Here is a 144,179-nt window from a genome sequence, read left to right as displayed (position 1 = left end):
AGGTGTTAGAGGCGCCCGCCGCACGTGGGTCCAGTGTAAGACGTTCGGGTTTTAACATTTGCTCCATACTCTCTGTATCATTTTCCTTTTTTTTAACGACGAGAGTTCAATAAATAGTAAATAAAATTGATGCGTGATATAACTCACGAGGCTAGAGATGCTCAAGGAAATAAAGGCTTTTATTTACTATTACAATGAAGCTACCATATATAGTACACGATCCCAGACTGAGGGGTCCCAGACAGAGCAGTGACCTTTATACCTCTCCCAGGAGGCGGAGCCCGACTGGGATGTACCATAATAACTATAATACAGGTAGAACAGCCCAACCCTAACCCCAACAGCAACATATATACAGACTCATAGTACTGGCCAGACCCTGGCTCAGTACTACCTGGTGGGAACCAACGATGGTTCACCACAAACTGTTCTTAACTCGTTGGTACAAAGGAAGGGGGAATACATAACTGAATGTTTGAGATGTTTACCTTCGACTGTGTGGCCAAATACCCCTCCAACTCGATTTTCAAGTTTGCTGATGACACCACCATAGTGGGTCGGATCTCAAACAATAACGAGACACAGCACAGGAAAGAGATAGAGAATCTGGTGAACTGGTGCAACGACAATAATCTCTCTCTCAATGTCAACAAAACAAAAGAGATAGTCATCGACTTCAGGAAGTGTAGTGGAGGACATGCCCATGTCTACATCAATGGGGATGAAGTAGAAATGGTCGAGAGCTTCAAGTGTTTGGGTGTCCAGATCACCAATATCCTGTCCTGGTCCCTCTATGCGGATGCTACAGTTAAGAAAGCCCACCAGCACCTCTACTTTCTCAGGAAACTAAGGAAATTTAGCATGTCTGCTATAACTCTCACCAACATTTACAGATGCCCCATAGAAAGCATTCTTTCCAGTTCTATCACAGCTTGGTATGGCTCCTGCTTTGTCTAAGACTGCAAGAAAGTAAGGGGTGTGAATAAAACGCAGTCCATCACTCAAACCTGCCTCCCATCCATTGACACTGTCTAGACTTCCTGCTGCCTTGGCAAAGCAGCCAGCATAATCAAGGACCCCATGCACCTTGAGCATACTCTCTTCTACTTGCTTCCATCAGGAAAAAGATACAAAAGTCTGAGGACATGTACCAACCTACTCAAAAACAGCTTCTTCCCTACTGCCATCAGACTTTTGAATGAACCTTCCTCGTATTAAGTTGATCTTCCTCTATACCCTAGCTATGACTGTAACACTACATTCTGCACTCTCTCCTTTCCTTCTCTATGAACCATATTTTTTTTTTATAGCACGCAAGAAACAATACTTTTCACTGTATACTAATACATGTGACAATAATAAATCAAATAAATAAAAGAGATCCAGAAAAACTTCACAAGTTTAATCAAAGCTGGATTCTATTTCTAGTCTTGGGGTTAACTGAGGATAGCTTCTCCCTGATAATCACCTAAAGAGCTGTACTTTTCCTTATCAGCTTGCATGCAGCTCTGAATGGCCTTTGATTGAGGTTGCAAAATACTTTATCACAGAAAGAGAATTGTTTGACACAAGTCTGTGTTTTATTTATAATTTGGCCAACCTAATTTTTTCATTTTATCTATCAGTTTCCTATGCTTGTCTTCTGCATGACCATTTTCTGCTTCAACACAACCATTCTGTGCACTCACTGTGTGCAAACTTATTTCCACCTTTCTGGCAATGAAAGGTCCGGCCTGATCTGCGCAGCTTAAATTACTGTCGACTTGTTAACAGTAGCCCACCTTCACAGCTCCGCCTCCTCTCAAGGTGCCACCTATCTATCCCGGCCTGGTCTAAGTTCTTCTTTAGTAACCCTTTTTCTCTTGTTAACAAATTATCCTTATAATTTAACATTTGTTTAATTTGGTACTTTTGATACTTGACTGAACTGTTCCTAGGTGGGCTTACTGCACTAACTATGGGTGGTAAATAAGTATATTCACCCCTTTGCAGAGCTATCCCAATGGTCTGTTGCAGGTATCCTGCCGACTATGCCAGATTGTTATCGCTGATTTCCTACGAAATAACCCCGGTGACTCAGAACAGTCTCTTTATTTTCAAGCATATGCAGGGAGAACATTACTTCAGAGAAGGGTCTCTGGAGCAGACTGATGTTTACAAAAAATCTGCATATTTATATCATGCTCAACACACACACAGGCTTTATTTAAATTTTGATCCAACAATACATATAGATTTTACCAAATAGACGCATCTTGTACTCCTCACATTTAACCTTGTCCCCACATTGCAGAGGCTCCTCACTTATCTTGGTATGCCGACACTCTATCTCTAACACGTTTTAGCTGTCTGACTTCAAAGCTTGTTATTTTTGAGAATGTGGGCTTGCACAGATGTTATGAGCTGTACAAGGGTGTACTGAGAGGAAGCTGGTTTTCTGTAATAATAAATCTGTAACCATTTTTCTATTATTTTCTTATTAATTCTTAACCCTGATTATGCAATAATATTAAAACATCAACTTTTGTCATTTTATTCCCTCACCCACAACAACCATGTTTCTCTCTCCACAGATGCTGTCAGACCTGCTGAGTTTCTCCAGCATTTTCTTTTCTTTATTTTTGTATTTGGTAAAGTTAACTCTAAACTTAAGCTGGTTTCCTCTAATAAAGGAATCTGTAACCAGATTTTCTTTTTTCATTTTGCTATTTAAACAATATTGCTTTAGTTTGTTTGTTATAATAAAAGTCTTAAAACTTTAAATCTTGTCATGTGATCCTTCCAGCCAGTCAATGGAAATTCAAATATCCTTTTACAGGTTATCAGTCCATACAGGGTTTGCAACACCATGGACTACCCTTCACCTCACTTCATTCACACAAAGCTTCTGATGTCCTGCTTTTAAACGTCCAAGAACTGCTGCCTGCCAACTGCTGCAACCTAAGGAGAAATAGAGAGAACCACAGCACAAAACTGAGGAAGAAGCTATCATTTGATATGGCATTTGCAGCCGGCAGCTCAGATACTGGAGGTGAGAAGAGTTGGCATCGACAAATGGTGAGTCACCAGGCATGAGTGGGCCACAGTCAGGTTATGGGTTGCGAGCTCTTTGACACACACATTGAGATGATGATGCATCAGGGAGGGGGAAAGTTTCCTGGACACTTTTTAAAAATTAATTCATAGTGTTATGGGTCAGGCAGAAGCTTCAAAGTGTTTTATGAAGCTTGCCTGAACCATACTTTTTTTTAAAGTTGAGTTTGGCTAGGATAAGCATGTTCCACTTCAGGTGTGATTCAAAAGATCCACTAGGGAGCTTTTATCAAACAAAGTTTATTTAAGAATATAGTTAACATGTATAGTAAGAAAGTTAGCAAGAACTTTTAACAATTACAAACAAAAGCAAAACAACCACGCTAATGTATAACCCTTAACCAATATATGTTCCAATCAAAACCAATATCAGATTAGCAAAGCCCTCTAAACAGATCTATCACTGATCACATAATATTGGAATCCAGTTCCCTGGGTTGAATGCGGATTTCAAATGATCTTAAGCTCAGAGCAGTTTGCAGTCAGATCAGCTCCCCAAAACACAGATTCTTTACTGCAAGATGGCAAACAAGATGTGCTTTCAGCTAACTGGTAAAACTTTCAAAATAAAAGCATAGAGACTTTCAGCTATGTTTCTAACACTGCAGCCAAAACGAAACTGAAAGCTGAAAAACTTCGGTCACCTGACCTGCCCACAATTTATTTCTCCTCCCAACAATGACATCACCTAAGGCTGTGACCATGATTTAAAAAAACCTCTTAAAGTTACATTAGGATGTGGGCATCGCTGGATGGTCCAGCATTTGATGCCTATCCGTAATTGAACTGAACTCGGCCATTCCAGAAGGCATTTAAGAGTCAACCATATGGCTGTGGATCTGGAGTCACACAAAGGCCAGTCTAGGTGAAGATGGTAGATTTCTTTCCCTGAAGGAAATTAGTGAACCTGTTGATTTTTTATAACAATTGACAATGGTTTCATTGTCACTATCAGACTTTTAAAATTCTAGATTTTTATTAAATTCAAATTTCACCATCTGCCATGGTGGGATTTGAACTTGAGTCCCTAGAGCATTGCCCTGGGTGTCTGGATTACTAGCCCAGTGACAATACCACTATGCATCACCTTCAGGAGGCAGTTGTGAAATTCTTGGGAAGAAGCAATAATATTAAGTAATAAACATTCAGAATCAGAACTGTACACGTTGCTAAAATATTCCATTCCAGACTCCTTCTGCTAGAGTATGTGATAGCCTTAGATGGGCAAAATTCACAATATAATTTTCAATACACAACGTTTCTCCTTTTCTTATAAATGAGAGGCTTGGCATGTTTCAATGGATTGTTTTCAAAAGTGTAAACAATAAACTCGAACATAATTTCATCAGGAACATTATGGAAATTATTATAGTAGTTTAACAATACACTCAGTCATAGATAATGAAATGAAATATTTGTTCACCAACTGAAAATAGTTCATTTCATAATATAATCATTTAAATATGATAGATTTTTTCTCTCATGGATGGGATAACGTCTGACATCAGGTGTAGTCTCATTTAACTCTTCAACTAAGATGTCAATGTTGGAATTGAATTTGATGCTTATGAATGATGTTTTCAGCACTTTGAAGAATCATGTGTTTCTTGTGATAATTTGCAAACCGCACTTAACAGTGATCATTGATCATTTTGTGTTGGTCACAATAAATGGCTGGATGTCTTGGATGGTTGTTTGCTCCCCAACATGACCATTTCACTTTTCAAGCACTTTATCTCATGGCTTTAGCAGTATAACATTAATTTTCATGTTTTGCTCTGCATTTACTTTCATCTGATCCTTCTGTTCTTGATTGCATTGGCAAACACTTTGGCCACTAGCTCTGTACGGTATCTCAAAGAGATGCCTGTGCCTCAGGTGTGCCAAGGTGGGTGTAGCTGGAGGTTTCCCAGTGGCTGAATGCAGAGTCACTCTGTAATTGTGAAGAAAGTGATACAATTCTTGCTTCCACGACTTGCTCTCAAAGTATGAACAATCATCTCCATTAGCTCTTGGCCAATTGGTTGTGATTTTCCAATTAAGTGAAACCCAGCTATTTTGTGAATTTACTGAACTCCTCGCTGTTCAGTAAGGATCCATTTTCATGCCTCATCATTTGAGGTATTCCAAACAAGGCAAAAGTTTGGTCAAACTTTGGGATGACTGCTTTCATTGAAGTTAATGTAACTATTTCCATGATTGGGAACCTGTTATAGTCATCAGTGGCAGCAAGCAGCTGTTTGTTCACCGGGGGTAAATCTGCAAAATTAACATTGGGGCAAATTTTACCATCCCGCCTGCCCACCACAGTAATTGTAGCAGGCAGAGCACGGACCATGCAAAGGTCCATTGAACTCGGGCAGGATTATCCAGTTTTGGGGCAAACATGGCCAGAAAATCCTGCCTATTAACTTCAATCTATGGTCCCAGAGGTAGTTCAGACATCCTGAGAGAGGATCATGAAGTTTTGATACTCTGGTTGTTCGACATTACAAACACTAATTTATTTTTGTGCTCGACCATGTGGTCCATTTCTGAGAACCATACCTTTTCCATAAGATGTTGTTTAGTTTTGACAATTTCCTGGTGATCTTCATGTGCTACATTAATAGTACATTCTCTCAATAATTGTGTATATAGTTGTGTTCAGTGGACATAATATACAGTGCAATTTTTAATGCACTACAGCAGTGCTAGGTTCTTCTTATTTGGTTTGGTGGTCTGTGATAGAAGGATGTGATTGCAAATGAAGCAGATATGTTGACCCAGACAACATAGGAGCTTTAACCCTTGCAGTTTTCTAACAGGTTTCAGGTTCTTGTAGCCTGGGTGGATGAGAGCAGGGACTTCAGGGAGGATGAGCAAATTGACCATGGCACTATGCTGAAGGGAATCATTCAAGTGGGGGAGTTAAAAGGAATGTAGTTGTAGTGGGGGGACAGTATTTTTAGCAAGATAGATATTGTTCTCTGCAGCAGAGGACAGGAGTCTTGAAAGCTGTGTTGCCTTTCTGGTGCCAGGGTTAAGGATATCTTCCCGGGGCCAGGAAAGACTTCGGGAGGGAAAAAGTCTAGTTGCCGTTGTTCATGTGGGTACCAACAATAAAGAAATAAGAAAGAGGTTCTGTTGAGGAAGTATGTACAACTTAGGGCTAAATTATAAAGCAGAACCTCAAAGACTCTGGATTACTAGCTCAGCCAGGAGCAAATTGGCCTAGGATAAATTAGATCAGAAATCTGATTGTGTGGCTCAATGATTGGAGTGAAAGAAAGGAGTTTCGATTCATGGGGCACCTACACCAGTAGTTGGGAAAGAGAGTTGGCTACTCATATATAACTGGGGCTGTAAAGAGGGTTAAATTGTGTGGTGGGTTGAGGGGTGGGAGGGTTCACCTGATGGGAGATTTGGAAAATTAAACAGAAAGAACAAGTCAATAGTGCAGAGTAGCCATATGGGTAAAGGTAAACAGAGAGTGACAGGAAGAGACAGGATGTACAAACATAAGTGGACACCAGCAAATATGCGCTGGGTAGGGAAAAATGGCTTTAAACCAACAGAGGGAAAGAAAGGTTCAGGTGACGGGAGATTTAGAAATTCAAAGATAAAGGTTGAGGCAATGGAAAAGTATAGCAATGAGGATAAAGACAGGGTTAGTGGAACAGGAAGGGATGGAGAGTTTATTGACAATAAAACATCAGAGAGTAAGGTCCAAGCAGGAAGTAATAGTAAAAAATATAAATTGAAGTCAGTTTGAACATGTGAACGATCTGCAATAAGATAGGTGAACTCTTGGCACAAGAAGAGATAAATGGCTTAGATTTTATTGCCATTACAGAGACATTGGGCAGGATCTTGAACCCATTCTTGCTGTCCCGAAGATTGCCACAAGGGCTCAAGATGTAGCGACACCCAAAATTCGTGGATCTCACCGGCGAGATTGCGACTTCCGTTTTTCATCATCCTTTGCTGATGACATAATAAATTTTAATATAATTAACATCCCCCCCATCAGATGCTGGCACCCTGCTATATAATCACACCGTGCTGATGTGATGTCACATTGGTGCAGTTTACAACAGGTTCACCCAGAATCTGTCATGGGGATCCCCGTGGAAGTAAAAAGCTGAGTATAATCCCAGGGAAGAGGGAAAAGACCAGGCAGTGACCTGGAAATGCCCCTTGGCACAGGTTGGCACTGCCAGGTTGTCACTGGCAGCCTGGCAGTGCAAGGGGTGGACCCTAGTGGAGGGCCTTATGGGGTCGGGGCGGGGGGGGGGGGGGGGGGGGGGGTAGGTGTCGGTGGTAGTGGCCAGGAGTGGAAGTGGGAGCTGGGGATTCTGACCAAGGTCATTCGGTGTGGGATGGTGGGGGGGGGAGGGGAGGGGGGTGGTGGAGAGCTGGGTGGGAGCTGGATGCCTGCAATCATCTGTGTGGGAGGGAGTTGGGGGGGAAAGGTCTGATGTCCTGGGGAAGGAGTGGGGGGGGGGGGGGGAGCGGGGAGTGCTAGCACTGACTGTTGGGAGAGGGAGGGAATAGAAGTGCCAATTCTGATCAGTGAGGGAGGGGTGTGGAAGAGAGATGTGTTGACTCCGATCAGGGTGGGGGCAACCCCTAGACATCCGTGGTGGCTGAGTGAAGGATCATTCATGTTCTGATCGGGGCACACTTTAAACATGGCGCCCCAATCTCAAAGCAGCTGGGCTTTGCCTGTGTGTTTAGGCCGCACCACCCTGCATGACAGAGTGAAACTCACCCAGCTTTTCTTTGTGACAGAGTGTTGTAAGAAAAGATCTGGAGAGAAAACCCATCTGTTTCTCTGGAGAGAAACAAGCCGTTTTTCTCGACAGGATGAACATTCTACCAAATCCTGGTAAGATCACCCCCATGGTTACAAAGTGACCAAAGTTAGGAAACAAACATTCCAGGGTACACGGTATTCTGGAAAGACAGGCAGAATGCAAACAAAGGAGCAGTAGCTTTGGTAATAAGAACATAGAACATAGAACAGTACAGCACAGAACAGGCCCTTCGGCCCATGATGTTGTGCCGAGCTTTGTCTGAAATCCAGATCAAGCTATTTCCTCCCTATCATCCTGAAGTACTCCATGTGCCTATCCAATAGCATCTTAAATATTCCTAAAGTTTCTGACTCCACTATCACTGCAGGCAGTCCATTCCACACCCCAACCACTCTCTGCGTAAAGAAACCTACCTCGGACATCCTTCCTATATCTCCCACCATGAACCCTATAGTTATGCCTCCTAGTTACCGCTCCATTCACCCGAGGAAATAGTCTTTGAACGTTCACTCTATCTATCCCCCTCATCATCTTATAAACCTCTAAATAAGAGATGACAGAAGGTGAGAAAATCAAGAAACGGTGTCAGTATAGTTTGAAATTAGGAATAGCAAGCGTCAGAAAACACTGCTGAGAGTAGTTTATAGTCCCCCTAACAGCTATATGTTGGACAGAGCATTAAACAAGAAATTATTGGAGTTTGTAACAAAGGCAATGTAAAAGTTTTGGGGGCTTAGTCTTCTTGTAGAATAGACCAATCAAATTGGCGTAGGTGGTCCAGAAGAAGAGTTTGGAGAATACTTTTGAGAGTGTTTTCAGGAGCAATATGTTATGGAACCAATAGTCGAGTATTGTGCAATGAGGCAGGGTTGATTGGTAATCTCACAACAAAAGATCCACTGGGAAATAGCAATCATAATGCAATTGAATTCTGCACTGCGTTCAAAAATCACATACTGTAATCATAAACAAGAATCTTAAACGGGCGGCACGGTAGCACAGTGGTTAGCACTGCTACTTCACAGCTCCAGGGTCCTGGGTTTGATTCCCAGCTTGGGTCACTGTCTGTGTGGAGTTTGCACATTCTCCCCGTGTCTGCGTGGGTTTCCTCCGGGTGCTCCGGTTTCCTCCCACAGTCCAAAGATGTGTGGGTTAGGTTGATTGGCCAGGTTAAAAATTGACCCTTAGAGTCCTGAGATGCGTAGGTTAGAGGGATTAGCGGGTAAATATGTGGGGGTAGGACCTGGGTGCGATTGTGGTCACTGCAGACTCGATGGGCCGAATGGCCTCCTTCTGCACTGTAGGGTTTCTATGATTTCTATGAAAACCAATTACATCGGTATGAAGGGAGAACTGGCTAAGGTTGATTGGGTAAATAGACTAAAATGTATGGTGGTAAATAAACAGTGGGAAACATTTAAAGAAAATTTCAATATTGAATAGAAATATATTTCATTGAAAAAAACAAAAAAAATCAATGAGAAAGGTACATCTTTGGCTGCCTAAAGAGGTTCAGGATAGTATTATATTAAAAGAAGAGGTTTGTAATGTTGCAACGAATGTTAGTAAGTATGAGGATTGGGATTGTTTCAGAAATCAGCAAAGGGCCACCAAAAAGTTGATGAAAAGGAAAGAAAATTGAATATGAGAGCAAGCTAACCAAGAACAGAAAACCGACTGAAGTATAACTGTATAAAAAAGGAAGTATAGCTTAAATAAACATTGGACTTTTAGAAGCAGGAACAGGTGAAATTATTATGGAGAATGAGGAAATGATAGAAACATGGAACAAATATTTTGTGTCCGTCTTCATAGTAGAAGACACAAGTTACATGCCAGAAATAGGTGGTAATCGAGGGGTTAACTGAGGAAACTAAGATAATTCATATAAACAGAGAAAAAGTACTGGAGAAACTGAAGGGACTAAATCAAACAAATTCTTCAGACACGATTGCCTGCATCCTAGTTTTTTAAAATAGATAGCTGCAGAGATATTGGCTATGATTTTCCAAAATTCCCTAGACTTTGTAATGATCCCAGCAGATTGAAAGTTAGTAAACAAATTACTGGAATTCAGGAAAGGAGGGATAGACAAAACAGACAATTAGAGGTCATCAATGACGTGCTTAAATCTATTAGAGGATTTATTGTTAGAATCCCTACAGTGCAGAAAGAGGCCATTTGGCTCGGGTCTATATCAACTCCCTGAAAAAGCATCCCACCTCGGCTCTCCTCTCTGCCCTATGCATTCACCATGGCTAATCCACCTACCCTACACATCTTTGGACACTAAGGGGCAATTTAGCCAATCCACCTAACCTGCACATCTTTGGACTGAGAGGAAACTGGAGCACCCGGAGGAAACCCACACAGACACGGGGAGAATGTTCAAACTTCACACAGACAGTGACTCAAGGCGGGAATCGAACCTGGGTTCTTGGCGCTGTGAGGGAGCAGTGCTAACCACTGTGCCACCATGCTTCCTATTAAGGAATTCTTAACAATGCACTTGGAAAAGCATAGGATGATTAGAACAAGTCATAGAATCATAGAAAGTTTACGGCACAGAAAGAGGCCATTTGGTCCATCATGTCTGCGCCAGGTGAAAAATGAGCCACTCGGTCTAATCCCTCTTTCCGACATTTGGTCCATAGCCCTGCTGTTTATCGCACTGGAGGTCCGTATTCAGACACCTTTTAAATGAGCTGAGGGTTTCTACCTCTACTAACCTTTCAGTGAGTCCCAGACCCTCCCACAACCCTCTGGGTGGGTAAAATAATTTTCCTCATCGTCCCTCTACTCTTTCTACCAATCACTCTAGTGTCCCTATTCACTGACCCCTTTGCTAAAGTAAAAAGGCCTTTCCCATCCTCTCTCAATTTGAACTTTTATCAGTACTGAAGACTTGTGCTCCAGAACTTGCCGCTCCCCTAGCCAAGCTCTTTCAGTACAGTTACAACACAGCAGGTCAGAGGCTAGGAATACTGCGGCGAGTAACTCGCTTCCTGACTTCCCAAAGCCTATCCACCATCTGCAAGGCACAAATCAGGAGTGTGATGGAATACTCTTCACTTGCCTGGTTGGACGCAGCTCCAACAACACTCAAGAAGCTTGACACCATCCAGGACAAAGCAGCCCACTTGATCGGCACCACATCTACAAACATCCATTCCCTCCACCACCGACGCTCCGTAGCAGCAGTGTGTATTATCTAGAAGATGCACTGCAGCAATTCACCAAAGATCCTTAGACAGCACCTTCCAAACCCACGACCGCTTCCATCTAGAAGGACAAGGGCAGCAGGTACATGGGAACACCACCACCTGCAAGTTCCCCTCCAAGCCACTCGCTGCCCTGACTTGGAAATATATCATTGTTCCTTCACAGTCACTGGGTCAAAATCCTGGATTTCCCTCCCTAACGGCATTGTGGGTCAACCCCCAGCATGTGGACTGCAGTGATTCAAGAAGGCAGCTCACCACCACCTTCTCAAGGGCAAACTAATGTTGGGCAATAAATGCTGGCCAGGCAGAAATGCCCATGTCCCACAAAAAAATAAATTTTTCTAAGTTCTAGTGAATTCAGGCCTAGTTGACCAGTCTTTCCCCATTTGACAACCCTGCCATCCCAGGAATCAGTCCAGTGATTCCCTCTATGGCAAGTATATCCTTTCTTAGATAAAGAAACCAAAACTGTACATAATACTCCAGGTGTTCTCTCACCAAGGCTCTGCACAGCTGCAGTAAGATGTCCTTGCTCTTGTACTTGAATCATCTTGCAATGAAGCCCAATATACCATTTACCTTCCGAACTGCTTGCTGTACTAACGTGCTTGCTTTCACTGACTGATATACTGGGACACTCAGGTCCGTTTGTACATCAACATTTCCCAATCTATCACCATTTAAGTAATACTCTGTCATTCTGTTTCTCCATCCGAAGTGGATAACTTCACATTTATCCACATAAGAACATAAGAACTAGGAGCAGGAGTAGGCCATCTGGCCCTTCGAGCCTACTCTGCCATTCAATAAGATCATGGCTGATCTTTTTGTGGACTCAGCTCCACTTACCCGCCCGTTCACCATAACCCTTAATTCCCTTACTGTTCAAAGATCTATCTATCCTTGCCTTAAAAGCATTCAATGAGGTAGCCTCAACTGCTTCACTGGGCAGGGAATTCCACAGATTCACAACCCTTTGTGTGAAGAAGTTCCTCCTCAACTCAGTCCTAAATCTGCTTCCCCTTATTTTGAGACAATGCCCCCTAGTTCTAGTTGCACCTGCCAGTGGAAACAACTTCCCTGCTTCTATCTTATCTATTCCCTTCATAATCTTATATGTTTCTATAAGATCTCCCCTCATTCTTCTGAATTCCAATGAGTAAAGCCCCAGTCTACTCAGTCTCTTCTCATAAGCCAACCCTCTCAACTCCGGAATCAACCTAGTGAATCTCCTCTGCACCCCCTCCAGTGCCAGTCTATCCTTTCTCAAGTAAGGAGACCAAAACTGTACACAGTACTCCAGGTGTGGCCTCACCAGCACCTTACACAGCTGCAACATAATCTTGCTGTTTTTAAACTCCATCCCTCTAGCAATGAAGGACAAAATTCCATTTGCCTTCTTAATTACCTGCTGCACCTGCAAACCAACTCCTTGAGATTCCTGCACAAGGACACCCAGGTCCCTCTGCACAGCAGCATGCTGCAATTTTTTACCATTTAAATAATAGTCCATTTTGCTGTTATTCCTACCAAAATGGATGACCTCACATTTACCAACATTGTACCCCATCTGCAGTACATTATACTGCATCTGCCATAAATTTGCCCACTCACTAAACTTGTCTAAATCACCTTGAAGCTTCTTAACATCCTCCTCATCATTAACCTTCTCACCAAGTTTGTGTCATCAGCAAACTTGGAAATATTATTTTCAGTTCCCTCATCCAAATCATTGATGTGTATTGTGTATAGCTGAGGCCCAAACAATGATCCCTGTGGAAAAGATCTATTTATTCCTACTCTCTGTTTCCTGTCTGCTAACCAATTCTCACTCCATTCCAATATATTACTCCCAATCCCATGCACGTTAATTTTGTGCACAAACCTCTTGTGTGGGACTTTATCAAAAACTTTCTGAAAATCCAAATACACCACACCCTCTCATTCACCCTTAGCTATTTTACTGGTGACATCCTCGAAAAACTCCAGAAGCTTTGTCAAGCATGATTTCCCTTTCATAAATCTATGTTGACTTTGCCTAATCCTGTAGATATTTTCTAAATAGCTGTTATCGCATCCTTTACAATAGACTAGCATTTTCCCCACTATTGATGTTAATATTCTTCTGTAAACTTCTAAACCCCTACATTTGCATCCAAATTATTAATATATACCACAAAAACTAGGGGACATAGTACTGAGCCCTGTGGAATCACAATGAAGCATCCTTCCAGTCAGAAAAGCATCCATCAACAATTACCCTTTGTTTCCTGCCATTGAGCCAATTTTGTATCCAGACTGCTACATTCTCCTGCATCTCATGGGTTTTTTATTCAACCAGTATGCAACGTGGGAGCATATCGCTAAAATCCATGTAGACCAGATCAGCTGCGCTAGTCTCATCAATCTTCCTTGTTACTTCCTCAAAAAGTTCAATTAAATTAGTCAGACATGATCTTCCCTGAACAAATCCATGTTGACTGTCCTTGATTATTCCATGTCTTTCTAAGTAACAGGTTATTCAGTCCCTCAGAATTGATTCCAATGATTTGCCCACTACTGAGGTCAGGTTGTCTGGCCTGTAATTATTCAGTCTATCCCTTGATCCCTTTTTAAACAAAGGTACAAAATAAACAGACCTTCGAAACACCAACACCTCACCTGTATCCAAGGTTGACAATGATAGTCAGACGGTCTGCAATTTCCTCCCTGGCTTTGCTTGAAGCTTAACTAGTGTATAAGTTATTTCAGCTCACCTGAGTTCTACTAAAGAAAGGACTATTGCAAGTGCATGATCAATGTGCTTTGCGCAGAAACAGTGGGAGAGACCTTCTCCTGAGTGAGACAAAGCCAGAGTAAGTCTGGGTATTTGGAACACAGAGGGAATTCAATGCAAAGGGGAAAGAGGTGCTTTTTTGCATTTTTATCTTTACTTTCTAACTTCTTGCCTTGCTGCAGCAGTAGAGGCTACAAGAGGAAGAGCTGGCTCGTCAGTGGCAGGTAAGGTCAGGTAAGTATTTACTACTTTTATCACTTTTAGTTTGTAAGCTCTTTTTGTGCTTTATAGAGCTATATTCTGTAGTAATGAGGAACAGGAATAAAGGGCCCTAGAGCAATTGATGATATTTGGTATTAAGCATTTTCCAAAGGTTTAATTTAAAGGGATAAGTCATAGTAGGAGAGCTCAAAGCCATGGTGAGCTCCTTACGTTCTATGTGTGAAGCCGGGAATGTTTCCAGTGCCTGGGGCCAGCACGTATGCAGGAAGTGTCTCCAGCTTCAGCTCCTGGAAGCCCATGTTTTGGAGTTGGAGCGGCGGCTGGGGACACTGTGGAGCATCTGAGAGGTGGAGTATAATGGATAGCATGTAAAGAGAGGTGGTCACACCATAGGCTAAGACACCCCAGACAGGAAGGGAATGAGTGACCACCAGGCAGAGCAATAGGTGTAGGAAGGCAATGCAGGAATCTCCTGTGGCCACTCCGCTGCAAAACGGCATTCCGTTTTGGATATTGTTGAGGGTAACGATCTCTCAGGGGAAAGCAGCTAAATTTATTGCATCATAAATGGCTCTGCTGCATAGGGGAAGAGTGAAAAACTGCAGGAATGCACGAGTTATAGTGATTTAATTGTAACAGGAATAGATAGGCCGAAGCAGGATGGTATGCTGGATGGTATGCTGCCTTCCTCGAACTAGGATCAAGGATGTCTTGGCGTGGTTGCAGGATATTCTGGAGGGGGAGGGCAAACAACCAGTGGTCGTGGAACACATTGGTGCAAGGGGAGGTGATGGCCTAGTGGTATTACAGCAAATCTATTAACCAACAACTCAGCTAATGTTTTGGGGACCTCAGCAGATGGTGGAATTTGAATTCAATAAAAAATATCTGGAATTAAGAATCTACTGATGACCATGAAACCATTGTTGATTGTTGGAAAAACCCATCTGGTTCACCAGTGTCCTTTAGGGAAAGAAATCTGCCATCTTTACTTGGTCTGGCCTACATGTGACTCCAGAGCCACAGCAATGTTGTTGACTCTCAGCTGCCCTCGGGCAACTAGGGATGGACAATAAATGCTGGCCAGCCAGCGATGCCCATGTCCCATAAATGAATACATTAAAAAAAAAATGACATAGGTAAGAAAAGAGATGAGGTCCTAGAAACAGAATATAGGGAGTTCGGAAGAAAATTGAGAAGTGGGGCCTTAAAGATAGTGATCTCAGGATTACTACCAGTGCCATGTGCACTGAAACAGGAGAATTTATAATGGGAAGCAAAGAAATGGCTGACCAATTAAATACATACTTTGATTCTGTCTTCACAAAGGATAACACAAATAACATATCAGAAATGTTGGGGAACATTAGGTTTAGTGAGAGGGAGATCTGAAGTAGATCAATTTTAGTAGCGAAATGGGGAAATTGATGGGATTGTAGGTTGATAAATCCACAGGGCCTAATAATCTACAATCCAGATTACTTAAGGAATAATGGATGCATTGGTGGTCATCATCCAAATTCTGTAGACTCTGGAACAGTTCCTACAGATTGGAGGGTAGCCAATGTAACCCCACTATTTAAAAAGGGAGGTAGATAGAAAACAGAGAATAATAGACCAGACAGGAAAACAGATTATTATCTGAATGGCTATAGGTTGAGAGACGGGAATGTGCAACGAGACCTGGGTGTCCTCGGAACCAGTCGTTGAAGGTAAGCATATAAGTGCAGCAGGTGGTAAAGATGGCAAATGGTATGTTGACCTTCATAGCGAGAGGGTTTGAGTACAGGAGCAGGGATGTCTTGCTGCAATTAAACACGGCCTTGGTGAGGCCACACCTGGAGTATTGTGGATAAAAGCAAATTACTGCAGATGCTGGAATCTGAAACCAAAAGAGAAAATGCTGTAAAATCTCAGCCAGTCTGGCAGCTTCTGTAAGGAGAGAAAAGAGCTGACGTTTCGAGTCCAGACGACCCTTTGTCAAAGCTAAAAAGTATAGAAAGTGGGAGATATTTATACTGCAGGGGGAGGGAATGAAAGATGAGTCATAGCCAGGGAAACCAGCTAATAGCTGTCCACAGAGAGAATAAAGGGTGTGAATGGCCAAACGGTAGAGAAGCTAAAATTAAGGTGTTGGGGGAGTGGGAGAGGAAAATGCTTGGCACAGCGGTAAGATTTAGAAAAGGAGAAGCAAAGGGGAAGAAAAGGGAAGGGGTGTGAAGTAGGGGGAAAGAGTGGGGGGGAAGAAAAATGAAGAAAGACAATAAAGAAATAAAAGGAAGGAACAGTAAAAAATTTAATAAGATAGAATAAAAACAAAAGGGTCAAGGTGGGGTAGAGCGAATCATCTGAAGTTGTTGAATTTGATGTTGAGACCGGAAGGCTGTAAAGTGCCTGGCCGGAAGATGAGATGCTGTTCCTCCAGTTTGTGTTGAGCTTCACTGGAACATTGCAGCAGGCCAAGGACAGACATGTGGGCATGGGAGCAGGATCGTGTGTTAAAATGGCAAGCAACCAGAAGGTCAGGGTCCTGATTGCGCACAGACCAAAGGTGTTCAGCAAAGCGATCACCCAGTCTATGCTTGGTTTCTCCGATATAGAGGAGATGATATTGGGAGCAGCAAATGCAAAAAAACAAATTGAAAGAGGTACAAGTGACACTGCTTAACCTGGAATGAATGTTTTGGACCTTGGATGGTGAGCATTTTGGTTTCAGATTCTAGCATCTGCAGTAATTTGTCTTTGTCTCCGACTTACCCCACGTGAATTTCAACTCAAATTCCCACCCCGCATGTAACCTCCAGGATTACAGGTACCTCCACGATATATAAATTCTTCAAACCGCTATTCTCATCGCATCCTGAAAGCCACACTCAGTTCCATGCGCCGCCACATGAAGACATTCGACATCTCTCTCCAGCAACACTATCTTACTCTCTCTCAAAGCTGTCCCTGTCCCCAGTTTCATTTCATCCTCCGCATCATTCGACGTCTTAACAAAAAACTTTTCCTGTTTCTTGCAGATGTAAAGGAACGCAAGCTTCAACAACTTATCAACACCACTGCCCATCCCAGGCCCTCCACCAATCCCAATCCCTCGAACTCCATCTCTTCTAGCCCCAGTCCTTGCCGTGTCTTCACCATGCCCTCCGACCTTCCCCTCTCTGCGGCTGAGCGTGCTGTGCGCAGCAAAGGACTCAGTTTTGTACCCTTATGTCCCCACCTCAATGAATTCTGGGCTCGACATGATGTTGAACTCTTCTTCCATAGCCTTCATCTCTGTGCCCACTTCTTTGGGGAAGAGGCCTCCTCCCATTCCACAGATCCTTTCATGTACCTTCAACATTCTGCCTCCAATTGGACACCCTACGGGGACAATTACCTGCCCTCAATCTTTTCATTGGGAACTGTCGACGGGATATTGGCTGTCTCAATTTTTATACCCCCCTCATCAATTCCAACCTCTCTCCTTCCGAACTTTCCACCCTTCGCTCCGTCAGGCCCAACCTTGACATTGTCATCAAACTTGCCGACAAAGGGGGTGCTGTTGTCATCTGGTGTACTGACCTCTACTTCACAGAGGCTGAGCGCCAACTCTCAGATACTTCCTCCTACCTCCCCCTGGACCATGACTACCACTGAACACAGTTTGGACCAAGGAGCGGCACGGGCTTGGAGGGCCGAAGGGCCTGTTCCTGTGCTGTATTGTTCTTTGTTCTTTGTTCTTGTTATTTCTTCATTGTCTTTCTTCATTTTTCTTCACCCCACTCTTTCCCCCTACTTTACAACCCTTCCCTTTTCTCCCCCTTAGCTTCTCCTTTTCTAAATCTTACCAATGTCCCATCCATTTCCCCCCCAACATCTTCATTTTCGCTTCTCTGCCGTTTAGCCATTCACACCTTTTATTCTCTTTGTGGACAGCTATTAGCTGGCTTCCCTGGTTTCTGTGGCCATGACTCATCTTTCATTCCCTCCCCCTGCAGTATAAATATCTCCCACTGTCTATGCCTTTTAGCTTTGACAAAGGGTTGTCTGAACTCGAAACGTCAACTCTTTTCTCTCCTTACAGAAGCTGCCAGACCTGCTAAGATTTTGCAGCATTTTCTCTTTTGGTTCCTGGAGTATTGTGTACAGTTTTGGTCTCTAAGAAATCACCCCTCCCTCCTTGTTTGCGAATCTCACTCCTGACTGCAAGCCCATCGCCACCAAGAGCAGGCGGTATAGTGCTGGAGACAGGGCCTTTATCAGGTCCGAAGTCCAGCGGCTCCTCAAGGAAGGGATCATTGAGGCCAGTACCAGCTCCTGGAGAGCACAAGTGGTAGTCGTTAAGACTGGGGAGAAACACAGAATGGTCATTGACTACAATCAGACCATTAATCGATACACGAAGCTGGACGCGTACCCTCTTCCCCGCATATCTGACATGGTCAATCAGATTGCACAATATCGGGTGTTCTCCACCATTGACTTGAAATCGGCATACCACCAGCTCCCTATCGCCCGGAGGACCGCCAATATACGGCTTTCGAGGCGGATGGTCGCGTTTACCACTTCCTTAGGGTCCCTTTTGGCGTCACCAACGGTGTCGCGGTTTTCCAGCGTGAAATGGACCGAATGGTAGACCAGAATGGGCTGCGGGCCTTCCCGTACCTGGATAACGTCACCATCTGTGGCCATGATCAAGAGGACCACGATGCCAACCTCCACAGATTCCTGCACACGGCAAGCCTCCTTAACCTGACCTACAATAAGGAGAAGTGCGTATTCCGTACACACTGCCTCGCCATCCTCGGGTACGTAGTGGAGAATGGAGTCATTGGCCCCGATCCCGACCATATGCGTCCCCTCCTGGAACTTCCCCTCCCCACTAGCCTCAAAGCACTGAGAAGATGCCTGGGTTTCTTCTCGTACTATGCACAGTGGGTCCCCAACTATGCGGATAAAGCCCGTCCGCTCATAAAATCCACCTCTTTTCCCCTGACGGCAGAGGCCTGTCTGGCCTTCAACCGCATCAAAGCTGACATCGCAAAGGCCATGATGCACGCTATAGATGAATCCATCCCGTTCCAAGTGGAGAGCGATGCGTCTGTCTTCGCCCTAGTCGCCACCCTTAACCAGGCGGGCAGACCCGTGGCCTTCTTTTCACGAACCCTCCAAGGCCCCGAAATTCGACACTCCTCTGCCGAAAAGGAGGCCCAAGCCATAGTGGAAGCTGTACGGTACTGGCGCCACTATTTAGCTGGTTCACCCTACTCACGGACCAACGATCTGTTGCCTTCATGTTCGACAATACGCAGCGGGGCAAGATCAAGAATGATAAGATATTGCAGTGGGGAATCGAACTCTCCACCTACAATTACGATATCTTGTATCGGCCCAGGAAGTTCAATGAGCCACCAGACGCCCTGTCCCGTGGAACATGTGCCAGTGCGCAGGTGGACCGGTTACAGGCTCTCCACAACGACCTCTGCCACCCGGGGGTCACCAGGTTTTTTCACTTCATTAGAGCCCATAACCTGCCCTACTCCATTGAGGATGTCAGGTCTATAACTCGAAATTGCCAAGTTTGCGCGGAATGCAAACCACAATTCTACCGACCAGGCAGGGCACACCTCATAAAAGCCACCCGCCCCTTTGAACACCTAAGCGTTGACTTCAAAGGCCCCCTCCCCTCATCTGATCGCAACATATATTTCCTCAATGTCATTGACGAGTATTCACGTTTCCCCTTCGCTATTCCATGCCTAGATATTTCCTCGGCCACGGGCATCAGGGCCCTGTGCAGCCTCCTCACCCTGTTCGGGTTCCCTAGCTATATCCATAGCGACCGGGGATCCTCCTTCATGAGTGATGAACTGCGACAGTACCTGCTCTCCAAAGGTATAGCCTCGAGTAGGACTACTAGCTACAACCCCCGGGGAAACGGACAGGTGGAGAGAGAGAACGCAACAGTCTGGAAGGCAGTTTTACTAGCACAACGGCCTAAAGGCCTTCCAGTCACCTGCTGGCAAGAGGTCCTACCGGAGGCACTACACTCCATTAGGTCCCTCCTGTGCACGGCAACCAATGCCACCCCCCACGAACGGATGTTCGTGTTCCCCAGGAAGTCTTCCTCGGGGATCTCACTACCGTCGTGGCTGGCATGCCCGGGCCCTGTCCTGCTTTGGAAGCATGTCAGGACCCGTAAGTCTGACCCCCTGGTCGAAAGGGTTCAACTCCACCACGCCAACCCCCAGTACGCCTATGTGGCGTACTCCGATGGGCGGGAGGACACGGTATCTATCCGAGACCTAGCACCCGCAGGTGACTCAGGGACCACTATGGCCCCCAACCCCTTACCTCCAATCCACAACTTTGTCCCTACCACATCAGAACCACTATTCACTCCTCTCGCCCCCGTATACAGCTCGCCTGAGCCCCAGGAGTCGCCACCACGCACTCGACGATCGGAAGAGACTACTGATGACAACAACGTCCTGGCGCTTGAAACAAAACCGCGGCCACCTGAACCTACATCGGAACCGGCACTACGGCGGTCGCAGCGGCAGAGCAAGCCCCCGGATAGACTGAACCTGTAAATATTGTTCATTCTGCCTCACTCCCGACGGACTCTTTTTTAAACAGGGGGTGAATGTGGTAAACCACTGTTAACTGTTATCTGTTGTGGTTAACCACTGTTAGTTAGTATCTGTTATTATCCGTATATGTGGCCCATCCCTGCCGGCTCCCCCCAAGACTCCTCCCCTTGGTCCGGGCATAAAGGCGATGGCTCCTCCCCCTAGCCTTTAGTACGGACTAGATCTCTGACAGGGATGGCTCCAAGTTGTTGTTAATAAAAGCCTATTTGTTCTAGCATACAAACTAGTCTTTGCTTGATTGATGGTGCATCAAGTATATAATCTTAAACACTGCCAACCTCTCTTTCTTATTTTCTATCTTTTATTTCCTCTGTCTTCCAGACTCACTCTCTAATTTTCTGCCTTTTGCTCCTGTCTTGTCTGTATGCAATGATGCAGCTAGTACTCAATGCAGCATCCATTTTCCTGAAGGTCTTCTCTCTGCAGCATCTATGAGAAAAAGACAGGAGACAGCACCAGGCTCCAAAGGTCCTATTTGTTACCATGACGACTAACAAATCACTGTGGGTTCAAGGGCTTGATTCTACTGCAGCCAAATATTCACCTCTGTAATCCTGCCCAGCTCAGGGTGTGTTTCAAAGTTACCCTGCCCCCTCCCCTTTCGATGAAGAAACTAGACAGTTTGTCATTAAATGTTTAGTCAGGAACTGTTATTTGGGAGGTGTAAACCTCCCAAAGGTTTAGTGTTAACGTGTGAGGCCTCTGGCACAGTGTGAGTTAAAAATACTCACACAATCCCAGCTCCTGCAATGAGACCTCTGAATGCCCCCAGACTACCTTTTCCCCATTTATGGGCTGCAGGTGCTTCCCCGGACTGAATATGCCAACTGTTGCCCATAAGTTATCTCAAGACCCCCCTGGACTGACGTACATGATGTTATGTCCATGTTCTGCAGATAACATCCTGGGCATTACTGAGACTGGATTGCTATGCTCTCCCCCTGCTGGACTGGGACAAGGAGAGTCATGGTAAGATAATCAATGTGAAGTGAAGCATTTCTACCATCCGCCAGCCTCCCAATCTGGCCCCAAGTCACAGATGTCATTCTGTTAGTGACTCACTCCCCATTCAGGCACATAAGACACTCCCCACCCCTGCACCACCCCAGTCACACGAGTGAGCCCTACATTCCCCATTCTTCGCCCCCCCCCCCCCACCCCAGTGCTGGCCTCACTGTATAACTCCTCGTCGTGCATCTTGCCATAGAATCATAGAAATGTTACAGTGCAGAAATAGGCCATTCAGTCCATCGTGTCTGTCCCAGCCAAAAAAGAGAAAAAAGAAACTAGCCACTCATATCCCATTTTCCAGCACCGGGTCTGTAGCCTTGCAGGTTACAGCACTTCACATGCAGATACAGGGATAGGGAGGGGGAGAATGCCTGGTTGTTATACACTGTCAAAGAGTTGGTGGAAAACCCCACCAATTATTTCAGCATGTGCTACTTTTGAGGAACAAAATAGGATGATATTTTAACAAATTGAAACAGACTATAAAAGTTGCTAAAAGTATATAAAATGGAGGCAAGCAGTAAAAATGGAGGCTGAGACAGAAATGATGATGGGGGATATGGAAATAGCAGACAGATTAAACAAATATTTTGTTTTTGCCTTCATTGTAAAAGACATAAAAATGTGACCACAAACCAGGGAATCAAGTGTTGTTGAGAGATTTAAAATAATTAATATTAGGAAATATTAGAAAAGGAAGAGGGAAGCTTATGTGGGGATGAGGAAACAAGGTTCAGATGGCTCGATTGAGGGTTACAAGTTAGCAAGGAATGAGCTGAAAAAGGGGCTTAGGAGAACTAGAAGGGGACACGAGAAGTCCTTGGCGGGTCGGATCAAGGAAAACCCCAAGGCTTTTTACTCTTATGTGAGGAATAAAAGAATGACCAGGGTGAGGTTAGGGCCGGTCAAGGACAGTAGTGGGAACTTGTGTATGGAGTCAATAGAGATAGGCGAGGTGATGAATGAATACTTTTCTTCAGTGTTCACCGGGCGGCACGGTAGCACAGTGGTTAGCACTGCTGCTTCACAGCTCCAGGGTCCCGGGTTCGATTCCCGGCTCGGGTCACTGTCTGTGTGGAGTTTGCACATTCTCCTCGTGTCTGTGTGGGTTTCCTCCGGGTGCTCCGGTTTCCTCCCACAGTCCAAAGATGTGCGGGTTAGGTTAATTGGCCAGGTTAAAAAAATTGCTTCTTAGAGTCCTGGGATGCGTAGGTTAGAGGGATTAGTCGGTAAAATATGTGGAGGTAGAGCCTGGGTGGGATTGTGGTCAGTGTAGACTCGATGGGCCGAATGGCCTCCTTCTGCACTGTAGGGTTTCTATGAGGAGAGGGGCCATGTTTTTTGAGGAAGAGAAGGTGTTACAGGCTAATAGGCTGGAGGAAATAGATGTTCGGAGGGAGGATGTACTGGCAGTTTTGAATAAACTGAAGATCGATAAGTCCCCTGGGCCTGATGAAATATATCCTAGGATTCTTTGGGAGGCAAGGGATGAGATTGCAGAGCCTTTGGCTTTGATCTTTGGGTCCTCACTGTCCACGGGGATGGTGCCAGAGGACTGGAGAGTGGTGAATGTTGTTCCTCTGTTTAAGAAAGGGAATAGAAATGACCCTGATAATTATAGACCGGTTAGTCTTACTTCGGTGGTTGGTAAATTGATGGAAAAGGTCCTTAGGGACGGGATTTACGACCATTTAGAAAGATACGGATTAATCCGGGATAGTCAGCACGGATTTGTGAAGGGCAAGTTGTGCCTCACAAATTTGATAGAATTTTTTGAGGAGGTAACTAAGTGTGTTGAAGGTAGGGCAGTTGATGTCATATACATGGATTTTAGTAAGGCGTTTGATAAGGTCCCCCATGGTCGGCTTATGATGAAAGTAAGGAGGTGTGGGATAGAGGGAAAGTTGGCCGATTGGATAGGTAACTGGCTATCTGATCGAAGACAGAGGGTGGTGGTGGATGGAAAATTTTCGGACTGGAGGCAGGTTGCTAGCGGAGTGCCACAGGGATCAGTGCTTGGTCCTCTGTTCTTTGTGATTTTTATTAATGACTTTGAGGAGGGGGCTGAAGGGTGGATCAGTAAATTTGCTGATGACACCAAGATTGGTGGAGTAGTGGATGAGGTGGAGGGCTGTTGTAGGCTGCAAAGAGACATAGATAGGATGCAAAGCTGGGCTGAAAAATGGCAAATGGAGTTTAACCCTGATAAATGTGAGGTGATTCATTTTGGTAGGACTAATTTAAATGTGGATTACAGGGTCAAAGGTAGGGTTCTGAAGACTGTGGAGGAACAGAGAGATCTTGGGGTCCATATCCACAGATCTCTGAAGGTTGCCACTCAAGTGGATAGAGCTGTGAAGAAGGCCTATAGTGTGTTAGCTTTTATTAACGGGGGTTGGAGTTTAAGAGCCATGGGGTTATGCTGCAACTGTACAGGACCTTGGTGAGACCACATTTGGAATATTGTGTGCAGTTCTGGTCACCTCACTATAAGAAGGATGTGGAAGTGCTGGAAAGAGTGCAGAGGAGATTTACCAGGATGCTGCCTGGTTTGGAGGGTAGGTCTTATGAGGAAAGGTTGAGAGAGCTAGGGCTGTTCTCTCTGGAGCAGAGGAGGCTGAGGGGAGACTTAATAGAGGTTTATAAAATGATGAAGGGGATAGATAGAGTGAACGTTCAAAGACGATTTCCTCGGGTGGATGGAGCTATTACAAGGGGGCATAAAGATAGGTTTCATGGTGGGAGATATAGGAAGGATATCAGAGGTAGGTTCTTTACGCAGAGAGTGGTTGGGTTGTGGAATGGACTGCCTGCAGTGATAGTGGAGTCAGACACTTTAGGAACATTTAAGCGGTTATTGGATAGGCACATGGAGCACACCAGGATGATAGGGAGTGGGATAGCTTGATCTTGGTTTCAGATAAAGCTCGGCACAACATTGTGGGCTGAAGGGCCTGTTCTGTGCTGTACTGTTCTATGTTCTATGTTCTAATATTAGTAAAGAAAAAGTACTGTAGAAATTAATGAGACTAAAAGCCAACTGGACTTGATAACCTATATACTAGATTTGAAAAAAAAGTCAACTACAGAGATAGTGGATGCAACTTCCAAAACGTCCTTGGATTATGGAATCAATCCCAGTGGATTGAAAGTTAGCAAACGTAGCTCTTCCTTTCAAGAAAGGAAGTAGATAGAAAGCAGAGAACTACAGACCATTTAGTTTGACATCAGTCATCAGGAAAATGCTGGAATCCATTATTAAGAAAGTAGTAAAAGGGCACTTAGAAAATTTTACTTCGATTAGGCAGAGTCAATCTGGTTTTATGAGCGAGACATCATGCCTGATAAATCTGAGGCTTTTCTGAGGATGTAAATAGCAAGATAGATAAAGTGGAACAACGATAATGGATCATGGGGTGGGGTGGACGTATTAGCATGGTTGGAGGATTGGTTAAAGGACAGAAAACAGTGAACAGGAATAAATAGGTCATTTCAAGTTGTGAGTGAGGCTGTGACACCTGCATGATGTCCAGTGCCTAGTCCTCGATGGCCATAATTTACTGCCGGTTTGGCGTTCAGCCTGCTGTCCATGCCATCTCCCAGCTACTATGTGCACTTCTGCAGCATGCAGGAAGAATGATACTTTAGTAGACTGTCCTCCCAAACCATGATTGTTTGTGCTCCTCAGCAGTGCCCCACATCTCAATAATGCAACTGACACTCACTCTGACAATTTTAGAGAACACTGGGAGGGGATGGTGGGTGGGGAGGGGGGGGGGGGTGGGGGGGGGGGCGGGGGGGAACATGAACCATGCAATGGTTCGTTGACCATGTGCCGGACCTTCTGACCTTGGGACGAGCACGGCCGGAAAATCTCACCCTTTGTGTCATCCTCACCATTTAGCTTCCCACATATTTTTGTGGCATCTGCAAACTTGGTAATAGTACATTCCCTTCCCTCATCCAAGTCATTCATATATATTGTAAATAATTGTAGCCCCAGCACTGATCCCTATGGCATTCCATTAGTTACAGCTTGCCATTCTGAAAATGCCCCTTCTCGTATTATGCCCAGTGGGTCCCCAATTATGCGGATAAAGCCCGTCTGCTCATCAAATCCACCTCTTTTCCCCTGACGGCAGAGGCCCACCTGGCCTTCGACTGCATCAAATCAGACATCGCGAAGGCCACGATGCACGCTGTCGACGAATCCATCCCGTTCCAGGTGGAGAGCGATGCATCTGACTTCGCCCTAGCCGCCACCCTTAACCAGGCAGGCAGACCCATGGCCTTCTTCTCACGAACCCTCCAAGGCCCTGAAATTCGACGCTCCTCTGTCGAAAAGGAGGCCCAAGCCATAGTGGAAGCTGTACGGCACTGGCGCCACTACTTAGCTGGTAAACGATTCACCCTACTCACGGACCAATGGTCAGTTGCGTTCATGTTTAATAACACACAGCGGGGCAAGATCAAAAATGATAAAATATTGAGGTGGAGAATCGAGCTTTCCACCTACAATTACGCCATCTTATACTGGCCCGGGAAGCTCAATGAGCCCCCAGACGCCCTGTCCCGGGGAATATGTGCCAGCACACAGATAGACCAATTGCAGACTCTCCACAACGACATCTGCCACCCGGGGGTCACCAGGTTTTTTCACTTCTTTAAAGTCCGTAACCTGCCCTACTCCATTGAGGAAGTCAGGTCTATAACCAGACATTGCCAGGTTTGTGCAGAATGCAAGCCGCACTTCTATCGGCCAGACAGAGCGCACCTCATAAAGGCCACCCGCCCTTTCGAACGCCTAAGTGTTGACTTCAAAGGCCCCCTCCCCTCTTCTGACCGCAACATATACTTCCTCAACGTCATTGACGAATATTCACGTTTCCCCTTCGCTATTCCCTGCCCGGATATGACCTCGGCCGCGGTCGTCAGGGCCCTGCACAGCCTCTCCACCCTGTTCGGTTTCCCTAGCTATATCCATAGCGACCGGGGATCCTCCTTTATAGAACAAAGAACAAAGAACAATACAGCACAGGAACAGGCCTTTCGGCCCTCCAAGCCCGTGCCGCTCCCTAGTCCAAACTAGACCATTCTTTTGTATCCCTCCATTCCCACTCCGTTCATGTGGCTATCTAGATAAGTCTTAAACATTCCCAGTGTGTCCGCCTCCACCACCTTGCCTGGCAGCGCATTCCAGGCCCCCACCACCCTCTGTGTAAAATATGTCCTTCTGATATCTGTGTTAAACCTCCCCCCCTTCACCTTGAACCTATGACCCCTCATGAACGTCACCACCGACCTGGGGAAAAGCTTCCCACCGTTCACCCTATCTATGCCTTTCATAATTTTATACACCTCTATTAAGTCTCCCCTCATCCTCCGTCTTTCCAGGGAGAACAACCCCAGTTTACCCAATCTCTCCTCATAACTAAGCCCCTCCATACCAGGCAACATCCTGGTAAACCTCCTCTGTACTCTCTCCAAAGCCTCCACGTCCTTCTGGTAGTGTGGCGACCAGAACTGGACGCAGTATTCCAAATGCGGCCGAACCAACGTTCTATACATCTGCAACATCAGATCCCAACTTTTATACTCTATGCCCCGTCCTATAAAGGCAAGCATGCCATATGCCTTATTCACCACCTTCTCCACCTGTGACGTCACCTTCAAGGATCTGTGGACTTGCACACCCAGGTCCCTCTGCGTATCTACACCCTTTATGGTTCTGCCACTTTATCGTATAGTTCCTCCCTACATTATTTCTACCAAAATGCATCACTTTGCATTTATCAGGATTGAACTCCATCTGCCATTTCTTTGCCCAAATTTCCAGCCTATCTATATCCTTCTGTAGCCTCTGAGAATGCTCCTCACTATCTGCAAGTCCTGCCAATTTTGTGTCGTCCGCAAACTTACTGATCACCCCAGTTACACCTTCTTCCAGATCGTTTATATAAATCACAAACAGCAGAGGTCCCAGTACAGAGCCCTGCGGAACACCACTAGTCACAGGCCTCCAGCCGGAAAAAGACCCTTCCACTACCACCCTCTGTCTTCTGTGACCAAGCCAGTTCTCCACCCATCTAGCCACCTCCCCCTTTATCCCATGAGATCCAACCTTTTGCACCAGCCTACCATGAGGGACTTTGTCAAATGCTTTACTAAAGTCCATATAGACGACATCCACGGCCCTTCCCTCGTCAACCATTCTAGTCACTTCTTCAGGTTAGTGAGGCATGACCTCTCTCTCACAAAACCATGCTGACTATCGTTATTGAGTTTATTCCTTTCTAAATGCGCATACATCCTATCTCTAAGAAACTTCTACAACAACTTCCCCACCACGGATGTCAAGCTACTACCCTTCTAAATGCGCATACATCCTATCTCTAAGAAACTTCTACAACAACTTCCCCACCACGGATGTCAAGCCTACTACCCTTCTTAAATAACGGGACCACTTTAGCTATCCTCCAATCCTCTGGGACCTCACCTGCAGTCACGGGCATTCAGCCTTGGATCTTCAGGTAAGCGTTCTCCAAGGCGGCCTTCACGACACACGACAGCGCAGAGTCGCTGAGCAGAAACTGATAGCCAAGTTCCGCACACATGAGGACGGCCTAAACTGGGATGTTGGATTTATGTCACATTATCAGTAACCCCTACAGCTTGCCTCCTGGGCTTGCAGAATTTCACCAGCTGTTCTGTCTGGAGACAATACACATCTCTTTAACCTGTGTTGAATGCTCCCTCCACCCACATTGTCTGTACATTTAAGACCTGGCTGGCTGGAGAGATTTGCATTCTAATCAGTATTCTGTAATTTGATTTCTGTGTCTGTTTGCACTGTTTGAGAACAGATAACCACTCCATCTGACGAAGGAGCTGTGCTCCGAAAGCTTATGGTATTTGCTACCAAATAAACCTGTTGGACTTTAACCTGGTGTTGTGAGACTTCTTACTGTGCTTACCCCAGTCCAACGCCGGCATCTCCACATCACCTCACCTGTGTCCAGTGACGAGACAAAGATTTGCGTCAGAGGCCCAGCGATTTCATCTCTCGTCTCCCTGAGCAGCCTTGGATAGATTTCATCAGGCCCTGGGGATTTGTCAGTCTTTATATTCTCTAACAAACCTAACACTTCCTCCCTTGTAATGGAGATTTTCTCCAACGGTTCAACACTCCCCTCCGAGACACTCCCAGTCAACACATCCCTCTCCTTTGTGAATACCGACGCAAAGTATTCATTCAGGATCTCCCCTACTTCTTTGGGCTCTAAGCATAATTTCCCACTTTTGTCCCTGAGAGGTCCGATTTTTTCCCTGACAACCCTTTTGTTCCTAACGTATGAATAAAATGCCTTGGGATTCTCCTTAATCCTGTCTGCCAAGGACATTTCGTGACCCCTTTTTACTTTCTAATTCCCCGTTTGAGTTAGAACATAGAACAGTACAGCACAGAACAGGCCCTTCGGCCCACGTTGTTGTGCCGAGCTTTGTCTGAAACCCAGATCAAGCTATTTCCTCCCTATCATCCCGAAGTACTCCATGTGCCTATCCAATAGTTCTTTCCTACTTTCTTTGTACTCCTCCAGAGCTCCCTCCGTTTTTAGCTGCCTGGACCTAACGTACGCCACTCTTTTCTTTTTGACCAATCCCTCAATTTCCCTGGTTATTCACGGTTCTCGAATCCTACCCTTCCTATCCTTCTTTTTTACAGGCACATGCCTGTCCTGTAGCCCTAACAACTGTTCCTTAAAAGACTCCCACATGCCAGATGTGGATTTACCCTCAAACAGCCTCTCCCAATCAAGAGCTGCCAATTTCTGCCTAATCCCACGAAAATTAGCCTTCCCCCAATCCAACACCTTACCCTTGGGACACCACTCATCCTTTTCCATCACTATCCTAAAGCTAACAGAATTGTGGTCACTATTTGCCACATGTTCCCCTACCGAAACTTTGAAGACCTGACCGGGCTCATTCCCCAGTACTAGGTCCAGTATAGCCCCCTCTCTAGTCGGGCTATCTACATATTGTTCCAAAGAACCCTCCTGTACACATTTTACAAATTCCTCCCCATTCAGAGTCCCAGCTCTCAGCGATTTCCAGTCTATACCAGGGAAATTGAAGTCTCCCACTACAACAACCCTATTTTTCCTGCACCTATCCAGTATCTCCTGACATATCCGTTCTTCCACTTCCCTTGGGCTGTTGGGGGGCCTGTAGTATACCCCCAACATAGTGACTGCGCCCTTCCTGTTTCTGAGTTCCACCCAGAGTGACTCGTTACATGACCCCTCTGAATTGTCCTCCCTCTGCACCGCTGTAATATGCTCTCCAACTAATACTGCTACTCCCCCACCTCTTTTGGCCCCTCCTCTGTCTCGCCTAAAACACTTGTACCCCGGAATATTCAGCTGCCAGTCGTGTCCCTCTTTCAACCAAGCCTCTGTCACCGCAACCACATCCAAATTCCTCGTGAGCATTAAGGCCCTAAGTTCGTCTGTCTTACCTTCTACGCTCCTTGCATTGAAGTATAAGCACTCCAGACCTCCAGGCCCAGTGAGGTCGTCCTCCCCCAGAGTGCTCTTCTTCTTTGCCAGCCTTGTCCCAGCCCCAAGCTTGTCCCCAGCCTCTACACTTGTAGACCTAATATTTTGATCCCCACCCCCCTGCCATACTAGTTTAAACCCCCCCGAACTGCACTAGCAAAACTCCCAGCCAGGATATTCGTGCCCTTCCAACTTAGTTGTGACCCGTCCTTCTTGTACAGGTGCCATCCTCTCCTGAAAACTTCCCATTGATCTAGGAAAATGAAGCCCTCCCTCCTGGACCAGTCCTTTAGCCAAGCATTCAATTGTACTAACTCCCTAATCTTAGCCTCACTGGCACGAGGCATTGGGAGCAGCCCAGAGATGGCCCTACTTTTTAGTCTATTTCCCAACTCCCTGAATTGCTCTCGTAGGATCCCCCTGCTCTTCCTATCTACGTCATTTGCACCAATGTGTACAATGACATCCGTTTCTTTATCTTCCCCTTTTAAGATGCCTCCTATCCGCTTGGAGACATCCATTACCCCAGCACCAGGTAGGCAGACTACCATCCTGGAGTCCCGTTCGCACCCACAGAATCGCCTGTCCGTGCCTCTAACTGACGCATCCCCCACCACTATTGCTCTCCTAACCCCTCTCTTTCCTTTCCGGGCCACAGAGCCTGACTGTGTGCCAGTGACCTGGTCACTGTGGCTTACCCCTGGAGAGTCATCCTCCCCCACACTATCCAAAACAATATACTTGTTTTGGAGGGGGACAACCACAGGTGACCCCTCCACTAATTGCTCACTCCCCTCCCCTCTCACACCTGTCACCGAGCCCTTCCTATTATGAGAGACAGCCACTGGAATACTCTCTGGTACGTTACCCTTCTGACCTTTACTCCTCCTAACTGTGACCCACGTGTCTTCCTCCCGATGCCCCGGTGTAACTACTTGCCTATATCTCATGTCAATTATTCTCTCATTCTCCCTGACTAGACTAACGTCAGCAATCTGCAGCTTCAGTTCCGTGACGCGGTCCCTCAGGAGCTGCAGTTCCACGCACCTGGCGCAAATGTGGTCTTCCGGGAGGCTAGGTGTTTCCAGGAACTCCCACATCCCACACCGGAAGCACCAAACTGGCCTATCATTCATAGTTACCCTTTTCCTATATAGGTTTGGATAGAAATAACTTACCCTGCCTCGCCCTTACCGCCTAAGCCATGTGAGCCAAAGCCCTGACAGCTCTCACTCTGCTTCCCACTCACTCCACTGCCTGCTCCCGATGCTAACCGCTCGTAAGTGCTGCCTGCCTTTTTAAAGCCAGCAACAAACCTCCCCAGGCCTACTCCTGGTTTTGAAAAAAACCTCCGATGAGTGATGAGCTGCGACAGTACCTGCTCTCCAAAGGCATCGCCTCGAGTAGGACCACCAGCTACAACCCCAGGGGAAACGGACAGGTAGAGAGGGAGAACGCGACAGTCTGGAAGGCTGTTTTACTAGCTCTGAGGTCTAAAGGTCTTCCAGTCACCTGCTGGCAACAGGTCCTCCCTGATGCACTACACTTGATTAGATCACTCCTTTACACAGTTACCAATGCTCCCCCTCACGAAAGAATGTTTGCTTTCCCCAGAAAGTCCTCCTCGGGACCTCACTACCATCGTGGCTGACGTCCCCAGGCCCTGTCCTGCTCCGGAAGCACGTGAGGACGCATAAGTCGGACCCCTTGGTCGAAAGGGTCCAACTCCTCCACGCCAACCCCCAAAACGCCTATGTGGCGTACCCCGACGGGCAGGAGGACACGGTGTCTATTCGAGGCCTGGCACCCGCAGGTGCCCCAGGGACCACGACGACCCACAACCCCACACCCCCAACCCCAGTATACAGCACGCCTGAGCCCCAGGAGCCGCCACACACCCGACAATCGGAAGGGACTACAGACGACTCGAGCGACTACGGCCTGGCGCCTGAACCAACACCGCAGCCATCGGAACCGACACCACAACTGGCACTACGGCGGTCGCAGCGGCAGATCAAGCCCCCAGAGAGACTCAATTTGTAAATTTGTAATTCTGTAAATATCGTTCCACCCACCTCAACCCCGCTGGACTCTTTTTTAAAAGCAGGGGGTGAATGTGGTAAACTACTGTTAGCTTATTGCCTGTGTGTGTGTGTGTGTGACATGCCTGGACATGCCCCTGCTGGCCCTGCCTGAGACTCCTCCCCCCCTGGTCCAGGTATAAAGGTGACTGCTCCCCACCCCCTGCCTCAGTCTCTGGACCAGTTCATCGGCATGGGTGTGCTCCAAGTCTTTTGCTAATAAAAGCCTATTTGTTCTTGCATACAAACTAGTCTTTGCTTGATTGATAGTGCATCACCTGTTGGACTTTAACCTGTTGTTAAAACTCTTACTGTGTTTACCCTAGTCCAATGTCGGCATCTCCACAGAATGGCTTCATGCCAGAGGTCACAAACCAGCCGGCCCCGTAAGACATCCTGGAGTACGTTTCTGAACTCGTGATGCTCTGCCCGTCTGTTCAGAGTTGCTGTGAATTGAGCGATGGACTCCCCTTTGAGTTGGTCTCATTTATGGAATCTGAAACACTCAGCAATCATCAATGGCTTGGGAGCAAAGTGATCTTCTAACACATTGCACAAATCTTGGTACGTCTTCTCAGCTGGTTTTTCAGGTTGTACCAAACTTCTAAAAACAGCGAAGGTCTTGCTCCCTATGGTACTTAAGAAAACTGGTCCAACCAGGTCACCTCCCACGTTATTGGCCACCATATAAGCACTGAAGTGCTCTGTATAAGGCATCCAACTCTCTGCCTTTTCATCGAAGGGCCCTATGGCACCAAATCTGGCCACCATTTTGTTTTTCCGCCAAACGAGTCTAGGCCTGAAGATTCCTCCTGCCGTTGCAGACAGCCACCAGCAGCTTGAGTCCCCTTGGTGCCCGCTTCCCTCGAAATCTGCCCCCTTGACGATCGTGGTTAACACTTCTTCCCTGCTGCTGACTACAGTCCGAGTCCCCTTGGTGACATCCTCCCATGACGTTTTCGACTGGCTTCCAGGCAAGTACTACCCGAACAGGCTTTTTAAACGAAGCGCCGGCAGTCGGAATGCTCCTACCTTTTCTTCACCGGGTTGCCATACTTCAGTTCTTTCCCAGCGCCATCCTATGAAGTCCAGGGCAATGCTTGATCCCCTCTCCCTCCGCCAGACAGAAAGCATAGGCCATGAAGCAGCCTCATCGCCAGTTGTTATGTACGCCCACAGAGTGGTGAAGAAGGCATTCAGCATGCTTGGTTTCATTGGTCAGAACACTGAATACAGGAGTTGGGACATCTTGTTGAAGTTGTACAAGACATTGGTAAGGCCACACTCGGAATACTGTGTACAGTTCTGGTCACCCTATTATAGAAAGGATATTATTAAACTAGAAAGAATGCAGAAGAGATTTACTAGGATGCTACCGGGACTTGATGGTTTGAGTTATAAGGAGAGGCTGGATAGACTGGGACTTTTTTCTCTGGAGCGTAGAAGGCTGAGGGGTGATCTCATAGAGGTCTATAAAATAATGAGGGGCATAGATCAGCTAGATAGTCAATATCTTTTCCCAGAAGTAGGGGAGTCTAAAACTAGAGGGCATAGGTTTAAGGTGAGAGGGGAGAGATACAGAAGTGTCCAGAGGGGCAATGTTTTCACACAGAGGGTGGTGAGTGTCTGGAACAAGCTGCCAGAGGTAGTCGTAGAGGCGGGTACAATTTTATCTTTTAAAAAGCATTTCGACAGTTACATGGGTAAGATGGGTATAGAGTGATCTGGGTCAAATGTGGGCAACCAGGCTCTGAATGCCAATATTCCAGGATGCCCAGTGAATTCAATCAGTTACTGCATGGAGACAGAGGTGAAATTCTCCTCAGAGAGATCACTCGATCTCTCAGTGTAAATTGCTTGGATGTCAGTGACTGGTGCCTTTGTTTTCCTGCTGGCTGCATTCTCCAGGCCAATGTATCCTGCTTCTGACTGCAATTACATGGAGGTGCAGAAGGCAACCTTCCTGGACACTGGTAGAGTGAAAGCTTCAGCTCAGTCTGAGGAGGTGGCACAGCTTCAGCATCATTTGTTTGATGAATCTGAGCTGCAAGCATTTATTCTGCATCATTTGAATGCACAAGAACTTGATCCTGGAAACCTGTAGTGGTTAGGACCATCAACGAGGAGCCTTCCTCCTCCTCCCTCCTTGCAGAACTTTTACCAGATAATAGCAGCGAATGTTAGTCAGACACCTCACATGCAGCTTGTTGGGTCATCCCTTAAAATAAGCTAATTCAGGGTTAGACTTGCACCTCTGCATTTATAATTTGCAGAATGATGCCTAAAATCTTTGTCAGGACTAGCTTTGCCCAAATTAAGGATCTTGACATTGCATCAGCCAATGAGACTGTGTGATGTCAAGACAGTACTATATCCTGATGCACTCTGGGAATGTCCACGTGGAAGCCATTTTGAGCAGGTTTCACTGAGCAGGCCACATGCTGGTGGTGGTGCAGACGATTGGAAATGTAGGCACCAGGCCTCTGTAAGCACTGCCAGAGAAGATTTTGCGGCCTATGTATTAAGAGCCTTTTGATATCCGCTGCTCTGCGCCCTTCAATCTCTTTCCAATGAGTGTGCACTCTCATTCCTTGAATGTATATCTCAATTCCCTCTCCCTCTCAGAATTTATTACTTCACATTTGTTGGCATTAAATTGCACATTCCAGCTGCCTGTGCATACTGCCAATGTATCTGTGTCTCCCTGAAGCCTGTTACAGCCTTGCTGGCTGTTTGCCAAGCCCCCTACTTTTTTAAGATTGTGCTCACTGCCAGCCAGCTGCATATACTGAGAAGTAAAGGCAGCATTTGCCCCTGGACACAGCACTTCCCACTTGTCTCCAAGCCTATCAATTACTAACCTATTTATCCTAACTCTGTTTCCTGTCTGCCAGCCAACTTTCTATTTGTAAATAATCACCCCAATTTGTGAAATGCAAAAATATGTATAAATATATGCAATATGCACATTAATCAAAGGAGTTCTAAAACAAGAAGCTGCCAGAGGCAATTATTGCTAAATGTGAAGAGGGACTTTAAAATTACAGCAACGACAACATTTTGTGAGGGTTATTTTGACTCAATGATCACCTTGGCAATGGTGAAAAGGAAGAATGCAGTGACATTAGAAGATGAGGATACAGCCCATTATCCTGTAGCCCCGAAGGTTTAGGACGTAAGAAAGTCGAGGAAAAACAGAAGCTGTAAATTACTGTTTTATGATATTAACATGACAATTTTTTAACACAGTCAGAATATGTTGTATGATTATATATAATATAATTATAATATATAGTATACCTTTTAGGATACTGTTGGGAGGGAATGGCCTATCATGGGAAAACAGCAGCAGCCAGGGCAGTGGCACCACGACTGGCTCTGTTTTCAGCAGGGAGGGTCAAGACGCAGAAGAGCAATAGTTATAGGGGACTCTATAGTCAGGGGCGCAGACAGGTGTTTCTGTGGCCAGGATAGAGACTCCAGGATGGTATGTTGCCTCCCTGGTGCCAGGCCAAGAATGTCTCTGAACGGGCATGGGACGTTCTGAAAGGTGAGGGTGAACAGCCAGAGGTCTTGGTACACATTGGTAGTAACGACATAAGCAGGAAGTGTGACAAAGTCCTGCAAGGAAAGTTAGGGAGTTAGGGAGTAAGTTAAAAAAGAACACCTCTACGATTGTAATCTCAGGATTACTTCCTGTACCACTTGCCAGTGAGGTTAGGAATAGGAAAATAGTGCAACTTAACACGTGGCTAAAAAGCTGGTGTAGGAGGGAGGGGTTCAGATATCTTGATCATTAGGATCTCTTCCGGGACAGGTGGGACCTGTACAAGAGGGGTTACATCTAAACTGGAGGGGCACCAATATCCTGGCAGGTAGATTTGCTGGAGTCATTTGGAAGGGTTTAAATTATTATGGCAGGGAGGTGGGAACCAGAGCAGTAGGTCAGCAGGGGAAGTAACTGAGGGAGAGCTACAGACTAAGGCCAGTAAGATTAAGAGGAAGAGCAGGCAGGGAATAGTTGTTGAACACAGCGGAACTGGTAGTCTGAAATGCATTTATTTCAATGCAAGGAGTATAACAGGTGAGACAGATGAACTTAGAGCTTGGATTAGTACTTCGAACAATGATGTTATTGCTATTACAGATATCTCGTTGAAAGAGGGACAGGATTGGCAGCTAAACATTCCAGGATTTAGATGCTTCAGGCAGGATAGAGGGGGATGTAAAAGGGGTGGGGGAGTTGCATTATTGGTAAAGGAGAATATCACAGCTGTACTGAGGGAGGACACCTCGGGGGGGGGGGGTTCAGGCAGCGAGGCAATATGGATAGAGCTCAGGAATAGGAAGGGTCACAATATTGGCGGTTTATTACAGGCCTCCCAACAGCCAGTGGGGGATAAAGGAGCAGATATGCAAACAGATTTTGGAAAGATGCAAAAAGCACAGGGTTGTTGTGGTGGGTGATTTTAACTTTCCCCATATTGACTGGGACTCGCTTACTGCTAGGGACTTGGATGGGGCAGAATTTGTAAGGAGCGTCCAGGAGGGTTTCTTGCAAGTATGTAAATAGCTCAACTTGGAAAGGAGCCATATTAGACCTGGTATTGGGGAATGAGCCCGGGCAGGGGATCGAAGTTTCAGTAGGAGAGCATTTCGGGAACATTGATCATAGTTCCATAAGTTTTAAGGTGCTTATGGATAAGGGCAAGAGTGGTCCTCGGGTGAAGGTATTAAATTGGGGGAAGACAACAACATTAGGCAGGATCTGGAGCATTTAGATTGTGGGAGGCTGATTGAGGGTAAATCAACATCCGACATGTGGGAGTTTTTCAAATGTCAGGTGATTGGAATTCAGGACTGGCATGTACTTGTGAAGATGAAGGATAAGTGTGGCAAGCATCGGGAACCCTGGATAATGAAGGAAATTATGAGCTTTGTCAAAAAGAAAAAGGAAGTATTCATAAGGTCTAAAAGGGTTAGGACAGATGAAGCCCTTAAAGAATATAAAGAAAGTAGGAAGGAGCTTAAGGAAGGAGTTAGGAGGGCTAAAAGTTCTTGGCAAACAGGATTAAGGAAAATCCTAAAGCATTTTATACGTATGTAAAGAGCAAGAGAGTAGCCAGGGAAAGGGTTGGTCCACTCAAGGATAGTGGAGGGAATCTATGCATAGAATCAGAGGAAATGTTTAAAAAGGGAGGTAGACAAAAGGCGGGTAACCATAGGCCGGTTAGCTTAACTTCTGTAGTAGGGAAAGACATCTGGATATAAATTGTCCCATTGGTAAGACGCAGCATGGGTTCATGAAGGGAAGGTCATGTTTGACTAATTTGGTGGAATTCTTTGAGAACATTACATGTGCAGTGGACAATGGGAACCAGTGGATGTGGTGTATCTGGATTTCCAGAAGGCATTTGGCAAGGCACCGCACCAAAGATAAAAGTGCACGGTGTTACGGGTAATGTATTACCATGGACAGAGGATTGGTTAACTAACAGAAAGCAAAGAGTGGGGGTAAATGGGTGTTTTTCTGGGGTTGGTGATCAGTGACTAGTGAGGTGCCTCAGGAATCAGTGTTGGGACCGCAATTGTTTATGATTTACATAGATGATTTGGAATTGGGGACCAAGTGTAGTATGTCAAAATTCGCAGATGACACTAAGATGAGTGGCAGAGCAAAGTGTGCAGAGGATGCTGAAAGTCTGCAAAGGGATATAGATAGTCTAAGAGAGTGGGCAAGGGTCTGGCAGATGGAGTACAATGTTGGTAAGTGTGAGGTCATCCATTTTGGTAGGAATAACAGCAAAACGGACTATTATTTAAATGGTAAAAAATTGCAGCATGCTGCTGTGCAGAGGGACCTGGGTGTCCTTGTGCAAGAATCACAAGGAGTTGGTTTGCAGGTGCAGCAGGTAATTAAGAAGGCAAATGGAATTTTGTCCTTCATTGCTAGAGGGATGGAGCTTAAAAACAGCAAGGTTATGTTGCAGCTGTATAAGGTGCTGGTGAGGCCACACCTGGAGTACTGTGTACAGTTTTGGTCTCCTTACTTGAGAAAGGATATACTGGCACTGGAGGGGGTGCAGAGGAAATTCACTAGGTTGATTCCGGAGTTGAGAAGGTTGGCTTATGAGGAGAGACTGAGTAGACTGGGGCTATACTCGTTAGAATTCAGAAGAATGAGGGGAGATCTTATAGAAACATATAATTCTATGAAGGGAATAGATAAGATAGAAGCAGGGAAGTTGTTTTCACTGGCAGGTGAAACTAGAACTAGGGGGCATGGCCTCAAAATAAGGGGAAGCAGATTTAGGACTGAGTTGAAGAGGAACTTCTTCGCACTAAGGGTTGTGACTCTGTGGAATTCCTTGCCCAGTGAAGCAGTTGAGGCTACCTCATTGAATGTTTTTAAGGCAAGGATAGATACATTTTTGAACAGTAAAGGAATTAAGGGTTATGGTGAGCGGGTGGGTAAGTGGAGCTGAGTCCACTAAAAGATCAGCCATGATCTTGTTGAATGGCAGAGCAGGCTCGAGGGGCCAGATGGCCTACTCTGCTCCTAGTTCTTATGTTCTTATGTTAAATGGGAGAGGTACTAAATGAATACTTTGCCTCAGTATTCACCAAAGAGAAAGACTTAGTGGATGAGGCGCTTAGGGTAGGGTGTGTAGATATCCTGGGTCATGTTGGTATCAAAAAGGAGGAGGTGTTAGGTGTCTTAAAAAGCATTAGACTAGATAAGTCCCTAGGGCCTGATGGGATCTACCCCAGAATACTGAGGGAGGCAAGGAAGGAAATTGCTGCGGCCTTGACAGAAATCTTTGTATCCTCATTGGCTACAGGTGAAGTTCCAAAAGACTAGGGAATAGCCAATGTTGTTCCATTGTTTAAGAAGGGCAGCAGGGGTAATCCAGGAAATTATAGGCAGGTGAGCCTTGCATCAGTGGTAGAGAAATTATTGGAAAAGATTCTTAGGGACAGGATTTACTCACATTTGGAAACAAATGGACTTATTAGTGATAGACAGCATGGTTTTGTGAAGGGGAGGTTGTGCCTCACTAACTTGATCAAGGTTTTCGAGGAAGTGACGAAGATGATAGATGAGGAAAAGGCAGTGGATGTTGTATACATGGACCTCAGTAAAACCTTTGGCAAGGTATCTCATGGTAGACTGGTACGAAAGGTGGAGTCACGCAGGATCAGAGGGGAGCTGGCAAGATGGATACTGAACTGGCTTGCGCATGTTTCTTAAAGACTTGATGAGTTGTAAGTATTCGCATTCCAACCATTATTCATGTAAATTGAGTTTGTGTCTTTATATGCCCTGTTTGTGAACAGAATTCCCACTCATCTGAAGAAGGGGCTTGGAGCTCCGAAAGCTTGTGTGGCTTTTGCTACCAAATAAACCTGTTGGACTTTAACCTGGTGTTGTTAAACTTCTTACTGTGTTTACCCCAGTCCAATGCCGGCATCTCCACATCTTGGGCATAGAAGACAGAGGGTAGCAGTAGGGTGCTTTTGTGAATAGCGGTGTTCCACAGGGATCAGTTCTGGCATCTTTGTTGTTCATAGTAAAAATAAATGAGTGGAGGAAAATATAGCTGGTCTGATTAGTAAATTCACAGATGACACAAAAATTGGTGGAGTTGCGGATAGTGAAGAGGATTGTCAGAGGATACAGCAAGATGTAGACCGGTTGGAGACTTGGGTGGAGAAATGGCAGATGGAGTTTAATCTGGACAAATGTGAGGTAATGCATTTTGGAAGGTCCAATTCATTTAGGAATTATACAGTAAATGGTCGAACCCTTAGGAGTATTTACAGGCAGAGAGATCTGGGCATGCATGTCCACCGATCACAAGTGGCAACACAGATGGATAAGGTAGTCAAGAAGGCATACGGCATGCTTGCCTTCATTGGTCAGGGCACAGAATATAAAAATTGGCAGGTCATGCTGCAACTGTACAGAACCTTAGACAGGCCTCGTTTAGAATATTGTGTACAATTCTGGTCGCCACACTACCAGAAGGATGTGGATGCTTTGGAAAGGGTACAGAAGAGGTTTACCAGGATGTTGTCTGATCTGGAGGGTATTAGCTATGAGGAGAGGCTGAATAAACTCGGTTTATTCTCACTCGAACGACAGAGGTTGAGGGGTGACCTGAGATTATGAGTGGCATGGACAGAGTGGATAGTCAGATGCTCTTTCCTTGGGTAGGAAAGTCAAGTACTAGGGGACATAGGTTTAAGGTGCGTGAGGAAAGGTTTAGAGGAGATGTGCGAGGCAGTGAATGTCTGGAACTTGCTGCCCGGGAGGTGGTGGGAGTAGATACGATAGCGGCAGTTAAGGAGCATCTAGACGAATACATGAATAGGATGGGAATAGAAGGATACGGACTCCGTAAGTGCATGCGGTTTTAGTTTAGGCAGGCATCGTGATCACCGTGGACTTGGAGGGCCGAAGGGCCTGCTCCTGAGCTGTGCTTTTCTTTTCTGCCCGTCCAACGAAGATAGTAACAAATATTTTGAAATGATTAATGCTTCTATTGACATAGCAAAGTATGAAAATGTTTGAGCATTTCTCCATTCCTGATGTAGTGAATCATTTCTAGGCTAAAAAAACCATTTGCTCATCAAGCCCATTCCTTCTGACAGATCGTTTCATCAGATAGACTTATCCAAATTATTTAATCTTCTGAAAAAAACAAGTACTCATTTGATTTTTAAAAAGTTCTTCCAGGCTCCTACATCCACTGATTATTGTGAATCCAGCTGTTGTCATATTTACATTTGGACTAACAGCACCATCTGTAGGCCTGATCAGGTGATCAAGTTCCAGTGTTTTGTTAAAAAGTGTTCCACCAACCACTCAGTAAAACTTACTAATGGAACATAATGATATCCTCTTTGATCACCACCACGTCTGACCAAATAGATGTATTTGGTAGCTATGATCAACCTGAAAGATGAAACTGGAGGACATATAGTGCATTAGAACATAGAAAGAATACAGCACAAACAGGCCCTTCGGCCCACAAGTTGCGCCGGTCATGTCCCTACCTACCTAGGCTTATATATAGGCTTACCTATAACCCTCAATCCTATTAAGTCCCATGTACTCATCCAGAAGTCTCTTAAAAGACCCTATCGAGTTTGCCTCCACCACCACTGACGGCAGCCGATTCCACTCACCCACCACCTTCTGAGTGAAAAACTTACACCTGACATCTCCTCTGTACCTACTCCCTAGCACCTTACACCTGTGTCCTCTCGTAGCAGCCATTTCAGCCCTGGGAAAAAGCCTCTGAGAATCCACCCGATCTATACCTCTCAACATTACTTGATACAAACGTTTGGGAAGAATCATTTTATTCTTGGCTAAGCACATTGCACATGTAAAATGTAACTTACTTCCAATATTATAAAAGCAAAATACTTCAGATGTTGGAGATCTGAAATAAAATCAGAAAATGCTGGAAAAATTCAACAGGTTTGGCAGCATCTGTGTAGAGAAAATATGTTCATGCTTGAGTCCAATATGACTTCTTTGGACCTTATTTCCAAGTCTGATATTTATGAAATTATAGCTGTCAAAATCCAGTATTTGTACAATGTACATGTGTGTAGGAAGTTCATGCATGGCTACTTAAAATGGTATAGTTTGGCTTTTTAGAGTTTTTATAAAGTTATCCTAAAATGTTTGTCTTTTTTGTGTTTGCATTAGTAGCTGAGGTGATGGGTGTCAATATTCAATCACCCTGGCCCTAATGGACATGGTTGCTCCTTGATTTTTGGCATACTGGCAGTTTGCACAATAACATGAACTGGAAGTATTTGTGACAGTAAAACCCTTCAAATGTGTTGTGTACTAGACACCTTAAGTTCTAAATTTTTTTTGTTTACATCCAATTCAATCCAAACAAAGTCCAATTCAAAGTCTCAGCAAGTGAGACATTCCAGATCCAAGCTGACAAGACAGGCGCTTCCTATCTTGGGCTTTATCTACATGATCCAAGTTGATTGGAGAAGGCATTGCACTAAGCTTTGAATTTTATGTTAATTACAGGATATTACTGCCATGCTTTTGAGGCACCTGAATATTTTGCTGCAAGTGCTCCTATCTTAATCAACCTCATTTGGATGCCTCTTGTTGCATCCTTGCCATTAAAAATGTTTTTTTTACAATTGTTTTGTGCTATGTTGTGCACAAAGTGAATCAAACTTATTGGGGTCTTACTGACAGCTTCTTAAAACTGCAACATACTTGTTATCTGTCCTTCTTTCTCTGTCTGCTACTCTCAAAGGAGCTGTAGGTATCCCTGGGAGCACACTTTTCTGTTTTATAATTCTAAAGGAGTGTGAGGATCACACAGGATTTGGACAGTCTATGTGCACCTTAGGAATTTACTGAGGACATGTTCTTATATCATAAACTATATATAGACCCGGGAACATTCAATAAAACCTAATCGCTAGGAAAAGATCTCATTCAAACAGATCTTTTATTGCACTTTCAATTCTCTTGCAAAGAAACCTCCAAATCAGTTCAGCAACAAGAATAACACTGTCAGTGACAGACAAAGCTTCCATGGATATGACCAGTTATGCACAAGGATTGCTCCAGGAAAGAGCAAGAGCTATCGACCAACCTGAAGCATACCCTTTCATCATTCAAGCCATAGCTGATTGGTTTGCCTGTGCCTCTTGTTCATTAATATTCCCATGAAAATGGTAAAGATCCTTGAACCCTTGTTGTCTGACTGGATTCCCAAAGTGGAGAGCCTTATTCATGACCAGGAATAGAGTTGTCCATCCAACTTTGTAGTCAACACTAAGTTAGGAGGCACAGTAAGTTATGTAGATAGGAGAATTAAATCACAACGGGACATAGATTAAATGAGTGCATAGAAGTGTCACAGTTCAATGTGGTGAATGTGAAGTTATTACACTTTGGATCTGAGCAAGAACAATTGGGAGAAGTGGCATTACAGTGGCAATGTCAGTGGGCTAGTAATCCAGAGGTCCAGCCTAATGTCTTGGGGATATCGTTCAAATCCCACCATGGTAGCTGCTGGAATTTAAATTGCATTAATACATCTGGGATTAAAAGTTAGTCTCCATAATTGTGATGATGAAACTATTGTTGATAGTCACAAAAACCCATCTAGTTCACTAAAAGCTTTGAGGGAAAGAAATCTGCTACCCTTACCTGTGTTACGATAATAGAGGAAAAACTTGGAATTATCGATGGAAATATCCGACATGAGACACTGAAGATGGCTGATGAATGCACCATTAGCCACTGACAGGAATGGCTGCAGGCGGTCTCTGTGGAACAATGGGACACCTTTCCCTTGCTTCCAGGCAATTCAAGGGACTTGTAAAATACATTCTAAGACTGATTACCATCTTTGGAAGACAAAGGGACATAAACAAAGATCTCATCTCAAGGTCCCTGGCTATAATGGCCCATGATGTGAAGATGCCAGCTTTGACTGGGGTAAGCACAGTAAGAAGTCTCACAACACCTGGTTAAAGTCCAACAGGTTTATTTGGTAGCACAAGCTTTCGGAGCACTGCCCCTTCATCAGGTGAGTGGGAGTTGTGTTAACAAACAGGGCATATAAAGACACAAACTCAATTTACAAGATAATGGTTGGAATGCGAGTCTTTACAGGTTATCAAGTCTTAAAGGTACAGACAATGTGAGTGGAGAGAGGGTTAAGCACAGGTTAAAGAGATGTGTATTGTCTCCAGCCAGGACAGTTAGTGAGATTTTGCAAGCCTAGGCAAGTCGTGGGGGTTACAGATAGTGTGACATGAACCCAAGATCCCGGTTGAGGCTGTCCTCATGTGTGCAGAACTTGGCTATCAGTTTCTGCTCAGCGATTCTGCGTTGTTGTGTGTCGTGAAGGCTGCCTTGGAGAACACTTATCCGAAGATCAGAGGCTGAATGCCCGTGACTGCTGAAGTGTTCCCCAACAGGAAGAGCATATTCCTGCCTGGTGATTGTCGAGTGGTGTTCATTCATCCGTTGTCGTAGCATCTGCATGGTCTTCCCAATGTATCAAGCCTCGGGACATCCTTTCCTGCAGCGTATCAGGTAGACAACGTTGGCCAAGTTGCAAGAGTATGTACCGTGTACCTGGTGGATGGTGTTCTCAGGTGAGATGATGGCATTTGTATCGATGATCCGGCACGTCTTGCAGAGATTGCTGTGGCAGGGTTGTGTGGTGTCATGGTCACTGTTCTCCTGAAGGTTGGATAGTTTGCTGCGGACAATGGTCTGTTTGAGATTGTGCAGTTGTTCAAAGGCAAGAAGTGGGGATATGGGGATGGCCTTGGCGAGATATTCGTCTTCATCGATGACATGTTGAAGGCTCCGGAGAAGGTGTCGTAGCTTCTCCACTCCGGGGAAGTACCGGACGACGAAGGGTACTCTGCCCGCCGTGTCCCATGTTTGTCTTCTGAGGAGGTCGGTGCGGTTTTTCGCTGTGGCTCGTCGGAACTGTCGATCGATGAGTCGAGTGCCATATTCTGTTCTTAAGAGGGTGTCTTTCAGCGTCTGGAGGTGTCTGTTGCGATCCTTCTCATCTGAGCAGATCCTGTGTATATGGAGGGCTTGTCCATCGGGGATGGCTTCTTTAACATGTTTAGGGTGGAAGCTGGAGAAGTGGAGCATCATGAGGTTATCCGTGGGCTTGCGGTACAGTGAGGTGCTGAGGTGACTGTCTTTGATGGAGATGTGTGTGTCCAAGAATGCAACCGATTCCGGAGAGTAGTCCATGATGAGTCTGATGGTGGGGTGGAACTTGTTGATGTCATCATCTAGTTGTTTCAGTGATTGTTCGCCATGAGTCCAAAGGAAGAAAATATCATCGATGTATCTAGTGTATAGCATCGGTTGAAGGTCCTGTGCGGTGAAGAAGTCTTGTTCGAACCTGTGCATGAAGATGTTGGCATATTGAGGTGCGAATTTGGTCCCCATGGCTGTTCCATGTGTCTGGATGAAGAACTGGTTGTTGAAGGTGAAGACGTTGTGGTCCAGGATGAAGCGGATGAGTTGTAGAATTGCATCTGGAGATTGGCAGTTGTCGGCGTTGAGTACTGAGGCAGTTACAGCAATGCCGTCGTCGTGGGAGATGCTGGTATAGAGTGCCGAGACATTGTGACGAGGAGTGCTCCTGGTTCAACTGCTCCATGTGTGCTGAGTTTCTGTAGGAAGTCCGTAGTGTCGCGACAAAAGCTGGGGGTCCTTTGTACAATGGGTTTCAGGATGCCCTTGACGTAGCCGGAGAGGTTCTCGCACAGGGTCCCATTGCCTGTTATGATGGGACGGCCGGGTGTGTTGGCCTTGTGTATAAGATGTGCAAGAACATCTCTGGCCACATCTGAGAGGTTCTTCGCAAAGAAGCCATCCCCTATGGATAAGCCCTCCGTATACACAGGATCTGCTCAGATGAGAAGGGTCGCAACAGATACCTACAGACGCTGAAAGACGCCCTCTTAAGAACAGGATATGGCCTTCGACTCATCGATCGACAGTTCCGACGCGCCACAGCGAAAAACCGCACTGACCTCCTCAGAAGACAAACATGTGATACAGCGGACAGAGTACCCTTCGTTGTCCGGTACTTCCCTGGACAGGAGAAGCTACGACATCTTCTCCAGAGCCTTCAACATATCATCGATGAAGACGAACAACTCCCCAAGGCCATCCCCACACCCCCACTTCTTGCCTTCAAACAACCGCACAACCTCAAACAGACCATTATCAGCAGCAAATTACCCAGCCTTCAGGAGAACAGTGACCACGACACCACACAACCCTGCCACAGCAACCTCTGCAAGACATGCTGGATCATCGATACGGATACCATCATCTCATGTGAGAACACCATCCACCAGGTACACGGTCCATATTCTTGCAACTCAGCGAATGTTGTCTACCTGATACGCTGCAGGAAAGGATGTCCCGAGGCATGGTACATTGGGAAGACCATGCAGACACTACGACAACAGATGAATGAACACTGCTCGACAATCACCAGGCAAGAGTGTTCTCTTCCTGTTGGGGAGCACTTCAGCAGTCACGGGCATTCAGCCTCTGATCTTCGGATAAGTGTTCTCCAAGGCGGCCTTCACGACACACAGCAACGCAGAATTGCTGAGCAGAAACTGATAGCCAAGTTCCGCACACATGAGGATGGCCTCAATTGGCATCTTGGGTTCATGTCACACTATCTGTAACCCCCACGACTTGCCTGGGCTTGCAAAATCTCACTAACTGTCCTGGCTGGAGACAATACACATCTCTTTAACCTGTGCTTAACCCTCTCTCCACTCACATTGTCTGTACCTTTAAGACTTGATAACCTGTAAAGACTCGCATTCCAACCATTATCTTGTAAATTGAGTTTGTGTCTATATATGCCCTGCTTGTGAACACAACTCCCACTTATCTGATGAAGGGGCAGTGCTCCGAAACTTGTGCTACCAAATAAACCTGTTGGACTTTAACCTGGTGTTGTGAGACTTCTTATAATGGCCCAGACAGCTGAATACATACCAGGTGGAACACAAATTTGTTGGTTAAAAGCTAGGCTGCCAGCCTACCACAGAGTTTCTCTGTGATTCTTCTGACATCCTTTTGGGACATTCGGAAGTTCTGTGGAACAAAGGGACTTTGGCATTGATCTCTGAAAGCGAAAGGACATATTAGTAGGGTGGTGAAAAAGGAAATTGGGACACTTGTCTTTATCAATCGAGGCATAGATTACAAAAGCAGGGAAGCCATGTTGGAGTTGTATAGAAGTTTGGTGAAGTCACAGCTGGAGTGCTGGGTGCAGTTCTGGTCACCACATTACCGGAAGGATGTGACTGCACTGGAGGGGGCGCAGAGGAGATTCACCAGGATGCTGCCTGGGATGGAACATTTAAGTTATGAAGAGAGATTGGATAGGCTTGGGTTGTTTACATTGGAGCGGAGAAGATTGAGGGGTGACCAGATCGAGGTGTACGAGATTATGAGGGACACGGATGGAGTGGATAAAGAACAGCTGTTCCCCTTATTTGGAAGGCGAGCCTCGAGGGGACATAGATTCAAGGTGAGGGGCAGGAGGTTTAGGGGAGATGTGAGGAAAAACCTTTTACCCAGAGGTGGTGACGCTCTGGAATGCGCTGCTTGGGAGGGTGATAGAGGTGAGTTGCCCCACATCCTTTAAAAAGTTGCTGGATGAGCACTTGGCAAGACATAACATTCAAGGCCAAAGGCCAAGTGCAGGTAAATGGGATTAGCTGGGAGATCAGGTGTTTCTCACATGTCAGTGCAGAGTCGGTGGGCCGAAGGGCCTGTTCTGCACTGCATAATTCTATGATTTGTAGGAATAGGTGGAACCCAGAATGCCCTGAGGTCTTAAGATAAAAGCAAAATACTGCAGATGCTGGAATCTGAAACAAAAACTGAAAATGTTGGAAAATCTCAGCAGGTCTGAAAGCATCTGTTGGCAGGGAATAGAGCCAATATTTCGAGTATGGATGACCCTTCATCAGAGCTCAGAGGTCTTAATGGGGCAGCAGAACCCAGTATGGGTTGGATTGGTTAGACAAGGGCTACTTGCAATCAAAGAGGCAGGGAACACACATCCAAAGTCTGTTGCAAGGCAGAGATCTGGAGATTGTCCAGGGACCCCAGAGAAGGCAACAGAACCAGTGAGGGTGGGAGTTGATGGACAGCTCCTGAGATTTAGAAAGGACAAGAGCAGATCTGTACAGGTGCCAGCAGTCTAGACAAGATCTCAAACAATGATGAGACAGAGTACAGGAATGAGATAGAGAATCTGGTGAACTGGTGCGGCAACAACAATCTCTCCCTCAATGTCAACAAAATGAAGGAGATTGTCATCGACTTCAGGAAGCATAGAGGAGAACATGCCCCTGTCTACATCAACAGGGACGAAGTAGAAAGGGTCGAGAGCTTCAAGGGTTTAGGTGTCCCAATCACCAATAACCTGTCCTGGTCCCCATGCCGACACTATAGTTAAAAAAGCCCATCAACACCTCTACTTTCTCAGAAGACTAAGGAAATTTGGCATGTCAGCTACAACTCTCACCAACTTTTACAGATGCACCATAGAAAGCATTCTTTCTGGTTGTATCATAGCTTGGTATGACTCCTGCTCTGCCCAAGACTGCAAGAAACTACAAAAGGTCGTGAATGTAGTCCAATCCATCACGCAAACCAGCCTCCCATCCATTGACACTGTCTACACTTCCCGCTGCCTCGGCAAAGCAGCCAGCATAATTAAGGACCCCACCCCGGACATTCTCTCTTCCACCTTCTTCCGTCAGGAAAAAGATACAAAAGTCTGAGGTCACATACCAACTGACTCAAGAACAGCTTCTTCCCTGCTGCCATCAGACTTTTGAATGGACCTACCTTGCATTAAGTTGATCTTTCTCTACACCCTAGCAGTGACTGTAACACTACATTCTGCACTCTCTCATTTCCTTCTCTACGAACGGTATGCTTTGTCTGTATAGCGCGGAAGAAACAATATTTTCACTGTGTGCTAATACATGTGACAATAATAAATCAAATCACATCAAAAAAAGACCTGTGGAATTGAAGCTGGGCACAGTGGGTGATCTGGAAATTGAACAAGTAGGTACATTTTTTGTAGCATTATAAGTGGGAGGACCTTAATAAGTTAGTAAATTTTTTAAACCATTAGACACTAAGGCACTGACAGAACTACCAGCATTTAGTTAAATGTCTTTTAAAATAAGCTTATGAGTTAACAAGAAAACAGTTTACGTACATATGAGATGCAGGAAGAGATTTAAACAAGTGATTATGATTTTAAAACATATATGCTGATCTTTTGAACGTATTAATGTATTTTTAAGATATATTGTTCAATTTAGACAAGAGCAATTTGTTAAGCATCATGGTAAAAGGCATTAGGGTAAAGTCATATTCCAAGAAAATGTTTAAACCTTGAGAATATGCAAGATTGATCAATGAAGTTTCAGATGGAGAGAACATTTAGAACACTTAATCATATTTCACTGTCCAGACAAGATGGATGCATGCCCAGATATGGAATCATGTATTAATCTAGTTTGGCAGTGACCTTTAAGGGAATCCATGGGAATGTTCATTTGAACTTTGGGCTAGTGTCTGAGGTTACTCGGCAAGTGGGGTCAGCCCTAAGGTTGGAGTTAGCTTCCGGATTTCAAGGACTAATGAAATGCCGTTCTGCCAAAGGGCAAGATGCGATTGGCTAAGGTATAAGACAGGTATTCTTGTGGTTTTATGTATATCAAAGATGATTGATTTAAAGTTAATGAAAGATGGGAGTAATTGATAAGAAAACCTATAATTGATCTGTTTTGATTTGTATATATCAGATTTCATCGGAGAGGTCTAGCTGCTCTATCTGAGAGCTGTCCTGACCCTTTTGATGGTCTCCTAGTGGCCACTGGTCTAAATAAAGTTACACCTTTATACTGAGACATTGGCTTTGTGAGTCTCGTATTATCTAAAGTGAAGGCAGTACCGGCCACCTCGATAACCCCATCAGCAAGCAATAAATAGGGTGCAGATGAACTCTGAGACAAGTAAGAGGACAGTGAGAGAGGTGCCCTGCCTAGCTGCAGAGTTACACTTGCTGGAAGTTAGAAGGATGAGCAACAGGCCAGCGGTAACAAACAAGGTCCAGGAGGGACCTGTAACGTTTAAGCAGGAGGATTGGAGTGAGCCAATGTCCTGTTTGGCAGACACTTTCATAGCAGATTTAAGTGGGGATGAGGAGAGTCCCCAAGAAGCAGACAGTGAGGAAGATATCTCATCAGGTTGAGAAGCCGCAATGACTGTGGCAGGAAGCAAACGTCCACTTGAGAAATGTGGAACATGATAAGGGAATGTAAATTCCCAAGACACCAGAGAGTGCCATAATGACCCATACGATCATTGGCTTCCTGGCAAATTTAATTGCGGAACAGGGAAGAGTGAGAATGACACCCCTCTTAGCTGAAATGCCATGCACCTCAGCAGTTGAAGCTGGCCCAAAGTCTGTGAGTGAATGTCCACAAAGATACAGGACAGAATGGAGACGGGGGAAATCAGACCCAGTCAGAGCACCCTAAAAGAAGGGAGCCTGAACCTTATTGGGTGAACAGGAGATCTAGCTATCTAAAACCTTTTTTCACTTTTAGAAGGGGGATCCCAGAAAGGTCCCCAAGTGAATACTCCTTTGACAGGGGAATGACCCCACCCTGAGTTACATCAAAAGAAGTCTGTACCACTGCTGGGTAAGCAGATTGCCTGGCTGCCCAGACCCACCTTTCTGAATTTGGAGGCAGATCCAGGGAATTCCAAAATAACCCTCGAGTCAGTGAGGAAAATGCCCTCCCCAGTCCAAAAGCCACAATGGAGCAGAACTGGAGCTGAACCTCCACCAGAGGGCAATGATGTCCTGGAGGGCATTTTAGCACAGCAATCCCTCCAAACCCAAAGGCTCTGGCCAAGAAGCTGGTGATTAATTTTGCTGACCACTGTTGGACAAATTTAAAGGTACAGCAGAATAATTTCCAAAATGACCTTGAAAGAGTGAGGGTGATGCCTCACCTAGCCAATAAGCCACCTGGAGGGAAAACGAGAACCGAGAGCAGAAGTGTCCTGAAACATATGGGACATTGCTGCAGATAGTGACAAATCAGGGGTCTCGCCTGGATAAATATTTTTTGGAGAACCCCACCTGGTGCTGGTCGTAACACCCGCTATGACCTACACATGACCTATCGCAATGTGGTTGACTATTAAACACTTTTGAAATGGCCTAGCAAAACCACACCATTGTATCAAGCCGCTGCAAAGCCTGAAAAGAATGAAACTGGATGGACCACCCAGCATTGACCTTGGCACTAGTAACTGTGATATATATGTACATAGTGTACATATATTGTATGTTGGGGTTTGGGGTGTGGACTGCTCCTTTAAGAGTGCGGGGATCAGGTGACCACAGGGCAATTAGCTCCTTCCAGTGTGGGACCCTGTTGGGCAGTCTTGACTGTGAATGAGTGCCCACCTTAAATAAAGAGCTCCCAGTGTTCAAGTTATCAAGGACTCCGTTGAATACCTGGGTCCTGTAATTAATTGCTATGGGTTACAAAAGGTCTAAGAAGATAGGGGCCATTATGAAGGCCCCAAGACTAGACGTTGGGAGCGATCTTAGCAAAAGAATTCTAAGTCAAGGAAGGGCATGTTTCTGATCAATTTTTTGGGCGAGTTCAAATCTGCTATCTTATCCACTTAGACAAAAAAACTTCAAAAATGGTTTCTCGCCTGTAGGGGAGGGGTTGGAGCTTAAATCGCCCAAACACTGGCTGAGAGCAGCAGAAGGCACAAGTGCAGATTGTGGAGGTCTCTCGCAAGAGAGACCTGTCACTCAGCCTCTGTTGCTCTCAGTCAGCATAAACAAGGCACCCCCCCCCACCCCTCCGCCCAGTCACCATGGCCTATTGTGACCCCCCCCCCCCCCCCCACCCACCCAGACTGTTTGACCTTGTGACCCCCCTGCCTGGACTGATAGGCCCTTCCCTCCCACACCCCCGATTACTGGCCTGCCCCCCTGAATGTGGGACCAACAGTTCCCCCCGACCCCCGCAATTGCCGGACCGATCTTACCAGCCTGCCCTGCCAGCCGATGGACGAGATGAGTTGGTAAGATTGTGAGGGAGCTGCGAAATGAGGTTCATGCTGATTTCTTGCCTCTCGTGGTTTTACCCACACCGGATAGGCAAATTTCAGCCACGAGACTGAATAAATAATTTAAATTCAATTTAAATCTTATTTTAATATCATTAGCGAGCCAGGGCTGAATCTTCTGGGCTCACTTGCCTGTGTGTCCTCGCCAGGAGAGATTCTTTCTGGTGTGAATCACAGCTGGTTCCCACCAAGGGGGACCAGCTATGATGGCCTTGCCAGTAGAGGCCATTGCGGCCCCCCCGGGAGGTCAATTGCAAGAGGGGGGTGTCCATTGGGCAGTGTTATCCTGGCACTGCCAGCAAGGCATCCTGGTACTGCCTGCAGGTCACCCTGGCACTGCCCACTGGGCACTGTGCAGTGCCAAGGGGTGTGGAGCCTGAGGGGCAGGGCCTACTGGGGGTGGGACCAGATTGGGGGTGGGGTCGGAGGAAACTATTGCGCACTCTGCATTTCAGATCGCTGGGGGGAGGGAGGGAGACTCGCTGCCACTCTGTAGTTGTGATCATTGGGGGACGGAAGGGGGATTGATCCAGCTGAGGCGGGGGAGTGGTCTTTTTGGGCAGGGTCGAACCTTCCAGGCAGGGCGTTGATCTTTCCAGATGGGGCAACTCACGATAGAATGCAGGCCTCCGCAGTAGCTGGGGGCGGGTGGGAGGCCTGCTTAGGTCAATGAGGCAACAGAAGCTACATGACAAGTCTCCTTGCTGCTCAGAATAGAGACACCTTCATGTGCAATTGCGCCCTCTCCTGCTATCAGCTGGCTCTCTGGTGATTTAAGCCCCGCCCCCTCCCCTTACAGGCGAGAAACGGTTTTCAACATTTTTATGCACTAAGTGCATTAGAAACCAGATTTGGATCCGCCGAAAAAATGGATCCAAAACTCTCCTGTTTTCACACTCGTTATGGACTTAGAATTTGTTACATAAGATTACTCCATTTTTTTCATGTGAACTGTCTGAAGGGACTTTACGTTGGGACTGTGGTAGTTTGAAATGCTTTGTAAAAATAGTAGTCATATAGGTTGATTGGCCACGCTCAATTGCCCCTTAGTGTCAGAGGATAAGCAAGATAAATATGTGGATTACAATGATAGGACCTGGGTGGGATTGTTGTTGGTGCAGATTCGATGGACCGAATGGCCTCCTTCTGCACTGTAGGGATTCTATGATTATATGTAAATATGTTCTTCCTTGTTTGTATATATGTTCTCAGTTGGGGAAGTTTTGGATTTAAGGGGGAGGGATGTGATATATGTGTACATACTGTATGTTGGGATTTGGGGTGCAAACTCCCCCTTTAAGAATGTAGTCATGTGACCCCTGGGCAATTAGCTCCTCCCAGTGTGGGACCCTGTGGGCAGTCTTAGACCTGATTGTGAATGAGCACACATCTTAAATAAAGAGCTCCCAGTGTTCAAGTTATCAAGCCTACCTCATGATTCTTTATGCAGCCTAAGTCCATAGGGACACACATAATAGAAACTCAGCCCTATTGACCTTGCAAAGTCCTCTGCACTAACATCTGAACTTTTACCAAAATTGAGAGAACTATCCCACAGACTCATGAAGCAATGGCCTGACATAGATGTACTCACAGAATTATATTTTACAGTTCATTTCCCAGACACCACCATCACCATTCCTAGGTATGTTCTGTCTCACCAGCAGGGCAAATCCAATGGAGGTGGCAGCACAGTGGTATGCAGTCAGGAGGGAATTGCCCTGGGAGTTCTCAAAAGCGATTCTGGACCCCATGATGCCTAATGGCATCAGGTCAAATATGGCCAAGGAAACCTCCTACTGATTACCGCCTTCTGTCCCCCTCAGCTGATGAATCAGTACTTCTCCATGTTGAACGTCGCTTGGAGGAAGCACTGAGGGTGGCAAGGGCGCAGAATGAACCCTGGCTGGGGGTCTTCAAAGTCCATCGCCAAGAGAGGTTCGGTCGTACCACCGCAGACAGGGACTGCAGCAGGTGTGATGCAACTTAGCAGGGAGAAAAAGCTACTTGATCTCATCCTCACCAATCTAACTATTTGTGACAACATTGGACTGCACAGTCCTTGTGGAGACAAAGTCCCGTCTTTACATTACAGATACCCTTCATTGTGTGTGACACTACAGTGATAAATGGAATAGATTTCAAATAGATCTAGCACCTAAAAACTGGGGATCACTGAGGCACTGCGGACCATAAGCAGCAGCAGAATTGTCTTCAACCACAGTCTGTAACCTCATTGCCCGGCACATCCCCCACTCTATCATTGTCACCAACCCTGGAGATCAATCCTGGTTCAATGAAGAGTGCAGGATGGCATGCCAGGAGCAATACCAGGCACACCTAAAATGAGATGTCAGCCTGGTGAAGCTACAAAACAGGACTACTAGCATGCTAAACAGTATAAGCAGCAAGTAATAGACAGAACTAAACAATCCCACAACCAGTGGATCAGATCTAAGCTCTGCAGTCCTGCGACATCCAGTCATGAATGGTGGTGAACAATTAAACAACTCACTGGAGGAGCCCAGCACATAGTGCAAAAGATAAGGCTGAAGTATTTGCAGCAATCTTCAGCCAGAGGATTGATGCGCGATTAAATCACTCGGGAGGCTGGATCGTACCCGGGAAATAAAGGCTTTTATTAGTAAAAAGAATGGAGCATACTATATAACAATACAATCCCAGACTAAAGGGTCACCAGGCAGTGCAGTGACCTTTATACTCCTACAGGTAGGCGGAGCCAACTGGAGTGTACCACAGAACAATATCAACAGGTGGAACACCCCAACCCTAACCCCAACAGTGACAACAGTAACATATCTACAAGTACCCATAGTGGTAACCATCTATGGTTCAGTACCCATAGTGGTAACCATCTATGGTTCACCACATTCACCCCTCCTTTAAAACAAAGGCCGATGGGGCAAAAAAAACCAGAACGAATTGTCCATATAATCACAAGTTCAGATGTATTGGAGGACCGCACCGTCTCTGCGACCTCCTCAACACTGGCAGTTGCGCCGGTTCTGGTGACCGCGATGACCCTCTCTCCAAGGCGGTGTCCAGTGACTCCTCCAGTTCCTCACGGACAGGTGGACCACGAGGTGGCGACAATCTCCTGGACTCGAGCACGCCCTGAGGTGGCGACAATCTCCTGGACTCAGGCAAGCTGTACACGGGAGTAAGAGGATTAAGTGGTGGTCCCGATACTGCCCGCGCCGTGTCAGGAGGGGAGATAAAGGTCAAGGGGTCCCTAACCAGGGGTGCGGGAGCGACAGGGGTTTCCAAGTCCCCTGCAGGCGCCAGATCTCGAATAAAGACCGTGTCCTCTCGCCCGTCAGGATATGCCACATAGGCATATTGAGGGTTGGCGTGGAGGAGATGGACCTGTTCAACCAAAGGGTCGGACTTGCGGGTCCTAACATGCCGCCGCAGGAGGACAGGTCCTGAGTACATCAACCAAGACGGCATTGAGGTCCCAGAGGAAGACTTCCTAGGGAAGGTAAACATCCGCTCATGTGGGATAGCGTTGGTTGTCGTACACAGGAGGGACCGGATTGAATGGAGTGCATCAGAAAGTACCTCTTGCCAACGGGAGACTGGAAGACCCTTAGACCTCAACGCCAGTAAAACAGCCTTCCAGACTGTAGCATTTTCTCGTTCAACCTGCCCGTTACCCCTGGGGTTGTAACTCGTAGTTCTACTTGAGGCAATCCCTTTTGAGAGCAGGTATTGCCTCAAGTCGTCACTCATAAACGACGAGCCCCTATCACTGTGGATATAGTTGGGGTAACCGAACAGGGTGAAAAGATCCCGCAATGCTTTGATAACCGTGGCAGCGGTCATATCTGAACAGGGAATGGCAAAAGGGAAATGTGAGTACTCGTCAACCACGTTGAGAAAGTACACATTCCGATCTGTCGAAGGAAGGGGGCCCTTGAAATCCACACTCAGTCTTTCAAAAGGGCGAGTGGCCTTAATGAGGTGTGCCCTGTCAGGTCGATAGAAGTGCGGTTTGCATTCAGCACATACCTGGCAGCTTCGGGTTATTGACCTGACATCTTCTACTGAGTAGGGTAGATTCCGGGCCTTTACGAAATGGAAGAGCCAAGTGATCCCCGGATGGCAGAGATCATTGTGGAGGGCCTGTAATCGATCCTCCTGCACACTGGCGAATGTTCCACGCGACAGGGCGTCTGAGGGCTCATTGAGCTTCCTCGGACGGTACATGATATCATAGTTGTAGGTGGAGAGTTCGATTCTCCACCTCAAGATTTTATCATTTTTGATCTTACCCCGTAACGTGTTGTTGAACATGAACGCCACGGACCTCTGGTCCGTGAGCAGGGTGAATCGTTTTCCCGCCAAGTAATGACGCCAATGCTGGACGGCCTCCACAATGGCCTGAGCCCCTTTTTCCACCGCGGAGTGCCGAATTTCAGGGCCTTGGAGGGTGCGAGAGAAAAAGGCGATGGGCCTGCCCACCTGGTTAAGTGTGGCGGCCAGGGCGAAATCAGATGCATCACTCTCCACCTGAAAGGGCATGGACTCATCGACAGTGTGCATCGTGGCTTTCGCGATGTCAGCTTTTATCCCTTCAAAGGCTAAGCGAGCCTTTGCTGCCAGGGGAAAAGAGGTAGATTTTATGAGCGTACGGGCTTTGTCCGCATAATTGGGAACCCGCTGTGCGTAGTACGAAAAGAAGCCTAAGCATCTTCTCAGTGCTTTGATGCTAGTGGGAAGGGGAAGTTCAAGGAGGGGACGCATACGGTCTGGATCATAGAACATAGAACATAGAACATTACAGCGCAGAACAGGCCCTTCGGCCCACGATGTTGCACCGACCAGTTAAAAAAAAAAACTGTGACCCTCCAACCTAAACCAATTTCTTTTCGTCCATGAACCTATCTACGGATCTCTTAAACGCCCCCAAACTAGGCGCATTTACTACTGATGCTGGCAGGGCATTCCAATCCCTCACCACCCTCTGGGTAAAGAACCTACCCCTGACATCGGTTCTATAACTACCCCCCCTCAATTTAAAGCCATGCCCCCTCGTGCTGGATTTCTCCATCAGAGGAAAAAGGCTATCACTATCCACCCTATCTAAACCTCTAATCATCTTATATGTTTCAATAAGATCCCCTCTTAGCCGCCGCCTTTCCAGCGAAAACAATCCCAAATCCCTCAGCCTCTCCTCATAGGATCTCCCCTCCATACCAGGCAACATCCTGGTAAACCTCCTCTGCACCCTCTCCAAAGCCTCCACATCCTTCCTGTAATGTGGGGACCAGAACTGCACACAGTACTCCAAGTGCGGCCGCACCAGAGTTGTGTACAGTTGCAACATAACGCTACGACTCCTAAATTCAATCCCCCTACCAATAAACGCCAAGACACCATATGCCTTCTTAACAACCTTATCTACTTGATTCCCAACTTTCAGGGATCTATGCACACATACACCTAGATCCCTCTGCTCCTCCACACTATTCAAAGTCCTCCCGTTAGCCCTATACTCAACACATCTGTTATTCCTACCAAAGTGAATTACCTCACACTTCTCCGCATTAAACTCCATCCGCCACCTCTCGGCCCAACTTTGCAACCTGTCTAAGTCTTCCTGCAAACTACGACACCCTTCCTCACTGTCTACCACACCACCGACTTTGGTGTCATCAGCAAATTTGCTAATCCACCCAACTATACCCTCATCCAGATCATTAATAAATATTACAAACAGCAGTGGCCCCAAAACAGATCCCTGAGGTACACCACTTGTAACCGCACTCCATGATGAATATTTACTATCAACCACCACCCTCTGTTTCCTATCCGCTAGCCAATTCCTGATCCAATTTCCTAGATCACCCCCAATCCCATACATCTGCATTTTCTGCAGAAGCCTACCATGGTGAACCTTATCAAACGCCTTACTAAAATCCATATATACCACGTCCACTGCCTTGCCCCCATCCACCTCCTTGGTCACTTTCTCAAAAAACTCAATAAGGTTAGTAAGGCACGACCTACCTGCCACAAAACCATGCTGACTATCACCTATCAATTCATTACTCTCCAAATAACTATAAATCCTATCCCTTATAATTTTTTCCAACATCTTGCCGACAACAGAAGTGAGACTCACCGGTCTATAATTCCCGGGGAAGTCTCTGTTCCCCTTCTTAAACAATGGGACAACATCCGCTAACCTCCAATCTTCTGGTACTATACCAGAGGCCAACGACGACCTGAAGATCAGAGCCAGAGGCTCTGCAATCACTTCTCTTGCCTCCCAGAGAATCCTTGGATAAATCCCATCCGGACCAGGGGATTTATCTATTTTCAGACCCTCCAGAATATCAGGGCCAAGGACCCCGTTTTCCACCACGTATCCGAGAATTTCTAGGCGGCGCTTGCTAAATACACACTTCTCCCTGTTGTAGGTCAGATTCAGGCGAGACGCAGTGCGTAAAAATTTAAGGAGGTTGGCATCGTGGTCCTGCTGGTCATGGCCGCAGATAGTGACGTTGTCCAGGTATGGGAAGGTAGCCCGTAGCCCGTTTTGGTCCACCATTCGGTCCATTGCACGCTGGAAGACCGAGACCCCATTCATGACGCCAAAAGGGACCCTTAAAAAGTGGTAGAGACGACCATCCGCCTCAAAGACGGTTTATTTTCGGTCCTCTGGGCGAATGGGGAGCTGGTGGTAAGCTGACTTCAAGTCAATGGTGGAGAACACCCGGTACTGCGCAATCTGGTTGACCATGTCAGAAATGTGCGGGAGAGGATATGCGTCCAGCTGCATGTATCTATTAATGGTCTGACTATAATCTATGACCATCCGGAGTTTGTCTCCAGTTTTAACCACCACGACTTGCGCTCTCCATGGACTAGTGGGTGGACATGGGCGGCACGGTAGCACAGTGGTTAGCACTGCTGCTTCACAGCTCCAGGGTCCCGGGTTCGATTCCCGGCTCAGGTCACTGTCTGTGTGGAGTTTGCACATTCTCCCCGTGTCTGCGTGGTTTTTCTCCGGGTGCTCCGGTTTCCTCCCACAGTCCAAAGATGTGCGGGTTAGGTTGATTGGCCAGGTTAAAAATTGCCCTTTAGAGTCCTGGGATGCATAGGTTAGAGAGATTAGTGGGTAAATATGTGGGGGTAGGGCCTGGGTGGGATTGTGGTCGGTGCAGACTTGATGGGCCGAATGGCCTCCTTCTGCACTGTAGGGTTTCTATGATTCTATGATTCTAGTGCTAGGTTGAATGATCCCTTCCCTGAGGAGCCGCTGAACCTCAGATCGAATAAAGATCCGATCCTCAGCTCCGTAACGCCTGCTCTTAGTTGCGATGGGCTTGCAGCCTGGCACGAGATTCTCGAATAAAGATGGTGGGGTGATTCTGAGTGTCGAGAGACTGCACGTGGAGCGCGCTGGGCAATTTGGAGGCTGCTGTTCTCCCACTGAAAGTGGAGGGAGTGGCCCATTGTACTGCAGGGTTACACTCCTCAGGTTGACCATAAAGTCTAGTCCCAGGAGTATCGGAGCACAAAGGTGCGGTAACACGAGGAGCCTGAAGTTCTCATAAACTGTGCCCCGCACCGTTAGGTTGACCACGCAGCTCCCAAGAACGGTAACAGATTGGGACCTCGACGCCATAGAAATTGTCTGTCTGACAGTCTGTACTCAGAGACCGCACCGTTTCACGGTGTCGAGATGAATGAAACTCTCCGTGCTTCCGCTGTCAAACAGACAATGTATTAGGCGTCCATTTACCTTTATGCCCATCATGGACTTGTCAAGTCTGTGAGGCTTGCCCTGGTCCAGGATGATTGACGCCACCGTTGGGTCTTGAGTGCAACTGCAGGCAGCTGAGGTGGTTGATGATGATGACCCCTGCTGGTCATCTGCGGTCGGTGCCGACCAAAATGGCTGCGCCCATGGATCGCACGTGGTCGGTGGCGCTAAAAGTGGCGGCCCCTGCAGGTCGCACGTGTCTTGCGTCTTCGTCGTCAGGAATGGCGGCGCTCGTGAATCGCACGTGGTGGAAGACCTCATTGAAGCCGGAGACAAGGAGACAGGCTCTGGAGAATCACACGCCGCGCTGCTAAGCTTCGAGGGTGGTTTAGCTCTGCACACTTTAGCATAGTGCCCTTTCTTCCCACACGCGGAGCAAAATACCGTTCTGGCCGGACATCGCTGCCGAGGGTGTTTTGCCAATCCACAGAAATAGCACCGCGGGCCTCCTGGAGCTGCCGCCGTCGTCAGGTCCGAGGTTGAAAGCACAATCGCGCAGTTTTTCGGAGCCGCTGGGTAGAGTTGAGTCGGTGGCTGTACTTGCCACGATGTTCTCACGTGGTCGGTGGGGTAAGTTTCTAGACTTCTGGAGGCCGTTTCCATCGTGTCAGCCAATTCCACCATCTTAGCTAGGTCCAGGTTACCTTGCTCTAGTAGCCGCAGCCGAATATAGGATGAGCCGATTCCCGTCACGAATGCATCACGGATCAAGTCGTTTGTATACTGGGCCGCCGACACTGGCTTGCAATTGCAGGCTCTGGCTAGCTGCTGAAGTTCGCGCAGGTACTGTTCCGTCGTTTCGCCGGGCTGCCGCCGTCGAGTGGCTAGAAGGTGTCGAGCATGAATCTCGTTTGGCGGTTTGTTGTACAGTTTCTTAAGTAGTTCGATGGCCCCTTTGTAGTCTTGGGCATCGCGGATTGATGAGTATACAGTGTCGCTTACCCTTGCGTGGAGGACCCGCAGTCTATCGGGGTCGTTTTGAATGGCTGTTGATGCATCGATATAGTCTTGAAAACACTTCAACCAATGGTCGAAAGTGTTTGGCGCTCCCGCTGCACGCGGATCTAAGGTAAGCCGATCGGGTTTCAACATTTGCTCCATGGTTTTTTTTTACCAAAATTTTGTTAGTAATAAAATTGATGCGCGATTAAATCACTCGGGAGGCTAGATCGTACCCGGGAAATAAAGGCTTTTATTACTAACAAGAATGGAGCATACTATATACAATACAATCCCAGACTAAAGGGTCACCAGGCAGTGCAGTGACCTTTATACTCCTCCAGGTAGGCGGAGCCAACTGGAGTGTACCACAGAACAATATCAACAGGTAGAACACCCCAACCCTAACCCCAACAGTGACAACAGTAACATATCTACAAGTACCCATAGTGCTAACCATCTATGGTTCACCACATGGATTACCTATCTCAGTCTCCACCTGAGGCCCCCAGCATCACAGATGTTAATCTTCAGCCATTTTGATTCACTCCACGTGATAGCAAGAAAAGGCTGAAGGCAGTGGACACTGCAAAGGCTACGGGTCCTGACAATATTCCAGCAATAGTCCTGAACACCTATACTCCAGGCTAGTCACATCCCTAGCCAAACTGTTCCAGAACAGATGCTACACAGACTTACATCTGGAGATGTGGAAAATTGCCCAAGTACATCCTGTACACAGGAACCTGGACAATTCCAACCCGGCCAAAGATGTGTTCGGCATTACCCCTGTTTTGTAATGTGTTTGGTGGGTGCCTGCTATTTCCTCATCATGTGTTCCTTCTAAGTGTTGCCCCAGCACAGTTCAGGCAAAGGCCATCCCAATGGTACAGCTCCCATTTTCCATTATTGGTGCCAGTGTCCTGTGAATCTGAGGCCAGCTATAATTGAGTCTTCAGCATTCAGGGTGATGGTGGGCTTACCTTGTGTCCCTTCTCACCTCTGTGATGACCCTTGATGGAAATAGTACAGTGAGGAAAATTTGTAATTTCTATGAAATGTCTGCAGAATATGTAATAGTTTTCAAGAATGTTTGGAAAGGACATTTAATAGTTTGCATCAGTTATAAAGGGATCAATTTACTTTCTTCGATGATAAGAAATATTGGTCCATGTGATCTGATGGTGAATTAATGGCGATAAAGTTCCACGTCAGAATGTTGTGTGACTTGGAAGGAAATTTACAGGTGCTGGTGTTCCCATGCATCTGCTGCCCCTGTCCTAGGTGATATGGTGGTATGGGTTTGGAAGGTGCTGTCGATGGAGCCTTGGTCTTGTAGATGGTACACACTGCTACCACTGCGTGTCAATAGTGGAAGAAGTGAGAGTTGAATGTGGTGAATGGGGTGTCAATCAAACGGGTTGCTTTCTCCTGGATGGATTCAAGCGTTCAAGCTTTTTGAGTGTTGTTGGGGCTGCACTCATCCAGTCAAGTGGAGAATATTCTATCAGACTGCTGACTTATGCCTTGTAATTGGTCCATTAGCTCCTGACCTCATTACAACTTTAGTTATCATTGACTAGAAACTGAACTGGACTAGCCATATAAATACTGTGGCTACAAGAGTAGTCATGATGTGGAGATGCCGGCGTTGGACTGGGCATATATTTGAGTCTGTGTCTTTATATGCCCTGTTTGTGAACAGATTTCCCACTCACCTGAAGAATGAGCTTAGGCTCCAAAAGCTTGTGGCTTTTGCTACCAAATAAACCTGTTGGACTTTAACCTGGTGTTGTTAAACTTCTTACTGTGGCTACAAGAGTAGGTCAGAGGTTGGAAATTGTGCAAAGAGTAACTCATCTTCTGACTCCCCAAAGCCTGTCTACCATCTGCAAGGTACAAATCAGGAGTGTGATAGTCATTCGCAGGTTCATTCCTCAGGGCAATGCCTTAAGCAATCAGAGCCAAGCTGCCTGCTTTAAGTTTTCAAACAATGCTTGGCACCTCTACCAGTCAGAGCTCACTTGCCAACCAATCATCAGCACTTGCTCCTCATACAATGTAAAGTTGTTGTTTCCCCTGAAATTGTTTTTTTTTGCTATTTTCCTGATGACTGCAAGATAAAAAGCTTCAACGAAAAGTATTTTTTCAGCAATACTCTCCTGAATTACCAGACCTCAGCACTACAAGATGGTTTATCACCATGTGAGTTATTGATGAGAAGAAGATTGAGAACACATCTCCAATTTCTCATACAGAAATTGAAACCCAATATCAACCTGAATGACCACAAGAGGGTAAAACAGTATGAAGAAGAACAGAGAAACTTTAACCAAGGAACAGAGCACATGCGTTACCAGCACTGATACTGAGGGAAAGAGTATTTGTATGAGGCCAACAGAGGGAAGACGCAATCATTGAAAGCACTCAAAAACTAAGATCACACAGGATTGAGACAGGCCAGGGTACCATAAGGGGAAAATTAACATCTTAGTATCATTGGAAAGATAGTCAATACAAATTTGAGCTTTCTATTCAGATCCTGAAGAGATAGCTTTAAAGCCATGAGGGAGAAGAATGCTCTCAAAGAACTCCATCTAGACTGGTGATACAATGGGCCGGAATTTATCATCTCCCACCCATTCACCTATTAAGGCCCTTAAGTGGCCACTTAATGGCCTTATTCCATCCAGCCTCAATTTTTAGCCCAGCGGGAATGTGACATTTACACTTTTCCCCATCTTGGGTGGGAAGGGGGCGGGGTGCCTCACTCTGAAGGCTCCCTCATAGTTGGGGCACTCTCCCACCCCCCCGGGATGTTGGACCTCCGGGACTTCCTCCCCACTGGCCTAACCCCCGATGCTGTGATCACTCCCCTCCTGACCCCACCCGGGCATCCCCTAACTCCCGCCCCTGGAACCTACCTTTATAAAGGTGCTGGGACGTAGTCCCAGGTAGAACATTGCAGTACCACTTCTGGCCACTGCAGCGCTGTGCTTGTCCAGGTTGAAGAGTTGTTGACCAATCTGGCCGACAGCTCAGACAAATGTGATTTCCCACTGCAGGTTGACGGAAGTCCTGCCCAATGCTAATCAATGCCAATTGCTCAACATCCTTAAAATTCAATGATTACGGTAATTTGAATTAATTTTAGTCAATGAACATTCATTGAACAGAGTTCATTGATCTGGATGATGTCTGGAGCCATGATTAGCAAGTCTTGGACAACAAAGTTGCTACATGAAGAGAGACAGAGAGAGAGAGTCATTTATGAGTTCCTGTTTGGCACATGTTAACACAGAAAATACAAAGTAAAGATTCAATTTCTTTGCCAAAAGGTTTGTCTTAAAAATAATTGAATTAATAAAGGGAACGAAATGACAGGGCTGTGGGATGAATTGGATAGCACTTTCAAAGAGTTGTTACAGGTATGGGCTGAATGATTCCCTTCGTGCTTTATTATTCTATGAATTTAAACAGAGGGAAATTCGAATTGGATCATTTCCAGTTACTTGATATACACTCCTAGCAAGCAGGGCTCTTTATTGGGCATGCACATTTGGAAAATGAACTCTGCATCAAAATAACTCATTACAGAAATGATTAACAGACAATCTATATATTCTAAGTTGCACAAGCAAAAATAGATTTATAATTCACAAACTGTCTGTGTTCAAGTATAATTAAAAAGCTCTTGGGTTGGCAATATGCCATGAAATATTGGAGATGAATGTTACAACCATGGCCATGTGGAGTGTCTTAGTCTGCTATTTTTACCTTAATTAAATAAACTATTTAACCCATCAATAGCAAATCACATTTTCATAAATGTTCTTAAAGTAATATTGCGCTGCAAAACTTCACTCCATTAGTGACCTGCTGGTCTGACTTCCGCTTTGAAAGGTCTGGAGATAAACTTTGGAAGTCTTATTCCAAGCTTCAGTGTTTGTTCAAATACTGAAAAACTAAACCAGAAAAAAATATTTGTACTTCATATTTCAAAATGCCAAGAAGATTTGTTTATCATGAGAACAATTATAGCATCCAAAATATTGTGCTACTCTGTCATAATTTGTTGCACAAATATTCTTTCAATAAAATTTATATTTCTCCAAAATAGATGAACAATGCTAGTTCATGCTACTTTGACAACATAGGTGGAGTTTGGATAGTTTGGAATTCTGCTTAAGGTAATATCAGAGACCAAATATTGGAATAAGTAATTTTTTATTGTACATATAAACAGTGAGGAACTCCTTCCAGTCTTGACAGACGATGTAAAGGATCATGGAAAAACCTTACAGAGGACTTGTTGGCTTTTTTGTGTCTGTATGTAACATGGCTGTACATGCCATCATTGTGTCAGTCACAATTACCACCTGTTTGGTGCCTGCCTTCAGGTTGCATCACCTCTGCAGGGATTAAACAGCCATCTGCAGGAAGTCTGGCCGCCTGCCTGAAAGCACCAACTGTCAGCTTGTGAATTTCAGAACCTAATTGTTGTTTGCACATAAACAAAACTCACTTATCTCTCTGGCAGTGCAGATCAGAGTCCTGTGAATCACACTGCTCACACACTGCACTCTGAACGGCATAATGGAGATTCGACTGCCTATTGCTGACTACAGCTGCTTTGTTTAGGAATGTCTCTTTAAAGCTTATTATGACCGGCAAGCTGATAATTTTGCAAGTCTTTTAATTATATATTTTTCCTTCCGTAGTTAAATTTTCTCACAATAACCCTTTAAAATGCTCCAGCACTGATCATCCCCTTCCAAGACTTGTGCAGCATATTGGAGTGTCATGGTACTGTAATAGAAAAAAGCTACTGGAACACAGGTTTTATTGTAGCTCAGATTGTAGAACTCTCCATTGATAACGCAAGTAGTGCGAGTGGCCTAGAAAGCTACATACCACACTAGCCTCAGTGAGCCTCTGTGCTATCAATGTTTTCAATGGCAGGAGAAAGGCTTGATAGCAGCTGATTTAGCCATTGGACGAAATGGTTTCATATTGCATTATATTCATACACAGACATGTTATTTGTCGATACACACAATGTTTTATTTATTTATGAAACCTTATTATACTCTGGTCAAATTGTGGAATCTGTGTCATGTGATGTAGAAATGTGTTGCAATGTTTTTTATTTATTTATTAGAGTCATAAGTCGGCTTACATCAGCACTGCAATGAAGTTACTGTGAAAATCCCCTAGTCGCCACGCTCTGGCACCTGTTCGGGTACACTGAGGGAGAATTTAGCATGGCCAATGCACCTAACCAGCACACCTTTCGGACTGCGGGAGGAAACCGGAGCATCCGGAGGAAACCCACACAGTCAAGGGAGAATGTGCAAACTCCACACAGACAGTGACCCAAGCCGGGAATTCAACCCGGGTACCTGGCGCATGAGGCAGCAGTGCTAACCCTTAGCCACTGTGCCACCCATCATGCCACTGTGCATAGCTATGTAAAATATACATATTGCTGAAATTTAAAACAGTTGATGTTGTATCTATTCACACATTTTAGAAAGAGATGAATGAATATCTGATTAGAAACAGGATTGGTGTTCATAAGAGATGTATAGGTAGAGATGGAAGGTGAGGAACATAGTTTAGGATGTAGGAATCTGGACTTTTATTCTCTTCAAAGAACAAAGAAAATTACATCACAGGAACAGGCCCTTCGACCCTCCAAGTCTGCACCGACCATGCTGCCCGACTGAACTAAAATGCCTACCCTTCCGGGGACCATATCCCTCTATTCCCATCCTATTCATGTATTTGTCAAGGCGCCCCTTAAAAGTCACTACTGCATCCGCTTCCACTACCTCCCCCGGCAACGAGTTCCACTACTCTCTGTGTAATAAATCTGCCTCGTACATCTCCTTTAAACCTTCCCCTTGCACTTTAAACCTGTGCCCCCTAGTAATTGACTCTTCCACCTTGGGAAAAATCCTTCAATGGATTGGGAAAGACCATTGCTGAACAGAGAAAACAAGGTAGATACCAGAACAAAGACTGGATCACACAGCATCAGAGAAAGAAATGGACTGAATTATCTATTTCTGTTCTATGTCTTTTTTAATCTGATAGAGGGTTGCCCTGAAAGTAAGTATGCTTTTATTTTCCATATCTGAGTCAGGTGAACAGGGCAAAATCAATTTCATCTTAAAAGCAACCACTGCTACAAAACTTGATTTTAGTCTACCTTTTTCTCCAACGTAGGTTAAATTCTAAAGAAGTCTGCTTCTCACTGAACTTTTAGCGTAACTATTCATTTTTATATACTCAAGCCTGTTTGTAGGTGGAGATCTTTTACTATGTTTCTCCATTGACATATAAGAACAAAGAACAAAGAAATTTACAGCACAGGAACAGGCCCTTTGGCCCTCCAAGCCTGCACCGACCATGCTGCCTGACTTAACTGGGCGGCGCGGTAGCACAGTGGTTAGCACTGCTGCTTCACAGCTCCAGGGACCTGGGTTCGATTCCCGGCTTGGGTCACTGTCTGTGTGGAGTTTGCACATTCTCCTCGTGTCTGCGTGGGTTTTCTCCGGGTGCTCCGGTTTCCTCCCACAGTCCAAAGATGTGCGGGTTAGGTTGATTGGCCATGCTAAAATTGCCCCTTCGTGTCCTGAGATGCGTAGGTTAGAGGGGTTAGCGGGTAGATATGGGGTAGATATGGGGGTAGGGCCTGGGTGGGATTGTGGTCGGTGTAGACTTGATGGGCCGAATGGCCTCTTTCTGCACTGTAGGGATTCTATGATTTCTATGATGATTTCTTAACTAAAACCCCCTATGCTTCCGGGGACCATATCCCTCTATTCCCATCTCATTCATGTACTTGTCAAGCCGCCCCTTAAAAGTCACTACCGTATCCGCTTCCACTACCTCCCCCGGCAACGAGTTCCAGGCACCACTACTCTCTGTGTAAACAATCTGCCTCGTACATCTCTCTTAAAACTTGCCCCTCACACCTTAAACCTATGCCCCCTAGTAATTGACTCTTCCACCCTGGGAAAAAGCTTCTGACTATCCACTCTGTCCATGCCTCTCATAATCTCGTAGACTTCTTTCAGGTCTCCCCTCAACCTCCGTCGCTCCAGTGAGAACAAACCAAGTTTCTCCAACCTCTCCTCATAGCTAATGCCCTCCATACCAGGCAACATCCTGGTAAATCTTTTCTTTACCCTCTCCAAAGCCTCCACATCCTTCTGGTGGTGTGGCGACCAGAATTGAACACCATAGTCCAAGTGCGGCCTCACTATATATGTGAATGCTGCATTGTCTTTACACAGGTTATCCCATGTTAGATTAGAATAATAAAGAAAAGCATGGAACAAGAAAGACCATTCAGTCTATCAGATTAATTCCTTTATTAATTGTATGGCAATTGAATGCGTTGGCACCCTTCCAGTTTATGAAGGGGCTCCCTGGTGCTACGGGGCATTAAGAGCGACATGGAGCTGTGTATTCCCCCCACACCTCTGGCAGGTCAACTATGTTTGGTACTGTCTGTGTGGAGTCTGTACATTCTCCCTGTGTCTACGTGGGTTTCCTCCAGGTGCTCCTATAGTCCGAAAGACATAGAAACATAGAAACTAGAAGCAGGAGTAGGCCATTCAGCCCTTTGAGCCTGCTCCACCATTCATTTTGATCATGGCTGATCATCGAATTCAACATCCTGATCCCCTCTTCCTCCCATATCCCTTGATCCCTTTAGCCCCAAGAGCTATTTCTAATTTCTTCTTGAAATCAGACAACGTTTTGGCCTCAACTACATTCTGTGCTAGTGAATTCCACACATTCACCACCCTCTGGGTGAAGAAATTTCTCCTCACCCTTGTTCTAAAAGGTTTACCCCTTATCTTCAAACTATGACCCCTAGTTCTGGACTCCCCCACCATTGGCAACATTCTTTCTGAATCTACCCTCTCTGATCCGGTTAGAATTTTATAAGTTTCTTTGAGACCTCCTCTCACACTTCTAAACTCCAGTGTATATGATCCTAACCGACTTAGTCTCTTCTCAGATGACAGACCTGCCTTCCCAGGAATCAGCCTGGTAAACCTTTGCTATATTCCCTCTATAGGAAGGACATCCTTCCTCAGAGAAGGACACCAAAACTGCACACAATATTCCAGGTGTGGCCTCACCAATGCCCTATACAATTGCAGCAAAACATCCTTATCCCTATATTCAAATCTTCTCGCTCTGAAGGCCAGCATACCATTTGCCTTCTTTACTGCATTCTGTACCTGCGCATTTACTTTCAGCAATTGATGCATGAGGACCCCAAGGTCTCATTGAGTATCCACCCCTTTCAATTTACACCCATTCAAGTAATAATTTGTCTTCCTATTATTGCTACCAAAGTGGATAACTTCACATTTATCCACATTATACTGCATCTGCCATGCACATTCCCACACAGTCAGCCTATCCAAATCATGCTGAAGCATCTCTGCATCCTCCTCACAGCTCACCCTCCCACCCAACTTTCTATCATCTTCAAATTTGGAGATAATACATTCAGTTCCCTCTTCCAAATCATTAATATATAATGTGAACAGTTGGGGTCCTATCACAGATCCCTGAGGGACCCTACTTGTCACTGACTGCCTATCAGAAAAGGACCCATTTATGTCAACTCTTTGCTTCCTATCTGCTAACCAGCTTTCTATCCATCTCAAGACATTTTCTGCAATCCCATGGGCTTTAACTTTACATAGTAGTCCGTTAGGTGAGACCTTGTCGAAAACCTTCTGAAAGTCTAAATAAAACATATCCACTTGTTCTCCTTGGTCAACTCTATTCGTTACATCGTCAAAAAATTCCAATAGATTTGTTAAACATGATTTCCCCTTTGTAAATCCATAGGATGTGCTGGTTAGGTGCATTGGCCAACTAAATTCTCCCTCAGTGTACCCAACAGGCGCAGGAGTGTGGCGACTAGGGGATTTTCACTGTAACTTCATTGCAGTGTTAATGTAAGCCTACTTGTGACACTAATAAAATAAGCTAAATTAAAAATGTTCCCAAAGCCCTTAGCCCTTGCATCCTACCTGCTCCACCTCAAAGTGGATGTAGTCTCTCACCCTTGCATAAAGTGCTTCCGTGACCAGCAGGCAGATGTCTGTGAAATACCACACAACCACCCGTACAGCCCTGGAAGGACTTTGTTGAGTAGAAGTTATGTTCTGTCGGCTACAGGGAGACCCATTGGCCTTCTGGACCTGGAAGCAGCCAGTCCCAGAGTTTAGCCAGTGGTGGCTGCTCACTCACAGCTCAGGTGCCCTCCCATCTCCAGGGCAGGACTAACCGCGACCTATGCCCTTGCCTACTTAGACTCGTCTTTAGCCTCCCATCTGGTTCTCCCCTCTCTTAGCCTCTGTAACACTGGTGGTTCTGACAGGAGGGTTATCTGTTCACTCATCCCAAATGGCCAGGGTCAACTGGATGTTGATGTCCACCTGGGGGCTAATGGATCCTGACTGGCAGGTTTTGGGGTCCCGGCAGAGAAGCGAGCCCAGTACTTCTTGATCCCAATCGGAATCTTACAGTGCAGAAGAAGCCCTTTGGCCCATTGAGTCCATGAGAAACACCTGACCTCCCATCTAATCCCATTTACCAGCACTTGGCCCATTGCCATGAACGTCATGATGTGCCAAGTGTTCATCTAGGTACTTTTTAAAGGATGTGAAACAACCCGCCTCTACCACCCTCCCAGGCAGGGCATTCCAGACTGTCTCCACCCTCTAGGTAAAAACGTTTTTCCTCAAATACCCCCCTAAACCTCCTGCCCCTCACCTTGTGTCTTGTGTCCCCTTGTGCAACCAAGCATTGGATCCTGAATTCTGAGGAATTCATTCCTTAACTTTGAGACTGTGGGCAGCTGAAGTTGATGAGTGTGAGTCTCAGGAATGTTAGCAGGAACAATTACTTCCTGCTTCAGGTAGAGACATGGCTAATAGACACCTTTATTAAGGCTGCTTCATTTCCAAATCTCATTGCTGTTATGCCTCAACACTTAATGTCTGTAGTAGCTGTCATGTAGGCTTAAGAACAGGGTGGGTACAATGTTACTTTATCTTTCGGGGTCTCATCCACTCAGCCCTTTATGCCTGGCTCCTTGACTCTCATCACACTCCACCCCCAACCCCATGAGCCCCCCAGCTGCCCCTGCCCTATACTGCAGACTGACACAGCCCTAACTCTTCAACAACAGACTTCAGGACCACTCACGCCAACTGCAATCCCCATTCCACCCTGCAAATGCAGCCTTATGCCTCCAATAGCTGCCCTCCTCTCTCTCACCCCTCCAAAACCACGACCCACCTTCCCCCACCAACCCCAAAGCCTCCCCTGGACAGCCCCACTCCCCCCAACCTCCCACCTCTCCAGAGCTAGCCAGTGGGCTTTATGCCCTCAAACTCCCTGGTGCTCAGTGGAGAAAATGGTGCTCAGTGGAGACAGTGGTGCTCACTTCCTTCCTCCCTCTCGGAGGTCATGTCTCCTGGTTCCCATTTTAAAAAGCAGTAATAATTTGCGACAGGTGGGTGGGAAGATTCAATGAAGGCTGAAAATGTGAAGTTAACCATGCTAAGTACATGGTAATGGATTCAAATTCATGCAAATCAGGAAGGGCATGAACCTGACCCTGTGATTGGGGACGGCCCAGGAAGATCATGATCTGAAATCTCACTTGTGCAAACCCCATCTTTGGCTTTTCGGGAGATTTAATGGCAATGACGGGATTTGTGCCCGTGGTTAATGAGGCCTCAAAATCCCGCCCTTTGTGTCTCTTCACGTGGGAACATTCAGAAACCATCCCAAAAATACTAGAGAACCAAGGGAATAGTGAGCCTGAGGAACTGAAAGAGTATTTAAAAGAAAAGTAATACCGGAGAAGGTAATGGGATTGAAAGTTGCTGAATCCTGGACCTGATAATCTACATCCCAGAGTGTTGAAAGATGTCGCTGTAGCAACAATGGAGGCTTTGGTGAGTGACTTTCAAAAGTCTCAAGATCCTGGAATGGTTGCTGCAGATTGAAAGGTAGCAAATATTTAAGAAATGAGGGATAGAGAAAATAGGGAACTACAGTCCTGTCAGCCTGACATCCGTAGTAGGGAAAATTCTAGAATCTATTATAAAGGATGTGATAACTAAATACTCAGGGTGAAATCTTACAAAAATTGCAGAACATTGGTTCCAGTGGGAAATCAGACTGATTTCCGCTGACAGCACTGGCGTGTTTTCAGACAGAAACTTAGGCCTCATTTGTATTAATTTTTGTGCCCTTGCTGCTCCAGCGGCAAGTTCCCTCTGATTCACCCATCCTGCAACAACTTAACTGCTGCAAGCACTCCATATAAACAGCTCCCCAGCACTTGTTCCACAATGACTGCTGGAGATAGCAGGTAAGAAGGCAGGGGTCCTCACCAGGATGCTGATGGAGTGGAGCAGAGGTGTGACACCCTCTACCCCCGGCTCCAGGAGATGGCTTTCCAGCAGTGTCACCACCCCTGCCTGGGATGCAGTAGCAGCCCTGGTCAGTGCAATCGCATTGCAGAAGAGGACGGGCGGCAGTGTCGGAAGAAGATGAATGATCTTCGTTCAGCCAGGGTAAGTGAGCCACCCACCCCGAGTCTCCCACTGGACCCCCTCAGACACCCTTTGCACCCCCAACCCTTTCTCTCACTCTGCCACTTGGCCTTTGTCAACACCAAGCACCAGGACCCCCCTCCCTCCCACAATCACCATGTTCCCCCAATAGCTGCTATGCTCCTCACACTCCAGCTCCCACACAAGCCTCACGCCTGCCACACCTCATCACCATCTTTAATGGTCAACACTTCCACCTACACTCCCCCTATCTGTGCCATTGCAGGACAAACTCAACTACAAGTTTGAGCAGGTGCAGCCAGCTGGAGTAATGAGCTGGCTGGGGAGGAGGAAGACCATCCCTGTACTGCTGATGAAGTGGGGGGCAGCAGGGTAATGTGAGAATCCTCAACACATATACTATCATTCCTCAAGTCTCAAGTGAGTAATCAATGTTTCCTGCATAAACTCTGTAATGCACTGATGCCACGTCCCTTCTCTTGCAGGCCAGCCAGCAGAACAGGCGGGACCATCCTCGCAGCCCCTGGACTCACCGGACTCCAGCAGCTCAGAGAAGAACTTCTCCAAATCCACCATTGAAAAAGCATCATAGCTGTCACCCGCACCTGTACGGATATTCACACCTCAATGGGATTACCTAGTAGGTAGGCTTCTGGATCACTCACTGGTGAGTACCTCACAGCTGAAGATCCACAGCAGGCGGAGGGATGCAGAGATGTCCCAGGGAACTGGCACTCGGGGGGGATGCCAGAGCCGAGGCTACTGCTGAGCCTCTTGCTGATGATATGCCCCTGGGATGGTCGTCCCACAGCTGCTGGAGCAAAGGCAGAGTCGCGAGTATCAGGAAAAGATGACAGCAGCCCTCCTCAGACTGCAAGGCCGATTGGAGGAGTCCATCGCCTTCTAATCAAGGAGATAGTGCCATCCTTGCAGCACAATGAGGCCAACACTGTGAGGGTGGCGTCCGCAGTGGAGACCTTGGTGCAGGCCGTACATTCCATGGCAGGAGGTGTCTGCACCATGGTGCAGGGCTTCAACTGCATGGTGCAGGCACTGGTGGAAATGCATGAGTGTCAACACCTGAGGGCAGTGGGGCTTCTGGATCTCACTCCAGCTGCCCCTCCATCCCATAGAGGAGCACAGGGATACCTGGGAACCTGAAGTGAAGAGAATTGGCAGAAGTACAGCCCAGAACCCTCCAGCCAGGGGACACTGGGCGTCTCCTGTCCATCTGACACCTTCCTCCCTGTGAGCAACACACCTCCAGCTCCAGACACTGAGGAGGGCAGCAGTCAAACATTCGTGCTGCCCAAAAGCAGGCCTGGACCTTCAAGGCCCTGATGCCCCAGGGGACACCCACCAAGGTCATCTCAGGTAAAAGGGCATGGAGGTCAGTAGGCCACCTCAACCTCAATTGTGGATCCTTGGGATAGACCTAGATGTAGTAGGAGGGCCAGGAATATAAAAAAAACATTGGCAATTAGTAGGCATGGGTGAATATAGGTACTCGTGTAGGTAGGTCACCATTTTGCTTTGAATGCTTGGCAATACATTTCACTCTGTGCACCTGCAGAGCCTACACCCTGTCTGTCAATGCCACCAAGCTTGGGGGAACCACCACGTTCACCCACGCCTCCATCCCTGTGGAATGTGAGAATGACAGTGCTACGTTCCTCCCACACCGACAACGCAATAAGGAGGCACTGCTGCTGGCAGCAACAGGCCCAGTCTCTCCCTCCTCCGCAGGGCATTGGTATGATTGTGTCTCTGCTGATGCTCTGTGCCAATAAGTAGGATAGCCAACTCGACATGCTGCATGATCCTCCAGACCATGTACTATAAAGAAAAGGAAACCACAGTGAGCTATGAGGGTTCATGAGAGAGTCCGGACCCCCTCCCTCAATTCGTCTGGGCCTACCACCCAATGGCAGCAAACTCAATAGGTAAAAGCAAATTATGCAGATGCTGGAATCTGAAACCAAAAGAGAAAATGCTGGAAATCCTCAGCAGATCTGGCAGCATCTGTAAGAAGAGAAAAGAGGTGACATTTTGAGTCCAGATGACAGCTTTGTCAGCTTTGATAAAGGATCACCTGGACTCGAAACGTCAGCTCTTTTCTCTTCTTATAGATGCTGCCAGACCTGCTGAGATTTTCCAGCATTTTCTCTTAAACTCAGTAGGTACCTCAACGCCATCTCTCAGAACCTCCACTCTGACACTATAGCCACATCTGCTCATTGGTCTCCGTCAACTCAGCAGAATGCAGCACGTGGACCCACCAGGATCTCAGTGGCACTACACGACCGCATTCCCCCAGCTTCCAAATCCCCACAAAGGAACCTGGCATCTTTAGTGAGCAGTCAAATGGCTGCATGTGATCAGTGTTTGCATCCGGATGGGGGGCCTTGCCAAGACACCCCATCATGAGCTTGATTAGGGTGCATGATGATAGAGATCACCATCACATCTTGCATAAGGGGGAACATCGGTGCTATTTGGGTGATGTTGCAGCCTTACTGGGAATGCAGCCTTCCATGACCCATTGAGATCGAATGTTGCATGCAAGTATCCCTGACAATTGCTTTTGGACATCCAGGCAACTTTTTCACTTTGTCCTCACACTGCTGCCTAAGTGCGGTTCCAGTCACACTGCAGTCATCCTCCCCCCAGGTGTGAGATTCTTCAGGCCACATGAGGGGAGATGCAGCCCATTCCTGAATCACCCACTCTGCACTAAACACTCAGCTGTGATATGGACAGGAACCTAGGAAGGAGTGCACAGGAGGTGCTGCCTGCATACCAGCCTTCACAACCCCTTCAAAGCAAGGGGTGCCCCAACATGAAGAGAAGGTAAGGCCTGCAAGTGACCCCTTCCCAATCCCTTTCCCTGAAATGACGATTCTGGAACCCCCCACTCTCGACCTCGAGGTGAACCTATCTGTGTCCCCAAAACCTCTTCGGTGCCCTGAGCAACGCACACTGTGGAGGATGCTGGCTGCCTGAGTGCTCATCTCTGACATCCCCCTTGGAGGTGAAGGTGCCAGGTTCATGCCTATATAGAGCTGTTGTAAATCGTGCCAGTGTAACATCACTCTTGCACCTGCTGAATATCCGGAGAGGGTGCTCGCTAATGACATGGTAATATATTAAAATGAGCTTTCTGCGGTCCTGCAGTGTATTTCACGCCATTCCCCCAGTGAAGGATCGGGAAGATCGAACTCAGAAATTCACCGGCATGAATTGTGCTCTCCGGATTTTGAGCACTCACCACCATTCCTGCAGACGGAGAGTGCGGGCTCAAAATCGCCCCCTCAGAAAACAATGGTAGGATTGGTCCAAGGCAACATGGATTCAGGAAAGGGAAATCATGTTTTACAAACCTGTTAGAGTTTTTAAGAGAATGTGGCTCGCAGGATAGACAAGAGGGAACCAGTGGATGTGGTGTATTTGAGCTTTCAGAAGATTTTTGATTAAATCCCATGCAAGAAGCCAGGAAGCAAAATTAAGAAGACATGGGATTGGGGTAATATACTGGCATGGATTGGGGATTGGTTTACAGATGGAAAACAAAGGGTAGGCTGAACGGTCACGTTCAGGTTGGCAGTCTGCGATTAATGGAAGATAAGTACTGTGGCCTCAGTTATTCACAAACTATATCAATGATTTGGATTTGGGATCCCAAGAAAAAATTTCTAAGTTTGCTCAAAATGAGGTGGGAATGTGCGTTGTGAGGAAGATGCAAAGAGATTTCATGGGGATTTGGACAGGCATAGTGAGTGGACGGGGACATGCTACGGCAGTGGCACAGTGGCACAGCAGTTAGCACTGCTGCCTCACAGCACCAGGGACCCGGGTCCAATTCCGGCCTCGGGTGACTGTATGGAGTTTGCACATTCTCCCCATGTCTATGTGGTTTTCCTCGAGGTGCTCCAGTTTCCTCCCACAGTCCAAAGATGTGCAGGTCAGGTGGATTGGCCATGCTAAATTGCTCCTCAGTGTCAGGGGAATTAACAGGGTAAATATGTGGGGTTGTGGGGATAGGACCTGGGTGGGATTGTTGACAGTGTTGTCGAGGGGCCGAGTGGCCTCCTCCTGTTCCTATTTTCTATGTTCCTATGCCTCAAGAAGGGAGGCATGGTGGCTATCACTGCTGAGGCATGGTGGCTATTCTTGCCATTGAGGCAGTGAACAACGGTTAATCTGACTGATTCCTAGGATAGAGGGATTGTCCTTTGAGGAGAGATTGAGAAGAATGGGTTTGTATATTGTACAATGGGTTTAGAAGAAAGAGCGATGATCTCATTCAATCATGCAAAATTCTTACAGGGCTCAACAGGGTAGATGCAAAAAAGATGTTCCACTGTGCTGGGGAGTCTAGAATGAGAAGACAGTCTCAGGAGAGGACGACCATTTAGAACTGAGCTGAGGTGGAATTTCTTCTTTCAGAGGGGGATGAACTTTTAGAATTCTTTACCACAGACTGCTGTGGATGTTCAGTCATTGAGTACGTTCAAGACAGAGACTGATTTACTTTTAGATATTAAAGGCATCAAGAGATATGGGGATAGTGTGGGACAATGGCATTGAGATAGATCAGCTATGATTTAGTTGAATGTGGACCGAGGTTGAGGGGCCGAATGGCCTCCTCCTGCTCCTATTTTCTATGTTCCTATGCCCCAAGAAGGGAGGCATGGTGGCTAGCACTGCTGCCTCACAGCGTCAGGTACCCGGGTTCAATTCCAGTCTTGGGTGACTGTGTGGAGTTTGCATATTCTCCTTGTGTCTGCATGGGTTTTCTCCAGGTGCTCCGGTTTCCTCCCACAGTCCAAAGGCGTGCAGCTTAGGTGGGGTTGGCCATGCTAAATTGCCCTTTAGTTTGTGTGTGAGTATGGCAATGCTTTATATGTCTAAGCCCTGATGACAGATTTTGATAGGCCCTTGACAGTTCCAATAATCTTTACAGTCAATGAGTTTATGCATTTTTTACACAAATTGGGCACCCGACCTCTCCCAAAGGTGTCTTGAGCCATATCCAAAGGGGTCCCCTTGGTATCCAAATGAATCCACAAAGTTCATACCTGCTCCTGCCAGGTTTAATCTGCGCAATTTGGGTTTTACACTCCTGGGACACAAAAATCTGACTTCAAATGATTTAAATGATTCAGCTGTCCCCATGAATCACACGTGTGAAACGCAAACTACCCCCATTCCCATCCTCCCAAAAATGGGAAGTGCCGTGTTCAGGGGCGGGACTCATAAATTTTGGGCACTACCACCATTTTCACCATGACAGGGAGACGGTCCCTCATTGTGAATATCTGGGCCTCAGAGTTTAATCGACATTTGAAGATGGCATTGTTAATTTAACAGGGGCATATTCAGGCAGAAATATTTCAGGTCATTCTTGACACTAGGTTCAACTATATAACAAAATGGCAACTTTAGTGAGAAATTGGGGACTGTTGTGATCCAAAAATAAATAAGAGAATGTGCATTCAGAGGTAATTGGTCTCCATTTGAATGTTGCTCCCAGGGTTCTACAACAAAGAACAAAGAACAATACAGCACAGGAACAGACCCTTCGGCCCTCCAAGCCTGCGCCGCTTCCTGGTCCCAACTAGACCATTCTTTTGTATCCCTCCATTCCCACTTCGTTCATGTGGCTATCTAGATAAGTCTTAAACGTTCCCAGTGTGTCCGCCTCCACCACCTTGCCCGGCAGCGCATTCCAGGCCCCCACCATCCTCTGTGTAAAATACGTCCTTCTGATATCCGTGTTAAACCTCCCCCTCCTCACCTTGAACCTATGACCCCTCGTGAACGTCACCACTGACCTGGGAAAAAGCTTCCCACCGTTCACCCTATCTATGCCTTTCATAATTTTATACACCTCTATTAGGTCACCCCTCATCCTCCGTCTTTCCAGTAAGAACAACCCCAGTTTACCCAATCTCTTCTCATAACTAAGCCCTTCCATACCAGGCAACATCCTGGTAAACCTCCTCTGCACTCTCTCTAAAGCCTCCATGTCCTTCTGGTAGTGTGGCGACCAGAACTGGGTGCAGTATTCCAAATGCGGCCAAACCAAAGTTCTATACAACTGCAACATCAGACCCCAACTTTTATACTCTATGCCCGTCCTATAAAGGCAAGCATGCCATATGCCTTATTCACTACCTTCTCCACCTGTGGCGTCACCTTCAAGGATCTGTGGACTTGCACACCCAGGTCACTCTGCGTAACTACACCCTTTATGGTTCTGCCATTTATCGTATAGCTCCCCCCTACGTTAGTTCTACCAAAATGCATCACTTCGTATTTATCTGGATTGAACTCCATCTGCCATTTCTTTGCCCAAATTTCCAGCCTATCTATATCCTTCTGTTTCACAATGTAAAAATTGTTTCAGAGGGAGGTTGAGAGAAATGTAGAAACGTGTTTCCCACTTATGTCAGCCTGCCTACTCTGATGGCACAGGATGCAGGGAGATCAAAGAAAGGGCTGGGAGGCAAAGAATAGGATTTTAAAAATTGTCTCACCTGCATTAAAAAAAATCATTTTAATATCTGATCATGGAAACCACATCCAAGAAAAAAGGAATACTGTCTACATTAAACATATGTTCCAAAGAAAGAAGTAGATGAAAGGAGTGATTCAGTGAAGGTAGCATACCCTCACACTCCTGTTGCCAAATCCAACAAGCTGGAGGTTTTTTGGAGGCTTCACACAACGGGCAGGGTCCCGATTGCACTTGTTCATTTTACACAATACCAGTAACGTAACGTGAATGCTCTTTTTCACCAGTGATTCTAAACCTGAATAAAGCAGCTGCTACTGGATAACCTTTAGAATTTGATTTTTAAAGATGCGATTAACAGTTTAGTGAAGTTCCACAGGAGCATTTATTTGCTGCATTATGGATAGCTGCATTTTTGCCTTTCAAGACTATCTTTGCAGAATGATTATCGCTCAGAACACTTTCTGGTCGATTCGCAGCAACTGAAATGTTCAGTCTGGACATTCCAATACTATCTCTGTAATTTCCTCCAGATCTTTCAGATATTGGATATAATTGGAGAACCTGGAGGAAACCCACGCAGACATGGGGAGAATGTGCAAACTCCACACAGACAGTGATCCAAGGCCGGATTGAACTCGGGTCCCTGGCACTGTGAGACAGCAGTGCTAACCACTGTACCACCGTGCAGTCCTGTGCGTGTAGCACAATGTCAAATTTTCTTTGATGATTCCCATGTTTTTTCTATTCATTCGTGGGATATGGGCGTCGCTGGCTGGCCAGCATTTATTGCCCATCCATAGTTGCCTTGAGAAGGTGGTGGTGAGCTGCCTTCTTGAAACACTGCGGTCCACGTGCTGTGGGTTGACCCACAATGCCATTAGTGAGGGAATTCCAGGATTTTGACCCGGCGGCTGCAAAGGAACAGCGATATATTTCCAAGTCAGGATGTTGAGTGGCTTGGAGGAGAACTTGCAGGTGGTGGTGTTTCCATGTATCTGCTGCTCTTGTCCTTTTAGATGGAAGTGGTCGTGAGTTTGGAAGGTGCTGTCTAAGAATCTTTGGTGAATTGCTGCAGTGCATCTTCTAGATAGTACACACTGTTGCTACCGAGCATCGGTGGTGGAGGGAATGGATGTTTCTAGATCTGGTGCCAATCAAGCGAGCTGCTTTGTCCTGGATGGTGTCAAGCTTCTTGAGCGTTGTTGGAGCTGCATCCATCCAGGCAAGTGGGAAGTATTTCATCACACACCTGACTTGTGCTTTGTAGATTGTGAACAGGCTTTAGGGAGTCAGGGGGTGAGTTACTCACTGCAGTATTCCTAGCCTCTGACCTGCTCTTGTAGCCACTGCATTTATGTGGCGAGTCCAGTTGAGTTTCTGGTCAATGGTAACCCCAAGGATATTGACAGTGAGGGATTCAGTGATGGTAACACCATTGAATGTCAGGGGGTGGTGGTTAGAGTGTCTCTTATTGGTGATGGTCATTGCCTGGCATTTATGTGGCACGAATGCTACTTGCCACTTGTCAACCCAAGCCTGGATATTGTCCAGATCTTTGTTGTATTTGAACATGGACTGATGTGTACTGGAACATTTTCCTGATATATTTGGATGAGGAAAGGGAAACTCTTGCCAAGAGAAGAAAAGGCATATGTGTTGCATATCATTTGTCTGGCCCCCTCTCTATCTCATTGCAGGCATTAAGGTTTTAGAGATAGTCACACCTATAACATTCTTGATCTCAAGCTAACACAGAATATTTACAGAGTCTCCTGAGGTAAGGAAAGTGTTAACAGAAAGTGAAACCCATCTTCCAGTCATTTCATCTTTTCTTGAGGACGATGAGTGAAAGCAATATTTTTTTTAATTCATTCATGAGACATGGGCGTCGTTGCTTGGCCAGCATTTATTGCCCATCCCTAGTTGCCCTTGAGAAGGTGGTGGTGAGCTGCCTTCTTGAATCGCTGCAGTCCATATACTGTGGGTTGACCCACAATGCAGTTAGGGAGGGAATTCCAGGATTTTGACCCAGCAACTGCGAAGGAATGGCGATATGTTTCCAAGTCAGGATGGTGAGTGGATTGGAGGGGAACTTACAGGTGGTGGTGTTCCCATTTGTTTGCTAGCCTTGTCCTTCTAGATGGAAATGGTCGTGAGTTTGGAAGGTGCTGTCTAAGGATCTTTGGTGAATTGCTGCAGTGCAGCTTGTAGATAGCACACACTGCTGCTACTGAGCATCGGTGGTGGAGGGATTGAATATTTGTAGATGAAGTGCCAATCAAGCGGGCTGCTTTGTGCTGGATGGTGTCAAGATTCTTGAGTATTGTTGGAGCTGCACCCATCCAGGCAAGTGGGGAGTATTCCATCACACTCCTGACTTGTACCTTGTAGATGGTGGATAGGCTCTGGGGAGTCAGGAGGTGAGTTACTTGCCGCAGTATTCCTAGCTTCTGACTTGCTCTTGTGGCCACTGTGTTTATGTGATGAGCCCAGTTGAGTTTCTGGTCATTGGTAACCCCCAAGGATGTTGACAGTGGGGGATTCAATGATGGTTACACCATGGAATGTCAAGGAGCGGTGGTTAGAGTGTCTCTTATTGGTGGTGGTCATTGCCTGGCATTTATATGGCGCGAATGTTACCTGCCATTTGTCAGCCCAAGCCTGGATATTGTCCAGATCTTGTTGCATTTGAACATGGACTGCTTCAGTATCTGAGGAGTCGCGAATGTTGCTGAACATTGTGCAATCGTCGGTGAAAATCCCCACTTCTGATCTTATGATGGAGGGAAGGTCATTGATGAAGCAGCTGAAGATCATTGGGCCTAAGACACTAGTCCGAGGGACTCCTGCAGAGATGTCGTGGAGTTGAGATGACTGACCCTCCACAACCACATCCATCTTCCTATGTACCAGGTATGACTCCAACCAGCAGAGATTTTGCCCCCTGATACCCATTGATTCCAGTTTCGCTAGGGCTCCTTGATGTCACACTCGGTCAAATGTGGCCTTGATGTCAAGGGCTGTCACTCTCACCTCACCTCTGGAATTCAGCTTTTTTGTCCATGTTTGAACCAAGGCTGCAATGAGGTCAGGAACTGAGTGACCCTGGCGGAACACGAACTGGGCATCACTGAGCTGGTTTTGCTGAGCAGGCGCTGCTTGATAGCACTGTTGATGACCCCTTCCATCACTTTACTGATGATCAAGAGTAGACTGATTGGGCGGTAATTGGCCGGGTTAGATCTGTCCTGCTTTTTGTGATGTGGAGATGCCAGCGTTGGACTGGGGTAAGCACAGTAAGAAGTCTCACAACACCAGGTTAAAGTCCAACAGGTTTATTGGCAGCACAAGCCACAAGCTTTCAGAGCGCTGCTCCTTCATCAGGAGTGGGAGTTCTGTTCACAAACAGGGAATATAAAGACACAAACTCAATTTACAAGAAAATGGTTGGATTGCGAGTCTTTATAGGTAATCAAGTCTTAAAGGTACAGACAATGTGAGTGAAGAGAGGATTAAGCACAGGTTAAAGAGATGTGTATTGTCTCCAGCCAGGACAGTTAGTGAGATTTTGCAAGCCCAGGCAAGTCGTGGGGGTTACAGATAGTGTGACATCAACCCAAGATCCCAGTTGAGGTCGTCCTCATGTGTGCGGAACTTGGCTATCAGTCTCTGCCCAGCGATTGTGCATTGTCGTGTTTCGTGAAGGCCGCCTTGGAGAACGCTTACCCAAAGATCAGAGGCTGAATGCCCGTGACTGCTGAAGTGTTTCCCAACAGGAAGAGAACAATCCTGCCTGGTGATTGTCGAGCGGTGTCCGTTCATCCGTTGTCGTAGCGTCTGCATGGTCGCCCCAATGTACCATGCCTCGGGACATCCTTTCCTGCAGCGTATCAGGTAGACAACGTTGGCCGAGTTGCAAGAGTAGGTACCGTGTACCTGGTGGATGGTGTTCTCACGTGAGATGATGGCATTTGTATCAATGATTTGGCATGTCTTACAGAGGTTGCTGTGGCAGGGTTGTGTGGTGTCGTGGTCACTGTTCTCCTGAAGGCTGGGTAGTTTGCTGCGGACAATGGTCTGTTTGAGGTTGTGCAGTTGTTTGAAGGCAAGAAGTGGGGGTGTGGGGATGGCCTTGGCGAGATGTTCATCTTCATCAATGACATGTTGAAGGCTCCAGAGAAGATGTCAAGAAGCTACGAGAGCATTCAGCCTCTGATCTTCGGGTAAGCGTTCTCCAAGGCAGCCTTCACGACACATGACAACGCAGAATTGCTGAGCAGAAACTGATAGCCAAGTTCCGCACACACGAGGACGGCCTCAACCGGGATCTTGGGTTCATGTCACACTATCTGCACCCCCACGATTTGCCTGGGCTTGCAAAATCTCACTATCTGTTCTGGCTGGAGACAATACACATTTCTTTAACCTGTGCTTAACCCTCTCTCCACTCACATTGTCTGTACCTTTAAGACTTGATTACCTGTAAAGACTCGCAATCCAACCATTATCTTGTAAATTGAGTTTGTGTCTTTATATGCCCTGTTTGTGAACACGACTCCCACTCACCTGATGAAGGAGCAGCGCTCTGAAAGCTTGTGGCTTGTGCTACCAAAATAAACCTGTTGGACTTTAACCTGGTGTTGTGAGATCTCTTACTCTGTTTTTTGGGTACGGGACATATCTGGACAATTTTCCACATTGTTGGGTAGATGCCCGTGTTGTTGTATCTGTACTGGAAGAGCTTGGCCAGGGGAGTGGCAAGTTCTGGAGCACAAGTCTTCAGTACTATTGTCAGAATGTTATCAGGGCCCATTGCCTTTGCAGTATTCAGTGCCTCCAACCGTTTTTTGATATCACATGGAGTGAATTGGCTGAAGACTGGCATCTGAGATGCTGGGGACCACTGGAGGAGGCTGAGAGGGATCATCCACTCGGCACTTCTGGCTGAAGGTTGCTGCGAATACTTCAGCCTTATCTTTTGCACTGGTGTGCTGGGCTCCTCCATCATTGAGGATGGGGATATTTGTGGAGCCTCCTCCTCCAGTGAGTTGTTTAATTGTTCACCACCATTCTCGACTGGATGCGGAAGGACTGCAGAGCTTAGATCTGATCCGTTGGTTGTGGAATCACTTAGCTGTGTCTATCACTTGCTGTTTTTGCCATTTGGCATGCAAGTAGTTGTGTTTGGTAGCTTCACCAGGTTGACACCTCATTTTTAGGTATGCCTGGTGCTGCTCCTGGCATGCCCTCCTGCACTCTCCATTGAACCGGCGTTGATCCCCTGGCTTGATAGTAACGGTTGAATCATAGAATCATAGAAACCCTACAGCGCAGAAAGAGGCCATTCGGCCCATTGAGACTGCACCGACCACAATCCCACCCAAGCCCTACCCCCATATCCCTACACTAATCTCTCTAAATTTTAGCCTGGCCAATCAACCTAACCCGCACATTTTTGGACTGTGGGAGGAAACTGGAGCACCGGGAGGAAACCCACACAGACACGAGGAGAATGTGCAAACTCCACACAGGCAGTGACCCAAGCCGGGAATCGAACCCAGGTCCCTGGAGCTGTGAAGCAGCAGTGCTAACCACTGTGCTACCATGCCGCCCACGGCGGTTGAATGGGGGATATGCTGGGCCATGAGGTTGCAGATTGTGCTGGAGTACAATTCCGCTGCTGTTTATGACCCACAGCATCTCATGGATGTCCAGCCTTGAGTTGATAGATCGGTTCGAAGTCTGTCTCATTTAGCACGGTGATAGTGCCACACAACACGATGGAGGTTATTCTCAAAGTGAAGGCGGGACTTCGTCTCCACAAGGACTGTGCAGTGGTCACTCTTACCGATACTGTCATGGACAGATGCATCTGCAGCTGGCAGATTGGTAAGGATGAGGTCAAATATGTTATTTCCTCTTGTTTGTTCCTTCACCGCCTGCTGCAGATCCAGTCTAGCAGATATATCCTTTAAGACCCGACCAGCTCAAACAGTAGTGCTGTTGCCCAGCCACTCTTGGTGGGGGACATTGAAATCCCCCACCCCAGAGTATAGAACATAGAACATAGAACAGTACAGCACAGAACAGGCCCTTCGGCCCACGATGTTGTGCCGAGCTTTGTCTGAAACCCAGATCAAGCTATTTCCTCCCTATCATCCCGAAGTACTCCATGCGCCTATCCAATAGCTTCTTAAATGTTCATAAAGTTTCTGACTCCACTACCCCTGCAGGCAGTCCATTCCACACCCCAACCACTCTCTGCATAAAGAACCTACCTCGGACATCCTTCCTATATCTCCCACCATGAATATGAATATCTCCCACCAGTATATTTTGCGCCCTTGCCACCCTCAGTGCTTCCTCCAAGTATTGTTCAACATGGAGAAATACTGATTCATCAGCCGAAGGAGGATGGGATGTGGTAACCAGTAAGAGATTTCCTTGCCCATGTTTAACCTAAAACACAATGGATTCTTAGTTGGATATTGAAATCAAACCCCCTCACAGACAAACATTGTTTGCTGAGTTTGAAAACTATTCACAGCTTCCATGCAAGCGCAGAAACATTAAATTAAACTGACCTAAAACTTATTTCTGTTTACCCATACAAATATAAATTCCTCAACACTAACTCTATTTTCCTGACAAGAGACAATCTCTCTGGCGGTTTCACTCCTCTACCTGACTGGGTCCTCAGCTCCTATGGAGGAGATTGTGGATTTGAGTCTTGCGGTTGACCTTTCAGTTTTTGTTAGGCAGGAGAATTTGTAGATTGCTCAGGTTCACCATTCTGGTTTTCACCTGGATCTTGCGATGAATGCCGCATTTCTGGTCTGTTTAATGTGGAACCTAGTGCATATCTGTTCTGCCTCACCATACCATTGTCTATTTGGATGAGGTGGGGCTGTGGATATGGGGCATAATCTTACCGGATCGCCGGGCCTGTCAATCGGTGTGGCAAGCCGGGAAGATTGCGTGTGAGGCCAAAAGGATAATTTGCGAAGGGGGGTGGTGGGTTTGAGGGGTGCACTGAGGTTTCTCACGTGTGAGCCTGCAAGTGGAATGATTGTCACCGGCACCTGAAGCCTGTCCATTTGCCTAATCGTTCCTGACTTCCTCCTTGAGGCAGTGACCAAGGGGTTAATGTGAGGTGATCGATTAGTGTCACTTATTGATACTAATTTTGCATGAGTGTCCTTCATTAGTACCTTTCCTCGTTCCCTGTGTGGAGAATGAAGAGCTCATACTCTGTCTCAGCCGTGCATCTCTTCTCAGCTGAGAATACTCATACCTGTTGGCTGGCCCTTTTCACAGCCCCCTGCAGTGCAATGTGCCAATTGTCCAAGAGGTCCCTGGAGAACTCACCAGCAGAGTTTGTCCTCATTTACATTTTGTTGCTCAATGGCTTTATGTTATAAGACGATTGTGCTGAGGTCTCAGTGCCAGACCAGCTTGGCTGCTCTCTGTGTGAGCGTGGAAATCTCTCCCAGTGTCCTAAAACCTGATTCAATTGAGATTGCAGATGTTTCTATGACCCAGGTGAACTTTGTCCCTCCCCACCTTGAGGCCTCTGGCACAGTGTGAGTTAGAAACCCTCACAGAATCCCACCTCCCGCAATGTGAACTCTGAATGCCCCCACACCACCTTTTCCCCATGGACTGAATATGCCAACTGCAGCCCATAAGTTTTCTCGACACCCCCCTGGGCCGACATGCGTGATGTTATGTCCATGTCCTGCAGACAACATCCTGGGCACTACTGAGACTGGACTGCTATGCTCTTCCCCTGCTGGACTGGGACAAGGAGAGTCATGGCAAATTAATCAGCGTAAAGTGAAGCATTTCTACTGTACGCCAGCCTCCCAATCTGGCCCCAAGTGACAGATGTCATTCTATTAGTGATTCTTTCTCCATTCAGGTACATAAGATGCTCTCCCACCCCTACACTGCTCCAGTCATGTCAGTGATCCTTACCTTCTATCCCAATGCATGTCTTACTCTTCAGCCCCTTCTCATGGCCGCTTATCCATTTCCTGAGTTGGGATCTTGCCCTTCAGCTGGGGATTCCACCCCACCTTACCGCTAAAAGGCATAGCCTTTCCCGTTAAAACGACGTGGTGTTGGCAGCGAGCTGTGCGCTGAACCTGAGGTGTCGTAAGCGCTGCACAATGCAAGGTAGATGAACGAACCTTAAAGTCCTCAGCCAAGTGCAGGTTGCCAGGTGCATGTTGCTTATATACCATTGTGAAGGATGTCAGCCTGATTTCAAGCTGACGTGCCCTTTTGATCCAGCGTGTGAGGGTTGGGCGTCAGTTTTTCCAGCAAACATCACTTTTAATGAGTAATCATGATATTAACATTAATCTAAACATGTTCCCAATGTTCCACATTGTGAGAAGTGCCCTTCCAATGGAAATTTGGTGGCATTATCGCAAACTGGTTTTGTGACTGTAAAACTGATTTTCACACTCTCGCTTTAATTCCTTCTCCCGCCTGCCATGACGCCCCCGTGGACAAGAAAATCCCCGCTATTGGCTTCGTTTCAGGATGTAGAGTGATGTGGTTTGCTGTCTTCAGCTTTCTTCATCCTGTGAAACACGGTGGAAATTCCACTCTGAAGTTTTTTGGCTGATCTTCTCGCTTTTCCAGTTCCTCTGCTCTGTCAACCAGATACAAGTTGGTACAGGTTTTCCTGCTTAACAGTGAACAACTCTGGTTCAGGATGATATATATAAGGTTCCAATGATTTTTCTTTCTCTATATTGAAGGGTTGTACTCAGACCTTGAGATTTATACTCTTGGCCCATGTAGTTTTCAAAAACGTAAGAACATAAGAACTAGGAGCAGGCGTAGGCCATCTGGCCCCTCAAGCCTGCTCCGCCATTCAATAAGATCATGGCTGATCTTTTCCTGGACTCAGCTCCAGTTACCTACCCGCTCACCATAACCCTTAATTCCTTTACTGTTCAAAAATTTATCTATCCTTGCATGATGACGCGGTATGCTAAAAAAACTTTACTCTGACCATGGTTCAACATCAGAAAGAACCAAAACTGCTGCACCTGTGTCTACTTAAAGTGTACCTTATTTCCCCTTACGAGGTAGTTGGCACTGCAGTAAGTTCCGCTTGGTTCCTGGATTTCTCCAAGGAAAAACATCTCAATATCATTGATGTTGTCTGCTTTCATGGATCCTGGTAAGAAGTCTCACAACACCAGGTTAAAGTCCAACAGGTTTATTTGGTAGCAAATACCATAAGCTTTCGGAGCACAGCTCCTTCGTCAGATGGAGTGGATATCTGTTCTCAAACAGTGCAAACAGACACAGAAATCAAATTACAGAATACTGATTAGAATGCAAATCTCTACAGCCAGCCAGGTCTTAAATGTACAGACAATGTGGGTGGAGGGAGCATTCAACACAGGTTAAAGAGATGTGTATTGTCTCCAGACAGAACAGCTAGTGAAATTCTGCGAGCCAAGGAGGCAAGCTGTGGGGGTTACTGATAATGTGACATAAATCCAACATCCCGGTTTAGGCCATCCTCATGTGTGCGGAACTTGGCTATCAGTTTCTGCTCAGCGACTCTGTGCTGTCGTGTGTCGTGAAGGCCGCCTTGGAGAACGCTTACCTGAAGATCCAAGGCTGAATGCCCGTGACTGCTGAAGGGCTTCCCCACAGGAAGAGAACAGTCTTGCCTGGTGATTGTCGAGCGGTGTTCATTCATCCGTTGTCGTAGCGTCTGCATGGTTTCCCCAATGTACCATGCCTCGGGACATCCTTTCCTGCAGCGTATCAGGTAGACAACGTTGGCCGAGTTGCAAGAGTAGGTACCGTGTACCTGGTAGATGGTGTTCTCACGTGAGATGATGGCATCCGTGCCGATGATCCGGCACGTCTTGCAGAGGTTGCTGTGGCAGGGTTGTGTGGTGTCGTGGTCACTGTTCTCCTGAAGGCTGGGTAGTTTGCTGCGGACAATGGTCTGTTTGAGGTTGCGTGGTTGTTTGAAGGCAAGAAGTGGGGGTGTGGGGATGGCCTTGGCGAGATGTTCGTCTTCATCAATGACATGTTGAAGGCTCTGGAGGAGATGCCGTAGCTTCTCCGCTCCGGGGAAATACTGGACGACGAAGGGTACTCTGTCCACCGTGTCCCGTGTTTGTCTTCTGAGGAGGTCGGTGCGGTTTTTCGCTGTGGCGCGTCGGAACTGTTGATCGATGAGTCGAGCGCCATATCCTGTTCTTATGAGGGCATCTTTCAGCGTCTGGAGGTGTCTGTTGCGATCCTCCTCATCTGAGCAGATCCTGTGTATTCGGAGGGCTTGTCCGTAGGGGATGGCTTCTTTTACGTGTTTAGGGTGGAAGCTGGAGAAGTGGAGCATCATGAGGTTATCCGTGGGCTTGCGGTACAGTGAGGTGCTGAGGTGACCGTCCTTAATGGGGATGCGTGTGTCCAAGAATGCAACCGATTCCGGAGAGTAGTCCATGGTGAGTCTGATGGTGGGATGGAACTTGTTGATGTCATCATATAGTTGTTTCAGTGATTGTTCACCATGAGTCCAAAGGAAGAAAATGTCATCGATGTATCTAGTGTATAGCATCGGTTGAAGGTCCTGTGCGGTGAAGAAGTCTTGTTCGAACCTGTGCATGAAGATGTTGGCATATTGAGGTGTGAATTTTGTCCCCATGGCTGTTCCGTGTGTCTGGATGAAGAACTGGTTGTTGAAGGTGAAGATATTGTGGTCCAGGATGAAGCGGATGAGTTGTAAAATTGCATCTGGAAACTGGCAGTTGACGGCATTGAGTACTGAGGCCGTTGCAGCAATGCCATCATCGTGGGGGATGCTGGTGTAGAGTGCCGAGACATCCATTGTGAAGAGGAGTGCTCCTGGTTCAACTGCTCCATGTATGTTGAGTTTCTGTAGGAAGTCCGTAGTGTCGCGACAAAAGCTGGGCGTTCTTTGTACAATGGGTTTCAAGATGCCCTCGACATAGCCGGAGAGGTTCTCGCACAGGGTTCCGTTTCCTGAAACGATGAGACGGCCGGGTGTGTTTGCCTTGTGTATTTTTGGGAGGCAGTAGAGATCTCCAACGCGGGGAGTACGTGGGATGAGAGCACGGAGGGTGCTCTGAAGGTCCGGATCAAAGGTTTTGATCAGAGTGTTGAGTTGACGGGTGTGTTCTTTGGTCGGATCTATGGGTAACTGTCTGTAGTGTTCCTCGTTGTTCAGTTGTCGGTACACTTCTTTGCAGTAATCCGTTCTGTTCAGTATGACGATGGCCCCTCCTTTGTCTGCTGGTTTGATGACAATGTTGCGGTTGGTCTTGAGAGCGTGGATGGCGTTGCGTTGTGCTTGGGTGATGTTCGGTGCTGTCTTGTGAGTGCGGCTGGTGAATTTGGTGTTGACGCACCTCCTGATGGCTTGGGCATACTGCCACCTTCTGTTTGCCTATTCCATATCAGCTTCTTTCTGTGACACACAGCTGGAAAGTGACCTCTTTTTCTGCACGATGGCAATCAGCCTCTTTGGCAGGACAATTTTCACACCTGTGTTTTTTCTGTATCACCAATAACAGTTAACTGGGATGGTTAAAGATGCTCTTCCTGCTTCACAAATCATAGAAGCCCTACAGTGCTGAAGGAGGCCATTTGGCCCAATGAGTCTGCACCGACTCTTTGACAGAATAACTTACCCAGGCCCTTTCCCCAACCCTATCCCCACATATTTACCATGGCTGATCCCCTTAATGTACACATCTTAAGAGACACTAAGGTGCAATTTAGCATGGTCAATCCACATAACCCGCACATCTTTGGACTGTGGGAGGAAACTGGAACACCCGGAGAAACCCATGCAGACACAGGGAGAATGTGCAAACTCCACACAGACAGTGACCCCAGGCTGGAATTGAACCCAGGTCCCTGGCGCTGTGAGGCAGCAGTGCTAACCACTATGTCACTGTGTTACCGTTTTTCCCCTGCTTTTTTACAGCCATCACTTTGCCTTTAATTTTAACATATTCCACTGAGTCTGTCATTTTTGAGATATGGTTTTTCCCATCACTGATGGATTTTGTTCCTGCCCTCAGCTTGACAGCTCAGTTGAATTGCCTTGGTTAAGGTTAAATCACCTTTTGATTGCATGTGGTCAGACAATGCTTCATCCGAGGCTCTGACAAATCAGTCCCTGCCATATTCATAAGATGGAATTTTACTCCCTCTCTCGCCAGCTGCATTTTCTGCTCCCGATGAAGTCAATGGACTTTTGAATGGCTCGCTGCCTTTTCCGGTCCTGTCCTGCCATGGCAGGGTGGTAAAACTCTGTCCATAATTCTCTGAAAGATCTTTTATAAATGTGCCAATTTGTTATTGGGTATTCTTGACAATGGTATTCTTTCACAGTTTGACATCGGCATCAAGTTCTCTTATTATTCCATTTACATAGCTTTTTCTTCATTGGTGCCTTGGCCAGACTAGGATATTGGCTGCAAAACCACCCAGCATGTATAACAGCAAATTGAACTGCTCACACTCAGTTTCACAGCAAGGGGTGGATATATAGTAAATCATTGACGCCAGTTCAGCTCCACTTCTGCCTGGTTGAGACCTGCAACCTGCTTGAAGCTTTCTGGGAATGGCAGATACTTCTCCTTACTTGTTCTTTCGTTCACTGCCACCATATAGTGTCCTGGAGCTGGGACCGGGGCCAGATTAGCAGACCCCGTCGAGGAGTGTGTGTGGGGCTTGGGGAGGGGGGGGGGGGGGTGGTCAGGGGCCTGGGGAGAAAGGCTGAGGAGAGGGGAACCCTGGGGATTGTTCTACCTTGGGTGTCCTCGATGGGCTGAAAGGCCCGTTAAGGAGGGAAAACCCACCACCAGCCCATGCAGGGAAATCTGCTGGTTGGACATTTTGTATGGGCCACTCCCGTTGAGTGTTGAGGCCCTTAAGTGGACATTAGTTGACATTAGTTAGAATCATTTCATACAGGAGCCAAGGTAACACAAGGTCCTTTTCCCATCATGAGTAAGCCTCCTAATATGTATTATTCATTACTAGAGAGGACAGGGAACTTAGACAAGGCAATGTTAAATGTAACTCAAACAAACTTGGAGTTAATTACACTTAAAAGATAATCTATGTTTGTCTTCAAGGTCAGAGTTAACAGTGTGAAAGCTGTAAACAATAGGGAGTCTTTTATCATAGCCAGAAGGCCTGCTTTTAGTTCATAAAATATTTAAATTAACTGTTATAGAATCAAAGACTAATATGGAAGATAAATGATTCATTTTCTGTTTGAGAACATTCGAGAGCATGCCACACCATCATGGAGATGATACATGGGGGTAGAAGATTATTTTGTTTAATTCATCTGTATGTGTTTGCTAGATCTGAGTCATGTTTATCAGCAACTGGAAGAGGGCTCCAGGAAGTTAGTTACAATAAATATCCACAAGGTGTTATATCAGAACATCCGATTGCCATTCGGTGTCTCATCAACTTGCGTCTCCTGAAGAACATGATGCAAACCTAAAAGAGGTCCTAACAAGGTTTAAGGAAGCTGGTATTTGTTTCAAACATGGGAAATGTGTCTTTCAAGCTGATGATATCAACATGCCTCACATTCAAAATGAACGCAAAGGGATTGCCCTCTAAGACAAGGTGAAAGTTATTGCCAGGGTGCTGGCACCTAGGAATCTGACAGAACTGAAGTCTTTCCTAGGAATGGTTAATTACTATGGAATGCTCCTGCCAAACTTATCAACAATTCTGCTTCCACTGCTCCGTTGTAAGCTTTCCCGCAAAGACCTGTTCCCTGTCAACTTTGGCCAGATCCTGCCTTATTTTAATAAAATCTGCCTTCCCCAATCCTTTGCAGGCTATCTTTCTCCTCGTCCATTGAAAACTTAAACCATACCTTGTTGTGGTCGCTATTGCTTAAATGTTACCCCAGTATCACATTGAACACTTGTTTGGCTTCACTCCCCAGAACCAGATCTAGCACTGCTCCATCCTTTATTGGGCCTTCTAAATATTGATACAAAAAGTTCTCCTGAAAACATTTCAAGAAATGGGCGGCACGGTAGCACAGTGGTTAGCACTGTTGCTTCACAGCTCCAGGGACCTGGGTTCGATTCCCGGCTTGGGTCACTGTCTGTGTGGAGTTTGCACATTCTCCTCGTGTCTGCGTGGGTTTCCTCCGGGTGCTCCGGTTTCCTCCCACAGTCCAAAGATGTGCGGGTTAGGTCGATTGGCCATGCTAAAATTGCCCCTTAGTGTCCTGAGATGTGTAGGTTAGAGGGATTAGCGGGTAAAATATGTAGGGATATGGGGGTAGGGCCTGGGTGGGATTGTGGTCGGTGCAGACTCGATGGGCCGAATGGTCTCCTTCTGCGCTGTAGGGTTTCTATGAATTTTCTATGAAAATCCGTCCCCTCTAGACCCTTTAGACTATCAGCAGCCAGGCCTGTGGCACCACAGCTGGTTCTGCTGTAGAGCAGGGTCGGGCAAAGAGCAAGTGAGCAGCAGTAATAGGGGACTCGCTAGTTAGAGGCACAGATAGGCGTTTGTGTAGCCGCAATCGAGACTCCAGGATGGTGCGTTGCCTCCCTGGTGCCAGGGTCAAGGACGTCTCTAAGCAATTGCAGGACATTCTTAAGGGGGAGGGGGAGCAGCCAGAGGTTGTCGTACATATTGGTACCAATGACATAGGTAGGAAAAGGGATGAGGTCATGAAGTGTGAATATAGAGAGTTAGGCAGAAGGCTAAAGTGCAGGACCTCGAAGGTAGTAATTTCTGGACTTCTACTGGTACCACGTGCTAGTGAGAGTAGGAATAGGAAGATTAGGCAGATGAATGTGTGGCTTGAGAGTTGGTGCAGGGGGCTGGGATCTAGATTTTTGGATCACTGGAAGCTTTTCTGGGGAAGGGGTGACCTGTTCAAGAGGGACATGTTGCACCTGAACTGGAGAGGGACTAACATCCTGGTGGGGAGATTTTCTACAGCCACTCAGGAGGGTTTAAACTAGTTTGGCGGGGGGGCGTGGGATCCAAAGCAGTAAGGAGACAGAAGAGAAAGTTGAGGACAGCACCGAAGTTAAAGAGAGCACATTAAGTAGTAAAGGCAGTGTCAGTAATCCTTGTACCAGACAGATCAGGCAAAAGCAAGACAGAGAGCAAGGGAAGTCCAGATTAAACTGCATTTATTTCAATGCAAGAGGCCTGACGGGCAAGGCAGATGAACTCAGGGCATGGATGGGTACATGGGACTGGGCTATTATAGCAATTACTGAAACATGGCTAAGGGAGGGACAGGACTGGCAGCTCAATGTTCCAGGCTACAGATGCTATAGGAAGGATAGAACAGGAGGTAAGAGAGGAGGGGGAGTTGCACTTTTGATTAGGGAAAACATCACAGCAGTACTGAGAGGGAGTATATCCGAGAGTTCGGCCACTGAGTCTATATGGGTAGAACTGAGAAATAAGAAGGGTTGTACTATAGGCCCCCAAATAGTCGGCGGGAAATTGAGGGGCAAATATGTAAGGAGATTACAGATAGCTCCAAGAAAAATAGGGTGGTAATAGTAGGGGATTTTAACTTTCCCAACATTGACTGGGACAGCCATAGTATTAGAGACTTGGATGGAGAGAACTTTGTTGAGTGTATTCAGGAGGAATTTCTCATTCAGTATGTGGATGGCCCGACTAGAGAGGGGGCAAAACTTGACCTCCTCTTGGGAAATAAGGAAGGGCAGGTGACAGAAGTGTTAGTGAGGTGTCACTTTGGGACCAGTAACCATAATTCTATTAGTTTTAAGATAGCTATGGAGAATGATAGGTCTGGCCCAAAAGTTAAAATTCTAAATTGAGGCAAGGCCAATTTTGATGGTATCAGGCAGGAACTTTCAAAACTTAATTGGGGGAGTCTGTGGGAAGGCAAAGGGACATCTGGTAAATGGGAGGCTTTCAAAGGTATGTTAACCAGGGTTCAGGATAAGCACATTCCTCTTGGTATGAAAGGGCAAGGCTGGCAGAAGTAGGGAACCCTGGATGACTCGGGATATTGAGGCCCTGCTCAAGAAGAAGAAGTAGGCACATGACATGCATAGGCAGCTGAGATCAAGTGAATCCCTTGAAGAGTATAAGGGTTATAGGAGTGGAGTTAAGAGAGAAATCAGGAGGACAAAAAGGGGACACGAGATTGCTTTGGCAGATAAGGCAAAGGAGAATCCAAAGAGCTTTTACAAATACATAAAGGGCAAAAGGGTAACAAGGGAGAGAGTAGGGCCTCTTAAGGATCAACAAGGTCATCTATGTGGGGATCCACAAGAAATGGGTGAGAACCTAAATGAATATTTCTCATCAGTATTTACTGTTGAGAAAAGCATGCATGTTGGGGAACTTGGGGAAATAAATAGTGATGCCTTGAGGAGTGTACATATTACAGAGAAGGAGGTGCTGGAAGTCTTAAAGCGCATCATGATAGATAAATCCCCGGGACCTGATGAAGTGTATCCCAGGACATTGTGGGAGGCTAGGGAGGAAATTGCGGGTCCCCTAGCAGAGATATTTGAATCATCGATAGTCACGGGTGAGGTGCCTGAAGATTGGAGGGTGGCAAATGTTGTGCCTTTGTTTAAAAAGGGCTGCAGGAAAAAGCCTGGGAACTATAGGCCAGTGAGCCTCACATCTGTGGTGGGTAAGTTGTTGGAAGGTATTTTGAGAGACAGGATCTACAGGCATTTAGAGACGCAAGGACTGATTAGGGACAGTCAGCATGGCTTTGCGAGTGGAAAATCATGTCTCACAAATTTGATTGAATTTTTTGAAGGGGCAACCAAGAAGGTAGATGAGGGCAGTGCAGTTGATTTTGTCTACATGGACTTCAGCAAGGCCTTTGACAAGGTACCGCATGGTAGGTTGTTGCATCAGGTTAAATCTCACGGGAACCAGGGTGAGGTAGTTAAATGGTTACAAAATTGGCTTGATGACAGAAGCCAGAGGGTGGTTGTAGAGGGTTGTTTTTCAAACTGGAGGCCTGTGACCAGCGGTGTGCCTCAGGGATCAGTGCTGGGTCCTCTGTATTTGTCATTTATATTAATGATTTGGATGAGAATATCGGAGGCATGGTTAGTAAGTTTGCAGATGACAGCAAGATTGGTGGTGTAGTGGACAGTGAAGAAAGTTATCTCGGATTGCAAAGGGATCCTGAGCAATTGGGCTAGTGGGCTGAAGAAATACAGATGGAGTTTAATTTAGATAAATGCGAGGTGATGCATTTTGGTAGATTGAACCAGGGCAGGACTTACTCAGTTAATGGTAGGGCGTTGGGAAGAGTTACAGAGCAAAGAGATCTAGGGGTACAGGTTCACAGCTCCTTGAAAGTGGAGTCACAGGTGGACAGAGTGGTGAAGAAGGCATTCAGCATGCTTGTTTCATTGGTCAGAACCTTGAATACAGGAGTTGGGACATGTTGTTGAAGTTGTACAAGACATTGGTAAGGCCACGCTTGGAATACTGTGTACAGTTCTGGTCACCCTATTATAGAAAGGGTATTATTAAACTAGAAAGAGTGCAGAAGAGATTTACTAGGGTGCTACCGGGACTTGATGGTTTGAGTTATAAGGAGAGGCTGGACAGACTGGGAGTTTTTTCTCTGGAGCGTAGAAGGCTGAGGGGTGATCTTATAGAGGTCTATAAAATAATGATGGGTATAGAATAGCTCGATAGTCAATATTTTCCCAAAGGTAGGGGAGTCTAAAACTAGAGGGCATAGATTTAAGGTGAAAGGGGAGAGCTACAAAATTGTCCAGAGAGGCAATATTTTCACACAGAGGCTGGTGAGTGTCTGGAACAAGTTGCCCGAGGTAGTCGTAGAGGCGGGTACAATTTTGTCTTTTAAAAAACATTTAGACAGTTACATGGGTAAGATGGATATAGAGGGATGTGGGCCAAATGCGGGCAATTGAGACTAGCTTAAAAAAAAAGGGCGGCATGGACAAGTTGGGCCGAAGGGCCTGTTTTTATGCTATAAAACTCTATGAGTATGACTCTCCCAATTTATGTTGGGGAAGTTGAAATCCATGAGTATAATTACTTGATTACTATTCTTACACACCTCAGTGAATTGTCTACATATCTACTCCTCTATTTCTTGCTGACTCTTCTCATGGGAAGCTGGTCTAGCCCAACAATTTTTTGCCATGTGACTCATTTTGCCACAATTCTTACATTTACTTTCCTTGCTCCAGCATTCACTCACTGAATGGCCTATTTTGACACATCTATGACATGCTTTTGTTGTTTTGACTTTTTATGGGCAGTTCCCAACTTGTGGGTCTTCATTCCTGCACCAAATTGTGAAGCCTCTTTAGCAGATAGTTCCATTGACACTGCAATTTCTACTTCTGTTTTTAAAGTCAATGCATGTGCAGTAAACAATCTTCTTTGGATAGCCTCATTTTGAAGAATACAAACTAGAGGATCTCAAAGAGTGTCATCAAATGACTCACCAACTCACAATGTTGTGCCAACCTTTTTATGTTAGCCAGAAACTGAGCAATGCTTTTCCCTTCCACTTGATTCTTGATATTGGGCGGCACGGTAGCACAATGGTTAGCACTGCTGCTTCACAGCTCCAGGGACCTGGGTTCGAAGCCCGACTCGGGTCACTGTCTGTGTGGACTTTGCACATTCTCCCTGTGTCTGCGTGGGTTTCCTCCGGGTGCTCCGGTTTCCTCCCACAGCCCAAAGATGTGCGAGCTAGGTTGATTGGCCATTCTAAATTGCCCTTTAGTATCCCGGGATGCATAGTTTAAAGAGATTAGAGGGTAAATATGTAGGGATATAGGGATAGGGCTTGGATGGGATTGTGGTTGATGCAGACTCGATGGGCCAAATGGCCTCTTTCTGCACTGCAGGATTCTATGATTCTATGATTGATTCCTTTGGTATCTCCTTAAGTATTCTGTGATGATCAGTGGAATTGGAGAGTAATGCTCTTCAAGGATCTTTAAATCATCGTAAGTTTTGGTCCCTAGTTTTGCTGGATGAACCAAATTCTGGAGCAAATTGTAGTTTTACTTCTTATCGTACTGAGAAAAGCTGCTACCGCAACAAGTTTGAAATTTTATTCACTGGTACAAAATACTGAAAATGTTCTGTGTAGCAACTCCACGATTTATTTTCTTCATTGAAAGGACGCATGCCACTTAATTGACCTGCCTTTCTCTTGCAGCGACTCATGACTTGAGACTGCTCAGTATATTTTTTTACTGTCTTCCCAGTACTCCCCTTTTTACCCTGGAGTCTGTTGATTGAAGTATTTCTTTTGACTTCGGATCTTTTCTCGACGTTGTCAATGAAACAAAGTACCGACTCATTGCCAACTTCCTTTTTGTAATGTCTAAACTATGTTAGGGGTTGTGGGTTTTAGACAAAAAGAAAAAATGTAGTTTGCAAAAGTAGATTTAAAATAACAACAGATTTATTGTAGATCCTGTTGCCTGTACAGAGTAGACATTGAAACTAAAGTCTGTGAAACACCCAAATGACATCACCATCAAATCATGTGACCGGCTCTTAAAACAATCATGCAACTACTTTAATGTTTACCGAGGAGGGTGTAAAGTGCCTAATAAAAAATATGAGCTTCCTTGAACAATTTAGCAGGCCAATGATGGAAAGTTCAGAGCTGAAGCAAGATGGAGAATAAAAAGGATAGACAACTGTTTTGCAAAATGGTCACTCAGTTTGTATTTGGTCTCCCTGGACTCCTCAGTTGGAGAAAATTGCATTGTGAATACAAATTCATAGAATCATAGAACCAACCACACAGCGCAGAAGAAGCCCTTTGACCTATCGAGCCCACACCAACACATCAGAAACACCTGAACTCCCACCTAATCCCATCTGCCAGCACTTGGCCCATAGCCCTGAATGTAATGATGTACCAATTGGTCATCCAGATACCTTTTAAAGGATGTGAGGCAACTTGCCTCCACCACCCTCCCAGGCAGTGCATTCCAGACCATTATCATCCTCTGGGAAAAATGTTTTTCCTCACATCCCCCCTAAATCTCCTGCCCCTCACCTTGAAACCTATGTCCCCTTGTGACTGACTCTTCAACTGCTCCCTATCCACTCTATCCTTGTCTCTCATAATCTTGTACACCTCGATCAGGTCGCCCCTCAGTCTTCTCTGCTCCAATGAAAACAACCCAAGCTTATGCAACCTCTCTTTATAACTTAAATGTTCCATCCCAGGCAGCATCCTGGTGAGTCTCCTCTGCACCCCCTCCAGTGCAATCACATCTTTCTGGTAATGTGGTGACCAGAACTGCACACAGTACTCCAGCTGTGGCCTCACCAAAGTTCTATACAACTCCAAAATGACTTCCCTGCTTTTGTAATCTATGCCTCGATTGATAAAGGCAAGTGTCTTTTTCACCACCCTATGAACATTCCCTTCTGCCTTCAGAGATCTGTGGACAAACATGCCAAGGTCCCTTTGTTCCACAGAACTTCCTAGTGTCTTACCATTCATTGACTACTTTCTTGTCAAATTATTCCTTCCAAAGTGTATCACCTCACACTTTTCAGGGTTAAATTCCATCTGCCACTTATCTGCCCATTTGACCATTCCATCTATATCTTCTTGTAGCCGAAGACACTCTGCCTCACTGTTAACCACCTGTCCAATCTTTGTGTCATCCACAAACTTACTAATCCTACCCCCCGCATACTCATCAGTTTATATAAATGACAAATAATAGGGGCCCAACACAGACCCCTGTGGTATGCCACCGGACACTGGCTTTCAGTCACTAAAGCAGCCTTCTGTAATCACCCTCTGTCGCCTACAACTGAGCCAATTTGTAACCTGAATATCTCTGGTCATCCATGATTCTCTGGGCTTGTTATTCCTACCTATTACCCTAGAGGGAACCTGTTGGACTTGCACCCTCCCCATTTTCTTTTTGAATTGAAATCACCTAATATAATAACCCTATTGTTATTGTTTTTACACACCTCCACAAACTGAGCACATATTTGCTCCTCAATATCCCTCTGACTATCTGGGGGTCTATAATAAACACCTAATAAACACTAGCAAAACATCCTGCAAGGTTGTTAGTCCCGTTCTGGTTCAGATGTAGGTCGTCCCGCTTGTACAGGTTCCACCTTCCCCACAAATGGTCCCAGTGACCGAGGAATCTAAAACCCTCCCTTCTACACCAACTCTTAAGCCACACATTCATCTGTACTGTTCTCCTATTTGTGTGCTTGCTAGCCTGTGGCAGTGGGAGTAATACAGAGATTACAACCCGAGAGGTCTTGCTTTTTAGGCTACTGCCTAACTTCCTGAATTCTTGATGCAAGACCTCGTCCCTCTTTCTATCTATGTCATTGGTACCAACATGTACCATCCTCCCTCTTCAGAATGCCCTGCAGTCGTTCAGTGACATCCCGACCCTAGCACCAGGGAAGCAACATACCATCCTGGAGTCATGTTGACGGCCACAGTAGCACCTATCTGTTCTGCTGACTATAGAGTCCCCTATTACTATTGCCCTGCCCCCCTTCCCCCCTCCTGTACAAACAGGCTGCTTGTGGTGTCAGAAGCTTGGCTCGACCTGCACTCTCTGGAGGAACTAACGCCCTCATCAGCCTCCAAAATGGAATACGAATTTGCGGTATTCAGGGAATACCTGAACTACCTGCCTACCAGTCTTGGACTGCCTGGTGGTCACTCATTCCCTTCCTTCCTCAAGTCCCATCTGCTGCGATGTGACCACCTCCCTAAATGTGCTATCCACAATGCTCTCAGACTCGTGGATGCTCTACAGTGTCCCCAGCCACTGTTCCAACGCCAAAACTCGAGCTTCCAGGAGCTGCAGTTGGATACACTTCCTGCACACATGCTCGTCCTGGGCACTGGAAATGTGCCCTGCCTCCCACATGGAGCAAGAAGAGCTATCCACAGCTTCGAGCTCTCCTGCCAAGACTAAACCTTTTAAGTTTAAAAACTTTGAGATTTAAAAAAAAAGAAATAAAGCAAATAATTCCCTACCCTTGCCTAAACAACGATATTCAATTTAATATGGTCTGGAAATACCCACCAGCACTTACTCACCAACCAGCTGCATCTTACAGCAGGTCTTACATCACTTTCTGACCTGTAATTTCAGTCCCCTTTTTTTTGGTCAGAGGAGGAGGGAGAGAGGGAAATATTAATGTAGAGTTTCAGGTTTAACGCTCCTTGACATCAGTTCTTCCTCTTCCCACTTTTTGGTAGATGTGACTGTGCCGACTTCTCCCAGAATGCTCCTCAGTGAAGTCTCTCTGTCGCCTCTACTGGATTCAGTAAACTAAACTGAACAACATGCATATAAATTATTTGTTTCACCTGGGGAGTGTGTTTGGAGTCTTATTGGTGAAAAGGGAGAATGTAAAAGGGCAGGTGTTACATCTTTTGCACTTGTATGGAGATGTGCTGTGGAAAATGGCAGTGTGTTGGAAGTGATTGAGTGCATAGAGGAAATGGTTGCTTCAGAATTCTGATATGGAAGAGGAGGGAAGGAGTGTTTGGCAATGGCATCACATGGAATGTGGCAGAAATGGCAGAGGATGACTTATTGAATACGGAATCTGGTTGGGTACAAAGTGAGTGCAGGGAAGGAAAGGTGCAAAGGCAGATGTGTGGGCAACAGATCAAATGCTTGGCTGAAGACCTTGCCAACCATTATGAGGGTGAATCCATGGTTCAGGGAAAAGGAAGACATATTTGATGCATTATTATATCAGGTTGCAGTGTCTGAACAGATGGGATGGGGATGGTTTATGCTTTCTTTGGGATGCTTGGGAGTTATTTTGACTTTGGAGGTCAGTGTAAAATAGAGGTGATATTTGAATTTGCTGCCTGTTACTCAGATCTCTCATTCTTATTTCCATTAACTTTGTTTGTCTGCACATCATTATAATGATTGTAGAAATCACATACAGAGGGTGCATTCCTGGGTTCCCTGGGAATAGTAAAGTGAAATTCACTTCTTTACCTTAAGAACTGCACTGGATGATCATTTTCTTAATTCATTTATGGGATGTGAGGGTCACTGGCTAGGCCAGCGTTTATTGCCCACCCCCGTTGCCCTTGAGAAGGTAATGGTGAGCTGTCTTTTTCAACCGCTGCAGTTCTTGAGGTGTAGGTACACCCACAGTGATGTTAGGGAAGGGGTTCCAGGATTTTGACTCAGCAACAGTGAATGAACGGCGATGTATTTCCAAGTCAGGATGGTGAGTGACTTGGAGGGGAACGTCCAAGTGATGGTGCTCCCAGGTATCAGCTGCTCTTGTCCTTCTAGATGGAAGTTGTTGTAGGTTTGGAAGGTTTGTGGGCGGCACGGTGGCACAGTGGTTGGCACTGCTCCCTCACAGCGCCAGGGATCCGGTCTGGATCCAAATGTCAGAGTGGCAGCATGACCCCCCCACCCCCACCGATCACCCCCTACCCAGGATCCACCCGCCCCCTAGGCCCCGCCCCCTTGGCACTGCCTGATGCCCGGCGGGCAATGTCAAGGTGCCCCTTGGCATGGGCATTTTTGCCCCTTGGGCAGTGCCAGAGCACACAGGCTGGCACTGCCAGGGTGCCCATGCCCAGGGGGCAACATCCCCCACCACCCAATCCCCCTGCGGGGCCCCGATTGCCCCCACTTTACTCCAGCTGGGTCTCCTGCTACTTCCCCCAAAGTGAAGAGCTACTCTAAACCCCGCCGGAGTGAAATTGTAGCTAGCTTGGGTCACTGTCTGTGCAGAGTCTGCATGTTCTTCCCCTGTCTGCGTGGGTTTCCTCTGGGTGCTCTGGTTTCCTCCCACACTCCAAAGATGTGCTGGTTAGGTGGATTGGCAGTGCTAAATTGCCCCTTAATGCCAGGGGGACTAGCTAGGGTAAATGCATGGGGTTATGAGGATAGGACCTAAGTGGGATTGTGGTCAGTACAGACTCGATGAGCCAAATGACCTCCTTCAGCACTGTAGAATTCTATGATTCAATGCTGCCTAAGGACCATGGTGAGTTCCTGCAGTGCATCTTGTAGATGATACACACGGCTGTCACTGTTTGTCAGTGGTAGAGGGATTGAATGCTTTGGAAGGGGTATCAATCAAGCGGGATGCTTTGTCCCTGATGGTGTCGAGCTTCTTGAGTTTTGATGGCATTGCACTCATCCAGGCAAGTGGAGAGCATTCCATCACACTCCAGACTGGTGGCTTGTAGCTGGTTATCAGGCTTTGGAGAGTCAGGAGTAAGTTTCTTGCTGCAGGATTCCTAGCCTTTGACCTGTTCTGGTAGCCACAGTAATTCCATGGCTGGTCTAGTTCAATTTCTGGTCAATGATAATTCCCAGGATGTTGATAGTGGGGGATCCAGTGATGGTACTGCCATTGAATGTCAAAGGGCGATGGGTAGATCCTCTTTTGTTGGTGATGGTCATTGGCTGGCACTTATGTGGTGGGAATATTACTTATCACTTGTCAGCCCAAGCCTGGATATTGTCCAGGCCTTGCTACATTTGGACATGGATTTGTTCAGGTAAATTTCATTTCAGTTCTTCCTGAAGGAAAGACAGAATGGATTTGAAACAGTAACTGTTTCTCTCTTCACAGATGCTGAGTTTTTCCAACATTTTCTGTTTTTATTTCAAATTCCATTTTATTTGGGCTTGCTGTACAGTTTGAATTCATTTTTTAATGCACTGAATGTAATTAAGAAATGCCAACTTTCAAAAGTATGAAATATATATAGTGTATTTTCTATTACAGCCCAGCACTGAGCCAATCAGATGAAATGATATTAGTTAAGATGCTGTATAATAAGGATAGAACTTCATAGAAAATTGACTTTGTGCAGAGTATTAAAATTGTTGATTGCCTGGAGCAATTAGATATTAAAATTGAGAAGTTCTTGACTTCTACTATGGAAGCCTAATAGAAAACCAAAGGTCACACCATTAACACTAAAAGGTTCTTTTCACCAGTACAACTCAGATAGCAATGCGTCTGCTGCAATCTACTTAAAGGAGAAATGTTATTGTTTCAGTGGGGAAAAAAAAATCCCAGGATAGCTCAAGGTTATTTTCATCAAGGTAATGAATTTGTAATTGATGCAATGATCTTTTAATTTTTGACCATTTAAATGGCATGAATGATGTATTTTGCATTGTGTACCATCTTCATAAGAATAATTGAAAACTATGCAAATAATTCTCCAATTGCAATAGATCCACTTCATATAAAATTGCATTTAATATTTCTTTCCAATGTTATAATTCCTTTTCCTTTTGGTCTTTTGTACCATGTACATACTAAGCATATGGGAGCGATTCTCTGGCACTGTTAGGCCCAAGTGCAGTTTCCACTGGGACGGAGAATTCAGCGAAAGACTTAAACGGGATTTGCGCCAGACAGTAAAATGTTCACGGTTCTTCCGGCCTGTCAGTGTCATCAGGTCTCACCCAGAAAGAGCGAGAAACTGATCACAACTAATTTTCATTGATTTTTATCTCATTAGTGAGATTAAAGTCAAATGCAGCGACCTCCTGGGACTCATCCCCTGCCCCCTCCCCACTCCATCCCCAGCGGAAGTCACGTGGGTGCAAGCCGATACTGGTCCTTAAAAGTGAGGAGCAAACACAATGGACTCTCTATACTTACCTCTCGGGTACAGAGCAGCTCTTATCAAGGTGAAAAGGAGAGTCCCTTTAGGGAAATGAGGGTTGGGGGCTCCCCCGAAATGGGGATTGCATAGTTAGTCTGCTCTCCAGAGTTTTGACAATCTTTGAACTCTCTTTCAGCTTGTCACTTTCAATCAGCTGAAGTTAAAAGTCTTCTTATTGATGTGGTGAGTCTCTCCCAGCATGTATTTCAATCAGATTGAAGGTAAAAGATCTCTATGATGTGGTGAGAAGCTTAGAAATGCCAATTTTCCATTCCATTTCATGCCCCTTTAACTTTTTTAAGTTTCTGGGCATTCTGAGATCAGAAGAGGCCCTTCGACATCAGTCGCTGAAAGTAAGCATGCAGGTACAGCAGGCAGTAAAGAAGGCAAATAATAAGTTGGCATCATAGCAAGAGGATTTAAGTATAGGGATAGGGATGTTTTACTGCAATTGTCTAGGGTGTTGGTGAGGCCACACCTGGAATATTGTGTGCAATTTTGATCTCCTTATCTGAGGAAGGATCGTCCTTGCTATAGAAGGAGTGTAGCAAAGGTTTACCAGGCTGATCCCTCTCGGATGATAGGTCTGTCATATGAGGAGAGACTAAATTAGTTCGGATTATATTTATTGAAGTTTAGAAGAGTGAGACGGGATCTCATAGGAATTATAAAATTCTAACAGGATTAGACTGGGTAGATTCAGAAAAAATGTTCCTGATGGTAGGGGAGTCCAGAACTAGGGCTCATTGTTTGAGGATAAGGGGTAAACCTTTTAGGACTGAGCCAAGGAGAAATTTCTTCACCCAGATAGTGGTGAATGTACGGAAGTCATTACCACAGAGAGTTTTGGAGGCCAAAATGTTGTGCGATTTCAAGAAAAAATTAGGTAAAGCTCTTGGGGCTAAAGGGACATGGGGGGGGTAGGCGGGATCAGGATATTGAATTTGATGATTAGCCATGATCATAATGAGTGGCAGAGCAGGCTTGAAGGGCTGAATGGCCTACTCCTGCTTCTATTTTTTAATGTGGAGTTGCCGGCGTTGGACTGGGATAGGCACAGTAATTAGTCGCACAACACCAGATTAAAGTCCAACAGGTTTATTTAGTAGGACGAACATTCGGAGCGCTGTTCCTTCATGACTCACCTGATGAAGGAGCAACGCTCTGAAAGCTCGTGCTACCAAATAAACCTGTTGGACTTTAACCTGGTTTTGTGAGACTACTGACTGTGTCTATTATGTTTCTATGTTTTTATATACATTTCTAAGCAAGCTCTTGGTTAATGTAACAGTTTACAGGAACTCAAATGTTGGGGTTCTTTACCTCCCCATCAAGTTAAATTTATTTAGTCGAACTTATTGTTCACTTAAATCCTCAACCGAATTATTTTAAGTCATCATGAGAGGCTAACCAGCTATGCTAGCAATTGACCTGGCCGCAAAATAAGATATCCTTTCATCCTGGAGAATTTAGACTAAACTCAGCTTAAAACGTACATGGTACATTATAGCAGAATTATCTCTCTTGTTCGAGAGCAACCTCTCTCAGAACGTAAAATCTTAGAATTAAGAATTCCAGGAGAATTAGGGTCTGAGGTTTGCAGACTGAGACAACTTTTTATAAAGGCTACTTTATAATACTTTATTATAATCTTAAACCTTTGATTATATAATAATATTTTGAATATTAGAGTGTAAATGCAAAATAAATAAATTAATCTAACTATTGTAAATTAAAACTTCAAATCCACTTAGAGAATAAGAGCACGATTGTCAAACAAATAAATTAGTTTTATGCTTATAATCAAAAGTATATAGTTTTCACTGTCCTTGTTTCAGCTATGAGGATACCTTTCTTAAGGTCTTGACTCAATGATGTTTCTGCAAAATTGTTGGACTTGTTTACTTATGCTCGTAATATAAAGAAAATCCATGTGTTTGAATAGTATGACTATTGTCTGTTTTACTGTCAGAATTCTTTCTCCTGAGCAATTCTTGAGAGGCAAAATGTATTTTTCTAAAAAGCAGATGCAATGTTATCAACTTAAACATGGCCCTTATCTGGAAAAGCCTGTTCTCAAGGCCTTTGCATCTGTGTATGTGTGTGTGAATTTCTCAAAGGACTTATTGAGCTGTATTATATACGAGTGAAGTATTTTAACCCTTTCATATCCTGAATCAAACCCTTAACACAAATTCTCCAACGCAAAGTTCTGATGCACCCAAACAATGCCTTCTTGTGGAGCTGTCACAAACCTGTGCCAGGATGCCTTGAAATGGGTGTCTGTGACCTTCTTCCAGTTCACGGCCTGCCCCCAATGTGTCTTTTGTGGGCAATTGGGTGCACTGCTCACCATTTCCTCATACTGCTGTCTGGCTCACCGCTGGGTGGCGGGTAATTAGACCCTATGTAATTTATGCACCTGAGGTAATTATGATGCGATTAGGCAAGAATTAGGGGGCATAAGTTGGGAACAGAAACTGTCAGGGAAAGGCACTAATGAAAGTGGAACTTTTTCAAGGAGCAAATACTGGGTGTCCTGGATAGGTATGTCCCTGTCAGGCAGGGAGGAAATGGCCGAGTGAGGGACCCATGGTTCACGAAAGAGGTGGAATGTCTTGTGAAAAGGAAGAGGGAAGCTTATGTAGGGATGAGGAAACAAGGTTCAGATGGCTCGATTTGAGGGTTACAAGTTAGCAAGGAACGAGCTGAAAAAGGGGCTTAGAAGAGCTAGGAGGGGACATGAGAAGTCCTTGGTGGGTCGGATCAAGGAAAACCCCAAGGCTTTTTACTCTTATGTGAGGAATAAAAGAATGACCAGGGTGAGGTTAGGGCCGGTCAAGGACAGGAGTGGGAACTTGGGTATGGAGTCAGTAGAGATAGGCGAGGTGATGAATGAATACTTTTCTTCAGTGTTCACCAAGGAGAGGGGCCATGTTTTTGAGGAAGAGAAGGTGTTACAGGCTAATAGGCTGGAGGAAATAGCTGTTTGGAGGGAGGATGTCCTGGCAGTTTTGAATAAACTGAAGGTCGATAAGTCCCCTGGGCCTGATGAAATATATCCTAGGATTCTTTAGGAGGCAAGGGATGAGATTGCAGAGCCTTTGGCTTTGATCTTTGGGTCCTCACTGTCCACGGGGATGGTGCCAGAGGACTGGAGAATGGCGAATGTTGTTCCTCTGTTTAAGAAAGGGAATAGAAATGACCCTGGTAATTATAGACCAGTTAGTCTTTCTTCGGTGGTTGGTAAATTGATGGAAAAGGTCCTTAGAGATGGGATTTACGACCATTTAGAAAGATGCGGATTAATCCGGGATAGTCAGCACGGATTCGTGAAGGGCATGTCGTGCCTCACAAATTTAATAGATTTTTTTGAGGAGGTAACTAAGTGTGTTGATGAAGGTAGGGCAGTTGATGTCATATACATGGATTTTAGTAAGGCGTTTGATAAAGTCCCCCATGGTCGGCTTATGATGAAAGTGAGGAGGTGTGGGATAGAGGGAAAGTTGGCCGATTGGATAGGTAACTGGCTGTCGGATCGAAGACAGAGGGTGGTGGTGGATGGAAAATTTTCGGACTGGAGGCAGGTTGCTAGCGGAGTGCCACAGGGATCAGTGCTTGGTCCTCTGCTCTTTGTGATTTTTATTAATGACTTAGAGGAGGGGGCTGAAGGGTGGATCAGTAAATTTGCTGATGACACCAAGATTGGTGGAGTAGTGGATGAGGTGGAGGGCTGTTGTAGGCTGCAAAGAGACATAGATAGGATGCAAAGCTGGGCTGAAAAATGGCAGATGGAGTTTAACCCTGATAAATGTGAGGTGATTCATTTTGGTAGGACTAATTTAAATGAGGATTACAGGGTCAAAAGTAGGGTTCTGAAGACTGTGGAGGAACAGAGAGATCTTGGGGTCCATCTCCACAGATCTCTGAAGGTTGCCACTCAAGTGGATAGAGCTGTGAAGAAGGCCTATAGTGTGTTAGCTTTTATTAACAGGGGGTTGGAGTTTAAGAGCCGTGGGGTTATGCTGCAACTGTACAGGACCTTGGTGAGACCACATTTGGAATATTGTGTGCAGTTCTGGTCACTTCACTATAAGAAGGATGTGGAAGCACTGGAAAGAGTGTAGAGGAGATTTACCAGGATGCTGCCTGGTTTGGAGGGTAGGTCTTATGAGGAAAGGTTGAGGGAGCTAGGGCTGTTCTCTCTGGAGCGGAGGAGGCTGAGGGGAGACTTAATAGAGGTTTATAAAATGATGAAAGGGATAGATAGAGTGAACGTTCAAAGACTATTTCCTCGGGTGGATGGAGCTATTACAAGGGGGCATAACTATAGGGTTCGTGGTGGGAGATATAGGAAGGATATCAGAGGTAGGTTCTTTACGCAGAGAGTGATTGGGGTGTGGAATGGACTGCCTGCAGTGATAGTGGAGTCAGACACTTTAGGAACATTTAAGCAGTTATTGGATAGGCACATGGAGCACACCAGGATGATAGGGAGTGGGATAGCTTGATCTTGGTTTCAGATAAAGCTCGGCACAACATCGTGGGCCGAAGGGCCTGTTCTGTGCTGTACTGTTCTATGTTCTATGTTATTTCAAAGGTTGGGTGGTGGGCGGTGGGGTGGGGGGGGAGGTGGGGGTGGAGAGGAGAGTCAGAGATTCATTGACTTCTGGATCAGACTCCCGCCCACCCCGAGCTACATGAAATTCAGCCCTTCAACTTTCTGTGTGCTGCACAGTGAGAGGTGAGGCTGATGTTCCACTTATCAGTCTGGAAGAAGACAGAGGCAATGATGTTAAATGCTTTGGTGGGGACTGACAAAGCATGGTCCCATGATGTAGCAGATAACAGGCCATGTTTGTGGAGGTTGAAAAGGTCTCTGGCAGCCTATCTGGAAAAATGCAGCCTCTTGGTAGATCCAAGAAAGTGACCCTGGACCTGTAAATCCTATGTGCTGGTCATTATTCTCCAATGACCTGTCCCTCCTCACCTGCTGTCTTCAAATTGGCCCAGTGCTGAGGTTACTGTTGGTTCTCTTCCTCCTACAATGAAATGAAACTGGCAATAATAGAAACCATGGTAAGAAGATAAAGCATCATAAGGACAAGTAAGACAGGAAAAGTTAACAAGAAGAGATCTGAATGCAAAAAATAGAATCATAGAATGATGGGATGGTTACAGCACATTCCGCTTGTGTGTCCATGTCGGATCTCTGCAAAATCAAGCCTGGCACTGCCACTTCCCCGCCCTTTCCTCAGCCCAGAAACTCTCTTCTGTTCAGGCGCTTATCGAATTCCCTTCTGAAAGGCACAATTTAACCTCCCTCCAGGCGCATTTCAGATCCTAACCACTTGCTGTGTTAAAAGTTCTTCCTCATGTCACTGTTGTTTTTTCCCCCCCACTCACCTTAATGTCCTTTTGTTCTTAATGTTTCCGCCAATGGGGAGCAGTTTCTCATTATTTACTCTGTCCAGCTGCATCATGATTTTGAAAACCTTTATCAAATCTCCTCTCTTCTCTAAGGGGACCAACACCAGCTTCTCCACTTGATTTATAACTGAAGTACTTTATTCGTGATACCATTCTTGTAAATCTTCCCTTCCACCTCTCTAATGCCTCACATCCTTCCTCAGCTGCAGAATTGAATAAAATAGTCCAGCTGAGCCTGAAGCAATGTTTTATAAAAGTCTTCATAACTTCCTCACTTTTATACTCAATGTTTGTATTCATAAAACTTAGGATCCTATATGAACTTTGAACCACTTTCTCAACCTGCCTTGTCTGCTTCAATAATTGTGCACACATACCCTCTGGTCTCTCAGTTCCTGCATCCCCTTTAGAATTGTATTCTTTATTTTTTATTGCCTCTCCTTGTTCTTCCTACAAGAAAATGTACCACATTACACTACTCTGCATTAAATTTCATCTTCCCTGTGCTTGCCGATACCATGATGTGGAGATGCCGGCGTTGGACTGGGGCAAGCACAGTAAGAAGTCTCACAACACCAGGTTAAAGTCCAACGGGTTTATTTGGTAGCACAAGCCACAAGCTTTCAGAGCAGTGCTTCTTCGTAAGGTAAGTGGGAGTTCTGTTCACAAACAGGGCACATAAAAACACAAACTCAATTTACAAAATAATGGTTGGAATGCGAATCTTTACAGCGAATCAAGTCTTAAAGGTACAGACAATGGGAGTGGAGAGAGGGTGAAGCACAGGTTAAAGAGATGTGTATTGTTTCCAGCCAGGACAGTTAGTGAGATTTTACAAGCCCAGGGAAGTCATGGGGGTTACAGATAGTGTGACATGAACCCAAGATCCCGATTGAGGCCGTCTTCATGTGTGCGGAACTTGGCTATCAGTCTCTGCTCAGCGACCCTGCATTGTCGTGTGATCATGAAGGCCGCATTGGAGAACGCTTACCCAAAGATCATAGGCCGAATGCCCGTGACCGCTGAAGTGTTCCCCAACAGGAAGAGAACACTCTTGCCTGCTGATTGTCGAGCGGTGTTCATTCATCCATTGTCATAGCGTCTGCATGGTCTCCCCAATGTACCACGCCTCGGGACATCCTTTCCTGCAGTGTATCAGGTAGACAACGTTGGCTGAGTTGCAAGAGTGTACCGTGTAGCTGGTGGATGGTCTCACATGAGATGATGGCATCCGTGTCGATGATCCGGCACGTCTTGAAGAGGTTGCTGTGGCAAGGTTATGTGGTGTTGTGGTCACTGTTCTCCTGAAGGCTGGGTAGTTTGCTGTGGATAATGGTCTGTTTGAGGTTGTGAAGGCAAGAAGTGGGGGTGTGGGGATGGCCTTGGTGAGATGTTCGTCTTCATCGATGACATGTTGAAGGCTCCGGAGAAGATGTCGTAGCTTCTCCGCTCCGGGGAAGTACTGGACAACAAAGGGTACTCTGCCCGCCGTGTCCCGTGTTTGTTTTCTGAGGAGGTCGGTGCGGTTTTTCGCTGTGGCGCGTCGGAACTGTCGATCGATGAGTCGAGCGCCATATCCTGTTCTTATGAGGGCATCTTTCAGCGTCTGGAGGTGTCTGTTGTGATCCTCCTCATCTGAGCAGATCCTGTCTATACGGAGGGCTTGTCCGTAGGGGATGTATATGCGCAAGCCGTCAGGAGGTGCGCCAATGCCAGATTCATCAGCCGTTAATGAGTACTGAGGCAGTACTCATTAACGTGTTTAGGTGGAAGCTGGAGAAGTGGAGCATCGTGAAGTTATCCGTGGGCTTGCGGTACAGTGAAGTGATGAGGTGACCTTTGAGTACTGAGGCAGTTGCAGCAATGCCATCGTCATGGGGGATGCTAGTGTAGAGTGCCGAGACATCCATTGTGACGGAATGCTCCTGGTTCAACTGCTCCATGAGTGCTGAGTTTCTGTAGGAAGTTCGTAGAGTCGCGACAAAAGCTGGGCGTTCCTTGTACAATGGGTTTCAGGATGCCCTCGAAGTAGCCGGAGAGGTTCTCACACAGGGTACCATTGCCCGGTATGATGGGACGGCTGGGTGTGTTGGCCTTGTGTATCTTTGGGAGGCAGTAGAGATCTCCAACGCGGGGAATACTTGGGATGAGAGCATGGAGGGTGCTCGGAAGGTCCGGATCAAAGGTCTTGATCAGTCTGTTGAGTTGACGGGTGTGTTCTTTGGTCGGATCTGCAGGTAACTGTCTGTAGTGTTCCTCGGTACACTTCTTTGCAGTAATCCGTTCTGTTCAGTATGACGATGGCCCCTCCTTTGTCTGCTGGTTTGTTGACAATGTTGTGGTTGGGCTTGAGAACGTGGATGGCGTTGCACTGTGCTTGGGTGATGTTTGGGGCTTTCTTGTGAGTGCGGCTGATGAATCTGGCATTGGCGCACCTCCTGACGGCTTGCGCATACATGTCGAGTCGAGGGCAACGGCCTTCCGGAGGAGGTGTACTGACAACTGAACAATGAGGAACACTACAGACAGTTACCCGCAGATCCGACCAAAGAACACCCCCGTCAACTCAACAGTCTGATCAAGACCTTTGATGCGGACCTTCAGAGCACCCTCCGTGCTCTCATCCCACGTACTCCCCGCGTTGGAGATCTCTACTGCCTCCCGAACATACACAAGGCCAACACACCCGGCCGTCCCATCATAACAGGCAATGGGACGCTGTGCGAGAACCTCTCCGGCTACGTCGAGGGCATCCTGAAACCCATTGTACAAAGAACCCCCAGCTTTTGTCGCGGCACTACGGACTTCCTACAGAAACTCGGCACACATGGAGCAATTGAATCAGGAGCGCTCCTCGTCACAATGGATGTCTCAGCACTCTGCATCCCCCATGATGATGGCATTGTTGCAACTACCTCAGTACTCAACGCCGACAACTGCCAATCTCCAGATGCAATTTTACAACTCATCCGCTTCATCCTGGACCACAATGTCTTCACCTTCAACAACCAGTTCTTCATCCAGACACACTGAACAGCCATGGGGACCAAATTCACACCTCAATATGCCAACATCTTCATGCACAGGTTCGAACAAGACTTCTTTACTGCAAAGGACCTTCAACCGATGCTATACACGAGATACATTTTCTTCCTTTGGAGTCATGGTGAACAATCACTGAAACAACTATATGATAACATCAACAAGTTCCATCCCACCATCAGACTCACCATGGACTACTCTTCAGAATCGGTTGCATTCTTGGACACACGCATCTCCATCAAGGACGGTCACCTCAGCACTTCACTGTACTGCAAGCCCACAGATAACCTCACAATGCTCCATTTCTCCAGCTTTCACGCTAAACACGTTAAAGAAGCCATCCCCTGCGGACAAGCCCTCCGTATACACAGGATCTGCTCAGGAGAGAAGGATCGCAACAGACACCTCCAGACGCTGAAAGATGCCCTCATAAGAACAGGATATGGCGCTTGACTCATTGATCGACAGTTCCGACGCGCAACAGTGAAAAACCGCACCGACCTCCTCAGAAGACAAACACGGGACATGGTGGACAGAGTACCCTTCGTCGTCCAGTACTTCCCCGGACAGGAGAAGCTACGACATCTTCTCCAGAGTCTTCAACATGTCATCGATGAAGACGAACATCTCACCAAGGCCATCCCCACACCCCCACTTCTTGCCTTCAAACAACCGCACAACCTCAAACACACCATTGTCTACAGCAAACTACCCAGCCTTCAGGAGAACAGTGACCACGACACCACACAACCCTGCCACAGCAACCTCTGCAAGACATGCCGGATCATCGATACAAATGCCATCATCTCACGTGAGAACACCATCCACCAGGTACACAGTACATATACTTGCAACTCGGCCAACATTGTCTACCTGAAACGCTGCAGGAAAGGATGTCCCAAGGCATGGTACATTGGGGAAACCATGCAGACGCTACGACAATGGATGAATGAACACCGCTCGGCAATCACCAGGCAAGACTGTTCTCTTCCTGTGGGGGAGCACTTCACCAGTCACAGACACTCAGCCTCTGATCATCGGGTAAGCATTCTCCAAGGCAGCCTTCACGACACACAACAACGCAGAGTCACTGAGCAGAGACTGATAGCCAAGATCTGCACACATGAGGATGGCCCCAACCGGGATCTTGGGTCCATGTCACACTATCTGTAACCCCCACAACTTGCCTGGGCTTGTAAAATCTCACTAACTGTCCTGGCTGGAGACAATACACATCTCTTTAACCTGTGCTTAACCCTCTCTCCACTCACATTGTCTGTACCTTTAAGACTTGATTACCTGTAAAGACTTGCATTCCAACCATTATTTTGTAAATTGAGTTTGTGTTTTTATGTGCCCTGTTTGTGAACAGAACTCCCACTCAGCTGATGAAGGAGCAGCGCTCTGAAAGCTTGTGGCTTGTGCTACCAAATAAACCCGTTGGACTTTAACCTGGTGTTGTGAAACTTCTTCCTGTGCTTGCCTATACCATGATGTGGAGATGCCGGCATTGGACTGGGGTAAACACAGTAAGAAGTTTAAAAACACCAGGTTAAAATCCAACAGGTTTATTTGGTAGCAAATGCCACTAGCTTTCGGAGCGCTGCTCTTTCGTCAGGTGGAGTGGAGAAATGCTCACAAACAGGGCATACAGAGACACAAACTCAATTTACAGAATAATGATTGGAATGCAGTCTTTACAGATAATCAAGTCTTGACGTGGATAACGAAGGAAATAAAGGAGAGTATTAAAATAAAATCAGATGCGTACAGAGTGGCCAAAAATAGTGGAGAATTAGTGGATTGGGAAAACTTTAAAGAAAAACAAAGAACGACTAAGAAAGCGATTAAGAAAGGAAAGATAGATTATGAAACTAAACTAGCTCAAAATATAAAAAATGATAGTAAAAGTCTTTACAAGTATATAAAAAGGAATAGAATGGCTAGAGTGAATGTTGGACCCTTGGAAGATGAGAGGGGGGATTTAATAGTGGGAAACGAGGAAATGGCTGAGACGTTAAATAAGTTCTTTGTGTCGGTCTTCACGGTGGAAGACACAAATAGTTTGCCGAATATTAGAGATCGAGAGTTGGTGGGAGGGGAGGTCCTTAATACAATTACTGTTACTAAGGAGGTGGTGCTTGGTAGACTAATAGGACTGAAGGTAGACAAGTCCCGGGGCCCGGATGGAATGCATCCCAGGGTACTGAAAGAAATAGCTGAGGTAATAGCAGATGCGTTAGTAGTAATTTATCAAAATTCGCTGGACTCTGGGGTAGTGCCGGCTGACTGGAAAACAGCTACTGTTGCGCCGCTGTTTAAAAAAGGAAGTAGACAAAAGGCGGGTAACTACAGGCCGGTTAAATTAACGTCCGTAGTTGGGAAGATGCTAGAGTCCATTATTAAAGAGGGAATAACAGAGCACCTGAATAAGAATGGTTCGATCAAGCAGACGCAGCATGGATTCATGAAGGGAAAGTTCGTGTTTGACGAATCTACTGGATTTTTATGAAGATGTCACTAGTGCGGTTGACAGAGGGGAACCGGTGGATGTGGTGTTTTTAGATTTCCAGAAGGCGTTCGATAAGGTGCCTCACAAAAGGTTGCTGCAGAAGATTGGGGTACACTGAGTTAGGGGTAAGGTGTTGGCGTGGATTGGGGATTGGCTATCTAACAGGAAGCAGAGAGTTGGGATAAATGGGCGCTTTTCTGGTTGGCAGTTGGTGACCAGTGGCGTGCCGCAGGGATCGGTGCTGGGGCCTCAATTGTTTACCATTTACATAGATGATCTGGAGGAGGGGACTGAACGTAGGGTATTCAAGTTTGCTGATGACACGAAGGTGAGTGGGAAAGCGAATTGCGTGGAGGACACGGAAAGTCTGCAGAGAGATTTGGATAGGCTGAGCGAGTGGGCGAGGATCTGGCAGATGGAATATAACGTTAGCAAATGTGAGGTTATCCACTTTGGAAGAAATAATAGTAAATTGGAATATTATTTAAATGGAGAAAAATTACATCGTGCGACTGTGCAGAGGGACTTGGGGGTCCTTGTGCACGAATCGCAAAAACTCAGTCTGCAGGTGCAGCAGGTGATCAAGAAGGCGAATGGAATGTTGGCCTTTATGGCAAGGGGGATAGAATATAAAAGCAGGGAGGTCTTGCTGCAACTGTACAAGGCACTGGTGAGGCCGCAACTGGAGTACTGTGTGCAGTTTTGGTCCCCTTATTTGCAAAAGGATATATTGGCCTTGGAGGGAGTGCAGAGAAGGTTCACCAGGTTGATACCGGAGATGAGGGGTGTAGCTTATGAGGAGAGATTAAACAGATTGGGTCTGTACTCGTTGGAGTTTAGAAGGATGAGGGGTGATCTTATAGAGACATATAAGATAATGAAGGGGCTGGATAGGGTAGAGGTGGAGAGATTCTTTCCACTTAGAAGGGAAACCAGAACTAGAGGGCACAGCCTCAAAATAAGGGGGGGCCGGTTCAGAACAGAGTTGAGGGGGAACTTCTTCTCTCAGAGGGTAGTGAATCTCTGGAATTCTCTGCCCATTGAAGTGGTGGAGGCTTCCTCGTTGAATATGTTTAAATCACGGGTAGATAGTTTTCTGATCGATAAGGGAATTAGGGGTTATGGGGAGCAGGCGGGTAAGTGGAACTGATTCGCTTCAGATCAGCCATGATCTTGTTGAATGGTGGGGCAGGCTCGAAGGGCCAGATGGCCTACTCCTGCTCCTATTTCTTATGTTCTTATGTTCTTATTAAAGGTACAAACAATGTGAGTGGAGAGAGCATTAAGCACAGGTTAAAGCATAGGTTACTTGCCTATACCACCAGCCTTGCTATGTCCTCCTCAGTTCATGATAAGTCCAACCTTTTTGCCATCTGCAAATTTTGAAGTTATGAGCAGTACACTCAAGTTCAAGTTATTAATAGCAATGGTCCAAATCCTGATCTTTGGGAAACCCCACTGTAAACCTTCCTCTCGTCCAAAACACAATTGTTTGCCACTACTCAAGTATAATTAAAATACACGGATGCTGGAATTATGAAATAAAAACAGAAAATGCTGGAAAATTTCAGCAGGGTCTGGTAGCATTTGTGGAGAAACAGAGTTAACATTTCACATCAAATGACACTTCTTTGGATCTAAAGGGAGGTAGAAATGTGATACGTTTTCTACTGTTGAAAGGGGCAGAGGAGGTGATAGGAAAAGAAAAGCCTGGAAAGTAACTAAGATGTTATGGAACAAAAAGCAAAGGTAATGGTTGTAGTGAAGAAACAAAGTATTAGTCCAAGTGATGACACAATAAAATGTCTGTGTGGAAGCAAAGATTTGCAAACAAATCAAAATGGAGGACAGAGCCAGTGATCTGAAGTTGTTGAACTCAATGTTGAGTCTGAATATAGGAAAGAGCCTAATTGGAATCTGCTGTTCCTTGAATTTGTGTTGAATCACTAGACTATTGTAGCAGGCCAAGGACAGAAAAGTGACCATAAGGGCAAGGTGAAGAATTAAAGAGGCAAGCAATGGGAAGGTCAGGGTCATTCTTGTGACTGAGCAGAGAAGTTCCACAAAGTGTTCATCCATTTTGCATTTGGTCTCCCCATTTAGGGAAGACAACACTGAGCACTGAATATAGTAGATTAAATTGGAAGAAGTACAAGTAAGTCACTGCTTCACCTGTGGGGCCTTGGACAATGAGGAGGGAGGAGATAAAAGAGCAAGTGTTATATCTCCTGTGATTGCACAGAAAGGGGACAAGATATTGGGGAAGTTAGAGGAGTAGATTGGGGTGTCCTAGAAGGAATGGTTCCTTCAGAATGATGAATGCTGGGGAGGGGAAGATATGTATCAGATGGAAAACTGGGAGAATGGAATAGAGTCCTTTCAGGAAGCATGGTGTGAGGAAATGCAGTTGACGTAACTGTGGGAGTCAGTGGGCTTATGAATATTTGTACACTATCCTCAGAAGTGAAGACGGAGAAGTCGAAGAAGGGAAGTGTTGTAGATAGAGGGAAAATTAGAAACACAACTGATGAGTTCACCACTATTCTCTAGCCTGGATTTAATGGAGGTGATGAGGATCTCACCTTCTGGTTGCTGAGCCGGCAGAACCCCAATGTCACCTCTTTTAGAAAAGGCCCATTGAATTCAGTGCCACTCAGGCACTTAACTAGACTGTAGGGGTCCTTCCCTGGACCCCAGGGGCTGAAGCCCTACCTGCTAAGAGCTGCTGCTGGCCAGAGGCTCAATGGAAGGTCAGTGCCACCGGAGAGATAGTGGCTTTTGGTACAACACCCACCCAAGGCCCAGGAACACCGTGGGATCTCAGCCTGAGGTAAATAATGGTCGGAGAAAACTTGTGGGATGCGGTTGCAGTGGAGGAGGAGGGGTTTGGTAGCAAAGGCAGGACTGACTTCCAGCTGGTCCTACTTTACCAATGCCAGGTCTCTCCACTTTGCAGAGTGTCTTTGAACAAAGATCCTCCCCAGCCCAACCCTGCACAAGTTTGCTTATGGTGCTTTCACTCCCCTCACTCTTTCAACTGATTTGCAACCATGACAAGAACTTTCTCCAGCAATGAACTTGCTTTCCTGGTAGCTGTCAGTGACTCCTTCATCCTCAGTTTTTCCACACTGCCTCAGATCTTCACTCCAGCCCACTGAGTGTGTGGATGGATCCTAGCATTAAAAAACACAGCTACTCACCCATCGAGGGATCCCAGATAAAGGCATAGGGGCCCAGAGGTGATACAAACAAATCCACCTGCTCACTAGGAGAACTATTGAGCAGGCTGTTGGGCTTCAGAAGATATGATTCTGGTGTCTGGAACAGTCGTGTGGTGCCCTCTGACACCCTCTTCTAAAGGCGTTGGTCATTGCAATGGTCTATTGCCCTCTCCATAACACAGTTCTCCAGCGAGATGTGAAGCTGGAGGATGGCAAGGGCCTGAAAGAAGGTTACACATCCAAGGAGGATCTGGAGGGGAGGAGGAAGAGAGAGATACTGCTGAAGGGGGTAATGTCCCTGTTGCCACCCTCTCAGAAGGAAGCTCCCTCCTCTCCCATACAATCTTCAGTAATCAATCTACACTTCATTTGGCCCCTTCCCATTGGCCCTAAGTGGACAGGAAACTCATTAACATATCAAATAAGGACTTACGTACAAAAGAGTCTTAACTTTAAAATCAGTTTCCTAGTAGAGACAGGTCTTTGACCTTAAAAACAAACTCTCTCCTGTATCCTGCCCCTGTGATGAAAATTCAGCATCTTGACTATTGTTTTGTCCACTGCCTGGGTTGCTTTTTCCCCCCAACACCTTTTGTGTTTATACCTGTGACTCAAATTATCTGCACTTAACTGCCCCTTTAAATATCGTTTCAATAACTTTGGATGATCAATCCTGTTAGTTTTTACAAGCAGCGTGAGTGTTAAGGGAGAGATCTGCAATTTGTGCTAAAATGACGTTTCAATGGAATCAATTTCCAGCAATTCGGGAGGGCTGTGGCCAATTCGGACTGGACTTGGCCTGAAGATTTCACCACATGACATCCGATCTTCATTCACTCTACACTGGTCACCTGACATCCTTAATTAGCAGGACCTCCCCTTACCACAGCTAACTGGAAAACTATTTAACATTTTCTCACTTTATTGGATGATTTGTTATCATTCAAACAATCTTTTATCCCCATCTCTGATATTTGTGATTAATAAACAAAAGCATTCATAGAAATTGAAAAAGGCACAACTTGCTTTTAATATCCCTGTGATTTTTATCCTGGGAGATTAGAGGGCGATTCTCCCAAAAGAATTCTAAGTGTCGAATTCACGTAAAAACTGGAGTAAATCTCACTGTTTTTTCAGCAGGATTTTCAAAATGAATCTCCCACACTGTGCACTGCGGAGTGCACTAATGTGAATCATGCTAAAAATCAGGGGGTGGGGCCTATTCCTGCTGGAGAGACTGGCAGCATAGCACTGAGTGGGCCACTGTGCATGCGCCAATCTGTCAGCGACAAAATCAGCGCATGCGCAGTAGCCCTGCACTGCCAGCCTCCTGATTGCTGGCCAGCACAGCAAACCCTCCCATCGCTGGCCCCCCGAATGTGTCTGGGCCAGCCTCCACCACCCCCTCATCCCCCCTCCCCGGCAGTCCCGATCTCCTAATTCACCCCCCCCACACTGGCAAGTGCAACACCCCCACCCATCCCGCAATCCCAACTCCCGCCCGGTCTCTTGTATTTTTTCCCTGATTAAAAGCGTAAATATAAAAATAAGCAAAATTTAATTTTTAAAATGTCTTTACCTCACAAAACTTAAGCTTTTACAAAAAATGTTGTACATATGATCATAAATAGATTCATGATGTTACTGCTCTGTGCTCAAATTACAAATAGCTTTTTCTCTTCCAACTTTCCACAATTTATTAAAATTTGGAGAAATTAATCTATTGCAATTTTGAATTTGACAGACATTTATTCCTGCAGCTCTCCTGTTCTTCTCCCCTGGCAGATCACTTACAAAGAGCACACGGAGCAAAGGAAAAGCTATTAGGGCAGAGTGTCAACAGTGTTAGAGGATATGGAAGATATTAATGAGTCTGGATGCTGCATTACTGCACTGACTAATGGTCCGAAATGACTCTCTGTCTCCCTAAGAAGCAAAATAACAGGTGCCTGCTACTCCTCTGAGGTTAGACAAACTGCAAAATGTGGTTCACTCTTCTCCCCTTTACTTCCTTCCTCTTAGTACACATCATTCTTACTTATCAGTTAGTTATGAGGTTTACCGTGTATGTTCCTGACACTTCAGTCTACTTTTTCCACCTGGAAGGCAAATTACTATAGAATCTTCTTTTCAACATCCTGGATAAATAAACCATTAATTAACCGCTAATAGCTAAACTTGCCATCTTTGCAAAAGAATAGTAATTGCAAACCAGTAGCTAACTTGACGACCCCTCATCATGTCTGGGGAATTCTATATGCCCAATATCCTGGTGTTTTAAATGGTCTTTGCATTAATGAATTCAATTTCTGACTAATTACACAACTCAAACTCATTTTTCTGACAGGTTGTATAGGTGAGTGAACAAGTTGGGCCGCAATCTAGCTACCCTGTCAACCGTGGGTGCATATCCTGTAATGGCCGTTAAATCTCGCAAGTGGCCAAAAATGGGTTTTGCGCTGGTGAGACCTCAGTTTGAGATATTCCACACCCCCCACTGGTAACAGTGATGGTTAACCTGATTTCTCTACATTACCATATTTTAATGTATTAAAGGGCTTGATGCCATAGCATGCGACCACAGCCCAACTCCCCTACCCCAGCAGCATGGTGTCACACCAGCACAAATCACTACTCCTTTTCAAAAGCAAAAACCAGCGTGACGATCACATATAGAGTGTGGAAGTACTTGATAGTCCACTGGGTTTGAGGGGCAAGTCTGGACAGTGCCCTCCTGGAATCCTAGCAGTGCCCGCAGTGTCTGTAGTAATGTCAGGGGCCACTGGCACATGCGGGGGGTGGGGGGGGGGGCAACCTTTCTCCATTGAGGATGGTCCCTTTTTTGCGTGTGGGTGTTGGGTGATATTATCCTTGTCCCTCTATTGGGGGATGGTGTTCCAGATGTCCACTGGGGAAGGATCCTTAAATTTAACTTTGAGATCGGGACGCCTTTTAAAAAAGGCACCCCGATTTCAGAATGCTGCCATTGCCAGTGTGTTTAGCCCCTCCAGCTGGCTGCATGATCCTCACCAACACTTTGAAATTTCACAGAGTGCTGTTACATCAGGTGTGAAACCAGCGAGTTTCATATCGCTTTTCCTGCCTGATCCTGCATGCTGAGAAACTTTGGGAAATATGCACCGTTAACCTTTTTTTGCTAAAAGCCTTAAAGGTCAGGGAAATTATAGGCTAGAATTTCTTATTAACTCGTTCCTCACAGCATTCCTTGGTGTTAGAAGAATAGTGATGGGGCGAGTGAAATTGGGCTCACTTGTTTCCATTTGTGGGCACTACAATGCCCTTTAATGTATCATAAGAACATAGGAACATAAGAAATAGGAGCAGGAGTAGGCCATCTAGCCCCTCGAGCCTGCCCCGCCATTCAATAAGATCATGGCTGATCTGAAGTGGATCAGTTCCACTTACCCGCCTGCTCCCCATAACCCCTAATTCCCTTACCGATCAGGAATCCATCTATCCGTGATTTAAACATATTCAACGTGGTAGCCTCCACCACTTCAGTGGGCAGAGAATTCCAGAGATTCACCACCCTCTGAGAGAAGTTCCTCCTCAACTCTGTCCTAAACTGACCCCCCTTTATTTTGAGGCTGTGCCCTCTAGTTCTAGCTTTCTTTCTAAGTGGAAAGAATCTCTCTACCTCTACCCTATCCAGCCCCTTCATTATCTTATAGGTCTCTATAAGATCCCCCCTCAGCCTTCTAAATTCCAACGAGCACAAACCCAATCTGCTCAGTCTCTCCTCATAACCAACACCCCTCATCTCTGGTATCAACCTGGTGAATCTTCTCTGCACTCCCTCCAAGGCCAATATGTCCTTCCGCAAATAAGGGGACCAATACTGCATACAGTATTCCAGTTGTTGGCTCACCAATGCCCTATACAGATGCAGCAAGACATCTCTGCTTTTATATTCTATCCCCCTTGCGATATAGACCAACATCCCATTTGCCGCCTTGATCACCTGTTGCACCTGCAGACTGGGTTTTTGCATCTCATGCACAAGGACCCCAAGGTCCCTTTGCACAGCAGCATGTTGTAATTTTTTTCCAAATTGGCATCTGTGGCTCGAGTTCACACTGCAGAGGGTAAGTGTGCTGAATGTCACATTGAAATAGGAGCAGGAATAGACCATATGGCTCCCTCCGCCTGCTCCTCCATTCAACAGAATCATGACTGATCTTTGGTTTCAATCTCACTTTCCTTTCTATTTCTCATATCACTGGTTCTCTGGAAGACCAGAAACCTGTCCATCGAGTCCAATGTCCTATTGCTGGCAATCTGTAACAAAATAAATCTGTTCAGAGGAAGCTTTCAGAAAAGCACGGTTTAACCTACCCTATGTTACTTGAAGCAAACAATCTATATTATTCCTAGACTTCATTGCAGTGTTAATGTAAGCCTACTTGTGACTCTAATAAATAAACTTAAAAACTTTAAATGTCCAGTGGCATACCACAGGGCTGGGTTCCCGATTATTCGTCATTTACATAAACAACATAGATGACTATGTGGGGGGTAAAATTAATAGGTTTGCGGATGACACAAAGCCTGGCCAGCGGTTAACAGTGAGGCTGAGTGTCTTGGGCTACAAGAAGATATAGATGGGATGGTTAAGTGGATAGATAAGTGGCGGATGGAATTTAACCCTTAAAAGTGTGAGGTGATACATTTTGGAAGGAGTAATTTGACAAGGAAGTATTCAATGAATGGCGTGATACAGGGAAGTTCTGTGGAACAAGGGGACATTAGTGTGTTTGTACATAGATCTCTGAAGGTGGAAGGGCATGTCAGTAGGGTGGTGAAAAAGGGATATGGGCCTTTATCAATCAAGGCATAGATTACAAAAGCAGGGAATAGTTATATAGAACTTGGGTGAGGCCACAGCTGGAGTACTGTGTGCAGTTCTGGTCGCCGCATTATAGGAAGGATGTGATTGCACTGGAGGGCGTGCAGAGGAAATTCACCAGGATGCTGCCTGGGATGGAACATTTAAGTTATGAGGAGTGGTTGGGTCGGCTTGGGTTGTTTTCATTGGAGCAGAGAAGACTGAGAGATGACCTGATCGAGGTGTACATCATGAGGGGACAGAGAGGATAAGGAGCAGCTGATCTCCTTAGCTGAAGGGTCAGTCGCAGTAGAGAACAATACAGCACAGGAACGGGCCCTTCAACCCACCAAGCCTGCACCGATCATGTTGTCTTATCTAGACCAACTGCCTGTATCCCTCTATACCCCGCCTGTTCATGTGTCTATCCAGATAAGTCTTAAATGGCACAAACATGTCTGCCTCAACCATCTCACTTAGCAGTGCATTCCAGGCCCCACCACCCTCTATTAAAAAAAAATCCCCCGCACATCTCTACTGAATCACAAGGGGACATAGGTTCAAGGTGAGGGGAAGGAGGTTTGCGGGGGGATGTGAGGAAATACTTTTTTGCCCAGAGTCTGGAATGTGGTGCCTGGGAGGGTGATGGAGGCGGGTTGTCTCATATCTTTTAGAAAGTACCTGGATGGGGACTTGGTACATCATAACATTCAAAGTTATGGGCCACGTGCTGGTAAATGGGATTATGTAGGAAGCCAGGTGTTTCACATGTGTCAGTGCAGACTTGATGGGCTGAAGGGCCTCTTCTGCACTGCATGATTTTATGATTCTATAATTTCACATTTTCCTCAACCTAGTTTATATTTTTACAGGGAAGATCCTGGGTGAACAGTAATTGGAGAGCTGCTCCTGATTTCTGAGCTGCAGGAATTTTATTGAATTTGTAAAGGTCAAGGATGGAAAGAGAGTTAGAGAGAGGGAGCGAGAGTCCAGGATGAAGTGGCTCCAGACCTCTGATGCACGACAATCGAGCACGAGACACAAGGCTTCAGTAATTGAAGGCTTTTATTGTCTAACAATGGAACTATTTAAACACGAGTACACCATTCCAGACTGGAGGGGTCCCGCCCGAGCAGAGGGTCTTATACCTCTCCCAAGAGGCGGGGCCCGACTGGGATGTGCCACAACAGCAACCACCACAGGTATATTAATCCCACAGTGTAAACACCCTAGCCCAACAACAACATTATAACAACCCCACAGTGTCAACACCCTAGCCCAACAGCAACATTAGAATAACCCCACAGTGGTAACCAACGATGGTTCACCACATTCACCCCTCCTTTGAGAACAAAGGCCGGCGGGGTGCGAAAACAGACTACATATATACAAAAAAAATCTACAAGTCCAGACGGTCTGGAGGACCGCACCGTCGTTGTGACCTCCTCAATACCGGCTGTGACACCGGAGCAGGTGCTTGCGGTGGCGTTCTCTCCAAAACAGCGTCCAGCTGTCCCCTCGAGGACTCACGGGCCGGTTGACCCTGATGAAGCGGTAGTGCAGGGGATCCTAGGGTTGTAACCTTCTGCGATGGCGCCGATCTCCGAGTCTCAGGCAAGCTGTACAGTGGAGTATAACTGTTATGCACTGGTCCCGGTGCTGACCGCGCCACGTCCGGGGGAGAAATAAGCGATAGGGGATACGTGACTGGGGGTATGGGAGCGACAGGAGTTGCTACGTCCCCTGCGGGCGCCAGGTCTCAGATCGAGACTGTGTCCTCTCGCCCGTCAGGATATGCCACATAGGCATACTGAGGGTTGGCGTGGAGGAGGTGGACCGGTTCGACCAAGGGGTCGGACTTGCGGGCCCTTACATGTCGCCGCAGAAGGACGGGTCCTGGGTACGTCAACCAGGCTGGTAAAGATATCCCCGAGGACGACTTCCGAGGGAATGAGAACATCCTCTCGTGGGGAGTAGCATTGGTTGCCGTACACAGGAGGGAGCGAATGGAGTGAAGCGCATTTGGGAGGACCTCCTGCCAACGGGAGACTGGAAGGCCTTTGGACTTCAGCGCCAATAGGACAGCCTTCCAGACTGTAGCATTCTCTCTCTCCACCTGTCCGTTGCCCCTAGGGTTGTAACTCGTGGTTCTACTAGAGGCAATCCCGTATGAGAGCAGGAATTGCCTCAAGTCGTTACTCATGAACGACGAGCCCCTGTCGCTATGTATATAGCAGGGGTACCCGAACAGGGTAAAAAGATCACGGAATGCCTTGATCACCGTGGCAGTCGACGTGTCCGCACAGGGGACAACAAACGGGAACCGGGAGTACTCGTCTATGATGTTAAGAAAGTACACGTTCCGGTCTGTTGAGGGAAGGGGGCCCTTAAAATCCACACTCAGCCTCTCGAAGGGGCAAGTGGCCTTGACCAATTGTGCCCGGTCAGGTCGGTAAAAGTGCGGTTTGCATTCCGCGCAAATCCGACAGCTCCTTGTTACTGACCTGACATCCTCCACCGAGTAGGGCAGGTTGCGGGCTTTGATAAAGTGGTAGAGCCGAGTGACCCCAGGATGGCACAGGTCATTATGGAGGGCGTTCAAGCGGTCCTCCTGCATAGTAGCGCATGTTCCGCGCGAGAGGGCATCCGAGGGCTCATTGAGTTTCCCTGGACGATACATAATATCGTAATTATAGGTGGAGAGCTCAATTCTCCACCGCAAGATCTTGTCATTCTTGATCTTGCCCCTCTGCGTATTATTGAACATGAACGCCACGGACCGCTGGTCCGTGATCAGGGTGAACCGCTTCCCCGCCAGGTAATGGCGCCAGTGTCTGACGGCCTCCACAATAGCCTGGGCCTCCTTTTCCACCGCTGAATGCCGAATTTCGGGACCTTGAAGGGTGCGGGAAAAAAACGCGACGGGCCTGCCTGCCTGGTTTAGTGTGGCGGCCAGGGCGAAATCAGATGCATCACTTTCCACCTGAAAAGGGATGGATTCATCCACCGCGTGCATCGTGGCTTTCGCAATGTCGCTTTTCAATGCCTTGAAGGCCAATTGGGCCTCTGGCGTGAGTGGAAAAGTCGTGGACTTAATAAGCGGACGGGCTTTGTCCGCGTAGTTGGGGACCCACTGCGCATAATAGGAGAAGAAGCCGAGGCATCTCCTCAGTGCTTTTGCGCTAGCGGGCAAGGGAAGTTCAGTAAGGGGGCGCATACAGTCGGGATCGGGGCCAATGACCCCGTTTTCCACTACGTATCCCAGGATGGCTAACCGGCGCGTACGGAATACACACTTCTCCCTGTTGTATGTCAGATTCAGGCGAGATGCAGTGCGCAAAAAGTTCTGGAGATTTGTGTCATGGTCCTGCTGATCATGGCCGCAGATGGTGACATTATCCAGGTACGGGAAGGTAGCCCGCAACCCGTTCTGGTCCACCATTCGGTCCATAGCACGCTGGAAGACCGAGACCCCATTGGTGACACCAAATGGAACCCTAAGAAACTGATACAGACGACCATCCGCCTCAAAAGCCGTGTAATGTCGGTCCTCTGGGCGGATGGGGAGTTGGTGGTAGGCGGACTTAAGGTCTATGGTGGAGAACACCCGGTACTGCGCAATCTGATTGACCATATCAGATATGCGCGGGAGAGGATACGCATCCAGCTGCGTATATCGATTAATGGTCTGACTGTAGTCGATGACCATCCGGGGTTTGTTCCCGCTCTTAACCACCACGACCTGTGCTCTCCACGGACTAACGCTGGACTGTATGATCCCTTCTTTGAGGAGCCGCTGAACCTCAGATCTGATGAAGATCCGGTCTTCAGCACTGTAACGCCTACTTTTAGTAGCGATGGGCTTGCAGCCTGGTACCAGATTCTTAAATAAAGAGGGTGTGGTGATCTTTAATGTGGAAAGATTGCATGCGGGGCGCTTTGGACAATTTGGAGGCTGCGGCTGATCCCCTACTGTCAGCGAAGGGAGTGGCCCACCGTACTGTAGGATCACACTCTTCATGTGGACCATAAAGTTTAGTCCGAGGAGAATTGGCGCGCAAAGATGCGGCAACACAAGGAGCCTGTATCGCTCGTAAATTGTGCCCTGCACTTTCAGAGTTACCACACAACGTCCTTGGATCGGTACAGACCGGGACCGTGATGCCATAGAAATTGTCTGTTTGGCAGGTAGAACCCGGAGTCCACACCTCTTTGCAGTGTCAGGGTGAATAAACTCTCAGTGCTCCCGCTGTCAAACAGACAATAAACAGTACGACCATTTACCTTAATGTTCATCATTGAACAGTCAAGCCTGTGGTGCTTAGCCTGGTCCAGGGTGATCGACGCCACCGTTGGCCCTTGGACGTCACTGCAGGCAGCCGAGGTTGATGCTGAGGACCCCTGCTGGTCGCTCCTGGTCGTCGTCGACCAAGATGGCCGCCCCCATGAATCGCACATGGTTGAGGGCGCCAAGCGTAGCGACTCCTGGTGGTCATCCTCCTCCGACTCCGCCAGCCACAATGGCGTCGTCCTGGGCTCGCACGTGGACGGACCTCGTGGGTACAGCGACGTCGATGGAGATGATCTCCGTTCTGGAGGGTCACAGGCTGCACTGCCGTTCTTGGGCTTCGATCTGCAGACTTTCGCGTAGTGCCCCTTTTTACCGCATTGATTGCAGACCACCGTTTTAGCAGGACACTGTTGCCGTGGATGCTTGGCTCCTCCGCAGAAATAGCACCGCGGGCCGCCTGGGGCTGCCGCCGTCGTCGGGTCGATATGGGAGCGCGAGCCCATGGGGCGAGGAGGGATTTGTGACTGCTCCTGCCACGTTGTCTCCACGTGGTCCTCCGGATACAGGGCCAAGCTCTTCGACGCCGCCTCCAGCATTTCAGCCATCTCCATAGCTTGGGTCAGGTTGAGATTCCCCTTCTCCAACAGCTTGAGCCGGATGTACGAAGACCCTACCCCTGCCACAAACACATCTCGGGCGAGGTCGTACATGTACTGCTCAGCCGACACAGCTTTGCAGTCGCAGCCCCTGGCAAGCTGCAAGAGCTCATTGACGTAATCCTCCATGGTTTCGCCCGACTGCCGACGTCGTGTAGCGAGGAGGTAACGAGCGTGGATCTCGTTGGGAGGTCTCGTGTATCGCTTTTTCAAAAGCTCGAGGGCCCTCGGGTAAGTGGTGGCTGCACGAATCGCGAGGTAGACTGTGTCGCTTACCCTCGCATGGAGGACCTGGAGTCTGTCGTTATCCGTGGTGACTGCTGCAGAGACTGCCAGGTAGTCCTCGAAACACTTCAGCCAGTGGTCGAAGGTGTTAGAGGCGCCGACCGCACGTGGATCCAGCGTCAGACGCTCTGGCTTTAGCATTTGTTCCATACTCTCCTTTCTGTCGAGAGTTTCGTGTTAGACAATAAAATTGATGCACGACAATCGAGCACGAGACACAAGGCTTCAGTAATTGAAGGCTTTTATTGTCTAACAATGGAACTATTTAAACACGAGTACACCATTCCAGACTGGAGGGGTCCCGCCCGAGCAGAGGGTCTTATACCTCTCCCAAGAGGCGGGGCCCGACTGGGATGTGCCACAACAGCAACCACCACAGGTATATTAATCCCACAGTGTAAACACCCTAGCCCAACAACAACATTATAACAACCCCACAGTGTCAACACCCTAGCCCAACAGCAACATTAGAATAACCCCACAGTGGTAACCAACGATGGTTCACCACAACCTCATTACCCCTTCTGTGGTACTGGCATATTTCATCAGGCAAGGTTGTCTTCCATGATGTGGTCTGCCCTCAGGAGACCAGAGGACGGCTGAAATGTGCCAAGAATTAAACTTAATCGCTCTCCCCTTCCTGGGAGTTGCTCTCTGTTCACCTAACATCTTCTCTGTGCTGCCTCATCTGCTACAATTCCCAATATTCCTGATGACAAGGAAACTGTTTGGTGGGCAGAATACCAAGACGTTGCGCTGGTTACACCGAGAGAAAGAGGCAGCCTATGGCACCATTCAGCGTGCAAAGCAGGCAAATTATAATGTCAGTCAACCTCTTAACCTCGCACAGTTGAACACAATGTTAAGCAGCATGAAGGATTTGTACCAATGCTACCTGAAGGGATCATCAGCCAGTTACAGATTAGTTGCTGATTATTTATTCTGGCTGTTGCAGTAATGCTGTACATTTTTGATGTTTCCTATGGTTGTTTAAAGTTTCAGTAATTTTCTATGTCAAGGCTTCTGAACAGGAATGGACTGTAAACATTGCTGTTGGCATTGAGGATGACTGAGGGAATGAGCAGAGGACAGACTAACCAGGACAAGATTTTAGAAGAGGGAGGAGGTGAGGAAGGTCTTTCAGTAAAAGGCCAGATCTACAGAGGATGTATAGGGAATATTAGCAATGACCAACATTTGAGACAGCTGTGCTTCGCTAAGGAAGTGAAAATTTCCAACTGCTGTAGCGCAAACCCAACTTCAAAAGTGGAGCAAGAACTGGATTGTCAGTGGCTGTGAAGGTGACTGTGGCTATAAACTTTTATATGTCTGCTTCCATCTACCCTGCTACATATTAACAACAGTTTACATAAAGAAGAGGGGGAGATTCATATTATTCTCTCTTGGCAAGGAAACAGGTGGAGTGAACACAGGGTTTTGCAAGAATTGCAGGCCCTGCTATTGTACAATGCTTTGTACAAAGCACAATGCTTTGCTGGTATCTTGCTTCAAACCTTTTCTGAAATAAAAGGGATTCCATTTCCTCAACAGGGAGTGCGTGTGTAACCATCATGGATTGTCAATGCCTGATCTGCTTACAATCCACTTTTGGAAATCTGATGTCCAGATCATTTCCTACAATCCAAACACCTTAATGTAAATTTTATTTGCAAAGGCCCTAATTGAGCTGGTGGAAAGTTCAGAGCTGAAGTGTCCACTCATCAGGTACTTGGGGCGGCACGGTAGCACAGTGGTTAGCACTGCTGCTTCACAGCGCCAGGGACCTGGGTTCGATTCCCGACTTGGATCACTTTTGGTGTGGAGTTTGCACATTCTCCCTGTGTCTGCGTGGGTTTTCTCCGGGTTCTCCGGTTTCCTCCCATATTCTAAAAGATGTGCTGGTTGGGTGCATTGACCTGAACAGGCACCGGAGTGTGGCGACTCAGGGAATTTCACAGTAACTTCATTGCAGTGTTAATGTAAGCCTTACTTGTGATTAATAAATAAACTTTTAACTTTATTTTGCTCTGCTGGCAACTTTGTGCCACTGCATGAGCAACTCAGTTTGATTTTCCTTTTGTCTTCAAGATTTTATATCAGCAATAAATAATATTTTTCCACTATGCTGCACATAGCTGTGCGCTAAAGCACCCCCAGATCATTTATTCTTTCTGTTCTAACAATACAGTGGAATCTAGGAGTCCTGGAATCACAAAGGTTAGGGTAAGTAATTAGGAAGATAAATGGAGTGTCGACCTTTATTGCAAAGACATTTGAGTACAAATGTATGGAATACCTGCTGCAACTGTACAGGGCATTTGTTAGACCACACTGAGAGTACTTGGTATAACTTTCATCTTCTTATTTAGGAAAGATGTACATGCTTTGATGGCAGGTTCAGAGAAGGTTCATGTAAAGATGCACTTTCACAGACTTCATTAGGGGACATAAAAAATTTAACAAGAATTGTACAGAAGCCACTTGTCGCTGGCTCCCAAAATGTCTCTGCCTCGGAGTCTCTCCCAACATGGGGTGATTTCATACTCCCCAGTTGGTCACATAGGCCATGTGATCCTTACTCTGCTGTGTTGCCCTTAATGGGACAATCACCAAATCCCTCCCTCCCCCTTTAAGCTCTTTATACAAACTTTAATACACTCAGTCCCATATATTAACCAAACATTATATACATGAGTTAGACGAATTATAAACCAAGTCTTTTGAGATGTTTTTCCATTCCTTATAGAGCAGCATAAATCTGTAATCGGAGATGCTTCCCTCTTCTGGCAATTCACAATTCAGCACTATTTGCTTCCATGGAGACATCAATTATGTTGCTAACAGATACTTCAGTGCTTACGGGTTTGAAAACATTTCTTGATGGCAAAACTGACTGCTGGAGTGTCTCTCTACTCCTCAAGCAGTCCATGTGTTTACGAACAATCTGTCCCTCCATGTTGACTTGATATGAAAGGGGTCTGGTCTTAAAGACAATAATTCCGGGGATTCAACTTGATCCACGACCAAAGTTTCTCACATATACAGCTTCGTTTACCATAAATGATTGTGCTATACTATGTGGCTGGCTTCTACCTAGCCTGGCAAATTTGGAAACACAAGGCTTAGTTTCATTAGCAGTTCTGCTGGTGGAACTCCCATTATGGCATGTGGCGTGGTATGATAACTAAGGAGAAATCATGAGATTTTGGTCTCCAAGGTTCAACCTGACATTTTCTTTAGGCCAGAGTTGAAAATTTGGACGGCTCTCCTGGCTAGTCTGCTTGATGCTGGGTGGTAAGGTGTAGTTCTAAGGTGTTTAATATGGTTAAGCGCAGTGAAGTTTTGAAATGCAACACTTGTGAATACAGTCCCATTGCCTGATATCATGATTTCAGATAATCCATGAGTTAAAAAGCATTGGCCTAATTTTTTGATGGTAGCATGCAATGCAGGTGACTTCACCTCAAAAATGCCCTTCCATTTAGAGTGTGCATCAATCACATGCAAAAATATCATGCCCAGGAATGGACCACCATAATCGATATGGATTTGTACCCATGGCTGGCCAGGCCATTCCCAAGGGTGCAGTGGGCTGTAGCAGACAACTTTTGTTGCAGTTGGCATTGCATGACGAGCTTCTTGATATCAGCATCGATACCAGGACACCACATATCTCCTGGCAAGCATCCTCGTCTTAGAGATGCCAGGATGAGTGCTGTGTAATTCAGTTAGGAGCAACTCTGCCTGGTACAGGAATGACTACCTTGCTTCCCAGAGAATGTGCCATCCTGACAATTCATTCTAGCCGGTAAAGAATGGTTCAATTTCCTCAGAAACTGGCTCATTTACCCATTCTATGAGTATTTTATCTCTCACTTTGGACAGAAGTGGATCTCAATTGGTTCAGTTCCTGATTTGCTTTGCTGAGACTGGCAATTGTGTTTAAATATTTAATGCCATGAGGATCGCCTGTGGTATTGGAGATACTTCCTTGCAAGGGTAGGCGGCTAAGAGCATCCGCATTTTCTGTGTGTGTTCCAGGTCGGTGCTTGAAAGTATATTCATAGCCAGACAGAATTAACGCTCATCATTGAATTTTTGTCAAGACGATCGGTGTCCTCTCTGAAGAGACCCAAGAGCAGTTTGCAGTCAGAAAGATGGTAAAAGTACTAAAAGACAGAAGCCAGAGGGTGGTTGTAGAGAGTTGTTTTTCAAACTGGAGGCCTGTGACCAGCGGTATGCCTCAGGGATCAGTGCTGGGCCCACTGTTATTTGTCATTTATATTAATGATTTGGATGAGAATATAGGGGGCATGGTTAGTAAGTTTGTGGATGACACCAAGATTGGTGGCATAGTGGACAGTGAAAAAAGTTATCTCCAATTGCAACGGGATCTTGATCAATTGGGCCAGTGGGCTAACGAATGGCAGATGGAGTTTAATTTAGACAAATGCGAGGTGATGCATTTTGGAAGATTGAACCAGGGCAGGACTTACTCAGTTAATGGTAGGGCGTTGGGGAGAGTTATAGAACAAAGAGATCTAGGGGTACATGTTCATACCTCCTTGAAAGTGGAGTCACAGGTGGACTGAGTGGTGAAGAAGGCATTCAGCATGCTTGGTTTCATTGGTCAGAACATTGAATACAGGAGTTGGGACGTCTTGTTGAAGTTGTACAAGACATTGGTAAGGCCACATTTGGAATACTGTGTACAGTTCTGGTCACCCCATTATAGAAAGGATATTATTAAACTGGAAAGAGTGCAGAAAAGATTTACTGGGATGCTACCGGGACATGATGGATTGAGTTATAAGGAGAGGCTGAATAGACTGGGACTTTTTTCTCTGAAGCGTAGGAGGCTGAGGGGTGACCTTATAGAGATCTACAAAATAATGAGGGGCATAGACAAAGTAGATAGTCAATATCTTTTCCCAAAGGTAGGGGAGTCTAAAACTAGAGGCCATAGGTTTAAGGTGAGAGGGGAGAGATACAAAAGTGTCCAGAGGGGCAATTTGTTCACACAGAGGGTGGTGAGTGTCTGGAACAAGCTGCCAGAGGTACAATTTTACTTTTTAAAAAGCATTTAGATCGTTACATGGGTAAGATGGGTATAGAGGGATAGGGGCCAAGTGCGGGCAATTGGGATTAGCTTAGGGGTTTAAAAAAAAAGGGCGGCATGGACAAGTTGGGCCAAAGGGCCTGTTTCCATGCTGTAAACTTCTACGACTCTATGACTCTACTGATGGAATTGCTTGATGCCTAAGACTATTGATAGTCCTTCCTTCTCACTCAATTTGAGAGTCGCCTTTTTTGGCCTCTGAGGATTCTTGACACATTGTCCATCTCATGGGACAGAACTGCACCAACACCATATGGAGAGGCATATCAGTTCTTTAGATGGGCGAAGTGCACTAACAGTTTTGAAAAATCATGGAACCATATAGTGCGGAAGGAGGCCATTTGGCCCATCAAGCCTGCACTGACAGCAATCCCACCCAGGCCATATTCCCTTAACCCCACGTATTTACCCTGCTAATCTCCCTAACACTAAGGGGCAATTTAGCATTGCCAATCAGCATGTTACTCTGAGAGCTTCCTCTTGGGGAAGCTTTCAAGACCAAAGATGGTGTTTCTTTTGCAGAATATCCAAAGGGGCAAAAATTGTCGATACATTTGGGTAAAAAAAAATGTTGATAGTAGTTTAGCATGCCCAAAAATGATTTGAGTTCAGTTGTGCTGGTGGGACAGACTCCTCCTTTTATTGCCTTGACCTTGCCTTTTACAGGGTGTAATCCTTGTGCATCTACACAGGCCATTTGACTTTGACAAGGGACAATCACCTCAGTTCACTAGGTTGAGTCTATATCTATTGGAGTTTAGAAGAATGAGGTGATCTTATAGAAACATATCAGATTCTGAGAGGGCTCATCAGGGTAAATGCTGAGAGGCTGTTTCCCCTTGGTGAGAATGAACACAGAACATAGAAAAAATACATCACAAACAGGCCCTTCGGCCCACAAGTTGCGCCGGTCATGTCCCTACCTACCTAGGCTTATATATAGGCTTACCTATAACCCTCAATCCTATTAAGTCCCATGTACTCATCCATAAAAGACACTATCGAGTTTGCCTCCACCACCACTGACGGCAACCGATTCCACTCACCCACCACCCTCTGAGTGAAAAACTTACTCCTGACATCTCCTCTGTACCTACTCCCCAGCACCTTAAACCTGTGTACTCTCGTAGCAGCCATTTCAGCCCTGGGAAAAAGCCTCTGAGAATTCACCCGATCTATACCTCTCAACATCTTGTACACCTCTATCAGGTCACCTCTCATCCTTCATCTCTCCAAGGAGAAAAGACCGAGCTCCCTCAGCCTATCCTCATAAGGCATGCCAACCAATCCAGGCAACATCCTTGAAAATCTTCTCTGCACCCTTTCAATCATTTCCACATCCCTCCTGTAATGAGGCGACCAGAACTGAGCACAGTACTCCAAGTGGGGTCTGAAGAGGGTCTTACAAAGCTGCATCATTATCTCCCGACTCCTAAACTCAATCCCTTGATTGATGTAGGCCAGCACACCATACGCCTTCTTAACCACCTCCTCTACCTGCGAGGCCAATTTAAGAGTCCTATGGACCCAGACCCCAAGGTCCTTCTGATCCTCTACACTGCTAAGCGTCTTACCCTTCATCCCATTTGACCTGCCAAAATGGACCACTACACATTTATCCGGGTTGAAGTCCATCTGCCACTTCTCCGCCCAGTCTTGCATCCTATCTATGTCACGCTGCAGCTTCTGACATCCCTCCAACCTATCCACAACACCACCAACCTTTGTGTCGTCGGCAAACTTACCAACCCATCCCTCCACTTACTCATCCAGGTCATTTATGAAGATGACAAACAGCAAGGTTCCAGAACAGATCCCTGGGGCACTCCACTGGTGACCGACCTCCATTCAGAAAAAGACCCGTCTACAACCACTCTCTGCCTTCTGCAGGCAAGCCAGTTCTGAATCCACAAGGCAACAGCCCCTTGGGTCTCATGCCCTCTCACTTTCTCGAGAAGTCTTGCATGGGGGACCTTATCGAACGCCTTGCTGAAGTCCATTTTGTGAGGGCCATAGTCCAGAATCCCTACATACATTAGGAAGCCAGACTAGACCACATTTTTTTCTATTTTTGCACCAATGTGAGGAAAGGATGCTTCACTCGAGTAATTCTGCAAAACAATTAGGGATCTTTTATAGCAAAACAAAATTTAATAACACAGTTTAAGTACAACTCTAACAAGATGAAGCAGCTTAACAGTTGAACACTAGTTAAAAATATGAAAGGAAGCAACATTAATTTCCAACTTATCACTGTTTTGGTTTCAAATCAGCAATATTCTAAATCCCACTTTAAAGATATGCGAGTTAGGTTGATTGGCTTTGCTAAATTATCTCTAGTTGCCACACTCCGACATCTGTTCAGATCAATGCATATAACCAGCACGTCTTTCAGACTTTGGGAGGAAACCGAGATCCCGGAGGAAGCCCATGAAGTAACTGAAATTCCCCAAGTCGTCACACTCAGGCACCTGTTCAGGTCAATGCACCTAATTATTATTAAATGGAACAGTTGCAACAAGAAAAGGAAATGAGACAGCTTGAATTGAAATTAAAAGCAGAGGAAAGGTGGAGAGAGAATGGCAGAGGAAAGGGAAAGAGACAGTATTTGAACTTCAGAAACTGGAAATGCAAAAAGATTATTAATTTAAAATGACGGCAGCAAAGGCGAAACTTGAGGAAGGTGAAGAAGATTTTGTTAACCCATCTTAGTCAAAGGCCTAATGTTTAAATATATTCAAGCATTACCAAGGTTTGATAAGAAGGATGTAGGAGCCTTTTTGTTTTGACTTAACAAAGTAACTAAACAATTAAAATGGCCACAGACCATGGGGTATTGTTCATTCAAGCAAAGTAAGTAGGTAGAGCTAGTGAGGTGTTTGCATCACTATCAGAGGAGGTAATAATTAGGTGCATTGACCCGAACAGTCTCTGGAGTGTGGCCACTAGGGAAATTTCACAGTAACTTCATTGCAGTTTAATGTAAGCCTTACTTGTGACTAATAAATAAACTTTTCTTAGTATCTGGGGGTTAGCAGGGTAAATAGATGGGATTATGGGGATAGGGCCTGGGATATGGGGATAGGGGTTGTATGAAATACAGTTAGCAAGCATAAATATATTTGCTATAAAATTTGAGTGAGTGAGGGTGGCACAGTGGTTAGCACTGCTGCTTCACAGCGCCAGGGTCCCAGGTTTGATTCCCGGCTTGGGTCACTGTCTGTGTGGAGTTTGCACGTTCTTCTCGTGTCAGTGTGGGTTTCCTCCGGGTGCTCTGGTTTCCTCCCACAGTTTGAAAGACATGCATTGACCCGAACAGGCGCTGGAGTGTTGCAACTAGGGGAATTTCACTGTAACTTCATTGCAGTGTTAATGTAAACCTTATTTGTGACTAATACATAAATAAACTTTATTTTACTTTGTGTCTGGGGTTAGCAGGGTAAATAGGTGGGGTTATGTGGCTATGGCCTGGAGGGATTGTGATCAATGCAGATTCAATGGGCCAAAATGGCTTCTTTCTGCACTGTAGGGATTCTATGAAATACAGTTAGCAAGCTTAAATATACTTGCTATAAAATTTGAGTTTCAGAGCAACATGCATACCTTTGTCTTTAAACAAACCCCAGCCACAACTGAAAGCTGTTTCTTCACTATCTAGTTTTTTTTTGAGAGTGACTAAGATTCTGTTATTACTGTTTTGGTACTAAATGATCCTTATCATTATTTGAACAGCATTTCAGTCGAACCATCCTTTAATTAAAATTGTTACTGGTTTAGTTAAAGTTCCCGGTTGGTTGGATAAAATAAGTTGTTAATTATTCACTTAAAGCCACCATTAGGAAGGAGCACTGTGTACAGTTCTGGCCACCCTATCATAGAAAGGATATTATTAAACTAGAAAGAGTGCAGGAAAGATTTACTAGGATGCTACCGGGACTTGATGGTTTGAGTTATAAGGAGAGTCTGATTAGACTGGGACTTTTTTCTCTGGAACGTAGGAGGCTGAGGAGTGATCTTATAGAGGTCTATAAAATAATGAGGGGAACAGATCAGCTAGAAAGTCAATATCTTTTCCCAAAGGTAGGGGAGTCTAAAACTAGAGGGCATAGATTTAAGGTGAGGGGGGAGAAATACAAAAGGGTCCAGAGGGGCAATTTTTTCACACAGAGGGTGGTGAGTGTCTGGAACAAGCTGCCAGACAGTTACGTGGGTACGATGGGTTTAGAGGGATATGGGCCAAAGGCGGGCAATTGGGACTAGCTTAGTGGTTTAAAAAAAGGCCGGCATGGACAAGTTGGGCTGAAGGGCCTGTTTCCATGCTGTAAATCTCAATGACTATGACTCTCTATGACTAACATAGCTCCTCCCCATTATCACATGACCCTGACAATGAACCTAATCAAAAACCCAGTGGAAATATTCATCTATAAACTAAAACCCATCAGCTCTCTCCTAAGTAAACACTACATAGCTAAAATGAGTAATTATTCTGCTGTCCCAACTTTATTCCTTTCAGACAGGATGGCAAGGTGGCACAGTGGTTAGCATTGCCTCACAGCTCCAGGGACCCAGGTTCAATTCCAGCCTTGGGTGACTTTCTCCCAGTTTCTGCGTGGGTTTCCTCCCACAGTCCAAAGCTGTAGAGGTTAGGTGGACTGGCCATGCTAAATTACCCCCTAGAGTCCCAAGATGTGCAGGTTAGATGGATTAGCCATGGGAAATGTGTGGGGATATGGGGAGAGTGCCTGGGTAAGATACTCTGTCAGAGAGTTAGTGCAGACTTGATGGGCCAAATGGCCCCTTCTGCCATTCTATATCGACTACCTGTAGCACAAAGAACATTTTCCTTAAATATACTATATGCACACTACCTGATCCACTTAATGTTTTGAAAGCTTTGATTAAGTCGCCCTTAACATTCTAAATTCCAGGCAATACAACTCTAATTTGTGTAATCACTCCTTATAATTTAAACCTTGGAGCCCCGGTATCATTCTGATAAAGCTATAATGCACTCCGTCCAAGAACAATCTATCCACTCTAAGGCATGGTGTCCAAACTGCTCACAGCATTAATCTAACCAGAACTTTACATATTTGAAGCACGAGCTTGATCATCTTGTACTCTAGCCTTTTGGATATAAAGGCCAGCATTCCATTAGCCTTTCTGGTTATTTTCTGTATCTGTTGATGATATTTTTACTAATTTGTGTAGCTAGTCGCTGAAGTTTCTTTGGATCTCCACTGTTTGTATCTTTTTACCAGTTAGCGAGTACTCTGTTCTATCCTTTTTAGGTCTGCTGCGAATCTTCTGACACTTACATTAAAATCCATTTGCTACAGTTTTCCCCATTCAATTTTTGTTTGCTTTTGAACTATTATTACGACTATCTTTTCTACCTGAGCCCTCCCGCATCAATTTACTAGTTTGAAATCCCTCTGACTGCCCTATTTATCCTTTCCACTGGGATCCTGGTCATAGCCCAGTTCAACTGATGCCCATCCCAAAGGTACAGTTTTTTCCTGTCCTAATACTGGTGTCAGTGTTCCATGAAATAGAACCCCTCTTCCCCCCCGCCCCACCATGCGTTCACTTCCCTAATCAGCTTATTCCTACAATCAATTCACATGTGGCTTGGGCAACCCTGAGATTATATTTTTTAAATTTAGCTTCTAGTTCCTGTTACTCTCCAAACAAGACATCTTGCCTATTCTTCCCAGTATATTTTGTCCCAACATAGACCAAAATGACTAGGTGCTCTTCCTCCCATGCTAATATCCTTTCAAGCCAGTTTGAGATGTCCCTCATCCTGGTAACATATCATGTCAGACCCTTGACCCTGCTTACAAAAGGTGCACACTGCCAAGCGTCTTACCCTTAATATTACATTCTTCCATCCTATTCGACCTGCCAAAATGAACCACCACACACTTATCTGGGTTGAAGTCCATCTGCCACTTCCCTGCCCAGTCTTGCATCTTATCTATGTCTCGTTGCAACTGCTGACATCCCTTTACACTATCCACAACACCTCCAACCTTTGTGTCATCAGCAAACTTGCCAACCCATCCTTCCACTTCCTCATCCAGGTCATTTATAAAAGTCACAAAGAGCAAGGATCCCAGAACAGATCCCTGGGGCACTCCACTGGTGACCGACCTCCACTCTGAAAAAGACCCATCTACAACCACTCTTTGCCTTCTGTGGGCAAGCCAGTTCTGAATCCACAAAGCAACGTCCCCTTGTATCCCATGCCCCTTCACTTTCTCCATAAGCCTTGCATGGGGCACCTTATCAAACGCCTTACTGAAATCCATATAAACCACATCTACCACTCTTCCCCCGTCTAAGTGTCTCGTCACATCTTCAAAAAACTCAATCAGACTCGTAAGGCATGATCTGCCTCGGACAAAGCCGCGCTGGCTACTTCTGATCATACTATTCCTTTCCAAATGTTCATAAATCCTGCCTCTCAGGATCTTCTCCATCAACTTACCTACCACTGAGGTTAGACTCACCGGTCTATAATTTCCTGGGCAATCTCTTCTCCCTTTCTTGAATAACGGAACCACATCCGCCATCCTCCAATCCTCCGGAACCTCTCCCGTCTCCATTGACGATGCAAAGATCATCGCCAGAGGATCAGCAATCTCTTCCCTCGTCTCCCACAGTAACCTGGGGTACATCCCATCCGGTCCCGGCGATTTATCTAACTTGATGCTTTTCAACAGCTCCAACACATCCTCTTTCCTAATGCCCACATGCTCAATCTTCTCAGTCCACTGCAAGTCTGCACTGCATCTACCAAGATCCTTTTCCACTGTGAATACTGAAGCAAAGTATTCATTGAGTACCTCTGCTATTTCAACCGGTTCAATACAGACTTTCCCACCGTCACATTTGATAGGTCCTACTCCTTCACATCTTATCCTCTTGCTCTTCACATACTTGTAGAATGCCTTGGGGTTTTCTTTTATCCTGTCTGCCAAGGCCTTCTCATGTCCCCTCCTGGCTCGTCTAATCTCCCTCTTTAGTTCCTTCCTACTAGTCGTATACTCTTCTAGATTTCTAACATTACCTCGCTCCCTGAAACTTTTGTAGGCTTTTCTTTTCTTCCTGACTAAATCCGCTACAGCTTTCGTGCACCACGATTCCTGTAACCTACCATAACTCCCCTGTCGCACCGGAACATTGCCATGCAGAGCTCCAGACAAATTTTCCTTGAAAATTTGCCACATTTCTTCCGTACATTTCCCTGAGAAAATCTCCTTCCAATTTATGCCTCTAATTTCCTGCCTAATAGCCTCATAGTTGCCCTTACTCCAGATAAACACTTTCCTAGCTCGGCTGATCCTATCTCTCTCCAATGCTAGTGTAAAGGAGATAGAGTTATGATCACTATCCCCAAAATGCTCTCCCACTGATAGATCTGACACCTGCCCAGGTTCATTCCGTAATATCAAATCAAGCACAGCCTCTCCTCTTGTAGACTTATCCACATACTGTGTCAGGAAGCTCTCCTGAACACACCTAACAAACTCCTCTCCATCTAAACCCCTTACCCGAGGGATATTCCAATCGATATTTGGGAAATGAAAATCTCCCATCACGACCACTCTGTTATTATCACATCTCTCCAGAATCTGCTTCCCAATCTGCTCCTCCACATCTCTGCTACTATTGGGCGGCCTGTAGAAAACACCCAGTAAAGTTACCGACCCCTTCCTGTTGCGAACCTCCACCCACAGAGATTCCGTAGACAATCCTTCCGTGGCATCCATCTTTCCTACAGCTGTGACACTATCCCTGATCAACAGTGCCACTCCCCCACCTCTTTTGCCTCCTTCCCTGTCCCTCCTGAAACATCTGAAACCCGGCACTTGAAGTACCCAGTCCTGACCCTGAGATAACCAAGTCTCTTTAATGGCCACCACATCACACTTCCAAGCAGCAATCCACGCTCTAAGCTCATCCATTTTGTTCACTATACTCCTTGCGTTAAAATAAACACATCTCAACCCTTTGGTCTGAGAGCTCCCCTTCCCCTTCACCTGCCTATCCTCCCTGTCACACTGCCGACCAGCCCCTCTTATTTTTACTCTAACCTCCTCTCTCCCAGTCACCACATTTTGATTCCCACCCCCCAACCATTCTAGTTTAAACTGTCCCCAGTAACCTTGGCAAACCTTCCCGCCAGAATATTTGTCCCCCTGGGATTAAAGTGAAACCCGTCCTTTTTGTACAGGTCGCACCTGCCCCTAAAGAGGTCCCAATGATCCAGGAACCTGAATCCCTGCCCCCTGCTCCAATCCCTCAGCCACTCATTCATCCTCCACCTTATTCCGTTCCTTCCCTCACTGTCTCGTGGCACAGGTAGCAATCCTGAGATTACTACCTTAGCGTTCCTTTTACTTAACTGCCTACCTAACTCCCTATATTCTCATTTCATAACCCCTTCCCCTTTCCCGCCTACGTCGGCAGTACCAGTATGCACCATGACCTCTGGCTCCTCTCCCTCCCACTTAAGGGTTTCTTGGACCCTGTCGGAAATATCCCTGATCCCGGCTCCAGGGAGGCAAACCACCATCCGCGTTTCTCGACTTCTTCCACAGAAACGCCTGTCTGACCCCCTCACTGTGGAGTCCCCAATCACCACTGCCTTCCTACTCCTTTCCTTACCTTTTTTTGCTACAGGACTGGACTTCGCACAGGAGGCACGACCACTGCTGCTTCCCCCAAGTGGGCTGTCCCCCCATCAGTACTCAAACAAAAGTACTTATTCTTAAGGGGCACAATCACTGGGATACTCTGAACCACCTGACTCTTCCCTTTCCTAACTGTGACCCACTTGCCTGCTTCTTGTGGCCCCGGTGTTACCACCTGCCTATAACTCCTATCTATCACCTCCTCGTTTTCCCTGACCAGACGAATGTCCTCGAGCTGCAGCTCCTGTTCCCTAACTCGCTCCCTTAGGAGCCGCAGCTCAATACACCTCGCGCAGATATGCACCTCTAGGAGGTTAGGCGACTCCATGAACTCCCACATCCGGCACTGAGCACAGCAAGCTGGCTTCACATTCATATTTCCCTTTTTCCTCAGATTCCGCAGGGGAAGAAATAAGAGCTAAACGTTGTGGGCGGGGGGGGGGGGGGGGAACCTACCCTCCCTCTGCCTGTTTACACCGAAGCCCGCCGAGCCAAAGCCCTTCAGCTCTCACTCTGCTCCCTTCTCACTCCGCTGCCCGCTCTCAACGCTGCCCGCTGGATACTGCGGCCTGCTTTTTAAACCTCCCGTGCACTTATAAAAAAACTAAACTCCTTCCCAGGTCGCCCCGTGGGCGGCCTACTTCCGCTTTTCAAATCTAAACTACAAACCCCGCGAAAAAGTAAGTAAAAATAATCAATTTCTTACCCCTTTAGCTGAAAACACAAATCGCTCCTCTCTTATTTGCTCTGGTCGAACAATGTAATCTCACCAAGGTCCTCCAGAGCTGCAACAAAACTTCTCTACTTGTATATTCCATGTTCCTTGCAATAAATATCAACATTCCACTTACCTTCCTAATCACTTGCTGTACCTGTATACTAACTTTTTGTGATTCATGTACCAGGGCACCCAGATCACTCTGTACCACTGAGTTCTGCAATCTCTCTCCATTTAAATAGTATATAGCTTTTCTATTCACCAAAATGAATTCACATTTTCCCACAATATATTTATTACATCTGCCAATTTTTTACCTCGTCTTTACCTCTTCTTGACAACTTAATTTCTCCCTATCACGGTGTCATTGACAAACTTAGCTTCCATTAATTTTGTCTTTCATTCAAATTATAAATAGTTTAGCACTGAGCCTATAGCACCCGACTAGTTACAGCTTCATCCATATTAATATTCACTCCCTACACCATGATCTCTTATTTTTTGTAGTGACCTTTGAATCATAGAATCATAGAAACCATTCGGCCCATCGAGTCTGCACCGACCACAATCCCACTCAGGCCCT

This window comes from Mustelus asterias, chromosome 15 (genome assembly GCF_964213995.1).
Source record: "Mustelus asterias chromosome 15, sMusAst1.hap1.1, whole genome shotgun sequence".
Classification (NCBI taxonomy): Eukaryota; Metazoa; Chordata; class Chondrichthyes; order Carcharhiniformes; family Triakidae; genus Mustelus; species Mustelus asterias.
Note: the sequence above shows the minus strand (reverse complement) of the source record.